General features: G+C 43.2%; 2 protein-coding genes across 6 annotated transcripts in view; both read left to right on the top strand.

The window, feature by feature from the left end:
• The first annotated feature begins 9658 nt into the window (after positions 1-9658).
• On the top strand, positions 9659-99453 carry ush1c (Usher syndrome 1C). Of its 2 annotated transcripts, XM_055649508.1 has the most exons (21): positions 9659-9776; positions 21041-21108; positions 24896-25039; positions 27864-28002; positions 36286-36394; positions 39437-39461; positions 42481-42538; positions 44061-44164; positions 44276-44360; positions 45726-45785; positions 46813-46869; positions 47309-47451; positions 50134-50199; positions 50802-50938; positions 53639-53718; positions 74993-75034; positions 81099-81152; positions 84696-84795; positions 94972-95081; positions 98181-98236; positions 99371-99453. In XM_055649508.1, the coding sequence occupies exons 1-21, from the start codon at positions 9741-9743 to the stop codon at positions 99381-99383; spliced, it is 1686 nt and encodes a 561-aa protein (XP_055505483.1). In that variant the 5' UTR covers positions 9659-9740; the 3' UTR covers positions 99384-99453. The 2 variants fall into 2 exon arrangements, with proteins under 2 accessions (XP_055505483.1, XP_055505484.1); XM_055649509.1 differs by lacking the exon at positions 81099-81152.
• Positions 99454-108545: 9092 nt separating this feature from the next.
• The window catches only part of abcc8 (ATP-binding cassette, sub-family C (CFTR/MRP), member 8), a 93291-nt gene continuing 73055 nt past the window's right edge, over positions 108546-128781 (top strand). For all 4 annotated transcript variants that reach the window (XM_055649501.1, XM_055649500.1, XM_055649498.1 and 1 more), the window contains exons 1-7: positions 108546-108737; positions 108828-108969; positions 118141-118262; positions 121677-121843; positions 123476-123718; positions 125750-125938; positions 128263-128427. In XM_055649501.1, coding sequence (XP_055505476.1) covers positions 108590-108737; positions 108828-108969; positions 118141-118262; positions 121677-121843; positions 123476-123718; positions 125750-125938; positions 128263-128427 — 1176 coding nt within the window. In that variant the 5' untranslated portion in view covers positions 108546-108589. The remainder of the gene's footprint in view (positions 108738-108827; positions 108970-118140; positions 118263-121676; positions 121844-123475; positions 123719-125749; positions 125939-128262; positions 128428-128781) is intronic.

Raw genomic sequence — 128781 nt, 5'->3', positions numbered from 1 at the left:
TGATTACAATCAAGCCGTCCACTGTGTACTGATACAGGATAAAGGGAATAATGTTTAGTGCAGAATGAAGTCCAATTAAAGATCAGAGAAGAACAGCTGGAATGATCATATTGGATTATTATTAGGGGAGGCGGGGGCTAGATGCAACTGTTGTGTGAAGAAGGGTCCCGACTGGAAACATCACCTATTCATTCCCTCCACAGATGCCGCCTGACAACTCAGTTCCTCCAGCACTTTGTCACTTGCCCTTTGGCCCAACTTGCTCACACGATCAAGATGCCCCATCTACACTAGTTTCATACACCTGCATTTAGCCATAACCCTCTAAACATTTCCTATCCAGTTACCTGTCCAAATGTCTAATAAATGTTGTTAAAGTACACCTCAGGTTCCTGTTAAATCTGTCCCCTTTCACCTTAAAGCGATGCCCTCTGTTTCTCTGAAGAAGGGTCTCGACCCCAAACGTCACCTATTCCTTCGCTCCATGGATGCTGCCTCACCCGCTGAGTTTCTCCAGCATTTTTGTCTCTCCTCTGGTACTTGGGTTTTTGGTTTGTGTGTGTGGTTTTTTTTTGTAAACCTGCATCTGCAGTTTCTTGTGTCTTTATATTTACTCAGTTGGAAACCCTTTGTGGATTTTACTCGAAGTAAAGAACATCAAATAAAGTTCTTGTACTAAAGTTGGGACATTGTGATGCAGCTGTACAAATCGTGGGCGAGACCACACTTGGAGTGCTGTATGCTGTTCTGGTCACCCAGCTACAGGGAGGATATCATTAAAAAAAGGCACACAATATTGGAGAAAGTGGGTCAGGCAGCATTCCTGGAGAACATGGATAGGTAATGTTTTGGATCAGGACCCATCTTCAGACTGATTGTAGGAGGAGGGAAGGGAAGAAATCTGGAAGGGGAGGGGGGGCAGGACAAAACCTGGCAGGTAATAGTTGGATACAGGTGAGGGGGGGGGGGGGGGGGGGGGGGGGGGGGGGGGGGGAGGTTTTTGATAGGAATATGGTTAGACAAGGCAGGGAGAGACGGTGAGAGACATGTAGGATTTTGTACTTACCTCAGATAGTTGAGCAAAGGTCAGGGATGAAATAGAGAAGAGAGGGGAGGGTTGTGTAGTTCCTTGTGTCCAGGATGGCATTACGTTCCCTGAAGGATATGGGCCAAATGAAAATCAGCTATCCTGGTGTAAGAAGGACAATAAAGTGCTACTGAATCTAAATCTATGGCTGTGGGAGCAAGCGTTTTGCTCTTTCTTCAGTGGCTGAATGCAACCAAACTTTCCTTGGTTTTACAAAAACAAAATTTCTTCTGCCTGTGGGTCAAACAAATTGCCTGTGACTCCTTGCAACCTTTAGAATAGCACAAATTACGAGTCAATAACCCAAGGGGACGTCTTGATCACCAATCAAATCCTCCCACCTGTAGCACAGCCAATTCCAGAATCCATCACATTTCATATTGCATTGAGATGGCAGACTTCAATTTGGTTCAATAACCAACTCATCATGCTCAATGGACAGACAAATTAAATAGATCAGTGTTAATACTGTAGATATCAGTGTTAATACAGTAGATACAATGAACTGCAGATGCTGGCTTACCAAAAAAAAGACACAAAGTACTACAGTAACTCAGTGGGTCAGGCAGCATCTCTGGAGAACATGGATAGGCAGTGTTTCTGGTTGGAACCTTTCTTGATTTGTAGACCATATGTTTTATGCAGCTCTTCAAAGTCATATCCAAGCTCAAAATCAGATCTCATTGTCTTAAATAGAAAATCATAGCAGGACCTTGACATCGAACATAAAACACTACAGCATAGGACCAGGCCCTTCCGCCAACCAAGTCCACGCTGAACAGCGATCACCCCGTATACTAACCTACATGCACTGGGGACAATTTTACAACTTACTGAAGCTAATTAATCTGCAAACCTCTTTGGTGTGTGCGAGGAAACCAGAGCACCTGGATAAAACTTAGGCGATCACAGGGAGAATGAACAAACTCTGTGCAGACAGCACCCAAGGTCAAGATCTCTGGTGCTGTCAGGCAGCAACTCTATCCCTGTGCCACCCGTTATATTTCCTCTCGCGTTATGACAAACGTTTGCTAAATCTCACATTAAAAGGTGTATAAATAATTGCCATAAAGAACTATGTTATTGGAATGCATCTGGTGTTCTCTGTGTGGAGTTTGCATGTTCTCCCTGTGACCGTGAATTTCCTCTAGGTGCTCTGGTTTCTTCACACTTCCCAAATTTGTGCAGGTTTGCAGGTTAATTGGCCCAAGTGTGTAGAGGGTGAACGTAAAAAAACTGGGATAACATAGAACTAGTGTCAACGGGTGATCGATGGCCGGCGTGGACTCGCAGGACCAAAGGGCCCGTTTCCATGCTGCATCTTGCATCTTCCCACCAGGAATGACGTTCAAAGGATTATTAAAAAATTCGGGAACAGTTTCTTCCAGATGTTATCAGGCAACTGAACAATCCGATCACCAACTAGAGAATGGTCTTAACTTCCCATCTACCTCATTGAAGCCCCTCAAACTATCTTTAATCTGACATAATATCGCACTGAACTTTATTCCCTTTATCTTGTATCTGTACACTGTGGTCAGCTCAATTGTAATCATGTATCGTCCTTCCGCTAACCTGTTGGCACACAACAAAAGCTTTTCATTGTACCTCGGTACATGTGACATAAACTAAACTTAAGGGCCTGTCCCATTGTACGAGGTAATTCAAGAGTTCTCCCGAGTTCTCCCCAGATTCAAGCTTGTGTAATGTACGTAGCGGGTACGTAGGGGCTCGTAAACCCACGCAGTCAGTGGGAGAACGTGCAAGCTCCATGCAGACAGCACCCGTAGTCAGGATTGAACCTGGGTCTCTGGTGCTGTAAAGCAGCAACTCTACCGTTGCATCACAGTACGCCTCCCCTCCTTCCCCTCTCCTCCTCTTCCCCTCTCCTCCCTACACCTTTCCTATCCATGTACCGGTCCAAATGTCTATTAAATGCTGTTACTGGACTTATCTCACCTATCTCCTCTGGCAGTTCATTCCACACACCCACCTCCCTCTATGTGAAAACATTGCCCCTCAGGTTCCAACTAAGTCTTGCCTCTCTCACCTTAATTCATTATTGATCCACAATGAAAAAATGTCACTGTGATTTACCTTCCTGGGAGTGGTGGGAGTCACCAGGAGACAGTAGTTGATGATCATCTACTTGGAAAAAGTGTTCCACTTCTGATTTCTTCGAGGCTAGAGGAGGGTTTGAGATAATATTATCTATATTACTCTATATTAACAGCAGCATCGGTGAGGAAGATGAAGAGGAGAGTGACGAGGATATTGAGCAAATACTGGACAGGTGAATTAGAACCTTCAAGCAAGTTGGTAACCAGCAATTAGAGTTCAATATTGCACTCAAATCAAACACTCAAACAGGTGTGCCTTATTGGCAAAACTTTCACACCTGTTTTTATTTTGTCATTAAAGTGATTATGTCTGCCCTTTTCTTAACATGCACATTTTGAATGCTATAATGTGAATCTGAATCTGATCTGATCTGATCTGAATCAGAATTGAATCTGATCTGATCTGATCTGAATACACAACGTTAAAATCAATGCCGGGAATTAAATTTAGTTTAGCTCAGAGATACCACATAGAAACTGACCCTTCAGCCCACTGAGTCCATGCTCACCATTGATCACCTGTTTACACCCTTCTAAGATATTTGGGATGTGGGAGGAAACCCACGTGGTCACAGGGAGAACATGCAAACTCCACAGAGATAGCACCCAAGGTCAGGATCGAACCCAGGTCTCTGGTGCTTTGATGCAGCAGCTCTACCACTTGCACCACTGTGATGCTTTAATTTGTAAATATTATATTGTTATGTTATATTTCCTACTACATCATGATGTATCTCTAATTAGTCTTTGATACACTCTTATTTTCATATAACATGTTTGTAATAAGGACAGAGATAGGATGTAGTTGGAGACAGTAAGACTGGTGGGAGAACTGGGAAAGGGGAGGGGATGGAGAGAGAGGGGAAAAAAGGGCTATTTGAAGTTGTTAATGTTCATACCACTGGGGTGTAAGCTACCCAAGCGAAATATGAGGTGCTGTTCCTCCAATTTGTGCTGGGCCTCACTCTGACAATGGAGGAGGCCCAGGACAAAAAGGTCAGATTGGGAATGGGAGGGGGAGTTAAAATGCTGAGCAACCGGGAGATCAGGTAGGTTAAGGCAGACTGAGCAGAGGTGTTCAGCGAAATGTTCGCCGAGCCTGCGCTTGGTCTCGCCGATCGTTTTGCGATCCCTTCCCTCTTCCCAGTTCTCCCACCAGTCTTACTGTCCCCGACTACATTCTATCTCTGTCCTGCCGATTCCCCTGACATCAGTCTGAGGAAGTGTCTCAACCCGAAACGTCACCCATTCCTTCTCTCCAGAGATGCTACCTGTCCCACTGAGTTACTCCAGCATTTCTTGTCTATCTTCGTGTTTATAGTTTAATTTGCATCTGTAATAAAAGGTGCCCCTGGTATGTTGGGGGAGGATGCGAAAGTGGGATTGCATAGAACTAGTGTAGAAACAGGAATGCATAGCTGACCCGCTGATTTACTCCAGCATTTTGTGTCTTTCCTTAGAACTAGTGTGATAGGGTGTTCGATGGTCAGTATGGACCTGGTGGGCCGACGTGTTTGTTTCCATGCTGTATCTCTAAACCAAACCAAACTGAAGATATCCACAATATGTAAACAACTTTAGAAGTAACTTTAAATGTACTTGGTCATATTAAATTATCTACTTCATAAAATAAAACCTATTCCAGAATCATCCAACAAATTTCCAATTATCCTGGATCTGTATCAACACGATTAGGTCCTGTCTTTTGTGCAGGTCAAGGGGACATAATAAGTAACTTTGTGTGGAAAATAAAGGTTACACTTAACAGATTTGAGCAGTACAATATGGTATTCTTTGTGAAGGAAAACAAACTACCATTGTTATGGTTCTAACAAACAAAAAAAATCCCCGTTTTTTTAATACCAACTTCCTTACGAGATCCTTTTAAACATGCGGTTAAGTGTAACTGTGATCAGCATATGTAGAAAGGGCACTAGTGGTGTGTATAACATGCAACTAAGAGATTGTTATTAAAAGAAACCCGAGATGATCACTGGCTCAGAAGATACACTTAGAAAATTCCACTTTAAACTGACAAACTATGCAAGATTAAATCCGATTGAATTAATGAAAAGATAATAATATCGAAAGGGCACAGTGTCGCAGCAGTAGAGGTGCTGTCTGTGTTTGTACATTCACCCTGTGACCACGTGGGTTTTCTCTGGGTGTTCTGGTTTCCTCGCACATTCCAAAAACTTACAGGTTTGTAGGTTAATTGACATTTGTAACATTGTAAATTGTCCCTAGTGTGTGTTGTAGGACTGTGCTAGAGTACAGGGTGATCGCTGGTCAACGTGGACTTGATGGACCGAAGGGCCTGTTTCTGCCCTCTAAAGTCTAAAGTAAAGCACATTACATTTTACTTTAGTTAACAGATTGTTAATATGAACGTGTATCTGCCAGTAGGTGACTGATTTTTAATTCACAAAATCTTGTACGTTTAACAGAATTGATTTAAACTGGAGGAATATCTTCCTTGCATGCCTGTGGCAAGTATATTAATGTAACATCCAAGAATGTTTCAAATAACATTCATGTCATTAAATACAATTATAAGATTAAGTTTAAGCTTTCACTAAGGAGAATCCTTATGTCCTAATAATAAAAGCTTCATCTACTTTTATATTTCAGAGAAATATAAAACTTAACTTGCCTTTCTATATTCGGACAATTTTTACGAGAATTAATTTTTAGTTGAGTCTAGTCTAGAGATACAGCATGGAAGTAGGTCCTTCGGCCCACCGAGTCCACGACGACCATCGATCATCCATACACTAGTTTTATCCGACATACCGGGGACAATTTACAGAAGCCAATTAACCTACAAATCTGCACGTTTTAGGGATGTGGGAGGAAACCGGAGAACCCGGAGAAAACCCATGCGGTCACAGGGAGAAAGTGCAAACTCCACAAAGACAGCAGCTGTAGTCAGGATCAAACCCGGGTCTCTGGTGCTGTCAGGCATCAATTCTACCACTGCGCCAGTGTGCCGCTCTAATTCTTGAACAAAATACATGAAATTGCGTGTAATCTAGCCTTTGTGAACTCCCAACCGCTGAGCTGTTGCCTGAAGAACACAGACTGCAATCTGTCAGGAGAGACAACAAAACATTCTCCACGATAATCCCCAACACCAGTGGCACACTAGGTTATGTCCTCTGACCTTTGCTATCCTTACTTTACAGTCACAACACTGCTGCCAAATTCTGGTCGAACGCCATCTACAAGGTGTGTAGGAAAGAACTGCAGATGCTGGTTTAAATCAAAGATAGACACAAAATGCTGGAGTAACTCAGTGGGACAGGCAGTATCTCTGGAGAGAAGGTATGAGTGACGTAACGGGTCAAAACCCCTTCTTCAGACTGTCCATCTACAAGTTTGCAGATTACACCACAGTAGTGGGCCAGATCTCGAACAATGACGAGTTTTTTTCTTTTATTTTTTATTTTTTTCTCTCTTTTTTGTATGGCTTTGTAAATATTTGATTAGTGTATAAATGTAAATAATTTGGTGTACATATAGCTGTTGATGTACATATGGTGTACATATAGCTGCTAAATTTGTATGACAATTATAAGCAGTTGAATAAGGGGCGGGAATTAATAAGCTTTGGCTTCTTCCGGCTCCTTTTCGGACACATATGATTTCATTTTTTTATAGACACTTTATAAATATTCTTGTTTTGTTTTTTGTATGCTGTTTCACACTTGCTTTTTATTCTTTTATTCTGTTCGAAATAAAGAATTAATTTTTTTTTTTTAAATAGAGTACAGGGAAGAGATCAAGAGCTTAATAACGTGGTGTCATGACACCAATCTCTCCCTCAATGTCAGTAAGGCAAAGGAACTGGTCATCGACTTCAGGTGTTCCGGTTTCCTCCCACATTCCAAGGATGTGCGGGTTTGTAGATTAATTGGCTTCTGTAAATTTCCTCCTATTATGTAGAGAGTGGATGGGAAAGTGGGATAACATAGAACTAGTGTGAACAGTTGATCGATACTTGGTGTGGACCCGACGGGCCAGTTTCCATGCTGTATCTCTAAAAATGTGGGGTGGAGTACATGCATCAGTCCGCGTCAACGGTGGAAATGGTCATGAGTTTCATGTTTCTAGGTGTGAAATCGCGAACAATTAGACTTGATTCATCTCAACCCCCAGGCCAAGAAAGCACATTAATGCCTTTACTTCAGAAGTTTAAGGAAATTCAGCTTGTCTCCAATGACTCTTACCAACTTCTACAGATGCGCCATAGTAAGTATCCCATCAGGATGCACCACAGCTTGATTTGCCAACAGCTCTGCCCAAAGTTACAAACAACTGCCGATCAAAAGATTTTTCTTCAAACTAGCTCCTCACCAAAACACAAAGTAGTGGAGGAACTCAACGGGTCAGCCAGCATCTGTGGATAGGCAACGTTTGGGGCGGGACCCTTCTTAAGTCTGAAGAAACGTCCCGACTTGAAACGTCATCTATCCATTGACTCCACCGTTTTTGCCTGACCCAATGAATTCCTCCAACACTTTTTGTTGTGCTCAATATTACTGCAGTTCCCTTTGTCTCCATTCCATGACAATTTATAACCACTGTGCTTTTAAACCCACTCACTCTTCCTTTTTCTAAATGTGGTGCTGAATTATATTAGAGCGCAATGTATCTACACTTATCCTATTGAAAAGTAAGAGCTTAAGAATTGAAATAGAACAGGGTTGTGTTTTGTTTAGATTTTGATTTAGAGATAGGGTGTAAAAATAGGCCCTTCAGCACAGCAAGTCCATGCTGGCCAGCAATCACCCCATACACTAGCACCATCCTACACACTAGGAACTATTTTACAACTTACCGAAGCCAATGAACCTACAAACCCATATATCTATGGAGTTTGGGAGGAAACCTGAGCACCCAGAGGAAATTTCAGACATTTAGTTTATGACCTTATCTCCTAGTGCTTTAAGTAATCACTCTACAAGCCATTACATTGTCCTTCCACTAGATGGCAATATGCAGTTCATAACAATTGTCCATAATACAATATTAATAAATAAAGCATTTTGTTTCTTCATGCACACAATGCATAAGTAAAGTGCGTATTAACTGATTACATTGCACGATACCATTCTTAGCAATGTAATATTCTGTTATTTTTACCTGAAAAAAAGATATTATTACACAAGTTAAATCTTGTGCAATATTTCTATTCAAAGCACAAATATTATTTTTGAACAAGGCAAAACAGGATAAGGAATATCCATAGTGGTGGAGTTGCTGCCTCGCATCACCAGAAACTTGAGTTCGATCCTGACCTCGGGTCTTGTCAGTGAGGAGTATGCACGTTCTCCCTGAGCGGGTAGGTTGCATTTTTAAAACGGGTGGATTTGTAAGTGAATTGGCCTCTGTATAATTGCCCCTATTGTGTAGAGAGTGGATCCCCCCCCCCCCCCCCCCCCCCCCCCCCCCCCCCCCCCCCACTCCTGCCACATAATTGAATTATATTTCTCAGTGTTTCGGAATTAGCCAAGCATTTATGTCTTTTAATAATTGATCATAATAAGTTCATGTTATGGGAGCAGAATTAGGCCATTTTGCCCATAATGTCTACTCCGAATCATGTATTGTCTTTCCGCTGACTGGTTAGCACACAACAAAAGCTTTTCTCTGTACCTCAGTACATGTGACTATAAACTAAATTAAAACTCTGCCATTCAATCACGGCTGATCTATCTTTCCCTCTCAACACCATTCTCCTGCCTTCTCTCCATAACTCCTGACACACTTATTAATCAAGAATCTGTGAATATCCCCCTTAAAAAATAGCCATCGCTATCACCGGGTGGCGCTAGCAATGGCTGCCTCAATGGCTGCCCTTTGCCAGGGGTCGACCTCGGAGCTTCAACCATGATTGTTTGCGGACTTAACATCACAAAGCCTGTGGCCTCTGGTCAGAGACCGACTTCGGAAACTCCAAGCCGCAGGAGTTTCGATCGTCCTGACGTGGGAGTTTCGATTGTCCTGACGTGGGAGTTTCGATCGCCCCGACGCGGGGGCTTTGACCAACGGCTGCAGGAACTTCCATCACCCTGACAGATAGTTCAACTGCCCCGACTGCAGGAGAATAAAGAGGAAGAATATTGGACTTTTTTGCCTTCCATCACAGTGAGGAATGTGGGGAATCCACTGTGGTGGATGTTTATTTTAACTTTTATGTAGTGGTGTGGCTTATTGCTTTTTTTAATGCATGGCTATATGGTAATTTGCATATCATTGTACCTTAATTGGTACATGTGACAATAAAAGACCTTTGAACCTTTAAAAGTAAATGTTTATAGTACAAAAAATAAAATGTGACAAATATATATTAATTTATTGCCTTTAAACATAAAATCCCACAAAAGATATTGTTCTAAGGCACCAATAATTTTTGGTTGATGAAGTGCTGAACGCTGTGAACTGGTATCCGGGAGTCCTTTCCCTTGTCAATGCGTTCAGAGGAATAGGGGGCGGTCGGTTCTTGTTAACAACGTATCCAGACTGCTACAATGGAGAAAAAGGTAGCCAGAGAATTCAGGCACAAGGTAAGGGCAGAGATAACTCGCTGTAGGCATTTCAACTTTTAGATTACCAGTATTGTTTGTCTACACTAGCTTTAATCAAGCGTTTGTTATTTTCACGCAAGCTTGAGTTAGGGAAAGTGCTTGTTCTCAGACTATGAACCCAACAGTATCGTTGACTGATGGGGGAAGGGCATTGAGTATTTAGGACAGTCTTCAATTTCCATTAAGCGTTCTCAGCGCAGCGTCGGGGATTTTTGGGCTTCAAGTGAAACGCCTTTAAAGCTGCCAGTTTATGGTAGAGTTTCAGAAATGTTTAGCTTGTACATGGGCGGTTGTTCCGTCCAGCAAGAAACTCACTCGCCCCTTATAGTAGAGCTGCACGGCAGCGGAGAGAGAAGGATGCGGTTTCCTAAACTCCCAGTTAAAGCCGCCACTCCATGGGATGTGGGGTTTCCACTAACGCGTGAGAACTAGGGGTCGGGCAAGTGGCATGAAAACGCAGGTTTCTGAGCTCTAACTTAAATTGGTAACATTATCCTGGACTGGAATCTTAAAGGGACACGCCCTGGTTGAGGTGGCGCAGAAATAGTGACTAATGGCTCTCTTTTAATGGAAATTATAACTGTTAATTTGGAACCTCGTTTGGTGATGTAGGGCGATCAAGCACTTTAAATTGCACAGAAAAATGGAAAATCAAATGTTAATTGTCATTATTACAGACAAGAGAACAATTACATTTCTACTTGCAGCTAAACAGGCCTGCAAACACAATATACTGTTCCTCTCTTATGTGTCATCTCAGTTTTTTTAGAGATACAGCATGGAAACAGGCCATTCGGCCCATCGAGTCCATGCTAGCTGCTGATCACCCGTTCACACTAGTTCTATGTTTTCCCACTTTCTCATCCCCCCCCCCCCCCCCCCCCCCCAACACACTAGGAACAATTTAGAGGGCCAATTGACCTACAAACCCTTCGGGATGCGGAAGGAAACCGGAGCACCCGGAGGAAACCCACGCAGTCACAGGGAGAACGTGCAAACTCCACACACAGACATGATTTTATGGTCTTGGGTACTGCTTTAAGCTTCTTCTTCTTTCGTGTCCATCTTCCATGTTTCAAATGTTGACATCGCTGTTATCGTCTGTCCTGAAAAGGACGCAAGCTTCTGGCGACAATCAGTGGGAGCCATCCCTTGTTATAATAGATGATGGTGGTAGCTCAAGACACTTCCAGTTTCCAGCCCCGTGACGTGGACATGTCTGCTATGGGGCCACTGCTTTAAGCTGAGTACAAGGTACAAGGTTCCAAATTCAATTAACCAACCAAACGTACTGTGGTGGCAGCTGGCTAAAGTTCTTAAATGAACCAAATAGACAATGGCTGTGTACATATTGAATCTCATCAATCTTCTAAGGAAATAGAGACATTAGTGGGCATGAGTATTGGTTTTCCTTTCTTTTGCTCCCTTTACTAACGTGTCAATAAACTCATTTTTTACATATGACAGGTGTATCGTGCAACCTGCCGTTTAAACAGCTGTTCTGTATCTGGAAAATGGGGTTAGAGTCATTGGGTTTCTAGACATTTGGGTCAAAGCTTTTACTGAGTTAGTAGATTACTGATTTTTATCTGTTTCCTGCACAAGATATATTTAATCTCTCTGGTGTCCATGACATGTTTACACTATGTAATATGTCTTTAAAGTGCCACCTAACTGTTGCTAGGTTGGTCTTTAGTGCACATCTAAACTCAACATTACATTTTTGTAGATCATGTTTCTTACTCAGACCACTTATGCCCATTGAATTGGTACAACTCGCAATAGTTTCCCCTGAGAAGTACTGGGGTATTTGCAGTGAGAAGGTGTAGAGTACAGGAAACTTAGCAAGGACTAAATGGATTAAATATATTATGTTGCAAGAAATTGACATTTCTGACCCAAAGTTCTATAAATTGGATAGTACCAACTTTTGTTTTTCAGGAACTAATTCTTGCTTTCCTGGGATTGGAAGGAAATGATAAATATCTTGAGCTAGTTGATTGTGGACAATTGTCCTGCTTGGAAGTTTAGAAACATAGAAACATAGAAATTAGGTGCAGGAGTAGGCCATTCGGCCCTTCGAGCCTGCACCGCCATTCAATATGATCATGGCTGATCATCCAACTCAGTATCCCGTACCTGCCTTTTCTCCATACCCTCTGATCCCCTTAGCCACAAGGGCCACATCTAACTCCCTCTTAAATATAGCCAATGAACTGGCCTCGCTTACCCTCTGTGGCAGAGAGTTCCAGAGATTCACCACTCTCTGTGAAACAGGCCCTCATTCGTTTTAAAGAGTCTTATCCTTAAGCGTCACCCCTTGTCCTGGACTTCCCCAGCGGAAACAATCCTCGGTCCACCCCCTAGAATTTTGTATCTATACACACTAGGAACTCCTAAACTCAGAGAGTATAAACCAAGTCTATCCACCTACAAATCAGTACATCAGTCCAGGAATCAGTTTGGCAATGTGGGGGAGACCAAAACTGCACTTATTTGGTCTCATATCATTCAAAACCTCCCTGAGCATACCAAATCCTCTTGCTATGAAAGCCAACATGCCATTCGCTTTCTTTACTGCCTGCCACAGGCATGCCTACCAGCCATGGTGTCATGACACCCAGGCGGTGCAGGCTCCCCCTTTCCCAATGACCATTTAGATAATAATCTGCTTTCCTATTTTCTGTGGATTTTATCCAGTAAAATAAAAGAACTACACATTTGAATACAGTTGTAGCCTTCCAGAGTGCAAAATCATTTAGTTTTAGTTTAGAGATACAACATGGAAACAGGCCCATTGTTCCACTGAGTCTGCGCCGACCAGCAATCCTCGGTACCCTAGTTTTAACATACACACTAGGAACAATTCACAGAAGCCAATTAACCTACAAATCTGTACATCTTTGGAATGTGGGAGGACTTATTTATTCATCATTCAAACCGGAGCACCCGAAGATAACCCACGCAGTAACAGAGAGACCAGCCATGATCATATTGCAGTGACCTACTCCTGCACCTATTTTCTATGTTTTTATCCAGTAAAATAAAAGGACTACTCATGAATACAGTTGAGCCGTCCAGAGTGCAAAGATATAAACCAATTTGCATAGGGGCTAAGATTTGCAGTTATTTGTTAATCTGCATTAAAAAAGTAACTTGTATAGGAACATGGAGAAGAAAGGATTCGAGAGATATGGGCCAAACGCTGGCAAATGGGACTAGCTTAGATGGGAAATGTTGTTTTCCATACTGAATAACAATATGATTCTGTTAATATTTCATGAAAACTAGTATTCATGACAATAAATGTAATTATATATTGATTCTGCAACCAGTGGCTTGAATCAATTCTCTCAATGGTAAATTATTGTAAATTGCATTAGGGGTCATGATAATTTTAATAAGAAAATATATATCTTTGTAATGTCATTATAAAAATATATTTTGTGCTGCTCATTGTTCATTTTGTTCCACTTCAATAACTTTGTTGATTTTGTAAAATATTTGTATCTGATAGACTTACTGTTGCGGTTATCATTCTCAGACTTAATTTAGTTTAGTTTAGAGGTACAATGTGCCGCAAACAAGCCCTTTGGCTCCCTGAATCCCCGCCCATACACTAGTTGTATCCGTGTAGGAAAGAACTGCAGATGATGGTTTAAATCGAAGGTAGACACAAAATGCTGGAGTAACTCAGCGGGCCAGGCAGCAACTCTGGAGAAAAGGAATGGGTGACGGGGCTGGGACGGTGCTGGCTGAGATGCTCCGGTGGCAGCAGCACGACTCGAGGCTGGGACGGCGCTCCCGTGGGGGCGGCCCGGCGCGGGGCTGAGACGGTACTCCGGTTGATGGGGCGGCGTTCTGGCGGCGGCGACCTGAATCCGGGGCTCGGCCGCGGGCCAGGGGACGACATCGTTGGGAGCTCGCAGGTCACAGGCTGGTGCGTGTTTTCCGGAGCTCCCGCAGCAACAGCAGCGTCCGCTGGACTGGAGGGCGGCAGCTACAACCACCCTGGGCCGCGGAGCTTGAACCGGCCCTTTCGCGGAGCTCGGTGAGCCGCGGGACTGATTTACCATCGCCCGGTGGGGTATCGCCTCAGCGCAGAGGGAGAAGAGGAGGGAAGGGACAGTAGCCCTAATATTTTTGCCTCCATCACAGTGAGGAGTGCCTGGTGAACTCACTGTGGTGGATGTTAATTTGTGTTTATTGTGTGTCATGTTGTTTATTATTACATGTATGGCTGCAGGCAACGACATTTCGTTCCGACCGAAAGGTCTGAATAACAATTAAAGGATCTGATCTAATCTAATCTAATCTAATCCAACATTTTGTAACTATCACTAGTTCCATCCTACACACTAGGGACAATTTACAGAGACCAATTAACCTACACACCTGCTTGTCTTTGGAATGTGGGGCGAAACCCGGCGCACCCGTGAAAACACACGCGGTCACAAGGAGAATGCACAAACCCCGTACAGACAGCGCCCGTAGTCAGGATTGAACCTGGGACTGTAAGGCAACACCTCTACCACTGTGCCCCCCCCATTAGCTTACTGTGCAGCCTCATTCAGTGCAGCATTAGGATGTATTTAAAAATGAAGCAAAACATTTAATTTTAACATCATTTTAACGTGGTTGTATTAAAAGGTTTTCAGCTCACACCTGTTTTATCATCTGTTTAGTTCAGCTTAGTTTATTATTGTCATGTGCACCGAGGTGCAGCGAAAAGCTTTTTTGTTGCCTGCTAATCAGTCAGTGAAGAGACCACGCATCGTTACAATCAAGCCGTCCACACTATACTGATGTGGGTAAAGGAAATAACGTATTGTGCGAGACAAAGTTCAGTAAAGTCTGATTAAGGATAGTCTGAGGTCTCCAATGAGTTGGATGGGAGATCAGGGCCACGTTCTAGCTGTTGACAGGATGGTTCAGTTGCCTGATAACAGCTGGTACCAACACACAGCAAGAATTACAATTTTATTGATCAGTTTTATTGCTTTATGATTGACCTTTGTTACTTTCGTGACACGAGAATCACTCAGGGGTTTTACTGCGTACACCACTCCCCACCCCTCCCCCCATCTCTCACAAACACAAACTGCATTGGTAAAAAACATTCCTTCTTTAAAATACATATGTAAAGCTTTATATCAGCTCAGTGTTTTAGCAAAACAAATATTCTCATGTATGAGAGAGAACATATTAGACCAAACTGTCAGGGTGTGTCAGTGTGTGTTATTTTCCATGGACTGTCACATAATGGTAGCAAAAGCTAAACATACCTAAAGGGTTTTTTTTTGACTGGAGTGTAAATTAAAAGGATTTTTATGATTCCAGTGTCAATTTAGTTTATGTTTATGGAAGGGAGGTGAAAGAAAGATGGATGTTTATAGCTATTTACAGCGAACAGGTCATTTGAGGAACAGCTTCCATTTGAGAGATTCACTTGCTGTGATTTCTGCATTTTGACCAGTATGTTTCGAAATTATTTTTCTCGCCACAGTTAGTTGCAATACTTTGCTGTTATGTCCCACTGAGAAGCTCTAGAATGCCATAAATTCACCAAATCTCATTTGGAAGCATAAATTCACTATAGGTTTCAGACACTGAGTTTTATGGCTTTTGCAAACCCTCATTGATTTTATATTGTAGCCAAAACAATTTGGTCCACTCGTCCTTGAGTTGTACCTGCTGCATTTTCGATTAATATTTATAATATTTAGGTTCTGGTTCTGCATGATATTGCTTCATTGTTTGTTGTTATTCATTCAAAACAGCCACATTTGGAAGTTGAGGGAAGAATTGGTACCATTGCTATTGATGCTAATAATTTTCTAGTTTATTTTCTGATTGTGAGCATTGTTGATTTAAATAGTTGTGAGGAAAGTCGTAAAGGGCCTGTCCCACTTTCACGACCTAATTCACGACCTCTGCTGAGTTTGCCCTTGACATACTCCCAGCATGGTCGTCACAAGGTCGTAGGTGGTCGTAGGTAGGTCGTGATGCTAGTCGTCGGCACTCGTGGCATCAAGTAGGTCGGGGCGTTTTTCTAGCCTGATGAAAAATGTCCACGAGTAAAAAAAGGTTGTGAAAGTGGGACAGGCCCTTAGCTCAGCGGGTCAGGCAGCATCCCTGGAGAACACGGAAAGGCGATGTTTCAGGTCAGAAACCATCTTCAGACTGATGTAGGGGGTGGGGTGTAACAAAGCTGGAAGAGGGAAAGGGCAGGGTAAAGCCGGGCAAGTAATAGGTGGATACAGGTGAGGTGGGGTTTGATAGGCTGATGGCTGGACAAAGGCAGGAGGTGTAAGACAAAGGGACCGAAGTGGAAAATTGTGAAGCAAGAGGAAGGAATGTAAGCGGAAGGGGGGGAGGGGAGAAATATATATGAGTCCAGGTGGGGCACAGGGGAAAGGGGGTGGCGAAGAAAGGCAGGTAGCGGAACAGGGGAAGGGATTAGTTACCTAAAATTGTTGAATTCAAACATTGAACCCTCTCTTTCCACTTGCATTACTTCCTCTAGCTTTGCAATTTGCAACTCCTCAATCCTTTTATCTCACACCTTCTGTCTTTTCATCTCTGGCCTTTGTCCAATCATCGGCATCTTAATGCCTCTACCTTCTCACCTATATCTGTCTATTACTTGCCAGGCTTTGTCCTGCCCCTCCTCCTCTCTTCCAGCTTTCTCCCCCCCTCCCCCCCCTCTTCCCCCCCCCCCCCCCTCCCCCCCCCTTATACTGTATAAGAAAGTGATAATGTAACAACATTAATTATAGTGACGCATCATTTGTCAAGTGTTGGCATTGCAATGTTTTGAAATAAAGAACAGTGTTCAAGGTCATGTGAAGAATAGTTCACATAAAAGCACAGAGTAGGGGAACTGAGAACCAGAAGACACACTGTAGGTTCAAGGTGAGGGGGGAAAGATTTAATAGGAACCTGAGGTGTATCGTTTTTTGCACAGAGGGTGGTGGATTTATGGAACGAGCTGCTGGAGGAGGTAGTTGAGGCAGATACTATCGCAATGTTTGAAAGCATTTAGACATAGAAACATAGAAGCATAGAAAATAGGTGCAGGAGTAGGCCATTCGGCACTTCGAGCCTGCACCGCCATTCGATACGATCATGGCTGATCATCCAATGCGGTATCCCATCCCTGCCTTCTCTCCATACCCCCTGAACCCTTTAGCCACAAGGGCCACATCTAACTCCCTCTTAAATATAGCCAGTGAACTGGCCTCAACTACGTTCTGTGGCAGAGAATTCTACAGATTCACCACTCTCTTTGTAAAAAATGATTTTCTCATCTCAGTCCTAAAAAACTTCCCTCTTATCCTTAAACTGTGACCCCTTGTTCTGGACTTCCCCAACATCGGGAATAATCTTCCTGCATCTAGCCTGTCCAACCCCATAATAATTTTGTACGTTTGGTATGGAGTATGGAGAGAAGGCAGGTACAGGATACTGAGTTGGATGATCAGCCATGATCATATTGAATGGCGGTGCAGACTCGAAGGGCCGAATGGCCTACTCCTGCACCTATTTTCTATATTTCTATAAGATCCCCCTCAATCTTCTAAATTCTAGTGTGTACAAGCCGAGTCTATCCAGTCTTTCTTCATATGAAAGTCCTACCATCCCAGGAATCAGTCTGGTGAACCTTCTCTGTACTCCCTCTATGGCAAGAGTGTCTTTCCTCAGATTAGGAGACCAAAACTGTACACAATACTCCAGGTGTGGTCTCACCAAGACCCTGTACAACTGCAGTAGAACCTCCCTGCTCTTATACTCAAATCCTTTTGCTATGAATGCTAACATACCATTCGCTTTCTTCAAGTACATGGATAGGATAGGTTGAGAGGGATATGAGATATGACAAAACGCAGGCAGGTGGGACTAGTGCAAATGGGGCGTGTTGGTCAGTGTGGGCAAGTTGGGCCGAAGGACTTGTTTCCACGCTGCACGACTCCATGACTCTATGAGCATGATCTGTCTTTCTTGTAGCCAGTAATCACAAATGCCCTTTAACCAATGTCTTCAGCTAAGCGGTTCAACAGTGATCTTAGTAATTTGTTTTAGAAATTCATAATGTAGAAGTTCTTCCTGATCTGTATAAAGGGCAAATTTAGCTGGCAGATGGGCAGTATGCTTGAGCAAGCTTGAAAGACCAAGACAAATTGTGGTTGAATTCCAAAGACTCTGACTCACTATTGAACTCAGTGACAGGTCACTGTTGTGCAGAGGAAAGAGTGTGTAATTGTCCTATGTACCATCAATGGATCAATTAAATTCTTACTTGCCCCTAAGTAGGTCCACAAACTGCAAGCTACATATAATAATTTTGTTTTAATTTTATAAACTAATATTGCAGCACAGTGGTAGAGTTGCTGCTATACAGCCAGAGGCCCAGGTTCGATCCTGACAATGGGTGCTGTCTGCACGGAGTTTGTATGTTCTCCGTGTGACCGCGCGGGTTTTATCTGGGTACTCCGGTTTCCTCCTACATTCCAAAGACGTACAGGTTTGTAGCTTAATTGGCCTCGGTAATTGTAAATTGTCCCTAGTGTGTGTGGGATAGTGCTTGTGTGCGGGGATTGTAGGTCGGCACGGTCTCAGAAGGTTGAAGGGCCTGTTTCCACACTGCATCTCTAAACTAAACTAATATGTGCAATCTTTGCGTAAAAACCAAACTTGTTTTAACACAACCAAAGACAGTCCATAGAAGTTTACGGTTGATGAGGTTAGTGTTGTGCAGTGTTCAAGAGCATAATGTTTGTGGGAAGAAGGTATTCCTAAAGAGGTTTAGTTCAAGTCATAAGTTGAAAGAGCAGAATTAGCCAGGCCATTCAGCTCATTAAGTCTACTCAGCCATTCAATCACGGCTGATATATCTTTCCCTCTCAACCCCATTCACCTGCCTTCTCCCCATAACTGCTGACATGCTTACTAATCAATTACACCATTACTAATCACCAGGATACTGCCTGGATTAAAGGGTATTAACTATAAGGAGAGGTTGGACAGACTTGGATGATTTTCTTTGGAATGCCGGAAGTTGATGGGAGGTCTAAAAAAAGTATATAAAATGATGAGAGACACAGATAGGGTATACAGTCAGAACCTTTTCCCCAAGGTGGAATGTCACAGTCCAGAGAGCATAGCTTTAAGTGGAAAGGGTCAAAGTTTAAAGGAGACGTGGGGGTATGTTTTTTTACACAGAGGGTGGTGGGTGCCTGGAATACGCTGCCAGGGGCAGTAGTGGAGGCAGATACAAAAGTGGTGTTTAAGAGGCTTTTTGATATGCAAGTGGATATGCTGTAGTTGGAGGGATATGGATCACGTGTAGGCAGAGGAGGAGATTAATTCAAGTTGGCATCATGTTCGGCATGGACATTGTGGGTTGAATGGGCTGTTCCCATGCTGTACTGTTCTATGAACTTTGCAGTGCTGTCATTAACCCAATATGCTTTGATTTTTGCATTTTCATGGTTTAATTTAAATTGTTAATTAACTGAATTTTTTTTAAAGGACATAAAAGTGCTGGAGTAACTCAACAGGTCAGACAGCATCTTTAGAGAACAGGGATATATGACAGTACACAAAAAAGCTGGAGAAACTCTGCGGGTGCAGCAGCATCTATAGAGCGAAGGAAATGGGCAACGTTTCGGGCCGAAACTCTTCTTCAGACTATTCGGGGGGTGGGGGGCAGGGAGAAGAAAGGAAAAAGGAGGAGCTCAAAGGCTGGAGGATGGGAGGAGACAGCAGGAGGGGTGAGGAAGGGGAGGAGACAGCAAGGACTAACAAAATTGGGAGAATTCGATGTTCATGCCCCCAGGACTCCACAAGCGGAATATGAGGTGCTGTTCCTCCAATTTCCGGTGTTGCTCGCTCTGGCCATGGACGAGACCCAGGACAGAGAGGTCGGATACGGAGTGGGAGGGGGAGTTGAAGTGCTGAGCCACCGGGAGGTCAGGTTTGTTATTGCGGACCGAGCGGAGGTGTTCGGCGAAACAATCGCCCAACCTCCGCTTGGTCTCACCGATATAGATCTACTGTCATCTAGAGCAGCGGATGCAATAGATGAGGTTGGAGGAGATGCAGGTAAACCTCTGTCGCACCTGGAACGACTGCTTGGGTCCTTGAATGGAGTCGAGGGGGGAGGTAAAGGGACAAGTGTTGCTTCTCTTGCGGTTGCAAGGTAAAGTGCCCGGGGAGGAGGTGGTACGGGAGGGAAGGGAAGAATTGATAAGGGAGTTATGGATGGAGCGGTCTTTGCGGAAGGCAGATATGGGGGAGATATGGATATGATATGGATATAATATGGATATATGACGTTTCGGTTTGGTACTTTTCTTCAAATTGAAGTTCCGGTCACCTATCCACGTTCTTCAGAGATGCAGCTTAACCCACTCAGTTACTCCGACACTTTGTCCTTTTCTGCAAGCTAGTACTTGCAGTTCCTTGTTTCTACCGGATATTTATTTTTGTTACGTTTAATGAGCCCAGAAAGATGCAGCAAACAAGAATCCCTTGTTCTGGTTCATATCCTCTGCAGAAGACAAATTAAGGAATTCAATTATAAAAATGACATTTATTTTGTAAAAGAAAAGTAATAATTTTAAGTGATTGTGGATTCATTGTAAAATGACACCAGCTTAAAGAGAATGTTTTGTTGGCGAGTGGGGATAGTGACAATTTGAAGGCAGCTTTATTGGGAATCTGATACATCTGTGATCCATCATTGCTTGCCGTTTGGAGGCTGATATTATGTTCTTTGAGGCAACGATCTCTTTACATGTTAGCATTTTTGTGTCAATTCTGCTGGGCAAGAATGTGTTCCATTAATGAATGGCCCAAGAGGTTCTTAAACATATTTATTGAGCAGCTGAGTGATCATAAGGTACAAGAGATTTTTATTGAGAAATGTTTCTCACATTATTTTCTTTGTATTGTTCTGGCCATGAATAAAATCAAAATTAATCAAGATACAAGATTTAAGCTGCCTCTAGGGAAAGATTGTCAACTTGTATCTAACGTGCTACTCAACTTTGACTCCTGGACTTTCAATTGAATTGCTGCAAGCACGACAGTTTAATTGAAGTGATAATATTTGTTGTGTAATTGTATTAAAGATTCTGTTATTGTGCCTATCCTGATTGGTAGTTAACATGTATTTTGTGGTAAATGTAAACATATATTTTGTGGTAAATGTATCATCTAAATTATTATTTTTTCCTCAGGTGGACATATTAATTGACAGTGATGCAGAGAAAGACTACCTGTATGATGTTCTACGCATGTACCACCAGTAAGTAGTTTTGTTACCAATATACTTCCACGTTTTGAGGTATTTATTTTTATAAATTACATGTCTTCTTTCCAGTTGTATTATATTGCCCCAAGCGGAAAACCTTGTGTATAAGCGAGCAAAACCAGAGTTATTTAACTTGCTAAAGTTTTGTGAGACAGATTTTGATTTAAGGAGACAATTTAATATTTGATTTGAAAATGTAGTTGAATGTAAATTTTGAGAACCCAGGAACTAATAAAGAAAAATTAATAATAAACTTATCCAAAAGTGCGAGGATAGAGGTTTAAACGTTGCCTCGGCAAGGCCACCAGCTTAATCGGGGACCAGTCTAACCCCGGTCACTCCCTCTTCTCCCCTCTCCCATCAGGCGAGAGGTACAGAAGTTTGAAAATACATACCTCCAAATTCAGGGACAGTTTCTTCCCAGCTGTGATCAGGCAACTGAATGGTCCTCTCATCAGCTAGAGTTCGTTCCTGACCTCCCATCCTATTAGAGACCTTTGAACTATCCTTAATCTTTAAGGTGACTTTATTGGACATCAATGTTGCATTGAATGTTGTACCCTTTATCTGTAAACTGTGGACGGCTTGATTGTATTCAGTTCTCTGACTGGATAGCACACAACAAAAGCTTTACACTGTACTTCAGTACATATGAGTATCATAAACTAAAGTAAATCATAATTGAACGGAAAATTATTGATTTTCTTTTTAGTTTGTTTAAAATGTAATGTGAATGAACTTCCCAGATTGAGCTAAATATTATCATCACTACTGATGTAGTAAATATTAATATGACTCAAAAGCTTTTGATACGTTGAGAATTCAGCACTTATTTTGAGTGAGTACTATAATGGTGACTTATTTCCTTTTACCTTAACAAGTATGTATGGCTTAATGTTTAGGGTTTATTTACAGTTTTTGGTTTAAATCTGATTAACTTCTGTTTAAGTTCTATGTAACCAATTTTATACTTTAGGGATACAGTGCAGAAACTGGCCCAATGTTGATTGTCAGAATTTGTACAAGTACTGTCTAATTATTGGTACGTGCTCTGATTCATCAGATTAATCTTTTCATCCCTTTACTCATGCTGAAAATTATGCTTTAAAATAAATAGCGCAAACCTAGTTATATTTTAACAGTCCTACAGCACGGACACAGGCCCTTCAGCCCAACTTGCTGATGCGACTACGCTAGTCCCACCCGCCTGCATTTGACCCATATCCCTCTAAACCTTTCCTATCCATGTACCTGCCAAAATCTCTTTCAATGTTGTTATAGTCCCTGCCTCAATGGTACAAGTGTGGGTATTATATACAACTATCACAATTCTTTGTTCTGCATGTTATTTTATAAACAGAAGTTACATTGTTGCATTGAAGAATTAGAGTTAGCAGTAGCTACTTACAATGGAAATCCACTAAACAATAATAAAAGTGGTTTAAACATTTGATTATAGTTGTCACAGGGTGTATTTTAGTATTTTCAGAGAATTAATTTGCATTTGTGGGGTCTTGATAATGCAATGGTGTTGTTAGTGTAATTATAATATAGATCTTTGGCTTAAAATTTCAAAGGTCAAATCCTGTGGCATTTTGAGGGTTTGAATTCAGTTTAAATTATAAGAAATAGGAGCAGGAATACACCATTCAGCCCATTGGATCTGCTCAATCATTCTATGATGGCTGATCTATCTTTTCCTGTCAACCCAACTCTTGACTTGCCCATATTTAGAAGGATGAGGGGGTATCGTAAAGAAACAGAAAGAATTATTAAGGGATTGGAGAGGCTAGATGCAGGAAACCATGTTCCTGATGTTGGGGGAGTCCAGAACCAGGGATCGCAGTTTAAGAATAAGGGGTAGACCATTCAGGACTGAGATGAGGAGAAACGTATTCACCCTGAGAATTGTGAATTTGTAGAATTCTCTGCCACCGAGAATTCACACAGACCAATTCACTTGATGTATTCAAGAGAGAGTTGATTAAAGCTCTTAGGGCTAACGGAATCAAGGGATATGGGGAGAAAGCAGGAACTGATTCTGGATGTCCAGCCATGATCTAATTGAATGGCGGTGCAGGCTCGAAGGGCCGAATGGCCTACTCCTGCACCTATTCTCTATGTTTCTATTTTGCTGAGGAGTTATTTCATGAAAAATACATTGCAACTATTTGCCAGTGACTTTAATGATTATAAACTATGACAAATTACCATATTTGAAAAGTAAATTAAAATATTATAAAACCCATGTGTTAGTAATTCTATGTTTAAACTACACTATGATAAAATTGTAGAAAGAATAGTGGGATTTTAATCTGGAAACAATCATTATTTGATTCTTATTTTGCAATTGCTGCAGCGGTGTTGTGTGGGAGATATTGTTTTCCATTCATCACTTGAATAAACGGAGCACAAAAGAAAGCTGAAATGTAGATGTTGGCAAAGTTTCCATGTGATCTTTGTAAAGAGGGCTGGTTTTGTTTCCCAGCGGGCTTTTCCTGTTCAGTTTCATTGAGGTTTGCCTAATTGCTTTTGCCATTCATAAAGCAAACCCCTTCAATGTTTGGGTCATCTGTGAATCGACAGTTCTCAATAATTTATTGCCTGCGCTGGTTAAATGAAATTCACTGCAATAGCACCATAACAGCTGATTTATTTATTATGTTTCCGCATCACCTAGTTTGTAACAAGACATGAGGCGTTCTTTCAAATATCTACGAAAATACACTTCTCCCCCTCCCCCCCACTATAATAGGTCTGAAGAAGGGTTCGGATACGAAACGCCACCAATCCATGTTCTTCAGAGATGCTAACTGATCCAGTCAGTTACTCCAGCACTTTGTGCATTTTTTTTGTAAACCGGCATCTGCAGTTTCTCGCGTCACCATATTTTGATTGATTGATTGATAGATTGAAAGATACAGCAACAAAAGAAACAGGCCCTTCGGCTCACCGAGTCCACGCCATCCATCAATCACCCATTCGCACTAGTTCTATCTTATCCCACTTTCTCATCCACACTAGGGGGTAATTTACTGAGGCCAATTAACCTACAAACCCGGGCGTCTTTGGGATGTGGAGCACCCGGAGAAACCCCACCTGGTCACAGCGAGAATATGCAAACACAACATAAACAATACCCGAGGTCAGGATCGAACCGGGGTCTCTGACGTAGTGAGGCAGTGGCTCTAACAGCAGTGCCACTGTTACAGCTGCTTATTTTGAACTTCCAGTTGACCTAGTTTCCAATGAGAACTGTCCTCTGTGATCACCTCGTACATTAGGCAATAGCGATATGGTCTCTGTGCCACTCTCTTTCCTGTAACCCTACGCTAATCGAAATCCTTCATCATCTAGAATGCCATCTCCATTCATTTCCTGCTTGGGTGAAAGTGAGCTCAGGTGTACTTAAAAGTTCTACCTGTGTATGCACCTGATCTGTCACCCAACACGTGGTCTGGGAACTTTCCAGTAAATGTTTTTAAAAATGATTGAAAGAAACAGCATGGAGACAGGCCGTTCGGCCCACCGAGTCCACGTTGGCCATCGATTACCTGTTCATACTCCCTGGATGTTATCCCACGTTCTCATCCACTCCCTGCACACTGGGGTCAATTTACAGAGGGCCAATTAACCAACACACCCGCACGTATTTGAAATGTGGGGGGAAACCGGAGCACCTGGAGAAGACCCACGCGGTCACAGGGAGAACGAACTAACTCCAAACTTCAAGAAAAATGCTCCGGTGTCTCTGTAATTAATATTTATACCTCTCTTTCAGGTCGATGGATCTCCCTGTTCTGGTGGGAGATCTAAAGCTGGTGATAAATGAGCCAAGTCGTCTGCCAATGTTTGAAGCAATCCGGCCACTTATTCCCTTGAAGCACCAAGTAGAATACGACAGCCTGACACCAAAACGATCTCGGTAAGGTGCCGATTGTAAATAGAAAATCACAACATATTTAATAAAAGGACGGCAGTCTATTGCTTGCTCGGAAGTCCATTGATTTTCATATTTGCAGGGAATTTAGATTTATTTTTAAATTAAATTTATTCCTCAGTATTTAGATTAGAGGAAGTACGATAAAAAGTTCATACGTTCTAGGAGCAGAATTAGGCCATTCGGCCCATCAAGTCTACTCTGCCATTTAATCATGGCTGATCTATCTATCTAGGGCTGATCTTACTAATCAACAATCTATCTGTCAATCTCTGCCTTAACAATATCCATTGACTTGGCCTCCACAACCATCTGTGGCAATGTGTTTCACAAATTCACCAGAAGGACTAATCTAGTATAGTTTTGTGCACTTTCTAAAGGAAAGATGATATTTATATTAGAAAGTCAAAGTTTCCCTCGTATTGGAAATCAGTAAATAATTATTATCAGTCTGAAGAAAGGTCCGGTCCTGAAACCCTGCCAGTCCATTCCCTCCACAGATGCTGCCTGGCCCGCCGAGTTCCTCCAGCACTTTGTGTTTTATGCAATAATGTGGTCACCCAGGATTAGCTTGATCAGGCGATAAGATGCTTTATATGAAGGGAGTCAAGGTCAAATTGATGAATGGTTTGTACTTTCTTGTGCTGCGGGCCACACCACACTTGGAATTCGGAAACATTTTAATTATGTAACGGGAACTTGTGTAGATCATGGCTTTAATTTCCTTCTCGGGCTTTGAAAGAGAAATGAAACATTCATGAAAGCAGAAATTAACTAAAACAACATCCCCGTGTGGTGAAATATTCCATCCGGTAAACTTAACCTGCAACCCACGATTATGGTTCAGTTACAGATAAGGATGGCATTTAAAAAGGGAAAATATAGGCAACACTAGAGAACAGTCCTGAGCTACCATCTATCTCACTGGAGACACTTGTGTTATCTTTAATTGGACTTTATCTTGCACCAAACGTTATTCCCTTAACCCTGTATTTGTACACCGTGGACGGCTTGATTGTAACCATGCATAGTCTTTTTGCTGACTGGCAAGCACGCACGCAAAGTTTTTCACTGTACCTCGGTACACGTGACAATAAACTCAACTAAAGTAAAGGGCCTGTCCCAATTGGGCGTCATTTGCGCATCATTTACGCGTCATAACGCACGACGACGCATTACTCGCGCATGGTGCGTGGTGAATTAGGCAGGGTCGCGCGTGGCGCCCCAGGATTTTGGGATTCACAAAATCTTCGCACGCCACCTGCGTTACGTGCAAATGATGCCCAGGTGGGACAGGCCCTAATTAAACAATTGTTTCTCTGTAGACATGAGAAACTGCAGATGCTGGTTTGCAAAAAAAGAAACAAAGTGCTGGAGTAATACAGTAGGTCAGACAAGATCTCTGGAACAAATGGATAGGTGACGTTTTGGGTTGGGGCGCTTCTTCCAACTGATATTCAAGAAAATTCAAGGGATTGAATATTAATTGCAATAATGAAGAGGCGTAAGAATACGTAGAAAGCTGAGGGGTTATCTTATAGAAGTGTTTAAGATTATGAGGGGTATAGATCGGTTGAATGTACAATATTTTGTCGAGGGTAATCATACAGTGTGAAAACGGGACCTTTGGCCCAACTTGCCCACACTGGGCAACATGTCCCAGCTACACTAGTCCCACCTGCCAGCATTTCTTCCATATCCCTCCAAACCTGTCCCATCCATGTGCCTGTCTAACTGCTTCTTAAATGTTGGGATAGTCTCAGCCTTAACTACCTCCTCTGGCAGCTTGTTCCATGCATCCACCAACCTTTGTGTAAAAAAGTTACCCCTCAAATTCCTATTGAATCTTTTCCCCTTCACCTTAAATCTATGTCCTCTGGTCCTCGATTCACCTACTCTGGGCAAAAGACTCTGTGCATCTGTTTGATCTATTTCTCTCATGATCTTATATACCTCTGTAAGATCCCTGTTCCTCCTGCGCCAAGGAATAGAGTCCCAGCCTACTCAACCTCTGCTATAGCTCACACCCTCTAGTCCTGGCAACATCCTCGTAAATCTTCTCAGTGCCCTTTCCAATATGACAACATCTTTCCTATAACATGGTGCCCAGAACTGAACACAATACTCTAAATGAGTCCTCACCAAAGTCTTATCCAACTGCAACATGACCTTACAACTTCTATACTCAATATTCTGGCTGATGAAGGCCAAGGTGTCCAAAGCCTTTTTGACCACTCGATCTACCTGCGACTCCACCTTCAGAGAACTATGCACCTGCACTCTGCTCTACAACACTGCTTAGTGCCCTACCATTTGCTGTGTAGGTCCTGCCCATGTTGGACTTCCCAAAATGTAACACCTCACATTTTTCTGCATTAAATTGCACCAACCATTCCTCAGTCCACATCCACAATTGATCAAGATCCTGGTCGGGGAATCAAAAGCAAGGGGACAGAGGTTTAAGATGAAAGGGGCAAGATATAATGGGAACCCAAGAGCAACTATTAATGGGTATATAGATTGAGCTGCCAGAGGAAGTAGTTGAGGCAGGTATTATAATAACATTTAAGAGACACGTTGACAGGTATATAGATAGGAAAGTGTATAGGGATATGTGCCAAACATGGGCAAATAGACTTATTTAGATGGGGCATTTGGTTAGCATGGATGAGTTGGGCTGAAAGGCCTGTTTCTATGCTGTATGACTATAGGACTATGATTTTATAAGTGAAATGCTTTGGAATGTTGGAGTTATTTTCTTTGGCCTGCCTTTCAAGTGATACCATAAATTTATTTTTGACCCCTGTAGGAAACTAAAAGAGGTGCGTTTGGACCGGACACATCCTGAAGGACTAGGGCTAAGCGTACGCGGTGGACTGGAGTTTAGCTGTGGCCTCTTCATCTCCCAGTTGGTGAATGGGGGACAAGCAGACAATGTTGGCTTGCAGGTAAGGATCACCATTGAAAGTAGGAGGAAAAGTGGTTGTTTTAGCCCAAGTGTGAAAATGAGCACTAATCTCTGCAATGCATATAATTCACTGAATCACTAAACGTTTTTCATGTTATTCCCTTTATCATGTATCTGTACATTGTGGATGGCTCAATTGTAATCATGTATTGTCTTTCCACTGACAATAGGTGCAGTAGTAAACCATTTGGCCCTTTGAGCCAGCACCGCCATTCAGTGTGATCATGGCTGATCATCCACAATCAGTGGCCTGTTCCTGCCTTCTCCCCATATTGCCTGACTCCACTATCTTTAAGAGCCCTATCTAGCTCTCTCTTGAAAGTATCCAGAGAACCGGCCTCCACTGCCCTCTGAGGCAGAGAATTCCACAGACTCACAACTCTCTGGGTGAAAAAGTGTGTCCTCATCTCCATTCTAAATGGCTTGCCCCTTATTCATAGGCAGTGGCCCCTGGTTCTGGAGTCCTCCAACATCGTGCTAACCTGGTTAGCATGCAACAAAAGCTTTTCACTGTACCTTGGTACACGTGACAATAAACTAAGCACAAACCTTCCTTTCCTGGATTGTTCAAATTTTAGACTTTTACACATTTTGGTTAGAGATGCAGCGTGGAAACAGGCCCGTCAATTTCCCAAGTCCATACTGACTGACAATCTGCCTGTACACCAATACTATGCTACACACTAGGGACAACTTACAATTTGCAGAAGCCAATTAACCTACAAACACATAAATCTTTGCAGTGTGGGAGGAAACTGGATCACCCGGAGAAAACCCACGTGGTCACAGGTAGAACCTACAAACATACAGACAGCAGTGTGGTCAGGAACAAACCCGGGTCTCCGACACTGTACCGCTGCGACACTGTGCCGCTCTGATTTGATTGAATGTTACAGCATGGAATCAGGCCCTTCAGCCCACCGAGTCCAGTCAGACCATCAATCACCCGCTCACACCCTCAATCTTCCTCTTTGCTCTACCAATTGGATCAAGGACCAGTCTCACCCCGGCCACTCCCTCTTAGCCCCTCTCCTATCAAGCAAGAGGTACAGAAGTTTGAAAACGCACACCTCCAGATTCAGGGACAGTTTCTTCCCATCCTCTCACCAACCAGAGAGCGGTTGTGACCTCCTATTTACTTCATGGGAGATCCTTGAACTATCTTTAATGGACACTAATGGACTTTATCTTGCACTAAAAGTTATCCCCTTTTTCCTGTATCTGTACACTGTGGACGGCTCTGTGTAGTCTTGTGTAGTCTTTTCGCTGACTGCTGGATAGCACACAACCTCACTGCTCATGCCAATAATAAATCAGCGGCAAGCTAAACTTTAAAAAATATCTGTTTGGATAGCTTGCAAAACCAAAGTTATACGTGACAATAAAAAGTTGAATCCAAAAGCGGGATTCAACTCTCACATTATTAACTCCACACTCGACTGTCAGCCACATCTAGTAAATGGGTTCCTTTAGTGGGAATTCCGATTTCCTTTTGGAAAGAAAAATGTCGTACAGAGAAAATTTTAACCCATATTCCTACTAGCGGGAGAGTCTAGGACCAGAGGGGCCAGCCTCAGAGTAGAAGAACTTACCTTTAGAATGGAGATGAGGAGGAATTTCTTTAGCCTGAGGGTGGAATCCATTGCCACAGACAGCTGTGGAGGCCAAGTCATTGGGTATTTTTAAAACGGAGATTGACATATTCTTGATTAGTGAGGGCGTGAAAGGTTATGGGGAGAAGGCCGGAGAATGGGGTAGAGAGGGAAAGATAGACCAACCATGATTGAATGGCAGAGTAGAATTGATGGGCCCAATGGCTTAATATACTCCTATGACTTGTATCTTAGTTTATGACCAAAAACAATCAATCTTTATCCTTTGCTCCCCACCAGCCCTCTATTCTCAGTTTCCCATCTTTACTAAGAATCTCTGACTTTTAAATGCTAAATGTCTTCTAGGAAGCTCTTTCAGAAACAAGTTAATGCATTTGTTTTATTTATCACAGCTAACTGGATCTATGCTGTTGTATTGCTTATTTGGGAAATTTTAATTAAAATTGAACATACAGAACTATCAAACTGTAAATCATTGAAACAAATATATCTTTCATCATTTACAATAATGTTGTTCTCTGAATAACTGAGAAACGACAGACATCTTCATGTTTACACAAAGACGTTATTGTCTACGCCTGATTAAATTATTTCAAGCATAAATGCTACAGTTTAAATTACAAAATCAAATGTTACTCCAAGACCAGTTGTATTGGGGAAGAAAACTTTCTTTGCCAAATCACGTTTCGTGTTTGAAATCATGGTATTAAAGTCAAAGGGTCATACAGCATGGAAACAGGCCTTTCGACCCAACTTTCCCACACTGACCAACATGCCACAGCTGCACTAGTCCCACCTGCCTGTGTTAGAGGTCCATATGCTTCTAAATGTCCTATCCATGTACCTGTCTAATTGTTTTTTAAACGTTGTGATAATACCTTCCTCAACTACCTCCTCCAGCAGATTGTTGCATGCGCCCACCACCCTTTGTGTGAGAAAAAGATACTCTTCAGGTTCCTATTAAATATCCCCCCGCATCACCTTAAATCTATATCTTCTGGTTCTCGAGTTCCCTACTCTGGGCAAGAGACTCTGTGCGTCTACCTGATATATTCCTCTCATAATTTTGTGCACTTCTATAAGATCACCCCTCATCGTCCTGCGCTCCAAAGAATAAAGTCCAAGCCTGCTCAACTTCTCCCTATAGCTTAATCCCCCAAGTCCTGGCAACACCCTTGTAAATCTTCTCTGCACCCTTTCCAGCTTTGCTGAGACATTTGAAGTAATTCCTTCTTCAGGAGTCCCAGTAATAATGTATACGGATAAATATTTTTATTTGAACATGCATGTGCTAATTGAAAGTAATTTGCATAATTACAAGTTCATATAAACTCATATATGTATGACATTACCATTTTGAGGAGGTTAATGAAACCACATTGTTATATTTTGTCTGTCTCTCTGTCTCCCACTCTGTATCACTCTCTCTCTCTCTCTCTCTCTCTCTCCCTGTCACTCTCTCCTCCTCCTCTCTCTCTCTCTCTCTCCCTCCTCTCTCTCTCTCTCTCCCTCTCTCGCCCTCTCTATCTCCCCCTCTCCCTCTCCCCCCCCCCCTTCCCCCCCCCCCCGTCTCTCTCTCAGACAGACAGACTGTTGGCGAGGCTGTCATCATGGCGCCACCCGGTGGTATTATGACCTAAAGACTTGAGACTAATTCTTCAAGGGAACTTAAACAGATTCTGTCTCATCAATTGCTTTGTAATGGAGCATCTGGCTTACAGTAAAGTGGAAACCATTTCATTGTGTTACCATGGTTACACTGCATACGCATCCTAAAACTAATAAGAATCAGCCTGTAATTCCCTCCTTTTTTTGGATCTGCTTGAGGTAATTGTCTTGCACTTGCCATCAAAGACACTGCTGTCAGTGAACCCTTGTTTTTGGTGAACTGAAGTGTGACCTTGCGTACGCACTTTCATGACGTCCTTGAGGAAATGAACAGGAAACGTTTTAACTTGCCAGGTATAAAGTGGACCATCAGGTGATCTCAAACTTGCAAAAGCAAAAGAGCAAATCCTAGAGTCGTTAATCATGCCATGTATAGACTATAAACCGCTGAATAGTTCCAGATCAAAGACAGAAAACCAGTTGCCAAAGGTTATGGTAGCTTACAAGGTTCTGCATTTGGCTCCATTAATGTGACCATCATTAATTCCCCCCCATAGAACTGGATTAGATCCATAACATAATTAAAACTGAATTTCAGCAAGAATGCTGCTTTTTATTGCAACGTGGGACTATCTTGATTAGTGAGGGTGTCATAGGTTATGGGGCGAAGGCTGGAGAATGGGGTTAAGAGGGAAAGATAGATCAGCCATGATTGAATGGCAGAATAGACTCGATAGACTAAATGGCCTAATTCTGCTCCTATGACTTATGTACGTATCGCCCTTCTGGCAGCTCAGTCAACATGGTCCCCACAACAGAGGCAATGGGAAATGATACCACAGACAAATTAATGTTGAAGGTCAAAGGGGTTGGAAATAATGCTACAAATGATTGTCCCATAGGCAACGTGTTGGCACATTGACATGCAGGGAATGGAGGCGTGTGGATCACGTGCAGGGAGAGGGGATTTGTTTAACTTGGCATCAAGTTCAGCCCAGACACTGTGTACTGAAGGGCCTGTTCCTGTGCTGTACTGGTTTACCCTTGATTGGCTCCCATTCAACAGCAGTGGCACAGTGTTTATACAGTATTTACTATGGTTTGTCTGCCCAGGAGTCAACTATAGCTTGCACTTGTGAAAACACTCATGAATTTTCTACTACACTTTTCTGTTTCATAAAACACTGAACACCACCACTCCTGACAGCATGTTCCACCACACTCCGTATTAAAAAAATATTACCTTGCACATTTCCTTTAAATTTTGCCCCTCTCACCTTAAAGCTGTGCCCTCTAGCATTGAACATTTCAATCCTGGGGGAGAAGGGTTCTGATTGCCTGTCTGCCTGTCTGCCTGTCTGCCTGTCTGTCTGTCTGTCTGTCTGTCTGTCTGTCTGTCTGCCTGCCTGCCTGCCTGCCTGCCTGCCTGCCTGCCTGCCTGCCTGCCTGCCTGCCTGCCTGCCTGCCTCCTGTCTGTCTGTCTGTCTGTCCGTCTGTCTGTCTGTCTGTCTGTCTGTCTGTCTGTCTCTCGTATTGTTACATACAGGTCTCTCCTCAAACTCTGATGTTTCAGAGAAAACAATCCAATGTTTGTCCAATCTTTCCCTGCAGTTGATATCCCCATACTACAGCAATATCTCTGCAGATTTGGAGAATTCATGAACATTATTTTACATTCTGCAATTTTTATCAAAGGTCTTTCCTTAAATGTGTCCATTTGGAAGATCGGCAAACATGTTGTGTTTTACTTTGGCAATGTTAGAGTTAATTGTATTGGTTATCCTGTCACCAGCTAAAACAATTACAATGAAAATATCATTGCTGACCTTTCAGAAATATTTGGAAGATTTATCACGGAATGTATTGAATGTGCCACAGGTAATTTAATACTCAAACAGGCTGATGCTTTCAAATTGTTGGTCATAACTTTCAATAAATTAAGTAAGCGCAGGGTCTGAATGTCAAATAGACCGTTGGTATATCTCGCTGATAGGCAATTAGTCAGAGAGTGTGGTGCATAGGAAGCCTATTGTTCCAAGCTTCTGTCTCATTGTATGAAATTCCATTCCTTCTATTGGCATTATTTTTTCCACTGACTTTCTAAGACGTGGATGATTTTACATTGTGCTTTAACATTCTTGTTGCATGGACTACAAGATTACATCTTGTCAGTTGTCAACATTCTACTCTGAATTAAAAAGGGTTTCAATGTATTAATAATGTGCTCTAAATGCCACAAGTGCTTCTGTCTCTTATCATGGACTAATACACCAGGAGTCTTGAGTTTGCTTGAAAAAGCATTATTGGAATAATTTTAGTTCAAAATATATTCAAGATGTAATGCATTTACTAAAGATTTTTGGATGAATAGGAAAGAAAAAAAACCTCTAGATGCTGGAAACCTGATTATAAAATGCTGGAAACAATCAGTGGGCAGCACAGTGGCGCTGCTGGTAACGCCACTGCTTCACAGCGCCGGAGACCCGGGTTCGATCCTGACCTCGGGTGCTGTGAGTGTAGAATTTGAATGTTCTCCCTGAGACTGCGTGGGTTTCCTCCGGGTGCTCCGGTTTCCTCCAAGTGCTCCGGTTTCCTCCAACATCCCAAAGATATGCAGGTTTGTAGGTTAATTGGCCCTCTGTAAATTGCCACAAATGTTGATGAGAAAGTGGGATAATATAGAACTAGTGTGAATGGGTGATCGATGGTCAGCATGGACTCATTGGTATTCAGGTCCTGTTGCCATGCTGTATCTATCGGTCAATCAATCCCAAAGACATGTGGGTTAGGTTCATTTGCCTCTGTAAATTGCCCCGAGTGAGTAAGGGAGTGGATGAAAAAGTGGGATAACATAGAATAGTGTGAATGAGTCGGCGTGGACACAGTGCTGAAGGGCCCAGTTCCAGCTGTATCTTTCAATCAAAGAAAGATATCTGAAGACATTGATATGGACAGTGTTATTGGTCAATAGCACTGAGCACATGGTATAAATAATGGTTGTGCATTGTACACTTGGTCAAAAATGTGGCTCTTTAATGGAACTGATATTGGACGGCAAATACAATGTCATTGCTATAAGACAGAGTTTTATGATACAAGAGGCATTTCGCGACATAGTGGCGCAGCAGCAGAGTCACTGCCTTACAGCACCAGAGACCCAGGTTCAATCCTGACTGTGGGTGTTGTCTGTACAGAGTTTGTACGTTCTCCCTGTGGCCGTGTGGGTTTTCTCCGGGTGCTCTGGTTTCTTCCCACACTCCAAAGACGGCAGCAGTGTAGGTTAATTGGCTTCGGTAAATTGTCCATACAGTGTAGGATAGTGCTAGTGTACGGGAGATCGCTGGTTGGTGAGGACCTGATGGGCCGAAGGGCCTGCTTCCATGTCGTATCTGTAAAGTCTAAAGGTTCCCAATTTTCAACTGTATTTTGTCTCATTTCAAGGTTTGTCGGTTTAAATTTTGTTATTCCAGTAGATGGCATAGTAACACAAGTTTCATGGTTTTAGGTGACGTCAGTCTGAAGTGAAGTCTCATCCTGAAATGTCCCCTATCTACCACCATCAGAGGTGCTTAAGAGGGAACTGCAGATGCTGGAGAATCGAAGGTTACACAGAAAAGCTGGAGAAACTCAGCGGGTGCAGCAGCATCTATGGAGCAAAGGAAATAGGCAACGTTTCGGGCCGAAACCCAAGGGTTTCGGGCCGAAACCCAAGGGTTTCGGCCCGAAACGTTGCCTATTTCCTTCGCTCCATAGATGCTGCTGCACCCGCTGAGTTTCTCCAGCTTTTCTGTGTAACCATCAGAGGTGCTGTCTGACCCATTGAATTACTCCAACACGCTTTAAAATTAACCATATTCTTTCTGTAGTTGGTACCTGAAATAAATGTTAAAAAGCAGGGACAACGGGAAGCAATAATAAAGACACCAGCTGCTGGATTTTGTATGTAAATATGCAATACCACTTTAGTTTTAGTCTGAAGACCTTATCACCTGAAGAAGGGCCCTGGCCCGAAAAGCCACCCATCCTTTTTCTCCAGAGATGTTGCCTGATTTGCTGAGTTGCTCCAGCATTTTGTGTCTATCTTTAGTTTTAGTTACGCCTCAGATTCCCATTAAATCTTTCTCCCCTTCACCTTAAACCTACTATATGTCCTCTTGTCCTCAATTCCCTTACACTGGGCAAGCGACTCCATGAGTCTACCTGATCTAATCCTGTCGTGATTTTATACACCTCTATAAGATCGCCCCCTCATCCTCCTGTGCTCCAAGCGATAGAGACCCAGCCTGCTCAACCTCTCCCTATTGCTCAGACCCTCGAGTCCTGGCAACATCTTCATAAGTCTTCCATGTACCCTTTCCAACTTGACAACATCTTTTCTGTAACATGGTGCCCAAAACTGAACGCAATACTCTAAATGAAGCCTCACCAACATCTTCTATAATCGCAACATGACATCCCGATTTCTATACTCGAATATGATTAATTATATCAGAAGGTGACCCAGATATCTGCATATGTAAGTTATTGTTATGATTACAAAATTTGAACCAGAAATTCCAGAAACAATTGAGATGTTGTGGATCAAAAATAGTGAGCTGTGGTAGAGTCATAGAGAGAGTCTTAGTCATACAGCATGAAAATAGGCCCATCAGTCCACTGGTCCATGTTAAGTCCAAGCTAGTCCCATCTCCCCATCTTTGGTCCACATCCCTCTCAACCTTCCCTAGCCATGTACCTGTCCCAGTAGTTATCGTACCGGCCTCAACTACCTCCTCTGGCAACTCACCCACAACCCTCCGTGTGAAAATGTTACGCCTCAGGTTCCTATTAAATCTTTCCCCCCCTCACCTTAAATCTGTATCCACTGGTTCTTGATTCCCCTAAGTGGTGGCGCGTGTGTTCACCCTATCTACACCCCTCATGGTTTTATATGCCAGTCCCACCTGCCTGCATTTGGCCCACATCCCTCGAGACCTGTCCCTATCCATGCACCTGTCTAATTGTAAAAAGGTCCTGTGATTTCTTCTTGACATGTTTTTCAGCTGGGTGATGAGATTGTTCGGATCAATGGCTACTCGATTGAATCCTGCACGCACGGGGAAGTGATAAATCTCATCCGCACCAAAAAGACTGTCTCGCTGAAAGTTAGACGTAAGTGTATACCTCAATGATCTGCCTTATTCAGTTAATACATATATTAAGTTTTGTGTTCTTTATAAGATGTGGATTTGGGAATCCATATTAAATATCGATCCTTGATGATTTTGCAACAAAGGTTCCTGAACATAGCCAATAAATTGACTTGTTAGAAACATAGAAACATAGAAATTAGGTGCAGGAGTAGGCCATTCGGCCCTTCGAGCCTGCACCGCCATTCAATATGATCATGGCTGATCATCCAACTCAGTATCCCGTACCTGCCTTCTCTCCATACCCCCTGATCCCCTTAGCCACAAGGGCCACATCTAACTCCCTCTTAAATATAGCCAATGCACTGGCCTCAACTACCCTCTGTGGCAGAGAGTTCCAGAGATTCACCACTCTCTGTGTGAAAAAAAGTTCTTCTCATCTCGGTTTTAAAGGATTTCCCCCTTATCCTTAAGCTGTGACCCCTTGTCCTGGACTTCCCTAACAACGGGAACAATCTTCCTGCATCTAGCCTGTCCAACCCCTTAAGAATTTTGTAAGTTTCTATAAGATCCCCTCTCAATCTTCTAAATTCTAGAGAGTATAAACCAAGTCTATCCAGTCTTTCTTCATAAGACAGTCCTGACATCCCAGGAATCAGTCTGGTGAACCGTCTCTGCACTCCCTCTATGGCAATAATGTCCTTCCTCAGATTTGGAGACCAAAACTGTACGCAATACTCCAGGTGTGGTCTCACACCAAGACCCTGTACAACTGCAGTAGAACCTCCCTGCTCCTATACTCAAATCCTTTTGCAATGAAAGCTAACATACCATTCGCTTTCTTTACTGCCTGCTGCACCTGCATGCATCTCGCTGCATCTCCCCTTTCCCAATCGGCCACCATTTAGATAATAGTCTGCTTTCCCGTTTTTGCCAGCAAAATGGATAACCTCACATTTATCCATATTACACTGCATCTGCCAAACATTTGCCCACTCACCCAGCCTATCCAAGTCACCTTGCAGTCTCCTAGCATCCTCCTCACAGCTAACACTGCCCCCCAGCTTAGTGTCATCCGCAAACTTGGAGATATTGCCTTCAATTCCCTCATCCAGATCATTAATATATATTGTAAATAGCTGGGGTCCCAGCACTGAGCCTTGCGGTACCCCACTAGCCACTGCCTGCCATTGTGAAAAGGACCCGTTTACTCCTACTCTTTGCTTCCTGTTTGCCAGCCAGTTCTCTATCCACATCAATACTGAACCCCCAATGCCTTGTGCTTTAAGTTTGTATCCTAATCTCTTATGTGGGACCTTGTAAAAAGCCTTCTGGAAGTCCAGATACACCACATCCACTGGTTCTCCCCTATCCACGCTACTAGTTACATCCTCGAAAAATTCTATAAGATTCGTCAGACATGATTTACCTTTCGTAAATCCATGCTGACTTTGTCCAATGATTTCACCACTTTCCAAATGTGCTGCTATCCCATCTTTAATAACTGACTCTAGCAGTTTCCCCACTACCGATGTTAGACTAACTGGTCTGTAATTCCCCATTTTCTCTCTCCCTCCCTTCTTAAAAAGTGGGGTTACGTTTGCTACCCGCCAATCTTCAGGAACTACTCCAGAATCTAAAGAGTTTTGAAAGATTATTACTAATGCATCCACTATTTCTGGAGCTACTTCCTTAAGTACTCTGGGATGCAGCCTATCTGGCCCTGGGGATTTATCGGCCTTTAATCCATTCAATTTACCCAACACCACTTCCCGCTAACCTGGATTTCACTCAATTCCTCCAACTCCTTTGACCCGCGGTCCCCTGCTATTTCCGGCAAATTATTAATGTCTTCCTTAGTGAAGACGGAACCAAAGTAGTTATTCAATTGGTCCGCCATATCCTTGTTCCCCATGATCAACTCGCCTGTTTCTGACTGCAAGGGACCTACATTTGTTTTAACTAATCTCTTTCTTTTCACATATCTTGTTCCACCAAGACCTGCTGGATCTCCTGGTCGCTAACTATTTTAACTTCCCAAACCCACCCTATCTGTAACTCAGTGGGTCAGCCAGCATCTCTGGAGAACATAAATAGGTGACGTTTTGGGTCAGCACCCTGAAGGGGTCTATGTTCTCCAGGGGTGCTGCCTGACCCGCTGAGTTACTCCAGCACTTTGTGACTTTGATTTTGTAAACCGGCATCTGCAGTTCCTTGTGGCCCCAACCTTTCTGCCCTGGGCCTCCATTGCCAGAGTGAAGCCATTTGCAACCTGGAGGAACAGCACCTCATATTATGTGGAAACGAGGTACTGAAGAAGCTGATTTACACGCAAAAGGACATAAAATGCTGGAGTAACTCCGTGAGTCAGGTCGCGCATCTGGAGAACATGGACAGGTGACGTTTCAGGTCTCATGCCCTTCTTCAGATTTCATTATGGGCACCTTGTACCCCAATGGTATGACCATTAACATGCCTGAAGCAGGGTTCCAACCCGAAACATCACCTATCCATTTTCTCCAGAGATGATGCCTGACCCGCTGGGTTACCCTTGCGCTTTGTGTCTAACTTTGATGGACATTAAATTCTTCAATTGTAAGTATCTGTTCATACTCGTGTTGCTTTCCTCTAGAAAGCCTTATCCAAAAATCTAATCCTTAACCTAAGTCTTCTAAAAATGCATCGTGACTTCCTGACTTTTATACTCTATGCCCCGACCAATGAAGCTGAGCAAGATATGCCTTCTTTGCCATTCTTATGTTGCCAGTTTCAGTGTGTTATTAACGTGGACATCAAGATCACTCACTACATCAAATGAATTTGTTTTATATTTCTGCCTATTTAATCGAAAATAGTGTGTAGAAAAGAACTGCAGGTGCTGGTTTATGCGGAAGATAGACACAAAATGCTACAGTAACTCAGCGGGTCAGGCAGCATCTCTGGAGAAAAAGGATGGGTTGTGTTTCGGGTTGGGGCCCTTCTTCAGACAGACTGGTTGATCGAAAATAGTTACTTGTGACACTTGGGGAACGACTGATAATGTGTTTGTTATTTCATTTTGCAGATGTTGGAATGATTCCGGTCAAAAGGTGAGGGGATCATTTTTTTATTTTTTTATCTCGGAATCTGGTGAATATCAGAGCATTTTACTGGCAGAGCTGCTGCCCCATAACGCCAGAGACCCAGGTTCGATCCTGACTTTGGGAGCTGTCTGTCCACATTCTCCCTGTGGCCGCGTGGGTTTCCTCCGGGTGCTCCGGTTTCCTCCCACATCCCATTCGCATGTCGGGAGTACGAGGAGAGACCACAGGGGGGAGCTCTGGCACGGAGACTACCTGAGCGTAGGTGGGCTTAAACAATTGGTCACATCAGTGCGAGTTTACGCAAGTCACCTATGGGGAGTAATGCCTGTACTCCAAACAAAATGGTGGCAGGAACTTTTCATATGAACGTTCATCGTCCAATATTTTGTGTTGAAGTGTTCTTCTTCAATTAAATGACGAGTTTCCTGCTGCTCTGCAAACAAGGTTGTGCCAGGAATTAGTTTAATTATTCAAGTGGGGTGACCTTGTAGTGTTGTGTGCTGTCAGCCCTGCGTGTTGTTAGCGAACTTGATGTGATTCTGCAATAGCAAGCATATTTTCGTAACGTTGCAAGACTACGGTGTAGATATTTACCGAACTGAAACTGGAGATCACGCTTCACGATATTCATTGTAATCTATTAACTGCTTTCAGCTTTGGAGGGGACTTTGTTTTCACTGGTTAGTCTCATATTTTATGTAACGTTTACCACAAAATGTTCCATAATTATGTAGGAAAGAACTGCGGATGCTGGTTTGCACTGAAGGTAGACACAAAATGCTGGTTAAACTCATCGGGATAGGCAGCATCCCTGGAGAGAAGGAATGGGTGATTTATTGAAGGTTGTTCTTATTTAGTTTAGAGATGTTATATCTGGACTTTCAGAAGGCTTTCGACAAGGTCCCACAGAAGAGATTAGTATACAAGCTTAACGCACACGGTATTGGGGGTTCAGTATTGATGTGGATAGAGAACTGGCTGGCAGAGAGGAAGCAAAGAGTAGCAGTAAATGGGTCCTTTTCACAATGGCAGGCAGTGACTAGTGGGGTACCGCAAGGCTCAGTGCTGGGACCTCAGCTATTTACAATATACATTAATGATTTGGACGAGGGAATTGAATGCAACATCTCCAAATTTGCGGATGACACGAAGCTGGGGGGCAGTGTTAGCTGTGTGGAGGATGCTAGGAGGCTGCAAGGTGACTTGGATAGGCTGGGTGAGTGGGCAAATGCATGGCAGATGCAGTATAATGTGGATAAATGTGAGGTTATCCACTTTGGTAGCAAAAAGGGGGAGATGCAACGAGACCTGGGTGTCATGTTATACCAGTCATTAAAAGTAGGCATGCAGCTGCAGCAGGCAGTGAAGAGGGCAAATGGTATGTTAGCATTCATAGCAAAAGGATTTGAGTATAGGAGCAGGGAGGTTCTACTGCAGTTGTACAGGGTCTTGGTGAGACCACACCTGGAGTATTGTGTACAATTTTGGTCTCCTAATCTGAGGAAGGACATTCTTGCCATAGAGGGAGTACAGAGAAGGTTCACCAGACTGATTCCTGGGATGTCAGGACTTTCATATGAAGAAAGACTGGATAGACTAGGCTTGTACTCGCTAGAATTTAGAAGATTGAGGGGGGATCTTATAGAAACTTACAAAATTCTTAATGGGTTGGACAGGCTAGATGCAGGAAGATTGTTCCCGATGTTGGGAAAGTCCAGAACAAGGGGTCACAGTTTAAGGATAAGGGGGAAATCTTTTAGGACCGAGATGAGGAAAACATTTTTCACACAGAGAGTGGTGAATCTCTGGAATTCTCTGCCACAGAAGGTAGTTGATGCCAGTTCATTGGCTATATTTAAGAGGGAGTTAGATGTGGCCCTTGTGGCTAAAGGGATCAGGGGGTATGGAGAGAAGGCAGGTACAGGATACTGAGTTGGATGATCAGCCATGATCATATTGAATGGTGGTGCAGGCTCGAAGGGCCGAATGGCCTACTCCTGCACCTATTTTCTTTGTTTCTATGTCTATACAGTGTGGAAACAGCCCTTTAGCCCACCAGGCCCACGTCAACCATACACACTAATTCTATGTTATCCTAGTTTTGCATCCGACCCATTTGGGGCAATTTGCGGAAGTAAATTAACCTACAAACCTGCACGTCTTATGGTACTGATCAATATTTGATTGCCAGTTCTGTTCAATGTGGCCTGAAACTTAGCTAATTATATGGGAATATACGGTAACTAATCAACAAACAACCCTCACGTCCCCCCCCCCCCCTCACCCCCACAAACACCCATACCCCCACCACCCCTCTCCCTGGACGTCCTCACAGCCCCTCCTTTCCCCTATAATCCCATCCTCTGATTTTCCTATGAAAAAGGGTCGGCAATCAAACCCCCTCACAGTGGAGTAGCTGCCTCACAGTGACAGAGACCCAGGTTCACTCCTGACCTCGGGTGCTGTCTGTGTGGAGTTTGCATGTTCTCTCTGTGGTTTCCTCTGGGTGCTTTGCTTTCCTCCCACATCCCAAAGAAGTTCATAGGTTAATTAGCCTCTCCAAAGTCCCCCTATTGTGTCGGGTGTGGATGAGAAAGTGGGATAACATAGAACTAATGCGAATGCGTGATCGATGGTCGGTGTGGACTCGGTGGGCCTAAAGGCCTGTTTCCATACTGTATCTTTCAATCAATAAAGAGGGTCCTGCTCCAAAATATTTCCTATCCATGTTCTCCTGAGATGCTGCTTGAACTGCTGAATTACTTCAGCACTTTGTGTGTCTTTTCTTCAACTTGATTTTCTTATTTTTCTTTCGATCTCTGGGAATTTGTCAAGATATCCAGTGAATTGTGCTTTTTCACTTGTGCAAGAAGTTTTCTCTTAAATCATGGACGTGGTGGTACATAAATAACATGAGCTTCAAGCATTGACTGGTTGACATGATGATTTTGAGTCGTGTTGGAAAGTCACACCGTACCAATGTTACAGACATGGCTTGTTAAATGTCATTTATTATTCTCTTTAGTTCCTCCGAGGAATCCTTGAAATGGCAGTTTGTGGACCAGTTTGTGTCGGATGCAGGGGTAAGATGTAGATTTTATCAGAAACCAATTTCGTTTTGTTTATTGTCTCGTGAACCGAGGTATAGTGAAAAGCTTTTTGTCGCGTGCTAACCAGTCAGTAGAAAGACATTACACAATTACAGTGTATAGATACATGATAAGTATATCTAATATATATAAGTAAATAATACCTTCTTTCCATTCCCAATCACTGCAACCTATTACAAGCAATTTTTGTTGAATTTTGATTGATTGATTGATTGAAATTTATAGCATGGAAACGGGTCCTTCAACCCAGAGTCCATGCCGACCATCGATCACCCGTTCTCACCAATTCTATGTTATCCCACTTTCGCATCCGCTCCCTACACACGAGGGGCAATTTGCAGAGGGCCAATTAACTTACAAATCCGCACTTCTTTGGGATGTGAAAACCAGAGCACCCGGAGGAAACCCACGTGGTCACGGGGAGAACAGCAAACTCCACACAGACAGCATCCGAGGTCAGGATTGAACCTGGGTCTCTGGCGCTGTGAGGTAGCAGCTGTGCCACTGTGCTGCCGGCCTTTTAAATTAGATCTTCCCCATAGCAATAAATACAAGAGTCATTCTGAAAAATTGGTAAGACCCATGGTAACTTTCCCAGTGGGAAGATGAAGGCTGTCACTTAAATGTAGTCCAGCACCTTTGCACATTTGAACAGGGGAACAAAGTTAACATATAGAATTGACTAATTTATGTGGATTTAACATGTATTGATTTCTCTGGGATGGCAAAGGTTGAGGGGAGACCTGTTAGAAGTTTATAAAATTATCAGAGGCATAGATAGGATCGACAATCAGAATATTTTTCCCAGAGTCGAACTGCAAAGATGATATAGCTGTAAAGATGAAAGGGGCAAAGTTTAATGGAGCAAAGTTTAAAAGAGATGTCCAGGGCAAGTACTTTTCCACATAGCGTGGTGGGGGCCTGGAAACTCTTTCCACACCAAAGGTGGTGATGGAGGCAGATACAATAGTGGTGTTTAGGAGGCTTGTAGACAGGCACGTGGATATGCAGGGAATTGAAGGATATCGATAATGTGCAGGTATATAATACTACATTATATTAACACCATGCTCGGCACAGATATTGTGGACAGAAGGGACTGTTCCTGTAATGTATCCCTCTCACCTGTATCCACCTATCACTCACCAGTCTTTGTCCTGCCCCTCCACCTTTCCAGCTTTCTCCCCCCCCCCCCCCCCCCCCCCCCCCCCCCCCACACACACCCCCTAATCAATCTGAAGAAGTCTCCCAACCTGAAATGTCAATACCTTTCAATATTAATTAAATATGAGAGAGAAAGACTGTGTGTGTGTGTGAGAGGGGAAGAGGAGGGGGAGAGGGGGGAGAGACTGAGATGGAGAGAGGGAGGAATAGAGTGATAGCGAGAGATACAACTATTTCTGAGCATATCTGAACATTCCACTGGAATGCACATTGACATTTGTTCGAAGACCATGCTCACTGTATTTACACCAACCTCTGTTCTTTGTTGCAGGATGGGAAGATCAGTTTAGCTGGATTGGCTTCACTGGGAAACAAGGAAATAAGGGAAAAGAAGGTTTTCATTAGCTTGGTTGGTGTAAAAGGCATGGGATGCAGGTACACCATTCACTTCTCACTGTTTTAACTCACTGATTTAAAAAAAGTATATTTTGTGTACTTTGTGGAAGCTGAAGATAGAAGTCTCCTGTGAACGTTCTCTCCATGTAGCATATCCAGTGGCCCCACCCAGAAGCCGGGGATCTTCATCAGTAACATTAAACCAGGGTCGGTTTCTGCAGAGGTCGGCTTAGAGGTGAGTGAATTAACCATTAACCATCTTATCTCAAAAAGGCAGCCAGCAACATCAGAGACCCACACCACCATGGCTACGCTCTCATTTCACTCCTGCCATCGGGAAGAAAGTAAACCTTGAGTACCAGAATAAGACTAATCCTATCTAGAAGACAAAGTGCTGGAGTAACTCAGTGGGTCAGGAAACATCTCTGGAGAACATGGATAGGTGCGTTTCAGGTTGACTCTTTCTTAGACTCTGAAACATCCCCTCTCCGTGTCCTCCAGAAATGTTGCCTGGCTCGTTGAGTTACTTTTTCTTTTACATAGGTTCATTCTTGCGTGCTTATGCAGGCTAAAAACGCCTAATTATTTTTTCCATGTTGTGGCAAACAATGAAATACTGAAATAACATTTCATTCAGTTTTGCTCCCTTCTACATCATTTCAAAATGCAATTGCCTTCATATATTTCTATATGCTTTGTCATGCTTTGATAATGTGTAAGGCCATTGGGAATTATTGGTGCATATGCCATCCCTGTGTGATGTTGTGTTGGTATCTTTGTATCTGATAATTAACAAGGGAGTGTGAATCTCCAGTAATTTATCAAATTATCAAACTCAATGACAACTTACAATGCTTGACCACGGATTACATTTATAAATGAGAACATAGAACAGTACAGGAGTGGGCCCTTCAGCCCACAATGCTTGTGTTGATCATGATGCATAGTTAAACACAAAATGCTGGAATAACTCAACTGGTCGGCAGCATCTCTGGAGAACATGGATGGGTGACATTTCTGGTCGGAACCCATCTTCAGATGAAAGAAGGGTCCCAACCCAAAACATCACCCATCCTTTTTCTCCAAAGATGCTGCCTGACCTGCTGAATTACTCCAGCACTGTGTCTATCTTTGGTATAGAAACATAGAAACATAGAAAATAGGTCCAGGAATAGGCTATTCGACCCTTCGAGCCTGCACCGCCATTCAATATGATCAAGGCTGATCATCCAACACAGTATCCTGTACCTGCCTTCTCTCCATACCCCCTGATCCCTTTAGCCACAAGTATAAACCAGTATCTGCAGTTTCTTGTTTCTACATGGTACCTCGTTAAACTGATTCATCTGCCTGTCCATGATACATATCCCTCTATTCTGTGCAGGCCCATGTGCCTATCTAGAAGCTTCTTAAACACCACTATTGTATCTGCTTCCACCACCACTCCTGGCAGTGCATTCCTGGCCCCCACCACCCTCTGTGTAAAAAAAACTTGTTCCGCACATCTCCATTAAACTTCTCCCCTCTCACATTATAGTTATGCCCTCGAGTGTTGTACACAGGGAAAAGGTTCTGTCTTGTCTCTCTCGTTCTAATGCAGGTTGGAGATCAAATTGTTGAAGTGGATGGAGTTGATTTTACGAATGTGGAGCACAAGGAGGTAAAAACCGATTCTGTTTATTTATCTTGTTTACAGACAAACCATTTTACATCATAAAACTCACCAAATTAATGGTTTAAGAGACAATATAATAGATTATGTTAAACTGCCATAGTCCAGAAACTTTCAGTATCTGTGTATACCGGCACAATATTGAATTGCCGCAAGCAAACAGAGTACAGTTAGCACTTGATATAACTAAATATCTGTTAATACAACTGTAAATATCGGTATCTCTAAAGCTAAAAACTAATGGACCATATAACGCTGTAACCCAGCGTAATCTATATAATTTCATGTGTGGAGACCCAGCAATAAAACTTAGGTTGCGCAAGAACTGCAGTGACATAGGTGCCTTTTATTCCACTGAAACATTAAAGCAAAACCATAGCTACAAAGCTGCAAGGTTTCAATACAGTGATACAGGTGGTGGCATTGGCAGGCACGGTCGAGGTAGCGGTGTGAGCCGGGGGTGTCAGCGTCCCGACCTGTTCGATAGGCCCGCCCGCTACAACCAAAATCCGTTATAAATGAGCCTGTAATAATGAGGGTTTACTATATGTTTTCTGCGATGGTAGCAGAGGGCGACACAGTGGTGCAGCAGTAGAGTTGCCGCCCTACAGCATCGGAGACCCCGGTTTGATTCTGACTACGGGTGCTGTCTGTACGGAGTCTGCTCATTCTGCCTGTGACCACGTGGGTTTTACCCAGGAGCTCCCGTTTATTCCCACATTCCATTGTAGGTTGATTGGCTTTGGTAAAAAAAATTGTGAATTATACCTAGCGTGTGCAGGATAATGCTAGTGTACGGGGACTGCTTGTCAGCACGGACTCAGTGGGCCAAAGGGCCTGTTTCCACGCTGTATCTCTAAACTAAACTAAACATCTGCGGTGTCTGGTGACCTGTAAATTACCCGGTTGTTTTAACGCTGTGATATTTACTGAATAGATGGATTAATCATCAGGTTTTCATCTTGTGGCAAAGGCCTGTTTTGCAATGATTTATATATCTTTATTTCTTTTCCAGGCAGTCCGAATATTGAAAAGTAGCAGGAGCCTCACGCTTGTTGTTCTCACCGGTGCGGTAAGTATTGGACATTTTGAGAATAAGAGAATGGTTGCTTTTAAAGGTTTTGTTGGGGGTTTTAGTGAAAGGCAGAAGATACAGAAGCTTGAAAGCACGCACCACCAGACAGTTTCTTCCCCTCTGTTATTCAGCTTCTGCACGCTCCTGCCATAAGCTTGGGTACTGACCACTTCACCATTGTGGACTTTGGACTTTGTCTCTGGAACTGATGCGCTACAATGCTGAGGACTATATTCTGCACTCTGTATCTTCCCCTTTAGCTCCAACTATTGTGCTTGAGTTTGACTTGATTGTATTCATGTATGGTAGGGAGACACGGTGGTGCTGCGTTACATCTGCTGACATCTCTGGGTGCTCCAGTTCCCTCCCACACCCAAAAACATGCAGGTGTGTAGGCTGCAACTAGGTTGACTTTTCGTTTCTCCGTTCAATTCAGGGTAAAGAACTATTCCAGACTGAAGAAGAACGGATGAATGACTATTACCGACATGAAAGGGAACGGCAGGAGCTAATGCAGCAGAAAAGGCTTGCGTTGGAAACCAACAAAATTGTGAAGGAACAACTAGAGAAAGAGAGGCAGTAAGCTGACCCCTCTACATTTGCTGCTTTATATTTAACAATAGATTCTTTACATTGTGCCCTTCTTCAAACTGACATTATGCCATTTCTCGTTGAATGCACCATATCACAATGTTTAAAAAGCATTTGGTCAAGTACATGGATAGAGATAGGGGCCATGATCATATTGAATGGCGGTGCAGGCTCGAAGGGCAGAATGGCCTACTCCTGCACCTAATTTGTATGTTTCTATGTTTCTATATGCAGGCAGGTGGAACTAGTGTAAATGGGGCATGCTGGTCAGTGTGGGCAAGTTGGGACAAAGGGCTTGTTTTAATGTTATATGACTGATGTAGCATGGAAACAGGCCGTTCAGCCCATCAAGTCCACGCTAAACAGCAATCACCTGTTCACACTATCCCACTTTCTCATCCACTCCCTGCACTCTAGGGGCCAATTAACTCACAAACCTGTACTTCTTTGGGATGTGGGAGGAAAATGGAACAGCTGGTGGAAACCCACACAGTCACAGGGAGAATGTGCAAACTCCACACAGACAGCAACATAATCAGGATCGAACCCGGGTCTCTGGCGCTGTGAGGCTGCAACTCCACCAGCTGCACCACTGTGCCTATGGGAGAAGGGTCACAACCTGAAACGTCGCCCATCCATGTTCTCCAGCGATGCTGCCTGGTCCACTGAGTTACTCCGGCACTTTCTGTGTTTTTTTTTTTGTAAAGCAACATCTGCAGTTCCTTGTTTCTAAATCCAAATGCCCAAAGTGATAATTACTAGGATAATTAGTGAAACCCACACAGTCGCAGGGAGAACGTGCAAACTCCACACAGTCTCTGGTGCTGTGAGGCAACGGCTCTACCTGCTGCATCACTTTGCTACCGATATGGTGACTCATTATACAACAGGTTTCTATCGTGAATGCATAACAGTGTGTGTTCAGAATAGGAAATGTCAGCTTTCATTTTCTAATAGAGCACTTTTGCTCAGTGCATTATACAAACAGTTCAGCTTTCAATTACTTTGAGAGATTACAGACTCTTGACAAACTCTCATCTAAGCCAGACGGCAGGTTGGCTGAAAATCTAGATGACTCATTTCCTTTTCACTTGTGTTCAGTCCTATAATTTATCATTCTAACAGCAGGCAATTCCATTCCACCCTAATGTAATTCAAAAAATAACAAATCATATGCTATTGTATTCTACAGGAAGGATTTTGCAACAAATGTACAATAATTTCATTTATTTATATTGTTATAAAGGAAATTGAATGTGTGGGGAAAGGAGGGATGTGGATTACGTACAGGTTGGCACAGATAGAAACATAGAAACATAGAAAATAGGTGCAGGAATAGGCCATTCGGCCCTTCTGATAGATAGAAGAGCTGCCCATTCACCTGAAGTCGTCTGACGAAGGGTCCTATCCGTGTTCTCCAGAGATACTGCCTGCCCTGCTGTAGTTACTCCAGCACTTTATGTCCTCTTTAGTGAATTTCTATATTGGGTTTTAGGTTTTGTATCTCATAATCGTCGAATAGGTCAGGTTTTATTGTGGTATCTCGCCCCCCAAATTTCACAGGATGCCAGTAAATCCCGATACACCACTAACATTTAGAGAGTCATACATCATGGAAACAGGCCCTTCAGCCCAACTTGGCAACACCAACAAACATGTCCCATCTTCACTAGTCCCACCTGCCAGCGTTTAGCCCATATCCCTCTAAATCTAACCAATCCATTTACCTGTCCAAATATTTCTTGAACGTTGTGATAGTACCTGTCTCAACTACTTCTTCCGGCAGCTCGTTCCATACACACAACACCCTCCCCCCCCCCCCCAATTTCCTATTGAATCTTCCCCACCCCCTCACCTTAAACCTATGTTCTCTGGTTCTCGATTCCCCTACTCTGGGCTATTCCCTACTCTATTTAAATCTAGTATATGCCACAAGATACCACAAACAGCTGTGTGAATAATAGGCAACAATGCATTCAAGTGGGTCTCTGGCATGTGAGGCAGCAACTCTACCAACAGTACCACTGTGCCGTTCCAATTGGTCAAAATAATGGGATACCTAAAGACTTTTACTGTTGATAACATGGGATTCTGTATCATCTTGAACAGAGGCGACACAATGGTGCAGCTGGTATAGCCGCTGCTCACGGTACCAGAGACCCGGGTTCGATCCTGGCTACGGATGCTGTCTGAGTTTGCACGCTCTCCCTGTGACATTGTGGGTTTTCTCTGGGTGCTCTGGTTTGCTCCCACATCCCAAAGACGTGGGGATTTGCTGGCTAATTGGCCTTCCCCTAGTGTGTAGGGAATGAATGACACAGAAAGTGGGATGACTCGGCATGGACTCAGTGGGCGGAAGGGACTGTTTGCATGGAATGTGCCTGGAATGTGCTGCCAGGGGTAGTGGTGGAGGCAGATATGATAGTGGTGTTTAAGAGACATTTAGATAGACACATGCAAAGGCAGGGAATGGATCTTATGCCGGCAGAGGAGATTAGTTTGCTTTGAAATCACGTTCAACACTGACATTGTGAGCTGAAGGGCCTGTTCCTGCGATGCACTGCTCTCGGCTTTAACAAGCTGTTGCATGGATTATACAAAACACAGCTGTTAATCTTGTATTTGAAAGAGAACAATGTTGTAATTTTAAAACAATTTTTCATATTTTAGAAGGAAGTTGGAGATAACACAGAAAACTGCGGAAGAACAAGAGAGATTTCAAAAAGAAATTGAACAGTAAGTGTTCATAGTTAATAAGTTCCTGGAGCAGAATTAGGCCATTTGGCCCATCAAGTCTACTCTGCCGTTCAATCATGCTGGTCTGTCTTTTCCTTTCAACCCCATTCTCCTGCCTTCTCCCCATAAGCCCTAACACCCGCACTAATCAAAAATCTGTCCATCTCCGCCTTAAAAATATCCATGTGCTTCAACAGCCATCGGTGGCAATGAATTCCACCTTAAAGCTATGCCCTCTAGTCTTTGATATTTTCACCCTGGGGGATAAAGTTTCCGACTGTCTACCCTATCTCTGTCTCTCATAATTTAATATGCTTCTATCAGGTGTCCCCGAAACCTTTGGCATTCCACGTAATCCATATCCCTCCTTTCCCTGCATATCCATGTGCCTACCCAAAAAGCTCTTAAACGCCACTGGGTTCTTTCATTAGGTTTCTTTCAAGGATTCACTTGGATAATGTCAAAACCATTCCATTTGTTTGACATTCCTTGTGTTAGGGTCTTTCTCTGTGCCATTGAAGGTGAAGAAACTCAAGGTTGTGCAGAACACAAGAATGATTTTTCCACTGTGTATGGAGTAGTGTGATTTGTCTTGCCTGCAGGATTGAAGTGCAAGAACAGAAGTTCAAGAAGGAATGGGATGAAGACTGGGGAGAACGGGATCGGGGACGGGAGCAACCCAGAAGTCTAATGTCTACAGGAGCTGATATAATTCCACATCCTCCGCCGGAAAGTAAAAGTAAGATACTTTTGTGCTGAAAGAAATTTGGAACGGCACAGTGGTGCTGCTGGTAGAGTTGCTGCCTTCACGCCAGAGACCCAGGCCCAATCCTGACCTCGGGTGCTGCCTGTGTGTGGAATGTACCCATTTTCCATGTGATCGCGTGGGTTTCCTCGAGTTTCATCCCACAATCCGGGGAAAAAATGTAAAATTGCCCCTGGTGTGTAGGGAGAGGATGCGAAAGTGGGATAACGTAGAACTAGTGTGAACAGGTGATCGATGGTCCGGGTGGACTCTGTAGGCCAAAGGACCTGTTTCCATTTTGTAACTCTAAATAAAACTAAAAATCACTTACTACATTTATCACAAGTTTATCGCCAATACATTTTTTTGATGTGCTTAAATTGATTTAAACTTGGGGAATCAAACTTATATCCTGATGTACAGGTGGCACAGCGGTAGAGTTGCTGCCCTACAGCAGAGAGACCTGGGTTTGATCCTGACTACGGGTACTTTCTGTACAGAGTGTGTATGTTCTCCCTGTGACCGTATGGGTTTCCTCCAGATGCTCCCATCTTCTGCCACATTCCAAAGACTTGCAGATTTCTTAAGGGCCTGTCCCATGACCTGCATGCGCAAGCGCGACCTAACATGGTCGCTTGAGCCGTATGGCATGCGGCAAGCTCGACCAAACCAGAAGCGGGAGCCGCGCGGAGGTCGAGTGAGTTACACAACGTCGAGGCGGCTGCGGGCTGGCAGGCTGTTGCCGCGCGGAATTTTTATACACGGTCAGTTTTTCAGAGCCCCGTGCGATATTGGGACCAGTTCAGCACAACTCCATACGGCTCCAGCGATCGAAGTGGGACCGGCCCCACGAGGCCATACGTAAATTGTCTTCTGTAAATTGCCCCAAATGTGTGGATTTGAACGAGTATATGGACTACCGCAGTTCATCTATAGTATATTGGTGATCGCTGGTCTGCGCTGATTCTGTGGGCCAAAGGGTCTGTTTGCACACTGTATCTCTAAACTAAACTAAACTAAATGTATCATAATCAGCTTCAAGTAACTAAAACACAATCTAAAGGTTCTTCAATTACATATTTGCAAATGTTGTAAGAAATTTGAAAGATTCTGAGAATTTGGAGAAAGTCTAACAACTGGTGTATGAGACTAATGACACATTTAGAAGTCTTGTCAGGTAGTGGACTAGATGGCTGTAAATCAACAAGATTGCTTCAATTTGTGGCTCTCAGTTGAAGAATAGTCTGCAATCTTCACTAGGGAATGCATAGCACCAAGAAAGAACAAAATGGAATGCAAAAATCATGTCACTGACGTCTGAGATTAGTTTGGTTTCTGAGGTATGTTTCAAGGCCAAGTTAAAGCTCGGCAATCTTAGTATTTTTAGATTATATAAAATAATTTGCAGAACCAACTTGACTAAAGAGAGGTCAAAACAGTGGCAAGTTGCATCTGTTTTCCCTCCCAAACTCACGGTGCTTGTTCATTTTTTTGCTGTGAACCAAATTAGGCTTTAGTCTTTAGAGATACAGCGTGGAAATGTGTCCTTCGACCCAGCGATCCCCGTGCACTAACACTATCCTACACACTGAGGACAATTTACAATCTTTACCGAAGCCAATTACCTACAGACCTGTACATCTTTGGAGTGTGGGAGGAAACCGGAGCACCCGGAGAAAACCTACGCAGTCACGGGGAGAACGTACAAACTCTGCATGCATAGTCAGGATCGAACCCGGGTCTCTGGCGCTGTAAGGTAGCAAATCTTCTGCTGCGCCACCCTGCCACCTTAAGTTGTGGGATGCAGTGGGGTGGGGGAGAGCAGTAGGTGTCTAGATTGTCCTTGTCATCTTTGATAGTCCATCTCCACTGAACTGCTGAGAACTCCTGATTTAACTTGCCTTTTATTGCAGCAAAGAATTTCTCGGCTCAAGTACCTGACTCAACCATGGGCATTAACACAAAGAAAACTAGACAAGAAACTACAATAAATGTCCAGCTTAATTTACTGAACATTTTAAAGATAAAAATATTATCGAAACACCTAAAAAAGGTTAAACATTCATCCACATTTTAAAATCAATTTCTTACAATAAATACGATGAAACATGTCATACGTTTTGCCAATCTGGGTTTCTCAAAATCATCAGTTGATGGATAATCAGTTCTCAAAAAATGACCTCTTTCTTACATTAGGACAAATGCTTACAGAGAAAATAGACGGTAGAAATATTATTATTGTTTAGTTTAGTTTATTATTGTCGCGATACCGAGGCAGGGTGAAAAGCTTTTTATTGTGCGCTATCCAGTCAGTGGAAAGACTACATGATTACAATCAAGCAGCCCACAGTGTACAGATACAGGATAAGGCATAATGTTTAGTGCAAGATAAAGTCCAGTGAAAGTCTGATTAAAGATAGTCTGGTGGTCTCCAACGAAGTAGATGGGAGGTCAAAACTGCTCTGTAGTTCGTGACAGGACGGTTAGGTAGCCTGATAATAGCTGGGAAGAATCCTAGTGGGGCTTATGGGGTGTTGGATCAATCAGAGCTTTCTCGGATTAGAAATTAGCTCCAACGTGATCTACCACGCACAGTTCTGTGACGTTTCTCAGGTTACTTTTGCCTCAGAAGGAGAGAAATGTTTGTGCTGAACCAAGTCTTGTTCTTGCCCTTCCTTTACTTTTCTTTCCCAGAAGACACAACGACCGACGATCACACTCAATTAACAGCGGATGAACTGACAGAACAAGCTGTGGAATTGAGAAAGGATCAGGTTTGGTGGATAATTTCATAGCTGAGGGCTTGGGATGGTGCGCTGTATTCAAAAATTCCACCTGGCAATCAAAAAAGCGTGTTAGGTTAAATTGTGATGGTGTGTGTGAGACTCACCTAACTACACTTATTTAGTTCATGTCTCCCAATTCTGTTTTGCAAAGGCTCAATGACAGGGTACTGATTCTGGATGATCAGCCATGATCATATTGAATGACAGTGCTGGCTCGAAGGGCCGAATGGCCTACTCCTGCACCTATTTTCTATGTTTCCATGTTATGTCCAATTACTAACACTATTGTATGAAACTAATATTTCTCATCCAGTGACCCAAGAAGCTGCAGATACTGGAATCTTGATCTGAGCACAAAGGGACTCAGGGGGTTAAGCAGCATCTGTGGCAGGATTGGACAGACTGAAGAAGGGTCCCGACCTGAAGCATTGTCTGTCCATTCTCTCCACAAATGTTGCCTGGCCCGCTGCTTTCTTATATAGAATTTGTCCGGCAAAATTCATTACTATCTTCCATGGATCACAAATGTCCATGAATGTGTATTAATTCTCTGCTTACAAATATGATAAGACCATCTCATAATGTGACAATCATAATTGAATTTGCAGTCTGAAGATTTGTCATAATTTTCAAAACACGGACCTCAACATTCCAAAAAAGGTCATTTGGGGTATTATTATGTGCAGTTCTGGTCGCCCCATTACAGGAAGAATGTGGAGGATTTGGAGAGGGTACAGAGGAGGTTGACCAGAATGCTGCCTGGATTCGAGGGTATGAATTACACGGAGAGTTTGGACAGACTTGGATTGTTTTCTCTGGAACGTTAGAATTCAGGGAGCTTTGATAGAATTATATAACATTTCAGAGGCATAAGAGAGTGGATAATCAGAACCTTTTCCCAGGGTGGAAATACCCAACCCTATAGGGCATGTTGGGTGAGACTGGAAATTTAATGGTGATGTGCAGGGCAAGTTTTCTACACAGAGTGTGGTGGGGGTCAGGAACACCATGCCAGGGGTGATGGTGGAGACCGATACGATCGTGGCATTTAAGAGGCTTTTAGATAGGCATGTGGAAATACAGGGAATGGAGGGACATGGATCATGTACAGGCAGATGAGAACAGTTTAACTTGGCATCATGTTCAGCACAGACATTGTGGGCCGAAGGGCCTGTTCTTGAGCTGCACAATTCTATGTTTAAAAGTGCCAGCATTCTCCCCAGAACTGTTGGAATTCTGGTACAGAAGTGCCTCCAAGTTTGGGATTCCCACATATGCTTGCCTGAATGTGAAAGTGCCTGTTGTCCACTTCCCCTGGTGATTTCCTGACTAATCTCCAACATGGAATACGCCACCACCACCAAGCAAGATTACAATTGCATACTCTCACCGGAAGAGTTGTGGGCATCGACATAAAGAAGTTATCGTGCAGTATTTCACCTATATTTAGCTCAAAGTAATTTCAAAAAAGTGAGACCATTCAAAATTTCTGTGTGTGATGAAAAGATGCACAATAAGTTGAAAGTTACAGTATTAAAATGCACAAATATTTGCAGGTAGAATGTTAAGCTGTATAGACGCACAAGACGTTGCAGGTAAAAATTTGTTCAGCATTGCATAAAGGTTAATCAATTTTCTTTCCCAGTAACTGATTCTCTGCTGTCGGTCTGGCGACCTCACGAAGAGTTGTATCACATCAATATTGGTGGGTGAGCCACTGCATCCTCGTTCATTATCCTAACTGCATTTCTTTTCTTTTATTCTTAGCAATTGGTTGGTTTTATCAATACGAAGGCAAATATCCCAGCACACCAAAGGTAGAGGGTGGTAATGGTCTGAGAACTTGCTCTGGTTTATTCTTTGTGGACTGGTATTGTTTGTGTTTGTATCTTTCTCATTCTGCTATTTACCTCTGCAGTTTTTCGTGAAAAAGTTATTTCATCACTTTGACGTGGCATATCGAATGTCCGGGGAAGTATAAGTTCATAGGTCTCAGGAGCAGAATTAGGCCATTCGGCCCATCAAGATTAATCATGGCTGATCTATCTTTCCTTCTATTCCTATTCCTCTGCTTTCGCCCCATAACCTCTAACCCTTACTAATTAAGAATCTGTCAATCTCTGCCATTAAAAATATCCATGGACTTGGCGCCCACAGCCGTCTGTGGCAATGAATTCCACAGATGTTCTCTGACTAAAAAAAATGGACTCCTCATCTTTTTTTTAAAGTAGGTGTTTTAATTCTGAGGCTATGGCCTCTGGCCCTAGACTCTCCCACTAGTGGAAACATCCTCTCCACTCTATCCAGGCCTTTCACTATTCGGTACGTTTTGATGAGATCCACCCTCATCCTTTTAAACGCCAGTGAGTACAGGCCCGGTGAGTAAAGGCCCGGTGAGTACAGGCCTCAAATGCTCATCATGAGTTAACCCTTGAATGCTTGAATACCTGTGTTTAATAATCAAAATCATTAGACGATGTAGCTGACTTAATGTCAAAGTGGGAAGTAAAGCCATAGGGTTATCTAATTTGTAGAAACAAGGAACTGCGACGTTGGTTCATGCACAATAGGACACAACGTGTTGAAGTAACTCAGCAGGTCAGACAGAAGCTTTGAAGGGAATGGACAGGCAATGTTTCAGCCTGAAGAAGGGTCCCGACTAGAAACATCAGCCTGAAGAAGGGTCCTGACCCAAAACATCGCCTGTCCATTCCCTTCAAAGGTGCTGCCTGACCTGCTGAGCTACTCCAGCACTTTGTGTTTTAATTCAAAGCACAGCTTTGCAACACTTCACGTACATTGTGACTCTGACCTGAATGCTGTGGTGCTGCTATTTTTTGCTATTTTTGGTTCTCTGACGCGATCTTTGGTTCGGTTCTGTTTTCTCCTCACCTAATATCATTGCTTGTCAAAATCGAGTGTTTTTCTTTTAAGAAATATAGACAAATACATCAACTTTCAGTTTCTGTTTTGTGAATGCCTGCAGTTCCTAGTCACCTGCTCCCACCTGCTTTTACCCTGTTCTGATGTTTCACATCCTTGCATCCCATATTATCCCAGCCATATCACTAGCGTGGGGATCTAAATGAGATTGTCAGCCACCTCAATTACCATTTTGAAAGCTTTTATGCAAAGTATGAGACTTGCATGGCAGAGTAGAAACTGAATTTCTTGATGAGAGCTACATTTTCTTTAAGTCGTAGAGTATCATTGAGCTTTCTTTTTCACAGTAATGAAGGTTTATTGTTCAGGAAGGAGCTGCCGATGCTGGTTTATACCAAAGATAGACACAAAATGCCGGTGAAACTCAGTGGCTCAGGCAGCATCTCTGGAGAAGAATAGTGAACATTTAGGGTCGGGACCCTCCTTTTCAGACTGAAAGTAGAGGTGGGGGAAATAAACCTTAGGAGAGAAAAGGGGCAGGGCCAGCAGCAGATGACCTCAGGAAGGGTGGCAATCCAAAATACCCATTTGTTGGCTGGGGAAGATGGCCCATTTATGGACTAGTGTAGATGGGTCACCTTATTTGGCATGGATACATTGGGCTGAAGGCACTGTTTCTGTGCTGTCTGACTTTATGCCCAAGTCTTTTTTAAAGAACTGCAGCATATTTTTACACATTCTTTCATTCATTGTGAAAAGTTGAGCAGGTCCCAATCATGGATTCTCCTAGATATTCAAAGCTTTCTAATTAATTCATAAATGAAACACAAATTGCTGGAGTAACTTAGCGGGTCAGGTAGCACCTCTGGAGGCAAATGGACATACGACGTTTCAGGTCGCGACCCTTCTTAATTAAAAATATTTAAATACTGCTTTGAACTCTACCAAAATCTATTATTAATAAATAAACATGGCACTCTTCCCTACACTTTGAGTGCTCCACCAGTTTTGACCAATCCAGCTAAATGTTAACAGTTCAATAGCTAATTAATTGCCCAGCATAGTATATGAGATAGTGCCTCTCTGCTGACCTCTGCTGTCAGTGTTTAGAAATGTCAGGTAACTTTCACTAAATGTAATTATTTTTCATCTTTAGAGATATAACCATATAAACCATATAACAATTACAGCACGGAAACAGGCCATCTCGACCCTTCTAGTCCGTGCCGAACACGTTGACACGGGCCATTGAGTATAGAAGTTGTGAGGTCTTGTTGCAGTTGTATAAGATGTTGACGGGGCCACATTTAGAATATTGGTCACCATGTCTTAGGAAAGATGCTGTCAAGCTAGAAAGTGTACTAAGAGGATTTACGAGGGTGTTGCCAGGACTCGAGGGTCTGAGTTATAGGGAGACGTTGAACTGGCTGGAACTTTATTCCTTGGAGTGCAGGAAGATAAGGGGTAATCTTGTAAGGTGTATAAAATTATGAAAGGAATAGATTGGGTAAACACACAGTCTTTTGCCCAGGGTAGAGGGAATCGAGAACCAGAGGACATGAACAAAATGTGCAACAAAATAAAATGGCTCAATGACATCAGGTCAGTCCAATCATTTTTTTCTGGCATTTGTACCAATATAACTTTGGCCCAGATAACGCCGTCTCTATGTCTCAACAACTCCATTGGAAGTAACTTTCCCTCCACAATCTCCTCAGAACCTTTCTGGTCTGGACATTAACATCACCCAGTTAGTGTTATTTTCCCCAAGAAGTTGGAACATAAGATTTAAAGATGTTAAAATGATAAAGATCACCACTAAGAATCAGAAAGTCATACAGCGTGGAAACAAGGCCCTTTGGCCCAACCTACACACTCCGACTAACATCCCCATCTATACTGGTCCCACCTGTCTGCATTTGGCCCATTTCCCTCTAAACCTATCCTATCCATGTACCTGTCTAAATGTTTCTTAAACATGACAGTACCTGCCTCAACGATCTCCTCTGGCAGCTCATTCCATACACCCACCATCCTTTGTGTAAAAGCACAAGTTGTCTCTCAGGTTCAGGTTCAATCTTTCCCTCCTCACCTTAAACCTCTGGCTCTCTACCCTGGGCAAAAGACTGTGCACACGATCTATTCCTCTCATGATTTTCTACTCTTCCATAAGATCGCCCTTTATCCTAGCCTGCTCAATCTCTCCCTTTAACTCAGGCCCTTAAGTCCTGGCAACATTCTTTGCACCCTTTCCAACTTGACAACGTCTTTCCTAGAACATGGTGACCAAAACTGAACACAATGCTTTAAGATGTTAAATGAAATGGTATTGGTTATTCGAGGAATTGTGAGCAGTAAACTCTGCGTAAGTCCGAATGTTTGCAATTATTACCTGAACTGGCACACATGGCCATCCTTCCCCTGAATTATTATAGCTCGATGCTCTGTTCAATTGAAACGGAACCAATAACTCATCAGTGGGACAAGAAGGCAGGAATAGAAAATTTAAAATATTCGGAGCTACTCCTCTGTCTTTTAAATGGCCTTTTTACTTTTGGTTTTGCATGGGTTTGCCAATGAGCATTACATTTTCTGTGTTTTTGCAGATATTTTATTGTTTTACTGTTGCTGTGCTGAGTTCAATTTTGAGTGCAGTGCTTGTAACTGATGGTTTTTCCATAAAAGTGTCTCCATATTTCGAACGGTATGAACATTGAATTTCAGGTAACTGACCTGTTAACATCTCTTCCCCCCCCCTCATCCCCTCTTTTCCCTATGCCCCAGCTGGATTCACACCCATCTCTCTCCCTCCCCCACCCCCACCCCTCTATCCCTCCGCCTATATTCCTTCCTCTTGCTTCACAATTTGCATCTCTTGCACTTGATCTCACACTCTTTGTCTCTTCATCTCTGGCTTTTGTCCAACCATCTATCTATCAAAGTCCCCCCTCAACTGTATCCACCTATCACTTGGCAGGCTTTGTCCTGCCTCCACCTACTTTTTCCCCACCCCCTTCCCACCACAATCAGTCTGAAGAAGGGTCTCAACCCGAAACGTCACCTATCCATGTTCACCAGAGATGCTGCCTGAACCGCTGAGTCACTCCAGCACTTTGTATTTTTTGTTTAATCTCTGCATTAACCCATGTCAGAAAGAGAAGGAGAGGAAGAAGTCCAGGGCTGAGATATTATTTGACCAGAGGAAGAATAAGAAGGAACTGGAATTTGAACAGAAACTTGCAATAGAGAAAGAGGAAATGTTGGAGAAAGAAAAACAATTGAAAATAAATCGACTTGTCCAAGAGGTACATTGGAACTGCAGGTGGTCAGATGAACGTGCATGTAATTGCAATACTTACGTAGTTGTCAGTAAATTTAGAAAAAGGAAATGGTCTAATTCTATAATCAAGGACTTTTGGGGGTGAAATTGTAAATTATTTATTAGAAACAGCATTTTAACGTACATAACATATTATTTGTAACCTATTGTATCTTGATAAACCATTCAATATCTGCTAGGCTGTTAAATAAGAAGTATCATTGATAATGCCAGCACAGTGGTGCAGCGGTAGTTGTTGCCTTACAGCTGCAGACACCCCGGTTTGATCCTGACTACGGGTGCTGTCGGCGTGTATTCTCCCTGTGACCGCATGGGTTTTCTCCGGATGCTCCGGTTTCTTCCAGCATTCCAAAGACGTACAGGTTTGTAGGTTAATCGGTTTCTACAAATTGTCCTTAATGCGTAGGGTGGAACTAGTGTGCGTGGTGATCATGGTCAGTGTGGATTCGGTGGGCCAAAGTGCCTGTTTCTGTGCTGTATCTCTAAAATAAACTAAAATCAACTTAATTGTTGTCAGCAAATTCACAGAAAAGAAATGGTCTAATTACATAATAAATAGACTTGGGGGGGGGGGGTTGTATTATTATTAATTAGAAACCCCATTTTAACATCATAGAACAAATATATGCATAGGATAGTGTGTAGGAGAGTGCTAGTGTAGGATGATCACTGGCCAGCATGGACTTGGTGGGCCGAAGGACCTGTTTCTACACTGTATCTCTAAACTAAACTAAACTTAAATAGTTGTCAGCAAATTCAGAGAAAGGAAATTGTCTATTTGCATTTTTAAAGGACTTCTGGGGGCAAGATTATTATGTTTTTAATTAGAAAAAGAATTTTAATTTATTATATAACAAATATATTATTTGTAGCCCACTGTATCTTGATAAAGTAATCAATATCAGCCAGGCAGCCAAATGAGAAGCTTCCCTGATAATGCCTAAATATTAATCCCCAGGAGAGGGCAACATGCCACATATGTTGGGAAAAGGATAGTTCAGGACTACACTGTGTCATTGGGGGCTTTGGGGACCTCCTCTGCCAAATTCGAGATATAGGTGGCAAATAGCCGGGGCTAAACACAGATCCTTGCGGAAGTCCACTCATCAGACAACCTTGTTTATTCCTCATCTCTAAATTAAACTAAATATCTTCTTCCCAACAACCATTAGATGCTTGAACACAACAAAACACAAACTAAATAGTGGACTGTTTTGTTTGCAAGCTTTTTGCACTAATATTGGGATTTATCTTAATGGGTTTTTTTTTGGTTTATCATGTTATTTATGAGTGCTGTGTTTACAGGCCTCTTATGCTGCTGCAACTAAGAATTCCATTGTTCTGTTGTTGGTACATATGAAAGGTTTAGGGGGATATGGGGAATATGTGGACAGATGGGAATGACATACGCTAGGCACCTTGGCCGGCATGGACAAGTTGGGCCGAAGGGCTTGTTTGCATCCGATAGGACTATATATTTAGTTTAGTGATGCAAGAGTGGCCCACCGAGTCCATGCTGACCATCGATCACCTGTACACTAGTTCATGGGTTCTGGGGGCAGAATTAGGCCATTAGGCCTATCAAGTCTACTCCGCCATTCAATCACGGCTGATATATCTTTCCCTCTCAACCCCATTCTCCTACCTTTGTCCCATAACCCCTGAAACTAGTTCTATCTTACACACTAGGGACAATTTACAGGGGCCAATTAACCTACAAACCCATATGTTTTTGGAACTGTACAGTCTATGACTGTAAACATTAAACACTCAATCCCTGACTAAATTAAGAAATGTGTAATAGACAGTGGAGAAAAAAATTGAAGTGGGTAGTTGATTAAATGTGGTCGCCTTTCAGTAATGTTCACCACACAACAGCAAGAACATTTACATATATAGCAATCTGTTGAAGTGTCTAGAGTGAGCTAAGTTATCGGTACATTGCCTCAGGTCTCTGAAACAGAACGGGAAGATTTGGAAGAATCTGCAAAAGTCCAGCACTGGGTGGAGAAGTTGTGCCAGACTCGGTTAGAGCAAATCTCTTCAGCAGATAATGAATCCCTTGAGGTAATAGTAGTGTGATATATCCAAGAATTCAGAAATCTGTGCACTGTGTGAGGCACTTGGTGTTATTATTTTGAGTAACTTGGAGGGGAGGGGAGGGGAATGGAAATAATTCAACAGCTAATGAGGACAACCTTATTGTGATGACTTGTCAATAAAACTATGACAAGTTACAAAAATTGGAAATCTCAAATTAGCATGGTCTCTTGGTTTGGAACTTTTGGGCAGAAAATGATCATACAATTTAGATACCATTAAGATTGATGTACTTTTTTTTCTCTTTCTTTAGAATATTTCAGCCTGAAATGTTAACATATATATTAAATCCAGGCCCTGTTTACCAGGTTTAGTTAGGTACGAATGTAATTAGGGAATAGGATTACTAGAGTATATTTCACACACAAAGAGCTGGTGTAACCAGCAGGTCAGGCAGCATCTCTGGAGAACATGGATAGGTGACGTTTCAGTTCAGGACCCTTCTTCAGACTAATTGTAGTTGGGGGTGAAGAAAGCTGGAAAGAGTTGGGGATATACCTGCTTTCAAGAAGTTCTCCAATCAACCCGAAGAAGGGTACTGGCCAAAAACATCACCTATCCATGTTCTCGATGGGTGCTGCCTGACCTGCTGAGTTATTCCTGCACTGTGTGTCTTTTTTTGTAAAGCAGCATCTGCAGTTCCTTATTTCTACAATAAATTTCAGGTTTCTTCATAAACAAGTAGGTAGGAGGATCGGCATCGTGAAATGTGTAGACACAAGGAACTGCAGATGCTGGAATCCTGAGCGAAACACAAAGCGTGGAGGAACTCAGCAGATCAGGCAGCATCTGTAGGAGGAATGTACAGGCGACATTTGGGATTGGGACCCTTCTTCAGACTTGTGATTGGGTATATTGAATAGGAGCAGACAGCCAAGGTAAATTAGGTCAAATCTGCGCCATACCAATCAGAATATGTGTGGATATAATTAAGAATAAGTGAATTTAATGAAAATAGGTGAATCAAAATGATAGGTTGATGAAAAACTAAATCAGTTGGAGGACAAACTAAAATGGGCAATGATCTTGGCAGATTTTCAAAAGAAAACATTTAAAGCAAGTTCAACAGACTGCAAGAAAATATGTCCTGCATAAAAACCATGGCTAAAACCTAAAATGAGATCTATGAATGAATAATCAGAATGAAAATATGTGACCATAATGAGAGAGGAACGTACTTGGTATCTGGACCACAGCAGAGGTGTGTTCAGAGATTAAGAGAGAAGACAAAATGAACTGGAAACAAAGTATTAAATTGTCAAGGAATCAAAAACAAAATGAAATGATCAATTAGAGTGTCAGGATGATTGATTAGTAGGACGGGATGTTACAATCCCTAAGGTTTTTCACTACAATTGACAGTTGGTATTCTTGGGGATGACCACTAGATAATTTTGCTACCAATCAGATACATCTTCAGTTGTGTACCTCAACATCACTGGGTGTTTCGGCCTTTTATCACAAGACACCATCAGTCGAGGCAGGCCCACTGCAGGGAGATCAGACCTGGGTGTGTGTCTTATGGTTAGCCTCTAGATGGTCACGTGGCAGCCCAGACAGCATCTTTTCTCTTCAGCCACCGTCAGTGACTGCTCCATTCGGCTTTTTTTCCTTCCATCTTCCTCTCTACCACTGACTGTAACTGGTTGGGCTCTGGACTTGTGTCCGTTGGTGGGACAGTACTTGGTTGAGTTTCGCCTGGGGTGCTGATACCCTGTGGACTGCGGTGGTTAACCTGCCACTGGGCTTCACTCCACTGACTTGGCCTACCTCTTAGAAAGTAATGGTCAATGCGAGGCCCCACACCAAGCTCCCTCAGGCACTTTTTCCTGCCCTTCACTGATGTTATCTTTTCTCAGCCACAGATGCAGCTTTGTATGAAAATAGAACCATGAAGAAAATGAAAAGTTCAAATCGCCAACAGCGATCGCGGAATGATGAGACATTAAGTAATTATCTTACATCAGTGTCTGCCAGGAAGATAAATTAGATGAGTAGAAGTCATGAATGAGATGAGAATTTGTGATGACTATTGTTTTCTTTAGGATAAGGAAGGCATGAAGCTAACCAAACACAACAAGGTTAAACTCTCTGACAAGGATAAAATGCATCCATGCTTGTTAAAAGAATTAAGTGAGATGCTACGTCACACATACAATTATAAGGGGGGAAAAGAGTCTGGTTGTGAAGAATTGGTAGCAAGTTAACATATAACCTTGAGGATGAAGAGAAAACATTTTCATGAAACATTTCCATTAACAGCAGTGGTAGGAAACCTAATAAAGTATCAACATGCTGCTGGGGTGATGGAGACAGGTACAATAGTGGCATTTAAGAGGCGTTTAGATGCACAGGGAATGGAGAGGAATGGATCACATGCATGCAGAAGAGATTAATTTAATGTTGACTTTGCGACCATTTTGGGTTCAGAATTTACTTGAATTCGTGTTTCTATGCCGCAGTAACTAGAGGGCCCACATTTTCTGTAATTGCTGCCAAAGCAACAAATGTTTGAGAAACTGGGTCTTAAAAATAATGGTTTTAGTTATTATTGGAGTGCATATTTTATTGTGTGATTTTGTGAAGTTATTAAAAGAACTGTTGTCCACAAACAGGGGTCTACTGCACCACCTCCACCTCCACCTCCTCCTCCGTCAGTATCTGTGCGCAAATTTGCCGGCGGTTTCCAGCTTCACACCACGGATCTTGACGACATCAACCTGGATCAGTTTGATCCGCCGGTGAAACGGATGCCACCCCCTCCGCCTGCGTCCCATTTTACCCCCTCGCCTTATCCCGCCAAGCCCCCGACCCCAGCGATCCCGACCCCACGTAAAAAGCCCGCTCCGCCTCCCCCGTCCTCGTCACCGCGCCACGCAAACACGGGCTCAAAGATGCCACCGATGCCACCTCCGTTGCCTCCCGCGCCCCCGCTGCCACCCACACCTCTCCCCCCGCCCCTGCCCACCCATCCCACTGCCTTCCCGCGTTCCCAAGGCACCATTCCCGAAGGAAGAGAAAATAAGTCAAATTATTACTCCCCGGACTCTGGTCGTGAATGGGAGCCCCAGAGCTTTGGGCCAAAAGCTGCATACAGTCCGATTTACAACCGGACTGGTGAATGTTCATATCCAAGCAGCCACAAGGTATTGGAAGGCAAGAGGTTTATTGTGGTTGCTGTGTGCCAACCTGTCTGCAACTATATTCTGCATCTTCCCCTTTGCTCTACATATTGAACTGTATCTATGTGTGGTAAATCTGATATGCAGCACTGCCAGTCTTAGGTAACACGCTACTTATGGAACTTGCACTTATGTAAGCAATTCATTAAGCCCACTGACGCCCATGTGCTCTCCATGTCGTAGCTGCCCCCGTGTCTCATAGAAACATAGAAAATAGGTGCAGGAGGAGGCCAGTTGGCCCTTCGAGCCAGCACTGCCATTCATTGTGATCATGGCTGATCGTCCCCTATCAATAACCCGTGCCTGCCTTTTCCCCGTATCCCTTGACTCCACTAGCCCCTAGAGTATCTAACTCACTCTTAAATCCATCCAGTGACTTGGCCTCCACTGCCCTCTGTGGCAGGGAACTCCATAAATTCACAACTCTCTGGGTGAAAAAGTTTTTTTTTCACCTCAGTCTTAAATGACCTCCCCTTTATTCTAAGACTGTGGCCCCTGGTTCTGGACTCGCCCACCATTGGGAATATTTTTCCTGCATCTAGCTTGTCCTGTCCTTTTATAATTTTATATGTTTCTATAAGATTCCCCCTCATCCTACTAAACTCCAGTGAATACTCCATGTGGGAGCTCTCCCCGTAGTCTCTGCCTTGGAGCTCTCCCCATGATCTCCACCTCGGAGTTTCCACCTGCTCTGAATCACAGAGCACCCCCCCCCCCCCCCCCCCCCCCCCAGTCTCTGGCGAATAGTATTTACACGTGTGCAACAGCACTTCCGTTTCCGACTTGTGCAACATCTAACTTATGCAAGGGTTTGCGGAGCATAATCCTTGCATAAATCGAAGAGAGCATCTGTGTGTGTGTTCGATCCTAACCTTAGATGCTGTCTGTGTGTGTGGAGTTTGCACGTTCTCCCTGTGACCGTGTGGGTTTCGTTCCACATCCCAAAGGGTTTGTAAGTTAATTGGCCCTCTGTAAATGTTCCCTCATGTGGCAGGGATTGGATGCAAAAGTGGGAAAACATAGAACTAGCGTGAAGGGACGAGCAATGGGCAGCGTGGACACAGTAGGCCAGTTTCCATTCTGTAGCTTTCTATCAATTCAAAGCCCAAATGTAGAATCTGCTGCAGGATAGCAAAGCAATTTACTATAGAGTGAATGCTGCATTTTTGGAGATATTACAGACCATTAAGCCCCTGATCAAAAGCCTGCATTTCATTTTGTGTGAAGCACTTGTGTTATTTCTGATATAGTTACTGCATGGTAAAACTGTAAATCAGTTAAATCAGTGCAGATGGGCCTTTGGCTTTCCCCTGTTGATAATGAATGTCTGTGTTGGAGTGTGAAGTTTGCGTTAAATGGAGGTGAATATTTGTTTCCAACTTTTGTGTGTGACCAGCATAACCAAAGGTAAAACTCAACAAAGTTAAAAATTAGAATGTATATATTAATGAATAAATATCTAATATTTTAAATTGGTCAACTGAACCCTACCTTTTGGTTCACTGGTCAGATGTTGCTTACTTTGAAAAGTGCATGTGTTTGAAGTGATTTACCACCAATAGTTATGATTTATATTCCCAAAATTGATGATTAATCTGTCTTTATATGTCTCAGGTCATGAGGAATACATCTCATGGTAGCAAAATCTCTTCTGCATCCAATAACCCATTGGTATGTGACAAGACAATAGCTCAAATAATCAGCGAGACCTAGTATAATCTTAGCATCAGAGACAGATCTTTGCTTTTGAACATTGGATATAGGGAGCATTTTCTCTTCTTATGTTGGACCTGGTGACACAGTGGCGTAGTGGTAGAGTTGCAGCCTTATAGTGTCAGAGACCCAGGTTCGATCCTGACTATGGGTTCTGTCAGTATGGAGTTTGTACATTCTTCCCATGACAACATGGGTGATCCGATTTCCTACCACACTCCAAAGAGGTGCAGGTGTGTAGGTTAATTGGCTTCGGTAAAAATTGTGTAAATTGTCCCTAATGTGTAGTGTGTGCTAGTTTAACGGGGATCACTGGTCGGCGCGGAATCAGTCCCTGTATCTCTAAACTAAATTTAAAGTAAACTGCTCTTGAATACATGCCACTTAATTACTGTATTACTTTTTAAAATCCATCAATTGGCAGGATATGGAAATGTTTCTTAAGAATGAAGTTTTTTTTGGGAGGTGGGGGGAAATTGGAGCTATAATAGAACCACTGTTCCCTCATCGTTCTTTTACATTGAATTGCGTCTCAATGTTAGTCTTTTAAGGTACAATGCAATTTTACATTATTTCCAAACATGAATTGCCTAATTATCTATAGTTTCTACAAGAAACCTAGACTATGTGCTGTTCCCCATTTCAAGGTCGTCGGCAGAAATGCTTAATTGAGAAAGTTTAACATATATTAGATGAATATATTTTTGAATAGGTTTATTATTGTCGTGTCTTGTGGCAGAGTGATATGGCTTTCAGCAAGTATCTTATTAAAATGGATTGTGGAATTTCTATTAGACACTAGTTCATTCACAAATACATTGTGCTTTCCCTTTCTCTCTGTCATGGATGATTGTTCATCATGTACTACACATAACATCAGCAACTTGCCCCAAGCCCACCTACGCAAACACGACCAATGGGCCCATTGGTTTCCAAACCAGTCATGCTGCCTCCTAGCCCCAGCCTGATTAAAAAAACATGGGTTAAATCGGAACTGGTAAGTTTGCTTTCTCTAATATTATCTACCTGTAAAAAAGCTCCGTACTTAACTTGTATTTATTATTCATAGATTCATGCAGCACGGAAACAGACCCTTCAGCTTGCATGGGCAAGTTGGGCTGAAGGGTCTGTTGCCGTGTTGTATGACTGAAAATGCCCCATCTACACTAGTTCTAGCTGCCTGTGTTCGCCCATGTCATACGTAAGCCATGCACCTGTCCAAATGTCTTCTAAACGTTGTGATAGTACCTGCCTCAACTACCTCCTGGGAGCTCATACCATACACCCAACAACCTCTGTATGTTTAAAAAAAAAATGGCCCCTCAGATTTCCCTTAAATCTTTCTTTCCCCCCCCCCCCCCCCCCCCCCTTAAACGTATGTCCTCTGGTTCTCCTACTATGGGTAAAATATTCCATTTACCCTATCTATTCCTCTCATGATCTTATAACTATTTGGTGTGGGATCATTTTTATACCAAAGCAATTTCTCTACATTGTGGAATTGAAGATCCCTTGAATGGAATGCTCTTCTGGGTCAATGTGTGATAAATCAGCAGTCAGGCACGCCGATTCCTAAGCTGAAAAGGAAACAAAGTGCTGGAGTAACTCAGCAGGTCAGGCAGCATCCCTGGAGAATGTGGATAGGTGGCGTTTCAGATTGGGGCCCCTCTTCAGACTGACACGAGACATCACTTATCCATGTTCTCCAGAGATGCTGCCTGACTCGCTGAGTTACTCCAGCACTCTGTGCCCTTTTGTGTAAACCAGCATTTGCAGTTCCTTGTTTCTGGATTGCTAAACTGTTCTGAAAATCCAGTGATTGCCTGCAGCTCTGGATATATCTGCTGGTGAGTGATTGGAGTCAACTGCGTAGTTTGATGGTGATGGTTCGATAGCATGACATCTTAGAGTTTCAGCCTTTCAAGATCTGTCCTGGGTGCTACTTAGGAATGAGGTTTTTAGCAAGTTGTCATGGGCTTCCCATTGAGCATGAGTTTTAAATCGATAATTCAAACACGCTTCCAATTATTGAGAAGAAAAACACAAAGTGCAGGACTAACTGAACAGGTCAGGCAGCATCTTTGGAGATCCATGTTCTCGAGATGCTGCCTGGCCCACTGAGTTACCCCAGCACTTTGTGTCTTTTTATTGTAAAGTAGAATCTGCAGTTTGTTGTAACTGCAATTATTGAGCTTGTGTTTTTTAGTCAGAGTTGTACAAGGGAATGGATCAATGCAATACTTAATGCAAAAACATGGAAATGGTGTTTTAATATTCTTTAATGTTTCATTAGTTAATACACCTACTATACAAACACAGTAAGGATGAACAGTGAGTGTCTGCAGGGTATTCTAAGGGCAATACTGAATTTTAAACTTGTTGCAGTACTCCAATGGGTTATTTCGTAAGTAACATGTCCTCGTAAAAGGGTTGATATGTTACATCTTGCTCAACAACATCCAACTCAAGAACATCTCATTCCAAAATAATTCAATGTATGCTATCTTTGCTGTTTTTAATAAAAAAACATAACTTTTTCAGTGAATTAAGTCCCTGCCCAGGACATCTGTTTTGACTGCTAAAGGTGTATTTGCCAGTAACATATTTAGAACATAGAACATGGAAAGTACAGCACGAGAACAGGCCTTTCGGCCCACAATGTCCGTGCCGGACATGATTCCAAGACCATCTCTTATCTACCTGTGCATAATCCATATCCCTATCCAAAATCCTTTAAATGCCTCCATCGCCAACCTTGACAGCGCATTTCAGGTATTCACCATCCTATTTGTAAAGAAAAATTGTCCCTCACATCTTGTTTAAATTAGCCCCTCACATTTTAAAGCTCTGCCATATAGTATTCAATTTTCCCATCTTGGAGAAAGGTTCTGACTGCCTATACTCTCCCTGCCTTTCATAATAATTTTATATCCTTCTATCAGCTCTCCCTGCAACCTCCGGCTTTCAAGAAAAAAACAATCTGAGTGCACAACCATTACTATACACGTTGTTTCCCAGTACTGTGTTTGCCTTGGAATGATTTGTAGTGAATTAATTGGTTCTATTTAAACAAATTCCCATCTTGAGTCCATAATCAAAAGCACATATCTTTTTAAACCTATTATTGTTGATGATTTACCACATTACCTACTTAAAATGATTTACTGCAATATAACTGTCTGTCGCCCATTGTAAGAATCAGTGAGTTCCGTGTGCCAGTGATATATCAAGGAGTCAAACATTTCTTAATATTAATCTGTCCATTGCGGATCCTTATGAAGTCTATCATTTAGCCGAATGATGGATGCCAAAGTTGGCTCATCAAACTGTCCTGTGTCACCTAATTATCGATAAGCCACTGAAGAAATAAATTAGTGTCAAGACATCATTCTGCGCATCATAAACTGGTTATGGACTACAAATCATCATTATTACTCTGTTCTTCTTAGGCTGACTCTTTCAGTCATTGTTCCTTATCTCTCCACATCACCATCTATATCTCAGGTTTCCCTTATCCCTAACCAGTCTGAAGAAAGGTCTCGACCCAAAACGTCACCGATTCCATCTCTCCAGAGATGCTGCCTGTTCCACTGATTTATTCCATCTTTTTGGATCTTATCGTTCAGTCCGGGGTCAGTTTGCTTCTCAGCTTGTGTGCATACAAAGGTGGATGAAAAGACCAATGTGCAATTTGCAGACACTGCCACATGTGTGATGGGAGGCATTTAGGATTAGGGTTATTATTGTCACGTGTACTGAGGTACAGTGACAAGCTTTGTTTTGCATGCAATCGAATCAACTCGTATAATACCATACATGAATACGATCAAGTCAAACTCAAGTACAATAAATAGAGCAAAGGGGAAGCTGCAGAGTGCAGAATATAGTTCTCAGCATTGTAGTGCAACAGTTCCAGGGACAAAGTCCTATGACCGTAATGAGGTCGGTTGGAGAATCTGAATTGTGCCTTAGCTTATGGAAGGACCGTTCAGAAGCCTGATCGCAGAGGGGAAGAAGCTGTTCCTGACTCTGGTGGTGCGCGCTTACAAAGTTCTGTACCTTCTACCTGACTGGAGTAGAGAGAAGGATTGAGCTGAGTGATTGTGTTTGCTGCTTTCCTGAGGCAGCGTAAAGTGCAGATGGAGTCAATGGTGGGGAATCAGATCTATGTGATGGTACTGGGCTACATCCACAACCCTGCAATTTCCTGCATGACTTGACCTAACTACCTCCTCTGGCAGCTCGTACCATACATCCACCATCCCCTCTATGGAAAAAGTTGAACCTCGGGTTCCTATTAAGTCTTTCCCCACTCACCTTAAAGCTTTGTCCCGTGGTTCTTGATTCTGCTAGTCTGAGTAAAAGACTGTGAATTCACCCTATCTATTCCTCTCATGATTTTATGCACCAAAATCATCACACCTGCGCCTCTTGCACTCCATGAAATAGAGTCCTAGCCTGTCCAACCTCTCCCTGTAACTCTTTCCAGCTTAACAACATCCTTCCTACAACAGGGTGTCCAAAACTGAACACAATCCTACAGGTGGTCAGGCAGCCTTGCACAACTGTAACATAACATACCAACTTTGATACACAATTTGTGTCAGAAGGAGCTGTAGATGCTGGTTTGTACAACGATAGACACAAAATGCTGGAGTAACTCAGTGGGTCAGGCAACATCTCTGGAGAAAAGGAATAGGTGATATTTTGGGTCGGAACTCTTCTTCAGTCAACTTGCTGAGTTACTCCAGCATTTTGTGTCGTATCTTCTCTGTGCAATACCCTGATTGATGACGGCCAATGTACCAAAGTGCTTCTTTACCATCCAATCTACCAGTGAAGTTAATTTCAGGGAACTATGCCCCTGTACTCCTGGATCTCACTGCTCTACAACACTTCCTAAGGCTTTACTTATAACTAATATTTCTCACACATGCTCTAATTAAAAAAATGTAATAACTCCGATGAGATGGATTAGGTACATATGAAACCAGAGCAGTGTTGGAGAGTATAAATCTGCTGTAACAAGTACATAAAATAGAAAGACACTTCATATTGATTTTAGCATTGTGGAATTAACTTTTGAATTCTGAAGCTTTATATTGACTGATGGAGGTATAAGATAAATACAATTGCAAGGTGAATAGCGATCTATGAAAAGTGCCAAGTCTATCGAATGATCTTCTGTTAATTCATGAAGTCATTTCCTCCATTATAATCAAATCATTGGTTAAATCACTTTCCAATTAATTATTTATTCCAATTCTATAAGTAAAGCCTTAACAATGTCATTACCAGGTCTTACTTACATAGAAACGACAGACCCTTTGGCCGACAACGACAGTGCCGAACATGATGCCAAGTTAAACTAATCTCACATGATCCACATCCCTCCATCCCTTCCATATCTATGTGCCTATCTAAAAGCCACTTAAATGCCACTATTGTATCTGCCTCCACCACCACCCCTGGCAGCGCCTTCGAGCCACCCTCCACTCTCTGTGTTCAAAGAAGGGTCGTGACCTAGAACATCACCTATCCGTGACTTCCAAGGATGCTGCTTGACCCCTTAAGTTACTCCAGTATTTTGGGTCATTCTTTGTATGCCTATCCACATTCTACAGGGATGCTGCCTGATCCGTTGAGTTACTCCAGAACTTTTCTTTGTTCTTTATAAACCAACATCTGCAGTTGCTTGTTTCTCCAAGTCTACCTCACTGAGTGAACTTTTGGTTTATCAACCCTTCATCGCCTTCAATCCCCTTTGGTAAATAATAAGGCTCCTGTCAAATAACTCGGGATGTTAATACATCAAAGTGCTGAATTTAAATTGGAGTTGTGATTCTTAATACTTTTCTCATTTCACAGCAACCAGAAATGTTAAAACGAATGGTAGTCTACAATTCGTCATTTCGTTCTAAAGGAAAGCACGTAAATAATAAGGACATTTTATCTTAATTTATTTAATTCCTTTTCTTTAGGCATGTATTTTGAAATAGATGTACAGCATGTTTGAGTTCTTCGTTTATCTCGTTTGTCCTCTTGTTCCATAAGTGATTGAAGTCTTAAAAACAGGTGCCACAGTAGCACCGCTGGTAGAGCTGCTGCCTCACAACGTCAGAGACTCGGGTTCAATCCAGACCTTCTTCAGTCTGAAGCAGGGTCTGGACCCGAAATATCACCCATTCCTTCTATCCAGAGATGCTGCTTGGCCCGCTGAGTTACTCCAGCATTTTCTATCTATCTTCGGCTTAAACCAACATCTGCAGTTCCTTCCTAAACATAGAAATTAGAAACATAGAAATTAGGTGCAGGAGTAGGCCATTCGGCCCTACTTTCGGTTACCTCCCTCTATCATCTTCATTGGATCAGAGTAATTTTCCTCTTTTGATGTTCATTATTTTTTTTCTGGAGGGGGGAAGGTGCAAGCACGATGTAAATGAAAATCTACAGAGTGGAAGAACATTGGCAAAATATGTTTAGTGCACATATGAAGGGCGAGAATGCAAACTTCAAGGGATACTATAAGCAGCATATCGAACATATTTTATCATATGGTTATTAAATTTTTCAACTATGTGGATCGCAATAAGTACAGAGGTGGAGTGGTAAATAAAACCATATCTTTCCTTTGATTGTCAGGTGGAATTACAGTCTACTATAACATTTGTGGAAATACTGTACCTCTATTATAAATTGAATGTTTTAAACCTTATGAGAGAGTTTATTTTGTCTCTGTTTCGGCTCTTAATATTTGTTTCTGATGTAAAGCAAATTAGTGTTTGATTTTAACATAGGAGAATTTGTTGCATAATCACTTTTGGTAGCAAAATTATTACCAATAATGGTGGGATTTATTAGGGAAAGTTTGTCATTTCCTTTCAAATTTATATTTAATAATATAAGTAGAGTAAATGATTGATTAATCTATCATATGCACTTATGCAATGATATTAAATATATATATATATATATATATATATATATATATGAGATGTTAATTAATGGTTTATTTTATAAATATATATAATATACATATAAACAATTGATTAAACTATCTTTTTGTGCAATGATATTGAAGATATATGTATATATTCATAAAGATATATGTATATATTTATATATTGATTAAACTACCTTATGAGCACCAATGAAATGATATTAAATAAATATATTTATTGTGGCAGCACCAAACGTGGTGAACAAACAGTTGCTTTATTCAGACATAATACGTTCGAAATACATACACGTTGGGTCCTGTAACATATTGTCATTGCTGCTGCAGCTGAGCAAGGGTATTATCTCAAGGTCAGCTACCTGTCGACTGATGATCTCCAGGTGAGATCTGCTTAAGAATCAGGACACTCCCCTTAACCCACGACGTCACGTGACAGCCCTTGTAACCACTGACCGTGGCGGCCATTTTTGTTGTTGCTGCGGTAGGATCTTTGGTGGTAGGCTCCGGGCGGGTCATGTGGGAGAGAGATTGGTGGCCGTCAAACAAGGCTCGAACCATACACATCAACCCAGATGGCCTGCGGCATACCTTACGGTATGGCCGGTTTGGCGGCAGCGTCGTTCAGCAGGGCTGGGCTGTCGGCTGCAGACATCGGGTCTCCCGAGGTTGCGTGTGTCGGGAGAAATCTAAAATCCCAATTTGAATCGTCGCGGGTCACCAATGTAGCGGCACCAAACGTGAACAAACAGTTGCTTTATTCAGGTGACAGCCCTCGTAACCACTGACGAGGGTTCGACTGTAAGTGGTCCGACTATTAGCCGATGCCACATTGTCTTTAATATCATTGCATAAGTGCCCATAATATAGCTTAATCAATGGTTTAGTGTGTGTGGTACAGAAGTTATTGTAATGGATGCAAAGTGATAAATACCTGGATATGACGTCTTGCCAAGCTTGAGTTTAATGCCAAATGTGTATTCTGTAAGAGTAACTATGTAAACAAAGTGGTCTCACTAAGTAGTTAAACCTGCCAGTATGTTCTTTAATATGGAAGAAATATTCTGATGTGCTGTTATGCTGTTCCAGGGCTTTCAGAAATATGTGGAGGACTTTGATCCGTATTCCATGGTAAGTAATACATATTGGAGAGTTAAGACAAGAGCAAAAAATAACTTTGCCAAAATGCCTTGAGGAAAGGGAAGAGAAGTAGGGGGTGGCATGGGGGTTCGGCGGTAGAGTTGCTGCCTTACAGCGCCAGGGACCCAAGTACGATCCTGACTACAGCTGCTGTTTGTATGTAGTTTGTACATTCTTCCCATGACCACGCATGTTTTCTCCAGTAAGCTCCGGTTTCCTCCCACAAGACATCCAGGTTTGTAGGATAATTGTCTTGGTATAAATGTAAATTGTCCCTATTGTGTGTAGAATAGTGTTAATGTACGGGGATTGCTGGTCAGAGCAGACTCGGTGGGCCAAAGGGCCTGTTTCCGCGCAGTATCTCTAAACTAAAAACTAAACTATAGTAAAAGCCAATGCCATAGCATTGATGTACATGGGATCTTGGGGTCCATCACATCTTGAAAGTGGCAACACGGGTATATAGACTGGTAAAGAAAGCCTATGGTATGCTGAAGAAGGAACTGCAGATGCTGGAAAATCGAAGGTAGACAAAAGTGTTGTAGAAACTCAGTGGGTGGAGTGAAAGAAATAGGCAACGTTTCGGGCCGTCTGAAGAAGGGTTTTGGCACAAAACATTGCCTATTTCCTTCACTCCATAGATGCTGCCTCACCTGCTGAGTTTGTCCAGCACTTTTGGCTACCTATGGTATGCTAGCCTTCACTGGACAGGGCTAGGTAGTCATGATGCAGCTTTATAGGACTTTGGCCAGGCCGCATTTAGAATATTGTGTGCAGTTCTGGTCACCCCATTACTAGGAAGGATGTGGAGGCTTTGGTGAGGGTGCAAAGGAAGTTCACCAGAACATTGCCTGGATGAAGGGTTATCAGCTACAGGGAGAGGTTGGAGAGACTTGGATTGCTCTCTGTGGAGGTTGCGGAGAGACAGCTTCCTATGACCAAATTTGGTCAAATGTCACCAAATGTTGATCACAGCTGCTTTTGCCTTTTAGAACTTAGAATATAGAACATAGAACAGTACAGCACAGGAACAGGCCCTTCGGCCCTCAATGTCCATGCCGAACATGATGCCAAGTTAAACTGATCTCCTCTGTCTGCACATGATCCACATGTCTCCATTCCCTGTATATCCATGTGCCTATCTAAAAGCCTCTTCAATGCCACTATCGTATCCGTCTCCACCACCACCCCTGGCAGCATGATCCAGGCACTCGCCATTCTGTATAAATAACGCATGGCAATAATAAACCTAAACCTAAAACCTGTGTTTTAAAAACTTGCCCCGCACATCTCCTTCAAACTTTGCCCCCTCGCATTAAAGCTATGCCCTCAAGTTTAAAGCTATGCCCTCAAGTTATGACATTTCCACCCTGGGAGAAAGCTATTGCCCTGGACTGGTTGAAAGTAAACCATTCTTCTTGGAAAGAGAGAAGTTGGCCAAAGAAAATAAACTCCTAACTGAGGTGCTTTTGTATTTAAGAACAATTATACAAAGTGCTGGAGTAACTCAGCGGGTCAGGCAGCATCTCTAGAGAACATGGACAGGTGACGTTTCAGGTCGAGACCCTTCTTCAGAATCATGGTTAGGTTAGGTCACATTGCGGGGGTTTTTTTTTTGTGTGTCTTTTTTATGTACTCCAACGATGCTGCCTGACCTGCTGAGTTACTGCAGCACTTTGGGTCTTTTTTTGTAAACTATCTTCTGCAGTTACTTCTATTTGCTTTTGTATCTGTTGCTCATTACACAGGAATTCAATATTTAGCCCCATCACGTACAATTTAATACAATATATATATACTAGACCAAGTGCAGACCCGTTGGGTCTGTTCCCCCAACGTGCGGTTGTGGGGGGGGAGGCGGCATGCATATCACGCATGCTAACTATCTATCCCCGCCCCACCCCCCCTATATAACGCTATTACCCCCCTTGATATTATATATATATATTAATTTGCACCCCGTAACCACCCTATCTACTGACATAGCCCCCAACTTGGTCTGTTCCCCTCAACATCGACGGTTCCTGGGGGGGGACGGCGGCATGCAGCGTCACACTCGGACTCGCAGCACAGATCCCCAAACCCGGTCACTAACGACTTTTAGTAATATAGATAGATTATATACAACAGATCATTATATAATACATTCCACTTTTCACCTTTCTGTGACTATTTAGATTTCTTCAGGTCTTTGGAGTGACGTCATAGAGAGATGATTGCAGTCAATCAAGTCACTCCTCAATTTTAATAATCCAACACTGGAAAAATCCCTCGGGGAACATAGATGAAGCAGGGGGAAATTAGCGAGTAATTAGAAACAAAAATGTCGAAATGTCCTTGGTATGTAGGCGGCGGAAAATCTCTGTTCTAAATCGCAGCACAGTATGGCCAAAAGTGGCACGGTCAAGAACAGAGTTTTAGTAATATAGATAGATATATATACAACAGATCATTGGTTGGATACATTCCACTTTTCACCATTGTCTGTGACCTTCCAATTTCAGAGACGTCTTCGTAGGTTTTTTCTGTAAATGACCCTGTCAGGGATAATGAGAGATGATTAATATTTTGGCACAGACTCAAGTCGAAGGGCCTATTTCCATCGGCATCTCTGATTTAATAATCCAACACTGAAATAAAGAAAGATGGCCCTTAAATAAAGATGAAGCAGAAAGAAATTAATCTCTGTCTTGTGGATCTGATTAAACACAGTTAATTAGTGTTGTTTTTGTGAATAGAATGTCCTTGGTATGTTTCAGTAGTATTTAGGGTTTCCATAATCCCCTTGTTTTCAAACTTTAGACTTTGGAGGGACAACAATATGTAGCAAAACAGAAGCAAGCTATATTTCTTAATGTATTTAAAATGCAATGTTAGGTGACAATGTCAAGCTGAGCACAATCAATTTTAGAATGTTTGTCTGTTCAAACACTAATCTATTCTTGATCATGCAATGAAATGATTCTGGTATTTTTTCATTTTGGCCCACCTTCTTCGTGTCGAGTCCAGACATAAGATTAGAAGTTGTTCAGCCAGAGCTGGACACCCTTCTCGGCATCTGAATACAATGATGTCTGTCTTGTGCTTCCGGTGCGTAGTGGTAGAAAGATTGGTGGAAACAGGGCTGCGATGTGAAAGCTCTATCCTTGAGCCCATTCTGGACCAATAAATATGTATTAGATGATTAATAACTCCAGATGGGGAAAACCCCCCACAAAATGATGTGTTGTTAATCACACTTAAATGCGTTTTTCAATTTCCCTTCCAACTAAAAAATCAGCAACTGAGGCGTAGTGGCTAGAGTTGCTGCATCACAGCACCAGAGGCACGGTTTGGGCCTGATCTTGGGTGTCAAAATGCAGAGGTTGCACATTCACCTTATGACTGTGTGGGTTTTCACTGGCTGCTCCGGTTTCCTCCCACATCCCAAAGACGTGTTTATTGTCACGTGAACCGAGGTACAGTAAAAAGCATTTGTTGCATGCTAAGCAGTCGGGGGAAAGACGATGCATGATTACAATCGAACCGTCCACAGTGTACAGATACAGGATGAAGGGAATCACATTCAGTGCGAGATAAAGTCCAGTAAAGTTCAATTAAAAGTAGTTTGATGGTGTCCAATGAGGTAGATAATAGCTCGGGACTGCTCTCTCGTTCCACCAGAGACCACATGGGTTTCCTCCCACATCCCAAAGACGTGCAGGTTTGTAGGTTAATTGTTGTCTGTAAATTGCCCCTAGTGGTATAACGTAGAGCTGATGTGGACGGGTGATCGATGGTCGGCGTGGACTCGGTAGGAGAAGGGCCTGTTTCCGTGCTGGGTCTCTGAACTAAATTTGAAACTCAGGGACCGCACACATAGGTTGACAGTGTTGTTTGCATCTCCCGAGCCTCTGGCTGAGTGATGGGCTGACTTTGCCTGGAAAAACAAGTTGAGCCATTCTGGATCCACAGGGTGTTGGGGAGCAAGCATTGTTGTGCCGACAGCAGGGGGAGCAGGTGTGAAAACACATTCGTACTCATCTCTTCCCAATGGAACAGAGGGAATGGTTGATGGATGGGGAGATATAACAGTGCTTTTAAATGCTGTACACGGATAACTCCTAAAAAAGTAATGATGTGAATGCCAATGCGCAGGCAGCGTGACGGGGCATGAGAATTTATTTTTAACAAAATAAGTCCTCAACAATTTCTTCAGCAATAAAAACAGTTTCGTGTATTGCAATATATTGACCATCTTTAATTGAGAGTCTTTAAACTTTGGAATTTAGACATTAGAGATACAACGTGGAAACAGGCCCTTCGGCCCACCGTGTCAGCACCGACCACCCCGTACACTAGCATTATCCTACACACGAGGGACAATTTATAACTTAAAGAAGCCAATTAACCTACAAACTTGTATGGTTTTGGAGTGCGGGAGGAAACCGGAGTACCCAGAGAAAATCCACGCAGTCTCAGGGAGAAAGTACAAACTCTGTACAGACTGCACCCGTAGTCAGGATTGAACCCGGGTCTCTGGCGCTGTGCCACACCATTTCATTCATTGTATTCAGAGTCAGTCATTCAATAAATTCAGTCAGAGTCATACAGCACGGAAACAGGCCTTTTGGCCAAACTCACCCATGCCCACCAAGATGTTCCATCTGCTCTAGTCCCACCTGCCCTGGTTTGACCCATATCCTTCTAAACCTTTCCTATCCATTTACCTGCCCAAATTAATTTTAAATAATGATATAGTGCCTGCCTCAACTACATATTATGGGTTTGTTTATGAAGGCACTGCAAATGCTGGTTTACACCACGGATGGACACAAAATGCTGAAGTAACTCAGCAGGAATTGGTGACACTTCTGGTCAGAACCCTTCTTCAGACCCGACCCGAAACGGCACCTTTTCCTTTTTTCCAAAGATGCTGCGTGACCCGCTGAGTTACTCCAGAATTTTGTGCCTATCTTCAGTATAACCCCAGCATCTGCAGTTCCTCTCTACACAGCTATGGTGCTGTCCGATTCGCCTCTACCCCATTGTGGACTTTGGACTTTGTCTATGGAACAGTTAAGCTCGAAACCACGGTGGCACAGTGGTGCAGCGGTGCAGTTGCTGCCTCACTGAGCCAGAGACCAGAAAGCTCACCTATTCCTTTTCCCTGTATGTTTACTGTTTAACAATGACATATTCTGAACAAAAGCACGTGACCAGTTTGCAAAGGTGCGTTTGGGTAAAGCTTTCACATCAGATGAGTACATTTTTATTTCCCAACTGCAAATGGCACACCATGACACAGCACAAAAGTCACACACTACTGTTGCTGACAGTTGAAAACTGTAGCACATATTTTTCCTGCAGGAAAATTGAGTCATTGAAGGATTAAGAACAGTGTCACTTTCAGAATCTAACAACAGTGATCGGGGTGCAAAAATAACTAGAGAAATGTAGATGCATCAGTCATGGAGTGAAGATCAAATTATCCCGGGATGGATTGTGTACAGAATTCTATGCTTTAGGTTTGTACAGCATGGAAACAGGCCATTCGGCCCAACATGCCAACGCTGACCAAGATGTCCCATCTACACTAGTCCCACCTACCTGCTTTTAGCCTATTTCTCTCTCAATCTATGCTATCCATGCACCTGTCCAAATGTCTTTTAAATGTTGTTATAGAACACACCTCAACTACCTCATTTGGCAGCTCATTCCATATACCCACCAATGTGGGAAAAAGTTGCAGCTCCGGTTCCTATATAATCTTTCCCCGCTCACCTTAAACAAATGTTTTATTTTCAATTCCTCTGCATTGATTAAAGTCTCTGTGCATTCACCCTATGTATTCCCCATTATTTTATACACCTCAATAAGATCAAACCACAGCCCCCTGCACTCCAAGTAATAAAGTCCTAGTTTTATTAAAGTATTTTGTCATATCAAGGTTTATTTCCGATCATTTATATGAAAAGAAAATCCTGACTTTAAGGAAATAATTTTGTCTGCTTGGCTCATAATTAATATGGCAGAAGATGGCATATTACTAATCCAAAACATAATTATATTTCAGTTCACATCAGAACAGATTGTGGGAAAAGATGTTCGCCTCTTACGAATTAAGAAGGTAATAAGATTTATTGCAATAGTAAGATTACTATACAATTCCCCTATCAGTGAAATGGGTATTTTGTATTCACTATGACTATAATTTCTTCCTCTATGTTGATCACATCTGCAGGTTTCAACAAAATATCTTCAGGCAAGATGCACTCTGCTCTGCATTGTCTTTTAATTCGTGCTGAGACATTGGTGAGGCCGCACATGGAGTATTGTGTACGGTTTTGCTCATCCTGTTGTAGGAAGTATGTCAGAAATCTGGAAAGAGTGCAAAGAGGATTTACGAGGGTGTTGCCCGGACATGAGGGCCTGCTATAGGGAGAAGTTGGGTGGGCTAGGACTTTATTCCATGGAGAGCAGGAAACTGAGGTTTGATCTTCTAGAGGTGTTTAAAATCATGAGGGGAATATATTGGGTTGTTGTACAAAGTCTTTTCACCTGGATAGGGGAATTAAAAGCAAGTGGGCATAGGTTTAACATAAGAGGGAAAAGATTTAATTGAAATGTGACGGGCAACTTTTTCGCTCAGAAGGTGGTGGGTATATGGGGAGGTAGTTGAGGCAGGTACTATAACTACATGTTAAGACAGTTGGACAGGTACATGGACAGGAAAGGTTTAGAGGGATATGGGCAAAACCCGGGCAAATGGGACTAGTGTTGATGGAGCATCTTAGTTAGCATGGACGAGTTGGGCCAAAGGGCCTGTTTCCATAGATAGATACAAAATGCTGCAGTAACTCAGCTTCTCTGGAAAAAAATGGATGGGTGACGTTTTTGGGTCGGGACCCTTCATCAGTTTTCTGTTTCTGTGCTGTGTGACCCTGACTAATCATGCTGGCAAGATCATTACATTGTTTAGCCTGCATAGCATCTATAAATATAACCCTGAAATATCATCTAGATAGTTGGTTCAGAGTAAAGTTTGGCACCAGACTATAGTATTACATGTTGAAGGCTCAGGTTTATGGGCTGCTCCAACTCGGAAGATATGTTTGCTGGATTTTTTTTAAACCAGCTGACAGTCTGTGATCCCCTAAGATAATATAACACATAACCAGATAATATAACCATATAACATTTACAGCACGGAAACAGGCCATCTCGGCCCTACAAGTCCGTGCCGAACAACTTTTTTCCCTTAGTCCCACCTGCCTGCACTCGTACCATAACCCTCCATTCCCTTCTCATCCATATGAGTCAAGATTTCTGCAGCCATACATTACACACAAATAGACCCCAGACACAACATAATTACATTTTACATAAACATCCATCATAAGCTGTGATGGAAGGCCAAAAAAAACTATCTCTCCAACTCTCCCCCCCCCGATTCAGAGTCAGTCAAAGCCCCCGGATGGCGATTGTCCCGCGGCCATTGAAGCCACGCCGGGTGGTGCGAGGTCGCACACCGGGTCTTGATGTTGGAGCCCCCGGTGTGCGCTCGCAAAGTCCCGCGGCCATTCCAGCCGCGCGGGGCAGTGGTGTCAGGCCCCGCTCCAGGAGCTCTTCAACCGGGCGGAGAATTCAAAAGCGGTTCCCTCCAGGGATCCGCGGGCTCCCTGCCGCCGCCGTCCGCAGTAGCAGCCTTCGCATCCAGCGGCGGCCTCGCACAGCGTAGCGGCAGCAGCAGCAGCAGCGCTCCTCCACCGCTCCACCCGCTCCAGCCAGCTCCGCGACGGCAACGGTGAGTCAGCACCAGAGTCCCCGGCTTCTTCCATATCCTCGTTGCGGCCTCAACCAATTGGGTATTTTTTCCCCCCCCCCCTCCCCCCCAACCCCCCCCCACCCCCCCCCCACACACACACCCCAACATAAAATACAAAAACAACGACAAAAAAATAATAAAACGCGGACAGGCTGCAGAGGCCGCTGCTGGCCAGAGCCGCGCCGCCTACCGATATGCCTATCCAATTTATTTTTAAATGATACCAACGAACCTGCCGCCACCACTTCCACTGGAAGCTCATTCCACACCGCTACCACTCTCTGAGTAAAGAAGTTCCCCCTCATGTTACCCCTAAACTTCTGTCCCTTACATAAACAACAAGATGTAAAGTCACTAACCTTTGTCATATGTTATTGGCCAATTCATGTTTTTATAAGCATGACAATAACGAAAGATGTAACATAATGAAGATATAAATCTACCCTTTACAATGGTTTTGATTTCAGGTGGGACCTGTACCTTGCACTGAGGCAGCATTGGGGATGAATTTATGTAGTGGTTTTGTGATGTATTTATAGGAAGGAACTGCAGATGCTGGTTTACACTGAAGATAGACACAAAATGTTGGAGTAACTCAACGGGACAGGCAGCACCTCTGAAAGAAAAAGAACAGTTTTGGATCGAGACCCTTCTTCAGACTTTGTGTTGTTTGTTTCTGCATCTTGATCTGACATATTCTCAGTTAACTAGTCTCACCTGGGGCAGCATTTAGAGATAAATGTTTTTCCTGTATCAGACTGAAGAAGGGTCTTGAACCGAAACCTCACCTATATTTTTTCCTCCAGAGATGCTGCTTGACCGCTGAGTTACTTTGTGTGTCTCTCTTCATTTTGTGATATGTATAATGATGCACTACTCAAAAATGTGACACATGTTTGTACATGGAAGTGAATTAAATCTTTAGACTTTAAAGGTATAGGCCCTTTGACCCACCGGGTCCGCACTGACCAGCGATCACCCTGTTCACTAGTTTTATCCTACCACTAAGGACAATTTACAATTTTACTGAAGCCAATTAACCTACAAACCTGTACGTCTTTTTGGAATGTGGGAGGAAACCGGAGCACCCAGAGAAATCCCACTTGGTCACAGGGAGAACATACAAACTCTGTACAGACAGCACCCGTGGTCAGGATCGAACCCGGGTCTAAGGTGCTGTGAGGCAGCAACTCTGCCGCTGCGCTTATTGTTGCATGCTTGCACAAAGGTAGTAGTTCCGAAGTGTCATGTGTGATTTTTTTAAATTTTTTTTTTACACATTTTCACTTTGACAGATCTTTTGTATTGTTTGAACAAAATGTGGAAACGACCACAGTTTTGTCTCAGTCACTGTGGCGCATCGGTAGAGCCACTGCCTGAGACCTGGGTTCAATCCTGACCTTGGGAGTGCTGTCAGTGTGTGGAGTTTGCACGCTCCCCATTTGACTGCGTGGGATTCCTCCCACATCCAACGATGTTTGGGGATTGTAGGTTAATTGGCCCTCTGTAAATTGGTCCCCTGGTGTGTACGCAGTGGATGAGGAAGTGGAATAACAAAGACCTAGTGTGAACGGATGATCGATGGTCGGCGTGGACTCGGCAAGCCGAAGGGCCTATTTTCGTGCTGTATCCCACATTCCAAAGAGGTGCAGGTTTGTGGGTGAATTGGCCTCTTTAAATTGCCCCTGGTGTTAAATAATTTACTGGTGCCTGATCATTTCCCGTGTGTTGCTCCTGCTAGGGTCAGGGTCTGCACGTCAAGAGTTGCATGTAAGGAAGCTTCATATCACATTGAAAGTCACTAGAAGTCGTAACCCTGCTGGATTAATTCATTCTGTTGTACAGGATGGATCGCTGGACCTTGCAGTTGAAGGGGGCATCAACTCTCCACTTGGAAAGATAGTTGTGTCTGCTATCTATGACGGAGGAGCCGCAGACAAACATGGTGAGATTGTTTCTGCTCTTTCTGAATTCTTCTCTTTCCAGACGATTTGGAAAATGTCGACTTCCGCAGATACTGCCAGTCCCACTGAGTTCTTCCGGCTCTTTGCCTTTTGCTTTCTTCACCACCCCGTCTACCTGTTCTGCCTCATTTCCGCTGCATCATCCCTTCATTATTTTTTAAGAGATACAGCATGGAAACGGGGCCTTTTGGCCCACCGAGTCCGCGCTGACCAGCCATCACCCCGTATGCTAGGACTATCCTACACACTCGGGACAATTTACAGAAGTCAATTAACTTACAAACCTGCACATATTTGGAGTTTATGAGGAAACCGGAGCACCTAGAGAAAACCCACGCGGTCACAGGGAGGACGTACAAACTCCGTACAGACAGCATCCATAGTCAGGATTGAACCTGGGTCTCTGGTGCTGTGAGGCAGCAACTCTACCACTGCGCCACTGTGCTGCCCTGCAACAATTATTGTAAGCAAGAGGCAAGATAAGCCAACTCTAGTGGGAGCCAATAGTTTCAACGCCATTTTCATTGCAAATTCCATGCTGTGATGTTGCAGGTATTTCCACTTTCCAGTTAGAAGCAACCCCACAATTCCTGGCAATGTGCCCGTGTATAATTCTGCAGTTGTGCTTGGAGTTTGTAGCATGTTTCAGCAAGATCTACTTTACTCAATCGATTATTTCCTGCAAAGGTTCAGGCAAAAGAAATTCTCCGGCATGAATGAAAGTCTGATGATGAGAACCTCTCGGTCTCTCCTGCTTCTTCAGAAAGAGTCAAGTCGTGCCCTTTATTGTTGTATATCCCGAAGCAGAACAATGAAATGCTTACTTGCAGCAGCCCAACTGGTGTAAACACAGTACTCAGTACAAACCATAATAAAGAGCTGCTGCCCCATAGAAACAGAGACCCGGGTTCGATCCTGCCCTGAGATACTGTCGGTATAGAGTTTGCACGTTCTCCCTGCGACCGTGTGGGTTTCCTCTGCTTCCTCCGGTTCCTTCGGTTTCCTATCACATTGCAGGTGAATTGGCCCTCTGTAAATTGCCCCGTGTGTGTACAGAGTAGATGTGAAAGTGAGATAGCATAGAACTAGTGTGAACGGGCCATGGATGGTCGGCGTGGACTCGGTGGACCGCAGGGCCTGTTTCCTCACTGTATCTTTCAATCAATCAGAATGGCTGAGTGCTAGTCCTCTCCCTCCCGCTGGTCGTGTGTTCAGCGGTGCCAGGGGAACAGGTGGTGCTTGCGGCCTTGCTCAACTCTAATTTGATTGCAGCAAAGCAACGGCAGCTGTCGGCTCCACGTTACCTGCTGTGACCACTGGCAAAACAACCCTCGGCTCTCGTCCCAATTGACAGGCAGTGCCATTCACACTACAAATCTGCAACTGCAACTGCAATGGACACAAAGGCAATGAGACAAGGGAAGCAGAGGCATGATGCCAGAAGCAGGATATTTAATTGTCATGTGTACCGACATAGAACAATGAATTTCGTACTTACAGCAGCATAACATTAATTACAGGTGCACAACCTTTTTATCCGAAATTCCAAATAACGAAAAGCTCCGAATAGCGGACATTTTTTCGGTCCTTGAAGAAAGGTCCTTGAAGACGTTCACCGAGGGCGGCCCGCAGAGGTGACAGCGGAACCTCCGGTCGGTCCTCGAAGAAAGGGGAACTAAATCCCCATTCATAAAAGAGAAGGTGAAGGTATATTGCTCGGGAGGGTTAATAATTGACAATCTGCTGCTGCCTGCCCGCTGAGTTAAAAAGTTCCCACGGTAGACTCACGATATACAGTGTATCGTGAGTCTTGCGTGGGAACTTTTTAACTCAGCGGGCAGGCAGCAGCAGATTGTCGCTCCCTTCAGTTTCACCCCACCTACATCCCTCTGCTTCCCGGCCATGTGTGTGACCCCTTCCCTCCCCTCTCCAGCTCCCCGCCCATTGCACTGCAAGCACGGAGATCCCAGAGACCCACAGCCAGCAGCAGCCCAGCCCCATTCCAACTCCAGAGGAAAACTGCAAACTGGCCAGAGACGTCAGGACCACCAGAAGCCGCTCCCCAATGGGCCGCTACGGCGATAAGTGGCAGTTCGCCCACAGCCCGAGCTGCGCCCCCTCATCGGGACACCGACCCCCAGGCCCACTGCAAGCACGGAGATCCCAGATCAGCAACTCCAGCCCAGCCCCGCTCCAACTCCAGAGGAACACGCTCCCCGTAGGGGCAGAAGCTGATGGTGTGCAAGGTACTTGTTCTTGTGGTGGCGCAGCTCGGGCTGTGGGCGAACTGCCACTTGTCGCCATAGCAGCCCATCGGGGAGCGGATTCCTCTGGAGTTGGAGAGGGAGGGGGGTATTGGTCTGTTTAATCACCCCCTGCTATCCCAGGGACAGGGAGACACAGCGGCTTTTGAGAATGGTGGGCAATCACTTCCAAAGTTCTGCCCACACAGTCAGTACACCTCTCCTACACTTGTCTCCCGCAGTAAGATCATCTCGCAGAGAATGATCCCAGGCTAACCCTCCCTATTCTCTTCTTTTCTGCAAGAAAAAACTACATTGAAGACTTAAACTCGTGATCGAGTAACTGCCGGGATCGAGGCGCAAACTCGCGACCTTGCGGATATGAGCCGAGCACTCTACCACTGAGCCAGCCGTTAAAATCTACGCTAAAAATCTTCCATTCCTAAAGCCGAAAAATTCCGAATTACGAAAAGTGTCTGGTCCCAAGGCTTTCGGATAAAAGGTTGTGCACCTGTAGTAAGGATGTCTGGGGCTATGGGAGAAGGCAGGAGAATGGGGTTGAGAGGGAAAGATAAATCATGTATGATTAATTGTCAGAGTAGACTTGATGGGCTGAATGGCCTAATTCTCCTCCTATAACTTATGAACAGGTTTGTTATCACGGACGCTAACTTGCAGGGAGTGGAGGAGACAGCGGGATAACATAGAATTAATGTGGAAGGGTGATCAGTGGTCAGTGTGCACGTGGTGGGCCGAAGGGCCTCTTTATATGCCGTATCTCTAAACTAAACTGAGTTAAAAAACAAATTGGAACTCTCAATGCCAAAACAGTTTGCATTTGAACGTTGTGGGTGACTTTTCAACTGATCTGAATTTCAAAGGAACAGCACGGAAACAGGCCCTTCAGCCCACTGTCCACAATGGCCATCGATCACACATTCACACTAGTTCTCTGTTATCCCACTTTCTCAGCCACTCCTTACATACCAGGGGCACTAAACAGAGGGTCAATTAATCTACAAACTTGCAGGTCTTTGGGATGTGGGAGGAAACCTGAGAAAACCCATGTGGTCATAGGGAGAACATGCAAACTGCACACAGACAGCACCCCAGGTCAGGATCAAACCTGGGACACTGTGCCACCCAAACACCAATTAATGATGCATGACAGGGAAACGTTCCCAACGTGCCTTTTGAGCTATTGATTTGAAAGGTTGGACACTTGAATTGGAGACATCTTTCAAGCCACTCTACGACATTATCAGGTTCTAATTTCTTTCATTTACGCAGTAACAGCTGAGAGTGATAGTGTTACAGATAATGAAATGACGCACGTATAAAGTGTCAGGCAGACTAGTCTAACTGGATTCATTTTGCATATTTAGTGGACATTAATAGTAGGTGTTGCGTTACTGTATAATTAACTGCTTTGTAAAAGGTCACAAAGCATAAAGTAACATCTCAAAAATTAGGTGTTGCCTTAATAATATCGTCTCCCAATGCTTCTGAATATTAAATCTCTCACTAGACCCAAATCTGATAGTAGATTTATCACTCTTCATCGATAAACTAATGAGGTCTAAAACAAAGCAAGTTCCAAAGTATCTAGGTAGACAAAAATGCTGGAGTAACTCAGCGAGTGAGGCAGCATCTATGGAGCGAAGGAAATAGGCAAGGTTTCGGCTCAAACCCCTTCTTCAGAAACCCTTCGGGTCGAAATCCTTCCAAAGTATCTAGTGTCTCCAGCCCTGCCGTTTAGTTTAGTTTAGAGATACAGCACGGAAAAAGGCCCTTCAGGCAACCGGGCCTGTACCGACCATCGATTCCCACACATTAACACTATCCTACACACACTAGGGACAATTTACACTTATACTAAGCCAATTAACCTACAAACCTGTACGTCTTTGGAGTGTGGGAGGAAACGAAGATCTCGGGAGAAAACCCAAGTGGTCATGGGGAGAACATACAAACTCGTACATACAGCACCTAGAGTCGGGATCGAACCCGGGTCACTGGCGCTGCAAGCGCTGTAAGGCAGCAACTCTACCACTTTGCCACCATGTCCGCCCTTCAAAAGATACCTATAAAGGATACTCGGCTCATGGCATGAAATGTTTGCAATTTTCCAATTCCCCTCCCCACTCCCTCCCTTGTGTCCTACTTGTAAGCTACCCAAGCAGAATATGAGACTCCGGTCCTTCTCCCTCTCTCCCTCCCCTTCCACCTACATTCCTTCCTCTAGCTTCACAATTCGTAAATCTTCCATCCTTTTGTCTCACACCTTCGCTCTTTTCATCTTTGAACTTTGTCTATAGAAATTCCCCTCACCTGCATCAACCTATCACCTGCCAGGCTTTGTCCTGCCCTTCCTCTCTTCCAGCTTTCTCCCCTCTTCCCCCCCCCCCCCCCCCCCCCCCCCCCCGCTATAATCAGTCTGAAGAAGGGTCCCGACAAGAAACATCACCTATCCGAGTTCTCCAGAGATGCTGCTTGACCCGCTGAGTTACTCCAGCACTGTGTCTTTTTTTCTGTAAACCAGATGTGCTGTTCCTTGTTTCGGCACAAAAATGGTACTAAAGGCTTTTCATTAGCAGGTTATGTTAAAATCTAGAGAAAGGACATGGTTTTCACAAAATAACCAGCCTATTTTAACATAAACACAATCATCATTAAAAAAAGTTAAATGCTCAGGCTGAAAAAAGATATGAATACAATTCTAAAAATAAGTAAGTAAAGCTGGAATGAGAACAAAACGGAGGCACAAGGAACTGCAGAAGCTGGTTTCCAAATTAAAGACACAAAGTGCTCGAGTAACTCAGCGGGTCAGGCAGCATGTTTGGGTAACATGGATAGGTGACATTTCGGGTTGGGTTCCTTCTTCAGACTGATTGTAGTGCGGGGGGAGGAGAAAGCTGGAGGAGGTGAGACCAGGACAAAGCCTGACAAGTGATAGGTCAACAGTATTTTATTGCCCAGATAGAACAATTAAATGGTCAGAAGCAGTTAAAATCCATCATTTTTTTTAAAAGCTTCAGCTTCCTTTGAAATGACTGCAGGAGAAATTGTAGATTATAAAACAGCTCTTGCATTTTCATTATGATTTAAATTTGAGTTCATGAAGGGAGTGACATTCATGGATATATAATAACTGCGGCACTAGTGGAAGATAAACCTGGAGGTCATTCATTGAGGTCTGATGATAGCCCTAACAGGAAAGAGGCAAAAAGACCAGGCCTACAGCAACACAGGCTGCCTCAGGTTAGAAAAACTGAACCGTCCTACCAACAACTAGAGAGCAGTGCTGAACTATTGTCTACCGCATTGGAGACTCTCGGACTATCTTTGATCGGACTTTACAAGAGTGTATCTTGCACTAAACGTTATTCTCTTTATCATATATCTGTACACTGTGGATGGCTCGATTGCAATCATGTATAATCATTCCACTGACCTGGCTGGCACACAACAAAAGCTTTTCCCTGTACCTCAGTACAAGTGACAATGAACTAAACTCAAAAATACCGTTGGATTGTAAGCTGCATAGTTGACTAGAAATGCTTGTTTGACATTTGTGTGCGTTAAAGGACTACTGCCTGTGGTCCAAAGCTGTAAAAAGTTATGAAAATGTGTCATGGTTGCTTTTATAACTCCCCGCAAGGTTTAATAGTCATACAGCTTGGTAACAGACCCGCTGGCCCAACTTGTCCTTGAATACCAAGATTGTGTATTACTGTTCTATGTTTTAATGTAGTCACTTTAAGCCCTTCCACTCTGCTCCTTACTTGGAACAACTGGACAGTGCATGTGCGGCACAAATTCTGCCCAGTGGTTGCCAGCTATCGATCATGGTTCTCTGAGTGCCAGGCTATCTAATTTCATCTGCAGAACGTCTATTTCAGATGAACGCTGCATATCTGAATATTTGCAGCTTCCAATGTGCCTGCTTGCATGAACTCAGGGAATTTGAGAAGAATTGAGACTTCCTGAGATGTTTTCAAATGTTATAATAATCTTGCGTAATCTAATCTCTTTCTGTTGGACATGGCTTCTACCATTATATTAATCAGTATAATGCAAAGAGCATGAATTAGGCAATAATTATACATTTTAAATAGATTTCCCAATTTTATTTACTACAAAGTGTTGAGGAAAACTCCTCGTATAAAGGGATACACAGAAAAGCTGGAGAAACTCAGCGGGTGCAGCAGCATCTATGGAGCGAAGGAAATAGGCAACGTTTCGGGCCGAAACCCTTCTTCAGACTGATCAGGGGTGGGGGTGGGTGGGGACAAGAAAGGGAAAAGGAGGAGTAGCCGGAAGGCTGGAGGGTGGGAGGAGACAGCAGGGGAGCTGAGGAAGGGGAGGAGACAGCAAGGACTAACAGTCCTTTATAACAATCCCTTTATACGATTCTCTTCGTATAAAGGGATAGTTTGGTACAAAAAGTAATTTGGGTGAAGCCAGTTGCATCTTTTATAAAACACAAAGTGCTAGAGTAACTCAATGGGTCAGGCAGCATCTCAGGACACAGACTGCAATGGGGGTCTCTCCTGCGCTGCACCCATGCAAAATGCGTTGATTTCATCATCATTATTGACTGCATCAGGGCTGCCTCCTGCACCATTGCAGAACTCATTGACTTTTTTATCGTTTACAACTTTACCGATCCATGTCCTACAGAGATGCTGCCTAACCCACTGAGTTCCTCCAGCACTTTGTGCTTACTCAAGATTCCAGTGTCAGCAGTTTCTTGTGTCTCCAACTGTTATAAATATTTGAACACAAGCAGGCATTTAATCCTCCAACCTTGTTCTAACATTCAGTTAAGGCACTTTTGAATCTTCCCTCATTTCCATTGAAATTTGCCTGTCAAAATATTGTCTTAACCTTTTAAACCTACAGTTGACTTTTTTTCAGAAATTAATGGATAGCTGAGAAAGTTATACAACTAGGAAAGAACAGCAGCATGAATCTTCAATTAATTTCACAACAAGCTAACACATGGCTGCAGAGAGCAATTCAATTATTTAAATATGATGAATGAAATACTCTCTGGTGACCCCCTCTTCCCTCAAATCTTTCCTCTCAGAAAGTGCCTCACAGCACCAGGGGCCCAGGTTCGATCCTGATCTCGGGTGCTGTGTGTATGGAGTTTATATGTCTTATCTGTGACCAACTGGTTTCCTCCGGATGCTCCAGTTGCCGCCCACATCACAAAGCCATTTGGGTTTGTAGGTTAATTGGCCTTCTGTAAATTGCTGCTAGTGTGTAGGGAGTGGATGAGAAAGTGGAATAACATAGAAGCAGTGAAGGGGTGACCGATGGTCAGCATGGACTCAGTGGGTTGAAGGGTCTATTTCCATGATGTATCTTTCAATCAATCAAGATTGCATATGCAAGCTCAGAGCAGTGAATTACCAACTGCTAATGTCTCGTACAAACTATTTTAATATAGATTATATTGCTTGACTGGCTGAATTATTTATGCTTAAATGACTAAGGGAATCTTTAATTACAGCACATTTGGTTAGCTTTTTAAATCATTTATAAGAAATCAGCTGATGGAAAGATTAAGTTTTCTGTCCTTGGATTTTGTTTCTTGTTTTCTGCATCTGAAGATTGTAGAGTTAAACTCTACAGGTACCCATACATGTATGCAGAGAGGCACAGCGTGCAGCTAGTAGATCTGCTGCCTCAGAGCCCCAGTGACCCCGATTCAATCATGACCTCCAATGTTCTCCATGTGGAGTTTGCACGTTCTCCCTGTGTCTGTGTGAGTTGCCATTTGGATGCCACCATCCCTAGCCAACAATGGGCTTACTAGCCCCTGCCCTGCCTGAGGTAATTCGTGGCCGGCCCTGAATGGTCTTGGTCTTTTCACTGCCTCCAGCTCTTCGCCATCACCCCCACCTCCTTCTTTCAGTCTGAAGAAGGGTCCCGACCCGAAACTTTGCCCACCCTTTTTCTCCAGAGATGCTGCTAGACCCGCTGAGTTACTCCAGCACTTTGTGATTGAATGGTGGAGTGGACCTAATAGGCCGAATGGCCTATTTCTTTCCTATCACATGATCTTATGAGGACCGAATACTGGTCTCTGGCACTGTAAGGCAGCAACTCTACTGCTGTACCACTGTGCCACCACATACGTTACTTGGCCAAAGGGTATATTCAGTGCTCTATGTAGATATAGTTTGTATGTTGATATCACCCAAGACCAGGGAGTTTGCTGACATATTTCTACACAACCAAAAATACACTTACTACAGCTGAGAACCCATTCCTTTCCGTAGTACTGAGTAAGCTGTATCCAGTTTCAGTGTGCTCTGCTTTGCCTTTTAAATCCATAGCATTGATTTCAATGGTGATGATTTTGAGATTCATCCAACACACACTGCCGTGACTGTAGTCACATTCTGAACTGCCAGCCGCAGGTAAACCTTCACTCAATCCTCTCCGGATTTCAGGTTGCTATTCCACTAAGCAGATTGAATTTCTTAATAAAAATAAAACCTGTATCAGTGAATCATTATAACCTACTTGTTCCTAGATTTGTAAGGACTATGAATAGTTATTAATAATAAAATAGTAATTTAGAGGCAGAAAATAATTGTTTCCTGTTTGCAGAAGGATTCCACCATCTGACTCGACAGTGCTCCCTTGCTATTTCCTGTATGGTGTTAGCTCGTTATTTTTTTGTTTCAATTCAGAACCTTTCAGTACTTCTCACAAACGCACCATGAAGTCAAAGTGGTCATCTGTTGCCAGCCCTTATTTGCCCTGGTCTTTTCTCATCTCCAGTTCTTTCCCCCTCACTATCCCCCATCCCCCATACTTTCAATCTGAAGAAGGGTCCCGACCTAAAACATCACCTGTCCTTTATCTCCAGAGGTGCTGCCTGACTTGCTGAGTTACTCCAGTACTTTGTGTCTACCTTCACCATAAAGTCAAGTGACCCTGCATACAAAGAAAGAACTTCTATCCCTCCTCAATTAAACTCGGATAAGACTCGCGGTAAACTGGCAACTTTTCCTTGATTTTCCAATCATCATAAAATCTTCTCCACCTACCCCCCACTCCCCAATTTTTTTAATTTCTTGATTAGATTATTTGTTTGTTAAACCCAGTACTAATGTTTTATTTCATGCTACTAGCATGATAGATAGGAACATTTTAGAGGGACACAAAGTGCCAGGCAGCATCTCTGAGGAGAAAAAGGAATAGGTGAGATTTTGTGTTGGAATCTCTGAAGAAGGCCTTGTCCCGAAATGTCACCTATTCCATTTCTCCAGAGATGCTGCCAGTCCCGCTGAGTTACTCAAGTTACTCCAGCACTTTGTGTCTATCTTCGGTATAAACCAGCATCTGCAGTTCATACCGACATAAGGCTTAGTGGAATATGGGCCAAACGCAGTTAAGTGGGAGTAATTTAGATGGGGCATCTTGGTCAGCATGGACGGGTTGGGCTGAAGGGCCTGTTTCCACGCTGCATAACTCTATGACTCCAGCCGTATGATCTCTGGACAACGTCCTCCAGAGTAGGTAGACACAAAATGCTGCAGTATTTTGCAGGCAGCATCTCTGGAGAGAAGGAATGGGTGACGTTTCGGGTCTAGACCCTTCTTCAGACATTGTAGTGTAGTGTAGCAACATCTGCTCTCACTTCTCCCCCTCTGTGCTGCGAAATGCCCTCCAGAGATGTTGCCTGACCTGCTGAATTACTCCGGCGCCTTGTGTCCTATTGTGTATTAACTGCCGTCCGCAGTTCCTTGTTTCTATTCTCTGACCCCAAGCATCAGCAAAAACGGCAGTAACAGTGATTTTTCTCAGCACATACAGATCTTGGATCATAAAACTATTTTTTACGACTCTTGAAAGCAACAGTACTTATTTTCTACAATTTGTCTTTTCCAGGCGGAATAGTGAAAGGAGATCAAATAATGGCGGTGAATGGGAAGATCCTGGTAGATGCCACTCTACCTGAAGCCCAGACGACGTTGGCAAAGTCTTGGAACAGTGGCGGCGTAAGTATTGTATCCATCCTGTTGGTTTATTTATTGCCTGCCCAAAGAGGGAATTGGCAGCATTTTCAGCAAAAGATGAAAATAGATCAAACCAAACATCAGACACTAAATATATTAAAGTATCATCGCTATTAAAGAAGCTTCCCCTTCAGTATCATCATTCAGTGTTGTTTATCTTTATGTTGACAGTAATTATTTTAGGTTTACTATGTGGATAGGAAAGATTTAGAGGGGTATGGGCCAAACGTGGGCAAATAGGACCAGCTTGACAGGACAGCACAGGAACAGGCTCTTCGGCCCACAATGTCAATAGACAATAGGTGCAGGAGTAGGCCATTTGGCCCTTCGAGTCAGCACCGCCATTCAATGTGATCATAGCTGATCATCCCCAATCAGTACCCCGCTCCTGCCTTCTCCCCTTATCCCCTGACTCCACTATTTTTAAGAGCCCTATCTAGCTCTCTCTTGAAAGCATCCATGGAGCCTGCCTCCACCGCCCTCTGAGACAGAGAATTCCACAGGCTCACCACTCTCTGTGAGAAAAAGTGTTTCCTCGTCTCCATTGTAAATGGCTTACTCCTTATTCTTAAACTGTGGCCCATGTCCGTGTGCCGAACATGATGCCAAGACAAACCGAATCTCCTCTGCCTGCACGTGACCCATATCCCTCCATTCCTAGCATGAACAGGCCCTTCGGCCCACAATATTTGTGCCGATCATGATGCTAATTTAAACTCCCTGTACATGATCCATATCCCTCCATTCCCTGCACTTCCATGTGCCTATCTAAAAGCCACTTATATGCCTCTATCGTATCTTCCTCCATCACCACCCCCCGGCAACATGCTGGGTATGATGTTATGAGAGCCAGTGAGAGGCTAGACAGTCGGAACCTTTTCCCCAGGGTGGAAATGTCCAACACTAGAGTGCAGAGCTATAAGGTGAGAGGGGAAATGTTTAATGGAGATGTGTGGGCAAGTTTATTGCAAGAGAGTGCTGGGGCCTGGACTGCATTGCCAGGGGTGGTGGTGGAGGCAGATATGACTGTGGTGTTCAAGAGGCTTTTAGATGGGCACACAAAGTGCATGGAATAGAGAGATATGGATCATGCACAGGCAGATGAGATCTTAGCACCATGTTCCATGCAAACATTGTGTCCCTGTGTTGTACTGTTCTATGTTCTATGTCCTAATAAATTGAACGTTACATCCAGAGTCCACAAGGGGGCAGGTAAATAAAGAAAGCGGGAAGTTACTGTCCAATTTACCGTGATTCTCCAAAAAGCCACAGTGCTGGAGTAACTCAGTGGGCCAGCCAGCATCTCTGGAGAACTTGGATAGGTGACTTTTGTCTATTTCTACCGTTTAACCTGACCCGCTGTGTTTCTCCAGAACTTTGTGTCCTTTTGTTTGTTAACCAGGATCTGCAGTTCCGTGTTTCTAACATTCTCTACATTTCTATCGCTGTAAATGTTATGTTCTATCTCACTCTTTTTATTAAGATTAATTGCTTGAAAGTTAAAGCATGGAAACAGACCCTTCAGCCCACCGCATCCACGCTGATTATCGATCACACGTCCACACTAGTTCGATGTTATCCCATTTTCACATCCACTCCCTACACACTAGGGGTGATTTACAGAGTCCAATTAATCGACAAACCTGAGGTGGGTGGAAACCGGAGCACGTTGGTCAGAAAGAAAATGTGCAAACTCCACACAGACAGCACCCGAGGTCAGGATCGAATCTGGGTCTCTGGTACTGTGAGGCAGCAGCTCTACCAGCTGCGCTACTGTGTCAACATCTTTTTTGTTACGGCATGTTTCTGTGTCAATCTGATGATTTACAGTCCTTCCATCCTGTTTATTCTGCCTGCCCCACTCACTCTTCCATATTCTATCTATTCTCATCGATACTGGCCATAGACCACCTGTTGCATTGGTGGTGTTCGGAATATGCATTCCTTTTTAAGGTTAATAGTGTTTAGAGAGTGATTACAAACAATGACCACTTTGAAAATATCCATATTCCTGTTTGTCCTCATTGTCAATAGAACACGATATTGTTCTAAGGCTTATTTATCAAGGTTTCAAGGTCAGTTTATTGTCACCATGTACCAATAAAGGTCCAGTGAAATTTGAGTTGCTATACAGCCATACTAAGTGAAAAGCAACAAGACACACAATCACATAAAAGTTAACATTAACATGGTACTGTGAGGCAGCACTGTGATTGAAGGCAATGAAGTTCAACTTCTTCCTCTTGTTTCCCCGTGACTGCAAATAAAAGATTAATTTCTGTTTTCCTTCATTAACCGGAATATAACGTCACAGAGAAAACAAAAATAACAGATGGTGAAACCTTTTCTGAGTGATGTATATTTTATCAAATTCAAGATTGTCAAATTATTCAATTTTCTAAATTTTAATTGTCATTAAGCAGCCAATAAATGTTTATCTGTGGAGAGGGCAGATTTCACATTACAAGGATATTATTCATATCTTTTTCTATAGAAGCAGGGTAAAACTTGATTCGTAAAGGTCACCATCCCCAGTGATGTGAGAAATAATAATAGAAGTGTCTGTTTTTATAATGCCCTTTCCTCCTAAGGAAGGAGTGAAGGAAAGGCCGTAAGAAAAGCAATTACTTCTCATTCCACCATCTACAAATGATTATTTTTTTTCTATTATTTCTATTTTTTCTCCACAATTCTCACTTCACTGGTGATTCTCACCTATTAGACGATGGGGGGGGGGAGGCTTCGAGAACAAAGGGGGACCCGACAGGGGGGATGCCGAGAATGAAGAGGGCCCCGCAGGGGGGACGCCCAGAACAAAGGGGTAGCCAGCAGGGGGTGCCTGCTGCAATGTGCCGCAGCAGGCAGGAGAGAGGACTGTTCGTTGAACTTTTGTAACTTTGGCAGTGCCAAATTGTGGCAACTCTTGTATATTACCTGGGTGAGGTCTGCTGTATAATTTTACAGGGTTGTATATAAAAACAAAGCACTTCACTGTACCTAGGAATATGTATCAATAAAGTATCATTGAATCCATTGAATTGCTGTACCTGCAATAACAGTACTATGATATCTCTGTTACAGGACTGGATAGATTTGGTTATCGCAGTGTCTCCACCAAAGGATTATGAGGATGAAGTGTAAGTTTAAATGAGTGTTTGTAAGTTGGGGGGGGATAATTTTTCTTCACTCCAATATTTCTAATTGAAGTTGTAGTTTATTCATTCAGACATGACTGAAAATTTCACTGAGATAGTCTTGCTGCAAATAAGAATTTCATTGTTTCGTTTTGGGACATATGACAAATAAAACACTACTCTCTTGATTCACATTTAAAATAATTTGTCTGAAAAAAACAACAACAAATAACTTTGCAAGTGTTTCTAAGTAAAATGTTTTATCCTTAAAACAAATTTGCTGACTAGTAAGTTTATACTTTAATTGGACATTAATACTGGAGGAGAACTTTATATTGATCTAACGTAGACTCATCTCTGTACTTCCCCACACAAGGCTTTAATAGATCTGATTATTCAGAGATGAGTATGATCGATCGCTGACCTTAATGAACACAATCAGTGCATACAACCAAGGATGTTTCCTCCATTATTTCCTTGTGCCTCATTAATAACTTTGTACCTAATCTCTATATCCTTCCTTCATTAATGCTATTTCTAGTTCTTCATCTAACCAAGATTTCGTGGAAATATAAGAGGCATCTTGTTGATATGAAATGATGTTTCATTGAACAACATATAGCGTTCAGTTCATGATTGTCGAATACTTTAGGTTTATTATTGTCACGTGCAATGAAAAGCTTTGTTTTGCATGCTAAACAAACACATTAGATAATACAATGCATAAATACAATCTATTAGATAATCTCAAGTACAATAAGAACAAAGGGGAAGATACAGAATGCAGAATATAGTTTTCAACATTTGTAGTACAACAGTTCCAAAGACAAAATTCAATGTCCGCATTGCAGTTGAGGTGAATTGAACAGTACCCCAGCTTACGGAAAGACCGTTCCAAAGCCTGATAACAGATATTAGATGGACCCAGAGACAGTGAAGAAACAAAACTAAAAATGTAGTCATGAAACAAAAACATCTTTGCAGGAGACCTGATAATATATTAAATTCACATTTCCCTAAAACAAAACTCATTGGAGTCTTTAACCAGATATCTAAGAAAGCTTAAACATTTTGAGTATATTATTAGTATTTCAAAATGAAAAAAAAAAGAATTCATTGAATATTCCTTTTTTATAGGACATTCTTCTGATAAAAGAGCAACATGTGATATCATGAAGACTGCTTCTCCAAGAATCAAATCATAAAGTCCTTTGTTTTAATGTGCAAAAATACTATTGGTGAAAAAAATGCTTAATTAATCTGAATTCATTATAATGGTAATAATTACAAGTCCAAGTAAATATCAATACATGTAGTATATGCTACATGGAATTAATGGGACTATATAGTAACATTATTATGGAATTACATGTGCTGTGTCAAATTAACTTCTGTTAGAAATCATGTCAGTAGGTTTAACAAAGAATGGAAGACTATATGGTTGGAACAACGTTTGTCATGTTCTTCAATGTTTTAATACACAAAAGGGCTCAAATAACTATTATATTAACACAGAAATGCATTGGATCTCATGAACCTGTTTTAACGCCATACAATAATGTCATAAAGTACCTCCGCATCTGTGCTTCTTTGATGAGAGTGAACTTGTACAATTATCAGGACGGCACAGTGGTGCAGCTGGTAAAGCTGTAGCCTCACAGTGCCAGCAACCTGAGTTCAATCCTGACCTCAGATGCTGTCCATGTGGAGTTTGCACCTTTTCTCTGTGACCGTGTGGGTTTCCTCCCACATCCCAAAGACGTATGGGTTTGTAGGTTAATTGGCCTCTGTAAAAATAAAACATATTGACCCTAATCTGCCAGGAATGGAAGCTAAAATGGGATAACATAGAACTGGAGTGAACGGGTGATTGATGGTTGGTGTGGACTTGGTGGGGTGAAGAGACTATTGCCATGCTGTTTGTCTGAACTAAACAAGAACTAAACTTGTTAATCGGCTGAGATGTTGAGTGAAAAAAGATGGGATATCTGGTTTTCAAAGGGTTCAAAGGTCTTTTATTGTCGAAGCTTTCGAGTTATGGCGATCGAAACTCCTGCATCGCAGCGTTTGAAACTCCCGCAGCTTAGAGTTCCCAAAGTCGGTCTCTGTCCAGAGACCACGGGCTCCGTGATGTTAAGTCCGCAAGCACCCATGGTTGGAGCTCCGAGGTCGACCCCTGGCAAAGGGATCACGAGCTCCGCAATGGTAAATCCGCAGGCGACCGCAGTGGAGCTCTCAAAATCGATCACCAGCAAAAGCCGCCAACTCCTCGATGTTAGGCCACAGTGCGGACGGAGATACAATATGGAAAAAAATTGCATCTCTGTCGAGGTAAGAGATTAGAAAAAGTTTCCCCCACCCCACCCCGAATTAAGACATGCTAAAGAACACTAAAAACATACATTTTACACATACAATTAAAACAAAGAAGGAAAGAACAGACAGACTGTTGGCGAGGCAACAGTCACCCTCAAGCGATATACCAGGTAAGAAAAGGTAAAGTAGAGTAGTGGAAGCCCAAAACCATCTGCAAGCCTGATTAATAACCTGCTGCTGCTTTGTAGAACTGAAGTCCGGCGAGTTGAGAGACTTTACACAAATGCAATCATCTGTGATTGCAACTCCTCCGTGCTACTGAAGATGATTTAGCAAACAATTATACTTGAGAACCCATGCTTCAAGTATGGCATATCAGCGTACCATGTGGGCATGCAAAGATTGAAACATTCAGGGTAATTTTATAAACTGTACACTCCCAATTGTGGGATGAGAATTCAGAGATTTGGACTGTTGTATGTATTAGTTCTAGCCTCTGTAACTTCCAAAATCCATCAAGTAATTTATATTTTAGTAATTACACCATTTGTTAATCGTCAATACAGCACTCCTTTACACAATGTGTAATCTAGGGCACTGTGTTCAATGACAAATTGCAGGAGGATAGATTTTAATTATTTAATAATGATAAATTAATGGTAAATTCATCCATATGATTAAATGCATGCATATCTATTAAACTTTCATTGAAATGTCTAATGTACAACAAATCTTCATGGTTTTTCAGCATTTAGTAATGTTACAATCATTGTTGATTCAATCAGTGCTATATTGTTAATGTTAAAGCTGTAATTTGTCCAAACATTTGGTTGGAAAATTTCTTTTGAATTAAATCTTTATTGAAGCCACTGCCAAAATGTAATTATATGTGAGGTTAAATATGTAGTGAATTCATGCTTCTGGAAATGGTTTAGACCACAAAGCCGTTATGAACACCATCATCAGGGAATGAAGGGATATGAATCACATGCAGGCAGAGGAGATTAGTATAACTTGGCTTCATGTTCGGCACAGACATTGTGGGCCAAAGGGACTGTTCCTGTACGGTTCCATGTTCTATCAATAATAAGCTTTAAAAAGACATTTGGACAGGTACATGTGGCGGATATCGCTTCTCGACTAAACTCTGGCTCTCTAAATGAAGCTTGATCTGACGCAAACTTAAGCTAAAAATAAGTCGCGATATTTTGTGTTCTTGAATAATAGTATGGGGTATTGATTAAAATGTTTTAAAACTATTTATTGTTAAGAGCAAAAAATGTCCTGAAAGTGTTTAATAACTGGAAGATGCCCATTGAGAATTATGTTACAGTTAATCCTTACATATTTATCAAGAATTACAACGGAATCTATTGGGCAAGTGGGCTGAAGATTGGCAAATGGAGTTTAATTCGGATAAGTGAGGCGCTGGTTTTTGGAACTTAAATCAGGGCAGGAAATTTACAGGGAACAGTAGGTACATGGGTAGTGTTGTAGAGCAGACGGATCAAGGAGGACAAATGCATAGTTCTCTGAAAGTGGCATCTCGGGTAAATAGGTGGCGAAGAAGGCTTTTGACACATTAGCCTTCATCAGTCAGGGAACTGAGTACATAAATTGGGAAGTTATGTTACAAACATACAAGATGTTGGGGAGGTAACACCTGGAGTGTTCATTTTTGGTCACCCTGCCATAAGAAAGATGTTGTGAAATTGTAAAGTGTGCAGCGTAGATTTACAAGAATATTGCTAGGACTTAAAGGCTTGAACTATAGGGAGAAGTTGAGCACGCTAGATATTTTTACCTTGGAGCGTATGAGGCTGAGAAGTGATCTTATAAAGGTACATAACATTATGGGAAGAACAGGTAGGATGAATGCACAGAGTCTTTTTTCCCAAGTTAGGGAAATTTAGGGAGCATATTTGTAAAAACTCATACCTCCAGATTCAGGGACAGTTTCTTCCCAGCTGTTATCAGGCAACCGAATCATCCTATCTACAATTAAAAAGCGGTCCTAATCTCCCATCTACCTCATTGGAGGCCTTAGAACTATCTTTAATTGGATGTTATCTTGCACTAAACATTATTCCCCTTATCCTGTATCTATAAACTGTGGACAACCATATAGTAATCAATTATATAGTTTGTTTTTCGCTGACTGGATAGCATGCAACACAGCGCTTTTCATCCTACCTCGGTACGCGTGATAAACTAAACTAATTCTGTGTGGTCAGGCAGCATATATGGGGGATATAGATAGAAGTTTGAGCATTTCCGAGACAGGCTCCAAATTCGTCCCAAAGGCACAAGGGCGATTTTTCACCTGACCTGAACTCAGCCTGATGATGAGTCCCGTCGCGCAACCTCACCTATCCGCGTCCTCCAGAGATGCTGCCTGACCCGCTTTGTGTCGCTGACTGTGAACGCGGGTTAAGAGCTGCGTGTGTTTTTAGCATTTCCGAGACCTGGATCTGGTAATAGATTCCAAATTCCTCGCAAATGTAGACGGGCGGTTTTTCACCTGAAGCCAGAGGAGCTCACATTCGGCAAACCAGCGTGACAGCAGTCTCTCAGCCGTCTCTCAGTGGTTTGAACACCGCTGCCTTGTCAATGCTACATTCTGCGAGTTACTAAGAGAGAGCGTTGCACGGTTCACCCGCTCATTGTCCCCAACATCCTATTGCTCAGATTAAACTGTAACCAACATGCAGCTCCCTGGCCTGCACCAAAACGGAGACTTCCCGCGGGCTGGCACACTGCAGAGAACATTTCCGAGTCAATGACTTCCCCGTGACTCTGCCACCGAGAGACTCCCTGTGGTCCCCAACCCCAACCCGTGTAGTCAGTGCGATGGCGACACGGTGTAAGGATGCAATGGGGATGGAGGATAGTCGCTGCCGACCTGCCTTTGGGAGGATAAATGTTGTTTGAGTCCCGGCCAAAGTAGGGCATACACGGTGGCAAGATTTCACCAGCTTGGATCTACACTGCTCATCTCTTGCAACGTTTCGTGGCTTTGTATTTAAAAGCTAATAATCGCTTCGTTAACCAGGAAATGATGCCCAGGCATAACGCGGTAAGGTTTTTTATGTTGTTGCAAATCTGAATTACAGAGTAGATTGCAGTGTGGAAGAATGCTTTGTGATGTCCTCTGGTATGCGCTGCCTTCCCACACATTGCCGGTCCAGAAACACCTTGCATTGTCTGCACGCACTCGCTCAGGAGAGAGTCTCTCATTCCAGGAACTGCAGGCTGGCTGCAGATAGCTGCATCCACACACATGCAGTCACCCCCCACCATGCGACGGGAATCTTCACACTGTTTTTCATCGTGATTGTGTCTGCCGTCTTTTTGCAGAGATGTCTACTTTAAATTTAATTTATTTTAAGAAGCTCTATAGGTGGCGGGGAGTGAGCCAATTCAACCTGAGCTGCTTAAAAAAAATAATCTCCAAATGACGTTTTCGAGCAACACTAGGGTGGTGACCGAGATATTGGAGCCAATGAGAGAAACGGAGGGGGAGGTCCGGAGACGAGGATGTCGCAAGTGGAATGATGAAAGGTCAAAGCTAGGATGAAACCAAGAGCTATTCAAATACCTCATTTGCAACTGCAGACCCTTGTGGAACATAAATAACATTTCAGAATCCCCCTCCTCCAAACCACCCCACCCCCTCCAATCCAAGGTGGAAATATTAACGGCTAAAGAGCATCGCTTTAAGGCGAGAGGGACATAGAGGGTATTAGTTATAAGGGGAGGCTGGACAAACTTGGTTTGTTTTGTCACAAATGCTGGCGGTTGAGGGGACCACTGTCTAGACACCTTTCCAGTGGGACTTCGGGGGGGGGGGGGGGGGGGCAGATGACCCCTCCATCATCAAGGGGCTACATGAGTAATAAGGGTTCTTGGTATGAGGTTGGTTTGCGAACACTACCAGATATAACACTAATGAATGTATAAACGCTGACAATGTCAGAAGAGTCATAGAGTGACACAGTGTGGAAACAGGCCCTTCGGCCCAACTTGCCCACACCGGCCAAAAATGTCCCAGCTACACTCGTCCCACTTACCTGTGCTTGGTCCATAGCCCTCCAAACCTATCCTATCCATGTATCTGTCTAACTGTTTCTTAAACAATGGGATAGTCCCAGCCCCATCTAACTCCTCTGGCAGCTTGTTCCATACACTCATCACACTTTGTATGAAAAAGTTTCCCCTCAGATTCCTATTAAATCTTTTCCCCTTCACCTTGAACCTATGTCCTCTGGTCCTCGATTCCCCTACTCTGGGCAATACTCTGAACACAATATTCTAAATGTGGTCTCACCAACTTCTGATACAACTGCAACATGACCTCCCAACTCCTACACTCAATACTCTGACTGATGAAGGCCAAAGTGCTAAAAGCCTTTATGACCACCTTATCTACCTGCGACTCAACCTTCAAGGAACCATGCACCTGTACTCCTAGATCCCTCTGCTCTGCAACACTACCCAGAAGCCTACTATTTACTGTGTAGGTCCTACCCTTGTTCGGCATCCCAAAATTCAACACCTCACACTTCTCTGTATTAAATTCAATCAACCATTCCTCCGCCCACCTGGCCAATCGATCCAGATCCTGCTGCAATCTTTCACAACCATCTTCACTATCTGCAAAACCACTCAATTTTGTATCATCAGCAAACTTGCTAATCTTGCCCTGTATGTTCTCATCCAAGAAGTGTTGGACATTTCTATCCTGGGAAAAAGGTTATGGCTGTCTACCCAATCTATACCTCGCATAATGTTATATACCTCTATGAAGTCTCCCCTCAATCTCCAACGTTCCAGCGAAAACAATCCAAGTTTATCCAAAATCTTCCTGGAGAGCAAGAGTTCCCAACCTGTGGTAAATTTACCCCCAGGGAGTAAATTTCACCTACCCAGGGGGTACATTTGTTGATTCTGGATTTGTACATATTTTTTCTCATTGACTGACTGTGTTTGGTTTTGGTATCTGTTCATCATTAGTTGTTCATAAATAAGCAAAATAACATTGTTATGTGCTATTAAAGTTGTCAGGGGTAAACGGGATGAAAATGGTTGGGAACCCCTGCTGTAGATGAACCCCTTTAACGCAGACAGCATTCTGGTAAACCTCCTCAACATCTCTCCAAAGCCTCCACACTCTTCCCGTAATGAGGCGACCAGAACTGTATGTTCATGTCTCAAGATCTCCCTTGTTGAAGCTTTTAATAATAAATTTGGCATTAGATAATATTAAATTTACCAATTGACTACATTAGTTTTTTCCTTGCTTTAAGCTTCAGCAGCATTCTGTGCAATTGCCCTGTTGCACACGCACATTATTTTAATAAAATAGAATAAAACGGTATTGCATATAAAAGGAACGGCTATTTATTATTCAAAACAACAGGCTAGTAGTAATGTTTAAGGAGACAATTATTCTCATGCTGCAGAAAAAAACAAAGAAGATTATATACCTAGAATATAATGATAACTTCATGCAAAAGTGATGTGGTGACATTTTCAGGAAACTGCCAAAAGTGAGTCATTAAATTGTTTGTTGCAGGATGTACCAATAAGGAGGTAGAAGGTGAGTTTCAACTCAAAGAGCAGTAGATATATAAATGTGAATTAAATGGAATATGCTGTTGAAATGTATAATTTAAATAAACTTGAAGGAATTAGCAGTCTTCTCATTTCAATCCTTTACTTTTACTCTAGAAGGTTCCTCAAGCCTATTTCTTTTTCAGATCTACAAGTTACACTTTAGTGGCATTTTGTAAGGGCCTAACATTATGTCTCATATGTTTAGTGTAGATTGTAGTTAGAGAAATGGAAGCAGCCCTTTCAGCGACCAACATTCACCCATTCACACTGGTTCAATGTTATCCCACTTTCGCATCTAATCTCGACACTCTAGAGGGAATTTTACACAGGCTGTTTAAACTACAAACCTGATGTCTCTGGGATGTGGGAGGAAACCGGAGCACCCAGAGGAAACCCACGTGGTCACAGGAAGAACGTGCAAACTGCACACACAGGCAGCACCCGAGGTCAGGATCGAACCTGGGTCCCTGGAGCGGTGGGGCAGCATCTCGACATGCTGTGCTGCCTTGTTCTCCCTCAGAACTAGCTCTCTCACCCTCTCCACCATTCTGTCATCAGAGGGACAGTTTCTTCCCAGCTGTTATCAGGCAACTGAACCATCCTATCACCATCTAGAGTGCAGTCCTGACCTCCCATCTACCTCATTGGAGACCCTGGGACTATCTTTAATCAGGATTTTACTGGAGCCTGGAACTCACCTGTATTGGGAGCTGCTCCAATAGACCAAGCATGCAGATGGACCGCACTTGGCGGCGCCCCCATGTGGAAATATGCAAAAAATAATTTTGCAATGCAGTTGCAAATATGACAAATAATGCTCCATTGAAGCTCTCCCCACTACGCCAACAATACCTCACCAGCTTCCACTTCTACTTTCACCCAGGGTAGTTGACATCCCCCTACAACCCCCCCCCCCCCCCCCCCCCCCCCCCCACCCCCTCTCACCCATGTGTCCACATTCAACAACATTGTAGCACAGTGGGCACTCCAGCATGGTGGCACAGCGGTAGAGTTGCTGCCTCACAGCGCCAGAGACCCCGGTTCAATCCTGACCTCGGGTGCTGTCTGTACAGAGTTTGCACGTTCTCTCTGTGACCACGTGGGTTTTCTCCAGATGCTCCGGTTTCCTCCCACATTGTAAAGGCGCACTGGTTTGTAGGTTAATTGGGTTTTATACATTGATCCCAGAAAGGAGATGAGGAGGAATTTCTTGAGTCAGAGGGTGGTGAATCTGTGGACTTTGTTGCCATAGAAAGCTGTGGAGGCCAAATCATTGAGGATTTTTAAAGCTGAGATTGACAGGCTCTTTACTAGTAAGGGTGCCAAACGGAGAAGATAGAAGAATGGGGTTGAGAGGGAAAATAAATCAGCCCAGAATAAATGATGAAGTAGACTCGATGGGCCAAATGGCTTCATTCTGCTCATAGAGTCATAGAGTGATACAGAGTCGAAACAGGCCCTTTGGCCCAACTTGCCCACACCGGTCAACATGTCCCAGCTACACTGTCCCACCTGCCAGCATTTGGGCAACTGTCCTATCCATGTACCTGTCTAACCTGTCTAACTGCTTCTTAAATGTTGGGATATTCCCTGCCTTAACTACCTCCTCTGGCAGCTTGTTCCATACATCCACCACCCTTTGTGTGAAAAAGTTACCCCTCAGATTCCTATTAAATGCTCCTATGACTTATGAACAGCATGTAAAAGACTTGGACAGGTACATGGACAGGACAGGTTGAGAGTGATATGGGTCAACCGCAGGCAGATGGGACTATAGTAGATAGGGCATGTTGGCCAGCGGGACGAGTTGGGCCGAAGAGCCAGTTTCCATGTTGTATTTTTAATATGGTACAAAAAATGCACGAAGCTGGGACATGTTGGCCGGTTGGCATGATGGCCGGGTGTGGGCACCACGCACTAAAGTTATCAGTTTTAACTCGGAACACTATTTGTGAAAATGTGGGGGAGGTCAGGTATTCGGGTGAGGTTTGTTTTTTACAGACTGTACTGCTCGCTGTGTGTGTGTGTGTGTGTGTGTGTGTTAGTCAAGTGTGTGAGCGGCGGGTAGATTATGCTTACGGTTACAGAAATGAGCCGCTGCCGCAGTCTTTAACACTGGGACCGTACTCTCGTTTTAACAGCGCCGAGTACTGATGTAATGAGAGAAATAGATCTGTGCGCTGGCCGGGCGGAGAGACTGACGACTCCTTGACAGCCCTTGCAGCTCAACACTCCTCCAGCGTTCGCTTTATTTATTTTTTGTGCCCTCCCCCGATCCTTCAGGCAATGCTTCTCTGGAAAAAAATGTGCTAAACCTCCTCCTTTCTCTCTTCCTCTCCTCCCTCCCTCCCCCCCACCTCTCCCCCCACCTCTCCCCCCACCTCTCACCCCCACTTTTCTTCGACCAGGGTCCCCATTATCACCATGTCCTTGTCCTTTTGTGGCAACGACAACGACACAGCCGCCTACAACGTGGACAGCGGAGTTCTCAACAACGGGTGCTTCGTAGATGCCTTAAACGTTGTCCCACACGTCTTTCTGCTCTTCATCACCTTCCCCATTCTGTTCATCGGTAAGCAAAGACCTCAAGGTGCTCTGTGTTCTTCTATAGGAGACAGAGTTACTTGTGCACACTTCTGAACTCAATGTTTTGGATTTCAAGGTTGGGGGAGTCAGAGTTCCAAGGTCCATATCCACCACAGTACATGGCTACACTTTCCTGGTCACAACCTGCGATGGATTCTCACCTTCATCCTCCTGTTCGTTCTGGTGTGCGAGATAGCGGAGGGAATCGTCTCGGATGGGTAAGCCAGTCCATGTGTTGAGTCACATCGTCCCGGGGGCTATTTTTACTGCGGTTGCCGAGCTAGCTTTGTATGGAGTGGGCCGCTTCGCCTCTCTCAACTGTTCACTCTGGCCACGGAGAGGGAGAGGGAGAGGAGGAGGGGGAGGGGGGGCAGGGGGGGGTAGAGACAGGGTGGAGGAGGTAGTTAGGAGTTGAGGGGATATAATCTCCGATCCCAGAACAGAATTCAAGTACAAGAACCCGCTACTAGTTTAATGCATGATGTTAAAAAAAAAACGTTCCTCTGTATCAACCTTAAAATAGACTCGGTCACAAACACTGACGTCTTGCTTTTGAATTATATATTGAATAGCAAATAAAAGTTCAGAATACTAATAGGACAAGCCGGCTTTGAATCCTTTCAAATGGCCAATAATGTTTTTTTTTTAGATACCCTGGAAGATGAAAGTTTTGTAATGATGGGGAGCCTACGTTTCAAGCAAATGTGTCGTTTGTTCAAGTTTTTGTTTAACTTTGTTTCCGACGTTTAAACTGGTCCTAAAGGTGGGAACACCTGGGGTCCATGGCAAATTGGTCACGTCCTCCAGAGATGCTACCTGACCGGCTGTCACTCCAGCACTTCATGTTCAAACTACTATATCAGCCTTGTGTCAGCAAATTGATCAATTGGATTTTTTTTAAAAAGACAGCATGCTGGAGTAACTCAGTAGGTTGGGCAACATCTCTGGTGAACATGGATGAGCGATATTTCCGATACTGGCTTGAAGGAAGGGGAATGTGATGGTGGAGGATTGTGTTAGTGAATGGACACCATGTCCAAAGTACCGTGATGGACAATAGAACCCTTGCTGTTTGTAATATTACATTAATTGGATGGAAATGTCAACAATATAATTAGTAAATGCACAGGAGATATCTAAATTGGTGGCATGTAGGCACAAGGAACTGCAGATGTTGGTTTACAAAAATAAAGCACAAAGTGCTGGAGTAACTCAGCAGGTCAGACAGCATCTCTAGAGGTCAGATAGTTTAGTTTATTTAGTTTAGTTTATTATTGTCACGTGTACTGAGGTACAATGAAAAACGTTTTTGTTGCATGCTGCCCAGTCAGCGGAAAGACTATGTACGATTACAATCAAGCTGCCCACAGTATTGATACAGGTTAAAGGGAATGATATTTAGTGCAAGCTAAATTCTAGTAAAGTCTGATTAAAGATAGTCTGATGGTCCCCTATGAATTAGATGGGAGATCAGGATCGTTCTGTAGTTGGTGAGAGGATGGTTCAGTTGCTTGATAACAGCTGGTGGGAAAAAACTGTCCCTGAATCTTGAGGTATAAGAAACTGATAGATGATGTTCTGGGTCAGGAAAGTCACCTATTCATGTTCTCCAGAGATGCTGCTTGACATGCTGAGTTACTCCAGTGTTTTGTGTATTTTTATGTGTTAATTATTGCCAAGCAATCCAGTACTTTGTGTTTTACTCAAGGCTGATTGTAAATGGGTTCAATAGCAGGAGTCACAAAGAGATCCCTGTATTCCCCAGAGATGCTGCCTGATCCGCTGAGTTACTCCAGCACTTTGTGATGGTGTTGATAGTGATGAGAGTCGTCTTGGGCTTTTGAATGTTATTGATCAATTGGTAAGAAGGACAGTAATACACGATGAAATTTAATGCAAATAAGTCTGAGGTGAAGCATCTTTGGACAACTCATAAGCTTCGGACATGCACATTGAATGGGAATTTCGAACACCATGCTGTCTCGTAAAAGCCGCTAACATCACCAAAGACGTCCCACCCCGGTCATTCCTTCTTGTTCCTTCTCCTATCTGGCAGAAGGTACAGAAGCTTGAAAGCACGCACCACCTGACTCAGGAACAGCTTCTTCTCCTCTGTTGTCAACCTTCTGAACGGTCCTTCCATCAGCTAGGGTACTGTCCGATTCACCTCTTCCCCATTGTGGACATTGGACTTTATGGAACTGATGCGCTACAATCTGAAGATACACTGTATCTTCCCGTTTGTTCTTTCTATTGTATGTGAGTTTAACTTGATTGTATTTTTGTATAGTATTATAATATTTGTTTGGATACTTTTCACTGTATCTCAGCACACATGGCAATAATAACCTAAACCTAAACAATGGTCTACATCTAAAAATGCCTGAAGGTGGCAGTGCAGGTAGATAAGGTGGGGACAAATGTGTAAAGGAAAGAACACAAAGTGCTGGAGTAACTCTGGAGAACATGGATATGTGTTGTTTCGGGTCAGGACCCTTCTTCTGAGATGCTTCTTGACCTGGTGAGTTACTCCAACACTATGTGTTCTTTTGTGTATTGACCAACAGCTGCAGTTAGAGTCATTAGTCATACTGCGTGTAAACAGGCCCTTTGTCCCAACTTGCCCACACCGAACAACATGTCGCATCAAACAAGCAGTTCTTTGTTTCTACGATGTGTAAGGGAAACTTACATTGGAACCTAGAACGTAAGGGTTGTGAGATTATGGTACAACTTTATATAACATATAATATTATCTAGATGACAGCTGGAACATTGTATACAGTTCTGTAATTGCTGCACTTGGCTTGACTGTATTTATGTATGGTAATATCTGATCGGTTTGGATAATTTGGGAAACAAAGGTTTACACTGTACCTCGGTACACATGACAAATATAAGCCCAAACCTCAACCTCAATCTAAATCTTGGTAGTATTGGGTAAGTCCTTTAGAGAGCATGTGGGGGGGGGGGAGAGAAGGGGAGAGAGGGGGAGAGAAGGGGGGAAAGAAGGGGGGGGAGAAGAGGGGGCGAAGGAGTGGAGACACTTCTAAGAAATAAGACAATGTTTAATAAAGTTTAGCGGGCATTTAACCTACCGGTCTGTTTTTCTTGGTCCTGAAAACTCCAATGAGCCAATTAAAATGCCCGGTCAGGCGGAGATTGCCTACGGCTGCCCTCGACTGCCTGTAACGAAATAGTGACCCCACTCCGCTGCACCGCAAGTGATAAAGAACCATGCCGACCAATTTTTACTCGCGGAAAAATTTTCAACATGCTGAAAAAATTTCCGCGACCTCGCTGAGGCCTCGAGTATTCGGGAACTTCACTCGAACATGAAGGAGAGTTCCAGTGATCTCATAGGACCTCCTGGGATCATGTGTCGACCATGCTGCAAGTTTGAGTCGAGGGCAAACTCTTCTAAACTTGCAGATTAGGTCGCCGCCGTGGGCAGCCCCTTAAAGTAGGGATATGGTATGCTTGCCATCAATGGCTGGGGCATTGAGTATAAGAGGCAGGAAGTCATGATGCAGCTTTATAGCAGAGTTGCACATAAGGTCATCGAGTCAAAGGGCATGACGCAAGGAGCATCTCAATCCACCTGGAGGACATGGCAGCTTCCGGCATACTCTGTTAACACACAAAACGCGTATTTTCTTACCTGTTAAAAACTGCCGAAATGGTCCATTTTTGCGCTGTAAAAAATTGTGGAGGGCGACTGCGGGCTCTGAACTGTGCTCTAGTATCTTTGCTCTGAACCCGAGCACCAAGGTGCAAGCAGCCGAAGGAGCGCATCCCTCGGGACAGCCCCCACTCTCCCCCCGGGGTCAGCGCTGTCCGGCCATGGCTGCCCTCCCCCTGTGGGCCGCACTGTCACGGGCCGTGGGTCGGCAGCGCCCATACACGGGGCCGGGTGGAGCGGGGCCGCGGCTCCGGGCAGCGGACGCACAGGGACGAAAACCCGGCAACGTCCCCGTCATCTGCAGCAGAGTTGGGGACAGAATGGTCCCTCCGCCCACCCAGAGTCACTAACCGCCCTGCACAGGCACCCGACCCGACCTCCTCCCACCCCACCAACCCCCGGTTGCGGGGGTAGACGGCCCGGGGTCCACGAGTGTAGAACCAATCAGCGTGGAGTCCGGATGCTGGGACAGAAGACAGGCCCGCTACACTGGAAGCCATGGTAAGTGCTTACCTGCAGTTCACCGCGTGTACTCCAGTTGGCATTGTGTGGCAACAGCACGGGTCACGGGTTGTGACCTCGACTGCCGTGCAACTTCCATATAGGACTTTGGTTAGGCCGCATTAGAAATATTGTGTGCAGATCTGGTCTCCCACGTTCCAGGGAGGATGTGGAGGCTTTGGAAAGAGTGTAGAGGAAGTTTACCAGAATGCTGCCTGGATTAGAGGGTATTAGCTACAGGCAGAGGTTGGACAAACTTGGATTGTTTTGTCTAGAATGCTGGAGATTGAGGGGAAATCTGATATATAAAATTATGAGAGACATAGACAGGGTCAACAGCCAGATCCTTTTTTCCCAGGACGGAAATATCAAATACTAAAGGGCATTGCTTTAAGGTTCAAGGGGCAAAGTTTAAAGAAGAAATCCATGTGGGAAGGTTTTTTGCATAGAGTGTGATGAGTGCCTGGAATGCACTGCTGGGGATGGTGGTTGAGGAAGACACAATTGTGGTATTTAAGAGACGTTTAGATACGCACTGATATGTAGAGAATGAAAGGATACGGATCATGTGCAGGCAGATAAGAGTTAGTCTTGGCATCAATGTTCGGCACAGACATCGTGGACCGAAGGGCCAGTTCCTGTGCAGTAGTGTAATATGTTCTGTTGTTGAACCCTGGAATTCACTGTTTAATTTACCATTACACCTTTGAATGCTATCAATCCTACTGTCTACCCATATAAAATCGTTAGAAGTGCAATAAAATCAAGTTTTTAGTGGTTGCTTTTACAAAAAGTGCAAATGATCATTCTAAAAGCCAATTAATATAAGCAATAATCAATTTCTATTACAATTAAATGTTACTTTGGGCTCACTGGAACATTAAACATATGATTATTTTTAGTTGTTATTTGTAATATCAGTTGGTTAAGGTCAATTAACCAATGTATAAAATGTTTTTGCTTAAGCCTGACATCCTGAACAGGGTTTTGCAAAGCTATTTAAAATTCTGTTTTAATACAGAGAAACATTTTACTGAAAATGTAACAAGGGACTGAATGAATACAATGGAAAGAGCATCAATATTAAAATGTGTTGATATGAATAAGACTGAAGAGAGGTGTCCCCATAATTGAAAACATTTGGAATAAGAAGTCTGAGATAGAATTGTCTGAACTCATAGTAAGTTGAGGCACAGTGGTGCAGCAGTTAGTTCCGCTGCCTCATGGCTCCAGGGTCCTGGGTTCAATCGTGACCTAGGCTGTTACCTATGTCTGTGGCACTTTCTCCACATAGACTCGAGGGACAGAGCGATGGGGGGAGATTCGGGCCAGCTCGGACTTTATTCCTTGGAATGCAGGAGACTGAGGTCGAAAACTTCAAATTCCTTGGAGTCAATATCACCAACAACGTCTCCTGGACCACTCATATTGAAGCAATGACCAAGAAGGCACACCAATGCCTCGACTTCCTTGAAAGGCTTAGGAAGCTTGGCATGTCCCCTACAACTCTCACCAACTTCTACAAATGTACCATAGAAAGCATTTAATCAGGATGTATCATTGCTTGGTTTGGGAACAGCTCCATCCAGGACCATAAGAAAATGGAGCGAATTGTGGATGCAGCCCAGGCCCTCACACAAACCAACCTCCCTTCTATTGATTTCATTTATAGCGCGCGCTGCCTCGACAAGGCCAGCAGCATAATCAAGGACAAGTCACACCCTGGCCACTCCCTCTCCCATCAGGCAAAAGGCATAGAAGTGTGAAAACGCACACCACCAGATTCAGGGACAGTTTCTTCCCAGCTGTTATCCGGCAACTGAATTATCCTACCACAACCAGAGAGCAGTTCTGAACCACTATCTATCTCTGATGTCCCTCAGACTATCCTTGACTGGACTTTACTGGCTGTACCTTGCACTAAATGTTATTTCCTTATCATGTAAGTGGATTGATTGTAATCGTGTATTGTCTTTCTGCTGACTGGTTAGCACGCAACAAAAAGCTTTTCGCTGTACACGTGACAATAAATTATACTGAACTGAGGGGTGATATTATACAGGTGTATAAAAACATGAGGGGAATAAATAGGGTGAACGCAGATCCTCTTCAGACTGGGACACTTCCTGAGTCAGAAGAAGAGTACCAACTCGTAACATCACTTATCCGTGGTCTCCTGCGATGCTGCCTGACGCGCTGAGTTACTCCAGCATTTTATGTCTTTTTTAGAGCACAATGTGATTTGTCTGGTCTGATTAATAGACGACGACGAGACAGAATTAATAACAATGTGTTGTTGTGATGCGACCTGGCCTCAGCCAAACGCGAATGGAGATATTAATGATTAAGGGGATACAGCAGCTCTGAACGCCAACAGTAATGGGTGACTTCAAATAACTTCAATAAAACCTGGGTATGATGGCAATAAGCTATGCTGTGAATCTGACCCAAGATTGCTTTTTGACAATGGGGTCAGATCTATGATTTACTGCAACTGCTACAGAAGTTTAAATAATGGGTGTCTATAAAAAGAATTCAGACATGAATATGTTTGTATAATTGATTATCTGTGTAATTGTCCATTTAATAGATGTAAAACTCCATCGCTGCAAATTAAGTTTGTAGTGAAATTTCCCTTAGACATATATGCCTCTATCATGAAACTCTCAATTGAGAAAGCAGATGAAGCAACAAAAATAATTTTGATATCAGTATGGCAGAGGCAGTTGATGAGCATATCATAAGATCATAAAATGTAGGAGCAGAATTAGGCTACTCGGCCCATCGAATCAACTCTGCCATTCGATTACAGCTGATCTGTTTTTCTCTCACAATCCCATTCTCCTGCCTTCTCCCCGTAACCCTTGACATCCTTATTAATCAAGAACCTAACAATCTCCGCTTTCAAAATACCCAATGACTTGGCCTTCACCTCTGTCAGCTGCAATGAATTGCACAGATTCACCGCCCTCTGACTAAAGAAATTCCTACTCATCTCCATTCTCTCTTAGGCAGGGGGAGGAAATCAGACATTTCTGAATCACAAAATGTTGGGATTAAAATAACCTACAAACCCGCAGTTTTTTGGAATTAGTTTAGTTTAGAGATACAGCATGGTAACAGGCCCTCCAGAGCCACCGAGTCTGCATCGACCAGCGATCCCCGCATATTAACACCATCCTACACACATTAGGGACAATTTACATTTATATCAAGTATATTCACCTTCCCGGAGAGGTGATCAAGTTTCGGATCACATTCTCTGGGCTCTGCGGCCTACCATAGATGGAGTTGAAAAGCCTCCTCGGACAGTCGTGAGCCCCACTGCGAGGAGCGGACATACCATCGGAGCAGATTCCTTGCCTGCAGACTTGCCATCAAGGGCTCACAGTCTCGGGAGAGGCTAATCAGGAGCTCCAACGCTGCAGAAGGTTCGTCCAGCCCCGACACGAGGTTCAATCGCTCCCGATGCGCAAGCTGAACGCCTCGACGCGGATGGCCTGAATACCGCCGGCTATGGGACTCAAGACCATCCCGTCGAGGCCCATGACCAAGGAAGAACAAAAAGGGAAGGACTTGAACTTTATTTTCGCCTTCCATCACAGTGAGGGATGTGTAGGAGTCACTGTGATGGATGTTTATGTTAAATGTGTTTTTTGAGTCTGTTGCTTTTTTAAATTGTATGACTGACCTGGCCAGTGAAATTTCACTACACCAATTGGTGTATGTGACAATAAATGAACCTTATTATCCTTACCCTTATGAACCTAAATCTGAACGTCTTTGGAGTGTGGGAGGAAACCGAAGATCTCGGAGAAAACCCATGCAGGTCATGGGGAGAACGTACAAACTCCATACCGACAGCACCCGCAGTCGGCATTGAACCCGGGTCTCCGGTGCTGCAAGTGCTGTAAGCCAGCAACTCTACCGCTGTGCCACCCTAATGGGAATCCCTAATGGGATGTGGGAGGAAACCCACGTGGTCACAGGGAGAGCACCCAAGGTCAGGATCGAACCAGGGTCCCTGGCACTGTAAGGCAGCAGCTCTACCTGCTGCGCAACTGCGCCACCATGAGACTGGGACGCTTTTGATTATTTTGCCTGGAGATGCATGTCAGGTGGAAGTTCAGTTCAATCTGCCTCCCATAATTAGGACTTTATCATTACAGGAAATCCATGAACCACTGATGTGGAACTAAACCATAGGTCCTTAAATTACACTGCTTTTCCATTATTCATTTGTTTTTTAAATTTAAGAATACAATATGGAAACAGGCCCTTCGGCCACCGAGTCCATGCCGACCATCGATCACCCATTCACATTAATTCTATGTTATCCCACATCTCCATCCACTCCTTCTAGGGGAAATTTACAGAGGGCCGAATAACCTGCCCACCTACATGTCTTTGGGATGTAGCAGGAAACCGAAGCATCTGGAGAAAACCCATGTAATCACAGGGAGAATGTGCAAAACTCCACACAGACAGCACCCGAGGTCAGGACTGAACCCGGGTCTCTGGCGCTGTGAGGCAGGAACTCTATCAGCTGCGCCACTGTTCTGTCTTAGATGACATAGAATAACAAAAAGTATTTTCAGATTTCAACTGTGGTTTGATTGCTTGCAGTAAATATTCATCAAAGAACAAAATTCCTTCCAAATATAGGATAACAATTTCTGGCTCATTTGGCACAATCCTTGTCAACCTGTAATTTCTGCTGTTTTTCCTGCATAAGTATTTCCTTGGAAGAAATACCCAGTACTATGCATGAGAAAGGTTTAAGTCTAGGTTTATCATTTTAACATGTACTGATAGCACTCAAAGACAGGATTGAACCTGCGTACCTGAAGCAGCTACTGCATCAATAAATTATTTCTCATCTACAATATATCACAACACATGATGTTTTCATCATTTGTAGGAACGTAGTTACGTGTAGCAAGGTACAGTGGAAAGCTTTGTTTTGCATTCTATCCAAACAGATCAGATATACCATACATGGATACAATCAGACTCGTGTAAAATAGGTAGAGCAAAGGGGAAGATACAGAGTGCAGAACATAGTTCTCAGCATTGCGATGCATCATATTGAAATATAATTGATAAAATCCTTTAGCATTTAAATATTCTGAGTCATTTGTCAGAATTGCATTTAAATTTTTGCCTAGTTCTCTTCATGATAAATATTTTCATTTGTGTTCCCTAGATTTACGGAGACTCGTCATTTGCATCTGTACATGCCTGCTGGAATGGGCTTCATGGCCGCGATTACATCTATCATTTATTACCATAACATTGAAACGTCAAACTTCCCCAAACTTTTGTTAGGTGAGTTTTTCTTTATGAGGGCTAGACTACACAGCTGTATTCTGTGCCCTGTGCCATTCTTTGCTTCAAAATGTTTCTGCTTTTCATGGTGTCTTCCATAACTATGCCCCGTGGCAAAGTGTTCTATGGTCCAATAACAAAGAAAAAAGACAATTTTCAGAATAAAAATAACAAATCTCATTCTATTTATAGTGACATGTAAAAAAAAGTAATGGCTTTTTGTCTGATTTCTACATCAGAAACGCAGAACACAGCACAGGAACAAGCCCCTTAGCCCACAATGTCTTTGCTGAACATGATCTATTTCCCTCCATTCCCTGCATACCCATGCAACCTATCTAGAAGCCTCTTAAACACGACATTTATATCACCCTCCACCACCACCCCCGGCAGCTTGTTCCAAGCACCCACCACCCTCTGTGTATTAAAAAATATGGCCTGCACATCTCCTTTAAACATTGGCCCTCTCACCTTAAAGCCACAGTATGCCCTGTAGTATTTGACCTTCTACCCTGGGGGAAAAGGTTCTGACTGTCCACCCTATCTATGCCTCTCATCATTTTATATACCTCCATCAGGCCTCCCCATAACCTCCAACATCCCAGAGAAAACAATCTAAGGCTACTTCTTTTAATTACTCTTTCTAAACAAACATTTTCAAAACTCTAGTTAGTCCCCTTTGATCTAATTTCCAATATATCCTAAATTTTTTCTCATAACTATATATTATCATTACAGTTATCATCAATAAAATGACATCCATCGAAAGGCAGGAGTTGATGATATGCAAGTAGATGTGTAAAAATGTTGATTTTCCCCTTTCAATGTAAAGGAGTCAATGTGTATGTATACACACATATATATATATATATATATATATATATATATATATATATGCTACCTATATATATATATATATATATAGGTCAACTCAATATATAGGACAACTCAAATTTCTCTGTCAATGTTTAGTAGAGAGAGTTCCATCTATCAGATAATTGAGATGAGGTTGTGGAAATGAAATCAACACATGACTCCCCAGAGGATACTTGAAGTAATTAAATATCTATAATAATTGTTGAATAGTGCACACATTCAAATGACAATGACACCGAGCTACTGTACACATTAAGGGAAATAGCCAACTGATTGTATATTGTTTAAAGAACATAATCGTTCACAATTCGCAACTCGTTTTGACTTTGGGGTGTGGGAGGAAACCGAAGATCTCGGAGAAAACCCATGCAAGTCAGCCTTGCAGACAAGCAGCCGTAGTTGGGATCGAACCCGAGTCTCTGGCGCTGTCAGGCAGTAGCACTACCACTACGCCACCATGCCACCCACATTATTAGGCATAATTGACATTCTTTACCAAAGACAATTAACCTACAAACCTGTATGCCTTTGGAGTGTGGGAGGAAACCTGTCTCCTCACGCCTTCTGTATTTTCATCTCTGGCCTTTGTCCAACCATTGTCCTATCAACACCCTCCTCCTAAATCAACCTGTTACATGCCCGGCTTTGGCCTGATCCTCCTCTCTTCCAGCTTTCTTTCCCCATCCCCCTATAAATCAGTCTAAAGAAGTGTCTACAACCCAAACGTCACCTATTAATGTTCTCCTGAGATTCTGCCTGACCCGCCGAGCTACTCCAGCACTTGGTGTTTATTTGTAAACCGACATCATCAGTTCCGTCAGTTCCAGAGGGAGGTGGATGCTTAGAACATGCTGCCTGGGTTGGTGGTGGAGGCAGAGATGCTAGTGGCATTTAACAGGCTTTTAGATGGGCACATTGATATGTAGGGAATGGAGGGATGTGGATCATGTGCAGGCAGAGAGGATTTGTTTAACTTGGAATCATGTCCGACACGGACATTGTGGGCCGAAGGGCCTATTCATGTGCTGTACAGTTCTATGTAAAAAGGAAGGCAATGTTTGATATCCTGCATTAATATGGAATTAGGTAGTGAAGTTGCCAAAATGTAAGAAACAGCATCTTCCGCACCTTTCTCCCAAATCTGCGTTGGTAACAAATGCACGTTCGTACCCATGACGCTTATAAGACCAAAACTGTTCTTTAACTTCCTCACTGAACTGCCCACAAAGTAAATCCATGTAGTCACTGAGCGACACTTTGCAAATCCTTCCTTAGTATATCTGAAAGCAGCATTATTGCTCGTGATCCCATCAGATAAATCCAGGCGAAAAAAGACACAAAGTGCTGGAGTAACTCAGTAGGGCAGCGAACATCTCTGGAGAACAGGAATAGGTGACTCTAAAGGTTCCTGACCCGAAACATCACATATCCATGTTCCCCAGAGATGCTGCCTGACCCATTGAGTTACTCCAACACTCTGCGCCTTTTATTGTAAACCAGCATCTGCAATTTCTTGAGACCTGATGAATTAAAGTCTCAGCTGCTCGATTGTCTCTTCCTACCCAGACGGATGGTTAGACACCATCCAAGAGAGAGTTCGATTTTGCTCTTAGGGCTAAGGGAATCATGGGATATGGGGAAGAAGCCGGAACAGGGTACTGATTTTGGATGATCAGCCATGATCATATTGAATGGCAGTGCTGACTCAAAGGGCTGAATGGCCTACTCCTGCACCTATTTACTATGTTTCTATCCCTCCCCTCCAAAACCAACTCACTTCCTGCCTGGTAGCCTTCACCTATCCCAGTTTGGAGCCTCTGTGATGACTAACTTCATTGCCCATTCTGTCAATTGAAACTTGCCCCTCTTAGACACCACTATCGTATCTGCCTCCAGCACCACCCCTGGCAGCACGTTCCAGGCACCCACCACTCTCTGTGTAAGAGAGTGGTGCGTGCATATCTCCTTTAAACTTTTCCCCTTTTACCTTAAGGCTAAACGTTCTAGTATTTGATTTTCCCGTTCTGGGGAAAAGGTTCTAACTGTCTCCCCTACTACCCATGCCTGTGGTAACAAAGGGAGATATGGATTCCTATTCTTTTTCTTCAGAGATGCTGCATGAGTTACTCCAGAATTTGGTGTCTATGGTGTAAATCAGCCTCTGCAGCTCCTTCTTACACATTTTTCCGGTGGAGGTGGTTGAGGCAGGTACTATCACAATGTTTAAAAAACATTTGGACAGGTACATGGATAGGACAGGTTTAGAGGGATATGGGCCAAGCGCGGGCAGGTGGGACTAGTGTAGATGGGGCATGTTGGTCGGCATGGGCAAGTTGGGCCGAAGGGCCGGTTTCCATGCTGTATGTCTCTGTGACTCTGTAACATAGAGGTAAGAAAGCAATGTTAGGGCTACTGATCAGCCTCTGCATCCTCTGGTAATAAATCTCACTGTCTGTATTGTGTCAGTTGTATTGCTGCAACTGTGGAAGTACAACTTTGTTGTAGATGGTAACAGGATTGCGGTCATTTGCTTTGCAGCTTTGCTGGTCTATTGGACATTAGCCTTTCTCACGAAGACGATAAAATTTGCCAAGTTTTGTGAACATGGGATTGGTCTGAGCCAACTCCGTTTCTGCATCGCTGCCCTGCTGGCAATATTGTACGGCATGCTACTGGCTGTGGAGGTTAACGTCATCAGAATGCGGGTAAGGCAGGGGCCATTCTTTCCTTTTTCCACCTTTCCCAATGGGAATGAGGCTGCTGAAGAGGAATGCTGCCTGGATTAGAGAGTATTAGCTACAGGAAGAGTTTAGTTTGGAGATACAGCCTAGAAATAGGCCCTTCGGCCCTTCGAGTCTGTGCCGACCTGCGATCCCAGCACACTAACACTGTCCTACACACTAGGGACAATTCACAGTTCTACCAAGCCAATTAACCTACAAACCTGTACGTCTTTGGAGTGTTTGAGGAAATGGAGATCCCAATGAAAACACAAGCAGGTCATGGGGAGAACGTACAAACTCCATACAGACAAGACCCGTAGTCAGGATTGAACCCGGGTTTCTGACATATTAAAATCTAAACAGCACTGTGCCGCCCTGTATACTATTCTATGTTCAATGTTGTAAGGAGGATCCTGACCCAAAATGTCACCTATCCACATTCTCCAGTGATGCTGCCTGACCTGCTGAGTTACTCCAGCATTTTGTATCTTTTTTTGTAAACCATAATCGACAATTGTTTGTGCCTCCATTGTACTGACTGCTGTACAGAAGAAGAGTTATAGGGATACAATCATGATTGCGATGTAAGTCATCGAGAAATATTTATGTCATTATCTTGCCTGTTATACAGTCAGCATGTACTTGGACATAACTCTTTGCCAAATTATTTATTGCTGCACAGATAAATAAACTCTTCAAACTGACACTGGGCATCAGCAGCTCGCTTCATCTGGTGAAAGTGCTAACATGTGCTAACAGGATAACTCTTGTGGCACGCAATGTGAATATTATATCCAGTGCGCCCTACTTGAAGTGAGACTAGTCATGCCTATTGTTTATCAAGACAGAAAATAGACATAGTCATACAGCATGGAAACAGGCCCTTTGGCCCAACCTGCCCACACCAGCCAACATGCCCCATCTACACAATTGTTTATCAAGACAAAATAAATAGTTTGCAAGGTTTGCTCAGGACATTGAGACAGGGAATTGGAACTGTCATGATCTCGTTCAATGGCAAGCTGGCTCAAAGGACCTTGTGATCTATCATTACGTCGATCCTGTGTCCTCTGGTCCTAGACTCTCCCATTCATGGAAACATCCTCCCCACTCTATCCAGGCTTAGTTTAGCTTAGAGATACAGAGAGGAAACAGGCCCTTCGGGCCACCTAGTACGTGCCGACCAGTGATCCTTGCAAATCAACACTATTCTACACGCACTAGGGAAAATGTTACATTTACACCAAGCCAATTAACCTAGAGACCCGTACGTCTTTAGAGTGTGGGAGGAAATCAAAGATCCCAGAGAAAACCAACGCAGTCACGGGGGGAGCGTACAAACTCCGTACAGACAGCACCCGTAGTTGGGATCGAACCCGGGTCTCTGGTGCAGAAAGCGCTGTAAGGCAGCAACTCTACCATTGCACCACCATGATGCCCTATTCGCTATTTGCTATTCTTTCACTATTCGGCCTTTCACTATTCGGTAGCTTTCATTGATTTGACAGAAAATGAATGAGTGATTCTGAATATTTATTTAAGAATATATATTATAAACATTCAACCTCATCGTTGCTTCATTCACTGACTCGTGCAAGATTTCTCCTGTCCTAGCGATACATTTTCTACAAACATTCAAGAGAGGTGAAGCCTCCAGAAGACCTGCAAGATTTGGGAGTCAGATTCTTGCAGCCATTCGTGAACCTCCTATCCAAATGTACCTATTGGTGGATGAACAGATTCATAACAACAGCACATAGGAGACCTATTGACCTCAAAGCTATTGGCAAGCTGCCCTTTGCCATGAGAGCAATAACCAACTATGTACTCCTGAAGGATGCATACGAAGCACAAAAGGTAGTCTTCTCGTATATTTGCAATTGTTTAGTGCCATTTTCAGTGTTTTTAGAGTTTTGTTTATTGTCACGTGTACAGAGGTGCAGTGAAAAGCTTTTGGTGCATGCTAGCCAGTCAACGGAAAGACTATATATGATCACAATCGAGCCTGCCACAGTGTACAGTTACATGATAAAGGGAAATAACGTGAATAATGTTTAGTGCAAGATCGTCCAGTAAAGTCCGATCAAAGATAGTCCAAGGGTCTCCATAGAGGTAGATAGGAGCTCATAACTGCTCTTTAGTTGTTGGTGGGATGGTACAGTTGCCTGATAAGAGCTAGTGCTGTGTTTCAGGTTTTGTTGATGAACCAAAGGGCAACTACTCTACAAATAGATAGAGTGAATGCACAGTCTTTTCCCCAGAGTTGGGAAGACCAGAGGACACCAAACCAGGGCAGCTGAACAGGTACATGGACAGGGAAGGATGGAGATGAGGAGGAATTTATTTAGTCAGAGGGTGGTGAATCTGTGGAATTCATTTCCACAGACGATGGTGGAGGCCAAGTCATTGGGTATTTTTAAAGTGGAGATTGATAGGTTCTTGATTATTAAGCAGGTCAAATGTTGTGGGGAGAAGGCAGGAGAATGGGGGTTGAGAGCGAGAAAAGTAGATCAGCCATGACAGAAAGGCAGAGCAGACTCGATGGGACGAATGGCCTAATCCTGGTCCTATGTCTTATGGTCTCATGATCGTGCGGGCACATCGAACTGCCCATTCCACAGGATGTAGAGCATCCAATTAATCAATAATCAGATGAAAATATTCAACTGATTAATTGTAAATTCAATGAGTTTAGCTGTAACTTTACCGTGTTATTTTAGAAATCTGTATTTTATGGAGGTGAAGCATAATTTCTTCATCATGCAAATTGTAGGTTGTCTTCCCTTCAACAAATCAGTGTAATTTGCAGCATAATATGGTGAATGATTCATTCTTTCCAAATCTGACCTTTGCTACCATTACCATCTGCTTTTGTCGTTGCTCTGTGTTAAGTGGAATAAAGGAGATATGGAAACCAATAGAAAAACATATAATAACATGGCAGAAAATGGACTTCTCTGACCCGCATGGCTGCCAACTGTAGTGATATGTTGGCTTTACTAATGCAGACATTAGTGAAGAGAATCACGTTGAATAAATCATAATCAATTAGTTTAGTTTTAGTTTAGTTTAGGGATACAGTGCGGGAACAGGCCCTTTTTGCCCACTGAGTCCGTGCCGACCAGCAACCATCCGTACACTACCACTATCCTACCCACTAGGGACAATTTACAATTCACAGAAGCCAATTAAACTACAAACCTGTACGTCTTTGGAGTGTGAGAGGAAACCGGAGGACCTGGAGAAAACCCACACGTCATTGGGAGAACATACAAACTCCGTACAGACAGACAGCACCCATAGTCAGGATCGAACCGGCTCTGTAGGACAGCAACTCTCCCCTAAATCCAATTATTGGATGTTGATCAACAGAACTAATGGAGAGGAAAGGTTTAGAGGGATACGGACCAAATGTGGGCAAGTGGGACAAGCGTGGATGGGCTCATCTTGGTTGCAGGAAACCGGAGCACCCGGGGGAATACCACACGGTCACAGGGACAATGTACAAACTCCACACACAGTCAGCACCCCAGATCAGGTTTGAAGCCGGATCTCTGGCGCTGTGAGGCAGCGACTCTATCAGCTGTGCCATTGTACCACCCCTGTGATAGCAAACATGAGCTGCACACCACTTGTATTGTCTCCGTTCCTTCCCCTATTTCGACTTCTAATTATGGATTGCACTACAATATTTAAAAGATATTTGGACAGGCACATAGATAGGAATGGTTTAGTGGGATATGGGCCAAACGCAGGCAGGTGGGACTAGTGTAGAAGAGGCATTATGGTGGACATGGACGAGTTGGGCCAAAGGGCCTGTTTCCGTGCTGTATGACTCAGTGGCGGTGAATATTTGCTCAGCTAAATGCGTTCTACTCCCTATTGCAGAAGAAAGCTCTGGTCGGGCTGCAGGACACGAAGATGATCTGGCGGGTGTTACGGCAGGCCTTTGGTCGCCCCATCATTCTCAGCAGCATCTTTCGCATCTTGGCCGACCTGCTGGGCTTTGCCGGACCTCTCTGCATCTCTGGGATTGTGCACCACCTCAGCGACGAGCATCAAGCCTTCCATCCACAGGTACGTAACAACACACTTCTGTCATCTAGTTTAGTTTAGTTTACTGATACGGCGTGGAAACAAGTTCTTCGGCCCATCGAGTCTGTGCCGACCACCGATCACCCGTACACAGATGATCTGCCATGATCATATTGAATGACGGTGCTAGCTCGAAGGGCCAAATGGCCTACTCCTGCACCTATTGTCTATTGTCTACACTAGTTCTATCCAACACACTAGGGACAATTTACAGAAGCCAATTAACCTTCAAACCCACATGTCTTTGGAGTGTGGGAGGAAACCGGAGCATCTGGAGAAAACCCACGTGGTCTCAGAGAGAGCGTACAAACAGTTTCAGTTCAGTGTATTGTCACATGAACCGAGTACAGTGGAAAGCTTTTGTTGCGTGCTATCCAGTCAGCGGAAAGACAATACATGATTACAATCAAGCCATTTACAGTGTATAGATACATGATAAGGGAATAACGTTTAGTGCAAGGTAAAGCCAGCAAAGTCCGATCAAAGATAGTCCGAGGGTAACCAATGAGGTAGACAGCATCCACAGTCAGGACCAAACCCAGGGCTCCGGTGCTGTGAGGCACTGCACCATTGTGTCATCCAGACACTTGGGCAGGTACATGGTTAGGAAAGGTTTAAAGAGATATGGTCCAATTGAAATCATAATGTCATACAGCACGGAAACTGGCCTTACTAAAACTAAACTAAATGGCAGGTTGATTGGTAAAAATGAAAACAAAATAAACAATGACCTTCTAAGTTAAAGGTTATTCCAGAAAACAAATCTACACTCTTGAAATTACTTGCCAGTGTGTCTGAGGCCATGTGGACATCGAACAGTACAGCACAGGCCCTTCGACCTATAACGTCTGTGCTAAACATGATGCTAAATTGAACGCATCTCCTCTATGATCCATGTCCCTCCATTCCCTGCATATCCATGTCCGTATGTTAAAGCTTCTTAAAACGCCACTATCAAGTCTGCTTTCAACAACATTGCTGGCACTGCGTTCCAGTCCCCCGTCAGCCTCGGTGTAGAAAAAATTGCTCCACATCTGTCCTTTAAACTTTACCCCTTCTCCTTAAAGCTCTGCCCTCCTGCAAGTTGTAATTTTGATCATCTATTAATAATCCCCATGTATTTATTCCTTGGGAGGGCACCTGACAGTGCACAAGATCTATCACTTGTGCTTCAGAAATGGAATGGATTGAGTGTCACACATTCCTTGTTACGTATCCTGGCCTGGCAGGTTTATTTTAATGAGGACTATTCCAAGCAACCACAAATCATCCTTGAGACACAAGTTTAGTTTAGTTTAGTTTGGTTTTATTGTCACCTATACCGAGGCACAGTGAAAAGCTTTTTGTTGCGTGCTACCATGTCAGCGAAAAGACTGTACATGATCACATTATCCACAGTGTACAGATACTGGAACTGTAGAGGCTGGAATCTTGAGTAAAACAAAAAGTGCTGCAACTCAGCAGGTCAGGCAGCATTTAAAGAGACATGAGCTAAATTTGGCCAAACGGGACCAATTTAAATGGAGCATATTGGTCAGTGATATATTGGGCTGAAGGGCCTGTTTTCATGCTGTATGACTCTTTGAATGCATTGCTTTAAACAGTACCATTTCCATGGTGGAAATGTCAAAGACTAGAGGGCAAAGCTTTAAGGTGAAGGGGGCAAAGTTTAAAGGAGGTGTACGGGGCAAGTTTTTTTTTTTTTACAAAGAGGGCCATGGGTGCCTGGAACGCACTACCAGGAGTGGTAGTGGAGGCAGAAACGATCGTGTTGTTCAATAGGGTTTTAGATAAGCACATGGATATGCAGAGAATGAAGGGATATGGATCATGTGCAGGCAGAGCAGATTAATTCACCTTGGCATCATGTGGGCAGAAGGGACTGTTCCTGTGTTGTACTATGTTCCATCTGTGAAAGAATGGATAGGTAACATTTAGGGTCAGGTCTCTTCTTCGACTTTATCGATGTAAATTAAACTATCTTTGTTTTCATTTAACCGCATCCTTCATAAACTGGATTTGCTTTCCCGATATAATCTTTGCCCACTCTGTTTTGCGCACTAACCACAGTATTTGATTAACATTGGAGCACTAAACATTGCCATAACATATAACAATGAGCCTGAAGAAGGGTACCGACTAGAAACGTCACCCATTCCTTCTATCCAGAGATGCTGCCTGTCCCACAGAGTTAAGCAAGCAAATGATGTCTCTAATTCAATGGTGTTTTGTAAATGTTGTCAAGAGATTATAGTTTGTACAATACATTACTGCTGGAACTTACAGAGCACTCTTGGTCTTTACAGGTCAAAATGCTGGGAGTTTACTTCATTTCCTCACAGGAGTTTCTATCCAATGCCTATGTGATCGCAGTTCTATTATTCCTCGCTCTCCTTTTACAAAGGACATTTCTTCAGGCGTCTTACTACGTTGCCATAGAAACTGGAATCAACCTACGAGGAGCAATTGAGGTAATGGAGTTTTGTATGTTTAGTTCCAGAGTCATAGTCTTTAGAGTTTAGAGATACAATGCGGAAACAGGCCCTTCGGCCCACCGAGTCCATGTCGACCAGCGATCACCCCGTACACTACCACTATCCTATACATTAGAGACACGTTTAAAATTTTACCGAAGCAAATTAGCCTACAAACCTGTGCGCCTTTGGAGTGTGGGAGGAAACCGGAGCACCCGGAGAAAACCCATGCGGTCACAGGGAGAACATACAAACTCCGTACAGACAGCACCTGTAGTCAAGATCGAAACTAGGTCTCTAGTGAGGCAGCATCTCTACCGCTGTGCCACTATGCCGCCTTGTCATTCACCA

Source organism: Leucoraja erinacea, chromosome 18, assembly GCF_028641065.1.
Source record: "Leucoraja erinacea ecotype New England chromosome 18, Leri_hhj_1, whole genome shotgun sequence".
Classification (NCBI taxonomy): domain Eukaryota; kingdom Metazoa; phylum Chordata; class Chondrichthyes; order Rajiformes; family Rajidae; genus Leucoraja; species Leucoraja erinaceus.
The sequence above is the reverse complement of the archived record's forward strand: the minus strand, read 5'-3'. Positions and strand labels throughout refer to the sequence as shown.

Excerpts from the sequence above, each read along its gene's own strand:
- ush1c (XM_055649508.1), top strand. The coding sequence starts at position 9,741 with ATGGAGAAAAAGGTAGCCAGAGAATTCAGGCACAAG. Across the intron at positions 47,452-50,133 it reads CAACTAGAGAAAGAGAGGCA|AAGGAAGTTGGAGATAACAC; the intron begins GTAAGCTGACCC and ends TTCATATTTTAG. Across the intron at positions 50,200-50,801 it reads TTTCAAAAAGAAATTGAACA|GATTGAAGTGCAAGAACAGA; the intron begins GTAAGTGTTCAT and ends TCTTGCCTGCAG.